General features: G+C 47.6%; 4 protein-coding genes across 4 annotated transcripts; 2 read left to right on the top strand and 2 right to left on the bottom strand.

Annotated features, from left to right (window-relative positions):
* Positions 1–9,693: 9,693 nt before the first annotated feature.
* Positions 9,694–45,881, bottom strand: LOC149346336 (uncharacterized). Its single transcript, XM_089585383.1, has 2 exons — positions 45,756–45,881; positions 9,694–12,932 (listed from the first exon to the last, which is right to left on the bottom strand). The coding sequence occupies exon 2, from the start codon at positions 12,901–12,903 to the stop codon at positions 10,471–10,473; it is 2,433 nt and encodes an 810-aa protein (XP_089441509.1). The 5' UTR covers positions 12,904–12,932; positions 45,756–45,881; the 3' UTR covers positions 9,694–10,470.
* Positions 45,882–58,872: 12,991 nt separating this feature from the next.
* LOC149346337 (serine/threonine-protein kinase PLK1-like) lies at positions 58,873–95,198 on the top strand. Its single transcript, XM_089541299.1, has 9 exons — positions 58,873–58,989; positions 63,656–63,766; positions 66,773–66,889; positions 69,078–69,391; positions 70,260–70,459; positions 71,732–71,814; positions 88,182–88,292; positions 89,753–89,869; positions 95,154–95,198. The coding sequence occupies exons 1-9, from the start codon at positions 58,873–58,875 to the stop codon at positions 95,196–95,198; spliced, it is 1,215 nt and encodes a 404-aa protein (XP_089397425.1).
* A 2,640-nt stretch (positions 95,199–97,838) lies between these two features.
* Positions 97,839–106,149, top strand: LOC149346338 (serine/threonine-protein kinase PLK1-like). The gene is made up of 4 exons (XM_089541300.1): positions 97,839–98,140; positions 98,851–99,050; positions 103,382–103,497; positions 106,012–106,149. Exons 1-4 carry the CDS (start codon positions 97,839–97,841, stop codon positions 106,147–106,149), a joined length of 756 nt encoding a protein of 251 aa, XP_089397426.1.
* Positions 106,150–113,882: 7,733 nt separating this feature from the next.
* Positions 113,883–118,360, bottom strand: LOC149346339 (BTB/POZ domain-containing protein 2-like). The gene is made up of 2 exons (XM_089585384.1): positions 118,175–118,360; positions 113,883–114,573 (listed from the first exon to the last, which is right to left on the bottom strand). Exons 1-2 carry the CDS (start codon positions 118,351–118,353, stop codon positions 113,985–113,987), a joined length of 768 nt encoding a protein of 255 aa, XP_089441510.1. The 5' UTR covers positions 118,354–118,360; the 3' UTR covers positions 113,883–113,984.
* Between the last annotated feature and the right edge of the window lie 25,819 nt (positions 118,361–144,179).

Genomic DNA, 144,179 nt, shown 5'->3' on the forward strand with positions numbered 1-144,179 from the left:
ACTAATGAAGAAAACATGCTTGCGGAGCAGGAGATCGTCTTCTACGTGCACTGCAATCATGGCGGCCAGCGGCGGCGCGGCTGCGTGCCAGTGCATACCACCTATAGACAAAAAAGAAGTTTTCTTAATGTTCAGTACAGGACGACTCAGTCGACGTGGTTAATGCCAGCTTGCAAACGGCGGGAGTGTTCTAAGTTCTCAATCTTACGGAATAATTTGAAATAATCTGCAAAGAGTAAAAACCCTCGTCTTCACGACGTGTAACGACAAATCATTAATAAATACTAAAAATAACAGCTGTTCTAAGTTGGAGCTTTGAGGAACTCCCGATAATATAAACTCGTCGGACACACAGTGGGATGAAGAGAGGAAAAAGGAACGCGAAAGTGAGCTGCGGGAACTCACGCGTCAACTTAACCTGATTAGAGCGCAAACAACGCGATCTCGGTTAAACATTTTAAGAGGCGATAATTTCCTGACTTTTCTTGAAAAATTTCAGAGAATCTGCGCTGAGGAGGAGCTGCACCAGGGTTACTGGTCAACGATGTTGGTGGCGATCCTCCCAGGTGATATCGGCGGCGTACTAGAGCGCCTGTCCGACGAGGAGGTCGACACTTATGAGACCGCGAAAAGAGCACTTTACAGGTACTTTCGCAATCGTGGAGAGGCGGACTCTTAAGTCCGATGTGATGGAAGCAAGCTGCGCTCCCATCTGTGGTTCAGCGATCAGCCTATAAGAACCCGCTTGGTCAGCTGGGAACACAGCCGTTGCTGAGGGGAGTAACGACAGGGCAGGTTCAAGCCTAGACAGGAACGCCAGTTCGGCAGCTGCGGAGGCAGTATTTTTCGACTTAAAGGCGGCGAAAAAAAGTTGTAACAAGCTCGACGAAGACAAAGGCAAAGCGGCCGTCTCCAGCTCTGAGGCAGAGTCAGCTCTGAGCTCAGAGGCAGAGGCTGCTTTGACGAGTGGGGCCGATGCTTTCCCTCAGGAAGACAGTAATGAGCTAGCAGGCCAGTGCAGTGAGGGAATCAAAGGGGACTCTCCTTCAACGCGACTGGCGAACAATAGTAGCCAAGTATTGGAGACGCTTGACGTTAATCAGAGTGACAGTGAGTCACCAGAGTGCGCCGCTGAAACCCCAGGCCCGAACACAGCGTTAACCAAAGTGTGTGGTTCAGGTGGAGTTGCGGGCCAGGTAGCTAGGATCATGGGGTCGGATAGCAAGCAAGCCTCAGGAGACCGAGTTGCTAGGTTCAGCGGAAAATAAAATGCAGTCGAGATAATTAGGGGCTATGACGTGCAGTGACTCATCGAAAGCGCGAGCCGATAGTTCAAGTGGGAAGTGCGGCTCGGTGCCGAGTCAAAGAGAGGATGTGAAAGGTGAGGGCACCGCGATAAAGGGGGTAGCGATAAACAGAACAGCTACGGCACTTTCTGGAAAGCGGCCGCGCGCAGGGACCGTCAAGCGAAGTGGTGGTCCGCAGAGAAAGGATGACAGATGGGCATAAAGCATTGTAAGTGTGAACGCCGGTCCGAGACTGACGCCGCGGCACTCCAGATGCGATTGGCACCGCACAAAAGCCAGATTGACTAGACGGGCTCGCGCAAAGCGAAAGCCACCTGCCCCATCGTGGCGACGTTGTGGAAGTGCTTAATACACGGATGGATGGATGGATAGGAGCGCCCCCTTTGAAACGGGGTGGTGGCAATTGCCACCATGCTCAGCTTTTCTTTATTTATTATTTTTTTTGTTTACTGTGTTGGCAATTCTCATTAAGATTCTCCATCACCTTTGCCTACGGCTTCCTACAATTCTAACCTTATGCCACATCTCTGCTTTTCAGCCACCAATCCTCCAATCGCTTTTTGCTGACTTCCACTGCAGATTTATTTACATGACCATTGTTATCTTTAAACCCTAGGGCCTCAGAAAGAGTGACTGTGCCTGCATCGACATCCGGATGGATACCATCACATTTGATTATGAGGTGTTCAATTGTTTCCACAGATCTACCACACACTGCACATGTGTCATCTTCTTCGTTAAATTTCTTTTTGTAGCTGCGCGTTCTAAGACACCCTGATCTAGCTTCAAAAAGTAGGGCACTGCCTCTTGAGTTATCATAGAAAAATTCTTTCCTGATCTGCCTTTTCCAGAATCGATATAGTTCTACACTATGTTTCTTTTCCATTGAATTCATCCAATTTTTAACTTCCGCGTTTTTAACCTGTCGTTTAATGCTCTTTCTTTCTCCGTCCTCATGACCGGCATACTTACTGGTTAGTTATCTAGTTCTTTTCCGCCACTGTGAGTCAACGTTCTTTCTGTATAAATACTTAAATACCTTAGCTGCCCATCTGTTATCGTCCAATTTCCTCAGGCGTTCTTCATTATCTATTTTACTCTTAGCTTCCCGTGCCTCGAACGATGCCCAGCCCATATCCCCTTGTACTGCCTCGTTTGTGGTTTTGCCGTGGGCACCTAGTGCTAATCTTCCAACAGCTCTCTGATTTACGTCTAATCTCGACTGAACTTCTGCCCTTAAGCACAGAACCGCATTGCCGAAAGTAAGTCCCGGCACCATTATTCCTTTCCAAATACCTCTTAGTATTTCATATTTGTTGTACCCCCATAATGCCCTATGATTCATTATCCCGGCGTCTCTTCGTCCTTTTTCCCTAAGAGCCTGTTCATGCTTTTCCGTGTATATCTGCCCTTCGTTTAGCCATATCCCGAGGTATTTGTATTCGGCCACTTTGGGTATTTCGTGGCCTTGTATTTTAAGCACCTGATCAGTTGTATCGTTAAAAATCATCACACCTGATTTAGTTGCGCTAAAACTGAATCCTAGAGCGTCTCCTTCGTCTCCACAGCAATTAACCAAAGTTTGTAAATCTTCCTGGCTATCTGCTAACAGTACAATATCGTCCGCATACATTAAACCCGGGAGTCGCTGCTCAACTACATTTCCGCCTAATCTGTACGATAGATTATAACCCAGATTACTTTCTTCTAGCCTTCTTTCCATATTTATCACGTAAAGCATGAACAGCAGCGGTGATAGAGGACAACCTTGCCTTAATCCTTTGTGGACCCCCACAGTTGTGGTACTTTTTTTTCCTTCCCATGTAATTTCAACTTCATTATCTCGGTAGATTTCCTGTAGAAAATCAATTACCTCATCACCAATACCTAAATCTTTCAATATGCTCCACAGGAGTTCCCTGTTCACGTTATCGTATGCACCGCTTATGTCCAGAAAGGCTAAAAACAGAGGTGTATTTTCCGCCTTAGCTATTTCTATACATTGGGTAAGCACGAACAGGCTATCATCTAACCGCCTACCCCTTCTGAACCCATTCTGAAGTTCTCCGAGTATCCTATTCCCTTCTACCCATGACTGCATTTTTAATTTCACCGCCTGCATTGCCAGCCTGTACATAACAGATGTTATCGTAATCGGACGGAAGGATTTTATGTTCATCTTATCTCCTTTCCCTTTATAAATCAAAATCATTTTGCTCTGTCTCCAGCTGTGCGGAATTTTCTGATTTGTTATGACTGCCTCCAATGTTTTTATCACCGCTTCCTTGCTTCTTCGGCCAAGTTCATTGATCAGCTTAATTGGAATTTCGTCTATCCCTGCGGATGTGGTTTTAGGAATATTCGCTTCCGCCGTGTTCCAGTTAAGACTAGTCAGTTCTAAGCTGTTCTCTTTTGTGCTGTCCTGTGTTGCCGCCTCAGTTGGGGAGATTACCCCATTGCCGTTGCTAAAAGACGCAGCTATAAATGACGTAATGTAGTCCACAGCATCGTCTCCCTCTAAACATTTTCCCTCAGCATCTATAATCTGTTCCTGCTTTCTTTGATTTGTTTTTCCCAACCAGCTTATATCGTTCCAAAATTTTCTTGGACCCCTTTATTTGCCTCGCGAACTTCAGCCAGCCATTTATCAGAGGACTGCTTTATTTTAGCCTGGACTAGGACCTAAACTTGCTGTTTCTTTTGTCGATAAGATTCCCATTTTTTTCCTATTTCCTCTACAGATAACTGCGCCCTCTTTGCTTCTCTGTGCTCCCTTGAAGCCACCCGTCGTTGTTCGATGGCCTCCTTAATTTCCATATTCCACCAGCTTCGTGGCTTCCTCTTTCCTCTCCAGCGGTTAACTCCTTTCACTTGTTTCATTTTTGTAGCGATGAGCAGTTCCAACTGATTATAATCCCAATTTTCCATGTGGCGTTTCTCAATTACTTCTTCTATATCGGCTGATATTAGCGCTATCTGTTCATCATTTAATTTTGCGTTGTCTTTTGGACTTCGTTGCATTTCTCTTTTGACTAGGGCTCCCAACTGTAGAATAATACGTTTATGATCACTTCCTAGGCTGTCCTTCCCCTCTTCGTCTATTTCCATTATTGCGAGCTTGCTATAGATGCCCTGCGACATTAGACAGTAGTCAATGGTTGTTTGCCTGTTACAGGATTCCCACGTGATTTGTCCCTCACATTTAGTTTCTCTATTGACAATAACTAAGTTGTGCCGCTCACACAAGTCTAGCATTAACTTCCCGTTACAATCTGTGTATCCATCCAGATCCTCGATGTGGCCGTTCATGTCTCCAAGCAAAATAATATCGACACCGTCTCCAATCTGCTTTATATCGTCATTGAGGCACTTAACTAGATCCTTGTTATCTTGCCTGCATTTGTCCCCGGTCCCTAAATAAACTACCCCTAGCCATGTCCTTTTGCCAGCAATTGTACCTGATACCCAGACATGTTCTTCGCAAGTTGATTTTATTCTTTGCCAATTTGTTCCTTAATGTATCAGCATACCTACTCCTCCTCCCTTCTTCTCCGTTGTTGTTCTGTTGCACCCTTCCTAGACATAGCCATCAATGAAAGGTGGATCTTCTAGATCCCTCAGATGTGTCTCGCATAGAGCGTACACACCTACTGCTTCGTCCTTTAACTGCTGTTCTATTTCTAGCCATTTCGCTCTCTTTCTACCCCCTTGCATGTTTATGTAACTGATCCTGGCGTTAAATTTCTTTTTCGTAGTTTTCTTTCTGGGCCTCCTAGTGGCCATTTTGTTGGGATCAGCCGCCATTGTTACATTTACATCGCTTCTACCTACCCCTACGCCTTGAGCCACCGTGGACCCCCTAAAAAAGCTATCGCTCGGCCTCCCAGGCGCTTGCCTATCTCTTCTCCTACCCTTCCACTGAAATGAATGCCATCTCGTCCAAAGTCTCTGCCCGAACCTGCTCTGTGCACTTCCTTGTTTATTTCTACCACCTCAAAGCCTTTCTCGAGGCCTAACTGCCTTATCTCGCGATTAAGATTCACAACGTCTTTAACAACCTCTACATTCCTTCCTTGTACCTCCGGCACTGTACACACCACGATCTGCGCTTGCTGTGCTATCGCCCTTATACCGTCAACTCCCTCAGCTAATGTTTTCCCTACTTGTGCGGCGTTACCATTCAGGACATCATTTAGCCCCGCCGCTACCACTACCAAGTTATGTCTTGCAGCCTTCTCGGAAAGTTCACTTTTAGTCGCTCTCAGGACATCGTCCATTGTCTTTCCTGGAAACACCCCGACTGCTACCCGCCTATCACCCTTCACCCGGTCCAGAATAGCTCTTTTGCAGCGCCCCATGTTTGAGTCACCAGCGATAAGCACTAGACTACTCTGCCACTCCCTCCTAACTTCCGGATCTTGCTGCCTCTTATCAGCGACTGTGACCTCATTTCCTGGAAATTGCTCGGACCCCTTCTCAGTATCGCCTCTCGAATTCCCGGCTGCCACCTGTGCGTAGCTGTTCCTGCCTGAACATGTCTGACCTACTGGCCTCTCGCTGTCCATGCCAGTGTAAGCCCCATCCACGTGGCTGGCGCTGGCGGTGTCAGCCGTTTTTGACTCGATCTGAGAAAGCTGTACTTGAAGCTTACGCTTCTCTGCCCTCTCTATCTGTAACTCTGTTTCTAGAGCATCCATCCTTAGCACTAGTTCGCTGTTCGCCTGTTCAGCCCTGTCCAGACGTGCACCCAATACGCAGAATTTGCACATAAAATCTGCGCCTTCGGCCTCCTCCACTGAATCGAACCGCGTTTCTTTTAAATTCACCGATTCCTCACACTCCATACATCTAACCTTCAGTAGCTTAACCATCGTAGCAACACTCGATTATTGCTTGCACCAAATGCCCAGATATCTACACGCTCAAGACGAATACACTTGAAAACATATGCAAAATTAAAATAAAATTCTGGCTACCGCAAATGCCGATCAATCACTTGGAAAAAAAAACTATCTCTCTAAAAGTTAACGCACAAAAAAACACTGAGACAACTGCCGGCCAAATAGTCCCGGCCGAAATTAGGTCACTGACCTAAATTCTATTCCTTAACCTGCACTTCCCCTAACAGCCTAAAAAACTAAACGCACTTTTAAAACTATTAAAGGAAAGTACTCATCTATTTTACGCAGTCGCTCTCGCAGTCTGTCCGGTCTCGGTCTCCACGCGCGATCCGAAGAGCACAAAAACGTACGTCCGCACAGCACGGCTGTCAACTGTCAACCTTATGCAAAATTGTTGCCATCTATCGGAGAAAAGAAAAACCAGCGGAAATCCGCCATGTTGGAGGATGACTGAAGCTCGTTCCGCCTCTGCTCTCTGGATTTAGGCGTGACCTGCGTTAGCTTCCTTACTGCTGTGCTGGCTCGAAAATCGTATTTCCTGTCACTTGAGCCTGTAAACATGACTTAATGGTCAGTCGACCTGTTTCTGCTGCCCAAGTTTCCAAGCGACTTCGCAGACACTTACTACGCGTCCAAAACACTTTCCGAACGCCACCGGTTACGGAGATGGAAGTTTTTCACGGAGTCCTATGTCAGTTTGCCGGCGCTGAACACCAAGAAATGTACCAAGCAAGTGTAATTTTCGTTTACGGCTAAAAATGTGCGCATTTCAGTCTAGTTTGAGTCAGTTTTTATTTGATTGGATACTTTTTGCGAACGGGCATGCCGCTTGAATTGCTGCTGTTGTGGTAGCGTTTTCTGTGTGTTGCGTCGACACCGAAAGCGAACGATAGTAAACTTCACGCTCATGTTGGCAGTGTCGCAAAAAGTGGCCTGTCAACATGCGACGCTTTTCATTTTCCTTGAAAAGTTCATACAATTTGTTTGTTTGCCCTAGTGCTCTAGCGCCCAGAGCCCCTAGTTTGCCCTAGTGCCCCAGCCAGAGAAAGAAAACACGTTATTTTTATTACCGGGCATATAGACCCCTAGGTCCTCGCACGACCCCACTACACAACTGTTTACCATTCTTGGACTATCGCCGTTAAAAACACGTAGCCCGTGAATGCAGCAGTGTCTATGTCTTTACCACGACGAGCAAGCCGTTGTGCACTGAGATTTTTGGAGGATTCTACATGCATTATGCATTCCCGCCACTAGTTGGAACTATGGTACCGCTTGAGCGGCTTCCCTTACGGTCCTTTTTTTTTTTTACACAAAACAAGGTTTCGTGGAAACCGGTCGGTTAAGTGAAATCGCTACATGCAATCAAGCCGTCGCTCCACGAAATAGGCACCTTTCCCTGGTCTAACTGAAACGATTGACTGACTAGCAGTGCACAAACGTTCCGTGCCACGGGCACTTGACCCTTGCTGGTGTTTCCGTCGAAACAAATATTCGCACTAAAAACTAACGCGTGAAATCGCTGCGGCGGATAACGCTAGGAGCGACGGTTCTCACAAAGCGCGACCCGTACCACTGAACAGCTGATCACGATTACTCTATTGCGAGGTCGATAATCGCTGCACTTCAGGGCAATCGCAGGAGAAAAACTACTTTTGTGTGATATTTTCTTCGTGCCTACAAAGCTTATTTCTAATTTCATTTGCCACATGGCGATAACGAAATGTGTTTCGCGACGTCTCGACATGTAGCGACGGTACTGCAACAGTTGTGCCGCCGATGTCGGGGATCGCAGTTCAAAAATAGAAATGCGCTAAAATCAAGCCCTCTTGCCTTTTTTTTCCCTGGGCGTCTTTGTGACCCTTCTGCGTACAGCAAGGCACTAAGCAATATGTGGGCATACTGAGGACGGTGAAACTAAAGCGCGCGCGACGAGCGTGTACCAGTACGTGCTGTGAATCAGGCGCAACATGGCGGATCGCGCGCGGCGACCGCTAGATGGCAGTGCATTTCGCATAAGGTCTATACCCCTGTCACATGGCCAGTTTCAATGGTCACCGAGTCGAGGGCCTTCGAGGTTTTCGATCGCCATCGAACTCGAAGGAATTGAGGTGCTGCTACACGGCAAATCTCAATAGCCAATGAAATGATTCTAGGGTCTTACGCCAAGCTCGTGTGGCGCCCCAATCGCTATGTTCGTTTTTGCGCAAATAGCATAAATATTTTTATAAAATCTAATCGAATATTGAAATACACTTTTTTTGGAGTCATAAGCCGCGTTCGCACTTCGATTCGCTCGCCACGAAAACTAGGACTTGTTCTCATCTGTTGATGCCCGGAAGAGATGGAACCGGCGCGCCGCTGCTGTTTCTCGCTTTTCTACACCACGCCGCCGCTCACGGCGTACACATACACTGTGAGAAAAGAGCATAAATTTACGCTGTTTACGTACAACAAGCGTATACATGCTTACGTACGCTAAACGCAGGCACATTCCCACTTTTAATTGAGCGTATGCTAGCACAGATGCAAAAATAAACTCAGCCCCTATAGTGCCACCATCTGTTTGTCAGGACGGGAACGATGACTGTCAACAAACCGACTCTCATCTCAAGCCTAGCAGCGGCAAAATCGTCTCTAAATAAAAAAATAAAGCAAATTTGTCACTTATACGTATTCTTATAGGCAAGGCGAGACGAAGCGAAATACCGGTGCCCCATTTATGAGCAGTGAACAGACTGAAAAAGGCAGCAACAACGAGAATTCAGTCCGACGCGAGGCGTCCCGCTTTGAAGGGTGCCGCCATGTTTGTCGTTCGAAGCAATGCTAGCAACACTGGGCAACACTCGAAGGCCTCCACATCTCGATAGAGTTCCGCGTTGCTCTGTTGACTCGATAGACTATTGACTCGATGGCCGTTCAAACTGCCCGTGTAGCAGCGCTCAATCGCCTTTGAGTCGATAGACTATCGGTTCGAGGGCCTTCGAAACGCCCGTGTGACAGGGGTATAAAACTCGCAGTGGGCCGCAGAGAAGCAAGTATAGCTGTCACTCTAAAGAACGCAGTAGAACGCGCACCTGTAAAAAAAAAAAAAAGGAGCGAAGGGTTTTCAGGAATCGAGGCAGGAGTACACAGAGGCATTTCTTTTATATCCGATCGTCCCCCTTAGGCATTCTTTTGAAGTCCTTCTAAGGCGTTGCAGACGGGCAGCATGACTCATTCAAGGGAAGCTTATACCTGTTTACATTCCTCTGGCAAAAATACGTGGCACATGCTAGCATTTTTATACTGTGACAGTAGGTTTGCTGAAGGTTGGCCTCTTTTACCATGCTCTTTTTTTTGGTCTGTGGTGTCAGTGGTCTATTTGTGATAAGAACGTCACACCCCTTAAATACAAGCCAACATTTATTTGTCCAAAGTATGCCTTTCAGAGACTTCTAATTGCCCGTTAGTTTTCAGAGGGCTCAAAATTCGACTTCCAACATTTAAAAAAAAAGATTATTGGAACTACGTGAGCGCTGTTCACACACGCAGGCTATGCCACTGTAGGCAGGCACAGAGTGAGAGAATAGTTGTCTCCCAACTTTCTAAATAAAATAAATGAATAACCTTTAAAAACACTGTGGGTAACGCGCATGTTTGTTGGAATTTTTTAATACCCATGGGTGTTAAAATTAAAATGATCATTATCCCAGCAGGCATGTCGCCGGTTCCTTTCTAGGATATGGTCCTGCAAAAATTTGTACAACTCAGCCTAACGGCAAAGCGCATTAATCAATGAAAGCTGTTACAGCTTTGGTTCAGCCATTTCTTACTGCATTGGGCCGTTGATTCAATATCGTCAGCCGTAAGAGGAAGGCTCGGCGTGCCGATGCGAATCGGAGAAATCTGACCTGGCCCTCCGCCGTGTTCCACACTGTCTCAGTGCGCTGTTGAACCATCACTATCAATCTTCCCTTCTGAACTGAAATCTCCCCTAACAGGGACAGGGAAATTTCATACTCTCCAATTTTATACCTACCAACCAGGGCAGGCAATGAACAATGAATTGAATTTAAATTATGAAAACAAATTAAATCACTTAAGTTACGCGAATTCAATTCGCTCAGTAATTAAGGCCTTACGGCTGACGCTGGGATACCAAGACAGAATGCATGCCTATATGGCTAAATGAACTGAAACAGCTTAGGACACATTTAGGACACACAGACTTAGGACACATTTTTACAGGAACATGTGAACAACATTCAGTGCGGCATAGTTCACTCCGGGTAAACAAGCACGTCGCTCAAGTGCAAGAAATGCCTGATGCGACGTAGACAAAGTTCGGGCAAGTCGTCCAGTTGCGTTTTTTCGTCATCTCTGGCGCTGCACACTATGCCGTCACGCACTACGCCTGCGAGGCGCATGAACTCTTCGAAGTCCTGCAATCCGAGCACGCACCGAGCAATCAGTTGCTGTGCTTGAGCTTCGTCGACAAACGACGTTGCCTGAATCTCGTCTACCAAGGTTGGAGAGGCGGAGACCCTCTCGAAGGCCTCCGCGGTGTACTTCACACGGGTGCCGGTGACGAAGCGAGCAGCGCGCTTTGCCAAGGCTCGGTTCCTGTGTAGAATCTCTTGGATGTCCAGGCGCTCTCTAATCCCATCACGGCCACTATGAAGAGAGCGTAGACTCTGCAGAGCGTAGTTATCCGCAAGCTCCGGCTTTGAGAGCTCTGCGATGAACGCGGTGAAAGCTCTGAGACTGGGAGCGTGTAATGTGAAACTACGCAGGGCTCGACTTCGGAGCAGTAGGCTCGCCAGCGGTGCCATGTCACAGGAATTCTGGCTCGAGAAGATGACAGTCATGTTTCTGATGCTCGTATTTCGGCCCACGGCTTCGCATATAGCGGGTCCGCACACATTCCAGCGCTGGTTACAGCCGTGCAATTCCAGATTCAGCGTCAGATGTGTGATGCTAGTCGCGCTCTGGATCATCTGAACGATGGGCGTTGAGGCTGGGTCTGTCACACCGTTAAAGCCCAAAATCGAGTACGCCCATAGCGTGACGTGCGTGATGTTACTAGACACGGTCGCACTGTCGACAGCGGTCTGGAGCCGGACGAGGGGCACTGTGTACGAGGGCCAGCCTCTGTCTGGGTAGTGCACCAAGCAGTGGCCATTGACGACGACTCTGTCTTGCAGACCACATTCAGAGAGCGTCTTGCAGATTTCCCACCTATGGCGACCGAGATCTTCGAGGATAATCTTTTTCAGCGACTTGTTCGCGGTCACCGCTCGACAAAATTGCTGGCATTCTAAGAGTCTAAAGCCGCACATTGAGAATGTCAGCTCTGTGATGGAGGTGTCATTCTCTAGCAGAGCGGAGATCCAGGGCTTTACATAGTCATCGTTGTGCAGAATCAGGCACCTTCTGCATTCATGCCGATGGAATCCTTCAACTACTCCGTCGTCAGTGTAGCTGCACCTGAAGCTGAAGTACCTGAGCGTCTTGTTGGTGTACAGAAGCTGTTTTATTGCAGTGGCGTACTCCAACCTGAGTGTGCTCACCTCTAGCTTAAGTCTAACCAGCACCTTGTGAGTAGCCAGGGCATCGCAGATAGTCAAGACGTCCATGTCCGGACCAAAATTAGTATCTTTAATAAACAGCGATCTCAGGGACGTATTCTGCCTCAGGTACTTTCCGAGAGCGACATGCGGGTTGCCTATGCCGTAGGGTGCACTGCAACTGTTGAGAATCCTTGACGAGAGAGACAGGTCTCGGATACTCCTGTTCCGGAACAGCCCTGCTAGGAAGGTGCTGGCGTCCTCAGGGCACACACGGACCTCCAAAGCTATAAGCGTCTCCAAGGAAGCTGTTTCCGCGAGAAGAGCCGCAAGATCGGCAATCAAGTGCCCGTGCAAGTTCACGGACAGGTCGAGCGATTTCAACCGTGTCAGCGAAATTACAGTCGCTGCAAGGATGCCGGAGATGACTCCTGGAGACCTCAAGTCCAACGAAAGCCTCTTCAGCCCCAGCGCGTCGCGAACTGCGGAACAGATAATTTTTTCATGGCCGGTGAGGATATCGCCGTTGATGGTGACTTGCACAACGCACCGGTGCTTAGTCAGCAGGTGGTACAGAAGTGTCGCGGCTTGGCGCCTGTCTTTCGTTATCTTGAGGCTTCTCGTGCATGCGCCGTCACTCGCCTGAACGAGGATGACCTTCGAGGCTGCGTCCTCTTGCAGTTCCAGCCCGACGGCCCAGAAGAAGCTGTTCCAAGCTTTCATGTTGGTTACGATGTGGCACAGATGGCCTTCCCTGCTCGTGCATGGTCGACGATGGTTGACTTTTAGACCGGCGTACCGGCTGCACTCTCCGTCCATCTGTTCCAATGGCAGTGACGGGTCCTTTGTCACGTGAAAGTCTTCGGGTACCTCAAAGCTTTCGGGCGCTTCTTCGTTTTCGCGTTCGTCGGCGCCTGTGGGTTCCTCAACGCCTGGGGATGCCTCGATTTCGGCAGGCGCCTCGCCGTCGGCGGGCACCTGCTCAACTTCGGGTACTTCGTGTTTGGGAACATCAGCCCCCTCGGGAACTTGCACCTCCGCGGGAACGTGAACCTCTTCGGACTCCGGAACCTTTTTGGGCGCCACAACCTTCTCTTGGTCAGTTTTGACGGCAGCGCTTTCATCTGGGCGCTTCCGCTTGGGCATTATGGCAGCCCCGTCCGGATGGAACTGACCTGTACAAAAAGCACCGCAGGATGAATATAAGGCCGTTGGCGCAGCTAAATCACTAAACAAGTTTACCACTGATCTCGCCCAGGCTGGTGACATAAGGAATGTACAGCGCCAGGGTGAAACGTGCTGAGTGGTGGGTTGTGACGAAGGCAGTGGTCAAGTTTTTATGTGAAACAGGCCTGGACACCCGTCTGTGCACTACCTACACGGTTTTCACGGTTTTCACAGTTTAGTCTGTTTATGGTTTGACATGCGTGAGAATGCACATATATGTTTTCATGCAGCCCCTACTGCAGTATGCGTGAATGACATGCGTCGGTGTGTGTGTTCCAAGACATGAATTTCACGGTCGTCAAGTCACCGCGATGCGCATGCCAACGAGTATGCGTGTGTGTACACATCACCCATGAAACTCATTGTTTAATGTCATCATGAACATTCATTCGCATTTTCCCTTTTCTCCCCTTCCGTTTCCCCAGTGTGGAGTAGCAGGCCAGGGCCATATTACCACCGGCCGACCTCCCCACCTTTCCTCATTGAAATTCCTTTCTCCCTCTCTCTGTACAGCATCTTGAAATAAATCATGCAGCATGCATGTTTTACAGTAACGCGTCCGCAATTGCCATGATGTCCTGCCTTCATCTGATTATTCAAACACGTGTGTCCCACAACGGCCTAGTTGGAGTGTAACGCTTCCTGGAAAACATGTTGGCATCATAATCCTAAACATGGGCAAGCTTAGAGATTTCCTAATTTGTTCACCGCCTTCTTCCCCTACCCTGTGCAATAAGATATATCCCTGCAGTACCAGCATGGAACCGACGCTGTCACGGGCAAGCCATTTATCCATCCAGAGAAGAGATCAGAAAGACAACTTGAGACGATGCTTAAAGGTGCAGTAAAGAGGAATCTGAACTGGTATTTTTGCCGCTGGAACTCAATCTACATGTCCCGAGCGCTCTTAGATGATGAGAATTGTTGCTCTGCACAGCCGATTTCCGCAATTTAAATCCGATGAAACCTGCTGGCTCCCGCTTCTTATTTTTAATTCCCCGCACACTGTTGGGGGGGGGGGGGTCGAGCAAGCTTTCAAACAGACCCGTGGCCGCTTGCCGCTCTTCCACCGGCGGAGTGATGCCTACCTATCGGCGAAATCAAAGAGTCCATGTGTATTTTTATTTCCGTGGGCCTAATTTGCAGCTATGTAGTCTCTGACTGAATTTATTTATTCACGGCAAGCGGAAAAACAAAATAAAAGCGAAAGGACAGTCCCCACGCGTCTGTCTGAATGGTACTCGAAGCTTTGGTAGACCCCTCCCAACGTCTGCGGGGAATCAATATACATGGTCTGTTCTGAAAGTAGTAGGACTCATTTTTTTTAAACAAAATTTATTCAAGAGAACTGTACAAACGATTACAATTTTTCAAGGTAGCACCCTTCCGTACCTACATGCTGCTGCCAATGAGTTTTACAGTTTTCGTACGCCTCCAGGAACGCCTGGACCGGAATGCTGTTTAGCTCCCTCGTCACGGCCTGTTGAACCCCCTCTACCGATCCGTGATGTTTCCCCTTGAGCGTCGATTTTATTCTCGGGAATAGAAAAAGTCTGGCGGGGCCAAGTCGAGATTGTAGGGGGGCTGAGGCAGCGTTGCCGCCTTGTGCTGGGCAAAAAACAGCGGTCCTCATTCACATGATGAAGAGGATCCTACCGGTTGGCCTTTTCCTTCTGTGACAACACTCCCGGCACTAACTTCGCGCACGCTTTCCTCATGGATAAGTTTTCTATCACGAACTCAAAAACTTGGGTTTGAGGAATGCTCAAGTCATCAACAATCATTCTGATACTCATTCTACGATTATTTTTAAGTAAGTGTTTCACTCGCTACACATTTTCATTGGTCCTTGCTGGTCGAAGGGCGTCTGGAGCGGTCGTCTTCCTCCACTCTTTCCTTACCTTCTCGGAAGAGCTTGTGCCACTCAAAAAACACCTGATCTACCCATAGAAACGTCACCGTAGGCCTCCTTAATCATGTTGTGAATCTCTTTGCCCGTTTTACCAAGATTTACTCAAAATTTGATCGCGTATCTCTGATCCAGCAAAACGCTCGATGATTCTGCGTGACGAGACGTTTCGACAGGGGTTCACAGTACAAGCGACCTCCTCTCTTCAACGGCCGAGAGCCGACTGCCGCTTTTCCCCAGCATTCCCAATATCCCCCTTCAACGATCCTGCACGCGCAGATCACCTCTCGTCCGCCCGTTCGCCCAGAAAAAAATCCAGTCCTACAACTTTCAGAACACACCCTGTATAAAGGCAGCAGTCGGACGTTAATACAACTTAAATTATAGAAATCAGCCGCTCAGGGCAATACTTTGAAGTTTCTAAGAACGCTCGGAATGTGTAGATCGAGTTCCCGCGGTAAAAAGAAGAGTTTAGATTCCTCTCCAGCGTATCTTTAAGTATCATTAAAGAAGTGTCACAAGGATGCGTTCTTAAGTAACTGTATCGAAGTCATGACACGTCGAATGCCAGGGGGCAAAAGGGCCCAGCTTTATTGAGCAGCGCGTATTTATACCCAGAGTAGGGCGAGGGGGCAAGCGCAGCGCTTCGGTTCATAACGCTTATCAGTTGCCCGTTTCAGCCGGCCTGGCGCACGCTGCCCGTCGCACATACGATACATCTTTCTTCTTCTATAACAAAGAACAACGAACTAAGGGAAGTTTGTAAGCACAGGATCAGCTCACTGCACAAGGAATAGTTCAAGACACTTGTTCAAAGTTCCCGCCGTATGCCAAACGACGCGGGGGCACCCGTTGTCTCTGCGATCGTCTTAACACCGGGGCGCTTGACACTGCATCACCATCCGACGTCACTGGTTGCTGCGGCGGTTGCTGTTGGTGGTGGTGGTGGTGCGGCTGCTGCAGCTGCTGCCGCTGCTGCGATGCGCTGTTTGTTAAGGTGTCCTCGCTGTCGTCATCAAGTTCACGCTGAAAGATTTCTTTCGTAGGCATCAAATGCTTTCGGTTGCGACGCAGGAGTCTTCCGTCCTCTGTGACAACATTGTAGAACCTGGGTTCTGCACAGCGCTGCACGACCCTTGCCTTTCTGTCCCAGAATAACTTCTTCACACGCACGATGTCCCCTTGGTGCAGAGATGGTAGTGCTTGCCGTTTGTTCGTTGTCTGACGATGCTTTACAACATGTAGACCAGGACCATCTTGAATGCTTGGCAGCGTTGTTCGGAGCTTTCTGCCCTGAAGGATCTCTGCTGGTGACTCAGCTCCTTCCAGCGGAGTTGTCCTGTATGCTAGCAAACCGAGCCAGAAATCTTGATTGGTTTCAGCGGTCTTCTTTAATATTCGTTTTACCACTTGCACCCCCTTTTCTGCGAGACCATTTGACTGGGGATACCTAGGGCTTGAAGTAATGTGGTGAAAATCGTAATTTTTTGGAAATGTGGCAAACTGGTGGCTTGAAAATGGCGGTCCATTGTCTGAACACACTTCCATAGGTATGCCGTACCTCGCGAAGATGGCGCTAGTTACTTGAATGACAGTGTCAGCAGAAGCATCTTGAAGAAGTTCCACCTCTGGAAAGTTCGACAGCGCGTCGTAAACGCAGAGGTAAGGCCTGCCGCCGTAGTAGAAAATGTCAATGCCAACTCGATGCCACGGCTGCTCAGGCACTGGGCGCATCTTCAGCGGTTCATGTGGCTGGCTGTACGAGTATTTCCTGCAGACTGCACATTTCTGAGCAAAATCTTCAATGTCGCGACTCATTCCTGGCCAGAATACCACTTCCCGGGCTCTTGCCTTGCATTTAGTAACACCCAAGTGGCCTTGGTGAATTTTTTCCAGTATTTCACGCTTCATACTGGTGGGAATAACAACCTTGCATCCCTTTAACAAAATACCCTGGACTTGAGACAGCTCGGCACTAAATGGCTTCAGCTGGCCTTCGACCTGTTTGCCTTTTTCTAGACTCCCGAGTACACTGCTTAGGTATTTATCATTGCTTGTCTCGGCTGCCAGTCGCATGAAAGTTTTGTGGCTTAAGCGAGACGCAACCACACTCACGGCATGCACTTCTGCGTCTTCGCTGTCGATGCCGGCCTTATCGCAGTCGAATGAACCCCGGGACAGCATGTCGGCCAGGAAGAGTTGTTTTCCTGGAACAAAAACAATTCTGATGTCATAACGAAGCAGTCGCAGAAAGAAGCGCTGCAGCCTTGGTGGCATGTCACCGATTGCTTTATGGGATATCGCAATCAAAGGTCGGTGGTCGGTTTCCACGATAACCTTCCGTCCATTTGTGAAATGATTGAATCGTTCACATCCATACACAATCGCCATCGCTTCTTTTTCTATTTGCGAATATCGCTGTTGTGTTTCAGTCAGTGCTTTAGACGCGTACGCGACCGGCTTCCACTCGTTATCTTGACACTGTAGCAAAGCAGCGCCTAAGCCGTTCTGTGATGCATCGCACGATATTTTAGTTTCCTTCGCAGGGTCGAAAAGCGATAGCAGTGGTTGTTTGGTCATGATGTCGCAGAGCTGGTGCCACTCCTTGGCGTGGTTTGCCGTCCATTCAAAAATTGTGCCTTGCTTTAGTAAGCTTCGCAGTAGGGCTGTCCTGTGTGCCAGCGACGGTAAAAATTTGGCGAAGTAGTTTGCTACCCCAAGCATCCTTTGCACAGACAGCTTGTCCTTCGGTTCCGGCATTTGCATCATGCACTGTATCAGGGAGGGACTCGGCCTTACACCCTCACTGCTGATTACGTCGCCAAGGAATTCTATCTGTTTCACGCCAATTTTGCACTTAGTCGCGTTGAAAGTCAAACCAGCTCGTTCTGCAGCTTCTAGCGCTGATCTCAGTCGTTTGTCGTGCTCGTGCGTTGATGTGCCCCAGACTAATGTGTCGTCGACATATACCCTTACGCCAGGTAGACCCTCGAAGATTTCATTTAGGATCTTTTGAAAAACTTCTGGCGCTGAAGAAATTCCGAAGGGTAGCCTCAGGAAACGGTACCGCCCGAAAGGTGTTGCGAAGGTGCATATTTTTGAAGTTTCCTCGTCTAATGGTACCTGGTGGAAGCCAGATGTTGCATCTAGGCGCGTGAAAGTCGTTGCTCCGGCCAGTTCAGCTTCTATGTCTTCTCGCGTCGGCATCTGGTAGTGCTCTCGTTTTATACATTCATTAATCTTCCTAGGGTCCATGCAAACCCGGAGACTTCCATCCTTTTTACGTACTATTACAAGAGGGCTTACCCAGTCTGTCGGCTCAGTCACCTTGGCAATAATTCCACCCTGTTCCATGCGCTGCAGCTCCTCACGCAGTGGCTCCCGAAGGGATAGTGGCACCCTTCGCGCTGGTTGTACGACCGGCACGGCGTCATCGCGGAGAACCATATGGTAGCGGCGCTGAACGCAACCTGTACCGATGAACAGATGACGGAATTCATCCACTATTCCCTCTGTGGCGTTCTGCGATACGCTGTGCACTTGCCGGGAGAGAAGCTGGAGGCGTTCGCACGCTTCGAGTCCTAGTAATGCTTGTCCTTTCCGAACGATGAAAAATTTCAGGACAGCTTTGAGACCGTTTAGCTTCACTTCCGATGTAATTGTGCCAACATGTTCAATTTTGCTTCCGCCGAAGGACCGCAAAGTCGCGCCACTTGGCTGCAGTGGTGGCTTTGGCTGCATTTTGTTGAAGACACTGAGGGGTAGAATATTGGCTTGCGAACCGGTGTCAACTTTCAGGCTCACCGACCAGTTGCCAACGTTTGCTTGAACAAGCCAGTCGCGCTCCCTGACCTTGCTGCGCAAAGCCACATCCAGTACGTCGAATTCCTCCTCGGCTCCTGTGAGCTCGCGGATTTGTTGCTTTGCTTTACAACAGACGGCAAAGTGGTTTTTTCCATGACAGTTGTGACACGTACGCCCAAAGGCAGGACAGCTCCGCGGTGCGTGTGTCCGTGCGCACCTTTGGCAGTTGTAGGACTGCGGCTCCCGACGAGGGGCAGAGCGCATCTTCTGAACTTTGTCTACTTGCTTATGGTCTTGTTCCCACATTTCTTGATGTGCGGCTGTTGCTTCGGCAGCCTTGCATATCTGTTCTGCCTTCTGTAGGGTCAGTTTGTTATCTCTTAATAACTTTTCACGTATTTTCTCGTCATTTGTGCCAAAAACAATTTGGTCCCTGACCATTGAATCGAGTAACCCTTCAAAGTTACAGAGCCGTACTTGAGTCTTCAAATCCCGCAAAAAGTGCTCGAATGGTTCACCTGGTTCTTGTACACGCCTCCTGAACAAGTAGCGCTCGTACACTTCATTGCTTTGCGCCTCGCAGTACACGTCAAACTTCTTGACTACCGTGGCGTAGTCATTGCTGCTTTCGCCTTCGGAGAAAGTGAAAGTGTTAAATACCTCAATGGCTTCTTCACCTGCGGTGGTCAACAGTAGCGCAGTTTTCGTTGCTGCTGGTCGCGGCTTTTCGGCGGGTTCTGTCGCCGTCAGGAATAGCTCGAACTTCTGCTTGAACAACTGCCAGTTCTTTGCAATGTCCCCTTTGAGGCGAAGTGCATCCGGTGGCCGTAGGAAATCCATCCCGCCGCTTGTTTCCTTAGTCTGTGCAGATTTTCCACGAAGTGGGCGTCAACGTCGGCCACTTCTGACACCATGTATCGAAGTTATGACACGTCGAATGCCAGGGGGCAAAAGGGCCCAGCTTTATTGAGCAGCGCGTATTTATACCCAGAGTAGGGCGAGGGGGCAAGCGCAGCGCTTCGGTTCATAACGCTTATCAGTTGCCCGTTTCAGCCGGCCTGGCGCACGCTGCCCGTCGCACATACGATACAGTAACCAAAGGAACAGAAAAGAGGAGAAATCATAAATGAAGCCAACAACACACGAGTGTCACGGCATCGCGCAAAATTTATAATCATCATCATGAGCCTACGTCCACTGTAGAAGAAAGGCATCTCAGATGCATCTTCAATTTAAATAGTCGTGTGCCAACTGCGCACACCTTTTCCTGCAAACTTATTGATCTCTTCGACCCATCTATCTAACTGTCTGCCGTACCATGCTACGCCTGCCTTCGCTTGGCACACAGTCCGTTACCGGTAAAGACCATCGGTAATCCTGCCTGCGCAGTGCATGGCCTGGTTAAGTCCACTTCTTTTTCTTGATTTCGACTGGGTTGTCATTAGCCCGCGTTTGTTCCCTGACCCATTCTGCCCTCTTTCAGTCTCTTAACGTTACGCACTTCGTTTTCATAGCTCGCTCTGTTGTCCCCAACTTAAGCTGAACCCTTGTCGTTAGCTTCCACACCCCGGCCCCGTAGGTTAGTACCGGTAAGATACATCCGTTCTTTAGTTTTCTCTTACGGGGTATTCACGAACTCAGAGAAGCGACCAAATGCCCTCCACCCCATTCTTATATTTATTTCTCTCTCGTGATCCGTATCCGCGGTCACTACCTGCCCTAAGTAAACGTACTGCCTTACCACTTCCAGAGCCTCAATTCTAATTGTAAGCTGTCGTTTTCTTGCGAGACTGTTGAGTATTACTTTGGATTTGGCGGACTAACTTTCAGACCCACCGTTCTGCCCTGCCGGTCTAATACCCATGTCACACTAGCAAATATGTCATTAGAATTGAATGACATTCGATGCACCGAATCTCATTCGCTCTGTGTCGGTGCTACACAGCAAAAACTAATGGCATTCGGGAGTGATAGCAATAACGATCGGAAGTATCAAGAAAAGCAAGTTAACGCGTATAAAAGTGTTTATAATTGTTTAATATGCACGTAATGTGAGCGTAAACGTTTTCAAACAAGTTTTTTTGCCTTAAATAAATACCTCCAGCCATTTTGCAGCCTTCGGCCATCACAAGACAGGACAAGTGCGGCCCAAATCCGACAAGTGTAAACAGCGCGGCCGAAATGGCGGACCACGAAGCGAATGCGGAGCGCGAAGCCGAGGGGCGAAAGGTGAAGGATTTGGTGGCAGCCTACTTGTGCTTTAAAGTACACCACAATAATGAAGCGAGAAAACTTCAGTGTACACGGGAGGCACCGTCAAGGTTGAACCGGCGCCTGTAGCTACGGCTTGCGGCAAACAGTTGCGTCGTTGCCGCTATGGTAGCTGCGCAGCCAAGAGTTCATCGTGAACGTTGGGCATTTCCGAGGAACGAGAACTGGTTCGAGGACACTCTTCCGCATCTTGGAGAAAGCCATTTCAAACAAGCTTTTCGTGTATCGCCAAATACGTTCAAGTATTTGGTGGAGTCGTGCAAGAGCGTCCTGGAAAAGCAGACTACACCGATGAGAAAACCACTTTCCGTAGAAAAACGTGTGGCCATCGGCCTGTATCGGCTTTGTTCTAGTGATCAAGGCGGAAAGCTGGGCTAGTTGGTTTGACATAGTTAATTAAAAGACTAGCGCATAAAACTAGGACAAAGACAGAGAAGGAGACAGGACGAGCGCTAAACATCAACTAAAGGTTTACTACACCAAACATGTACTTAAAACACTTCAGTGGCACATGCGCACACTGCGTTACAAAAAACTAATCAAGAAGTGGCAAACTGTTTCGCAGATACATGTTTTCTTTCCTGGTCAGGGCAAGTGACGTCGTGCTTACACACTTATCACCTTCCCTCATAATGTGATAAGCCTCACAAATCTCGCGACCTAACCTTGTGCCTCCCCTACCAAGCACACACGTGGCATCAAACGCCGGCACGCACCCGCACCGCTTACAATGCGTAGCCAAATGGCTGCCCCCCGCCAATGAATCCACCAGCGTGCGATGCTCTCGTAGCCGTTCATTTAGGCAGCGTCCAGACTGTCCCACGTAGCATCTACCGCATGAGAGGGGTATGCGGTATACAATGCCAGCAGTGCACGGAACGAACTTGCACACGTGTTTTATGGTGCAAGAAGAGGAAACCGGTATGCACCATAAAACACGTGTGCAAGTTCGTTCCGTGCACTGCTGGCATTGTATACCGCATACCCCTCTCATGCGGTAGATGCTACGTGGGACAGTCTGGACGCTGCCTAAATGAACGGCTACGAGAGCATCGCACGCTGGTGGATTCATTGGCGGGGGGCAGCCATTTGGCTACGCATTGTAAGCGGTGCGGGTGCGTGCCGGCGTTTGATGCCACGTGTGTGCTTGGTAGGGGAGGCACAAGGTTAGGTCGCGAGATTTGTGAGGCTTATCACATTATGAGGGAAGGTGATAAGTGTGTAAGCACGACGTCACTTGCCCTGACCAGGAAAGAAAACATGTATCTGCGAAACAGTTTGCCACTTCTTGATTAGTTTTTTGTAACGCAGTGTGCGCATGTGCCACTGAAGTGTTTTAAGTACATGTTTGGTGTAGTAAACCTTTAGTTGATGTTTAGCGCTCGTCCTGTCTCCTTCTCTGTCTTTGTCCTAGTTTTATGCGCTAGTCTTTTAATTAACTTTGTTCTAGTGCAGAGGACAGGACAATTGCTCATCTTTTTGGTGTTGGCTGTTCAACAGTGAATGTGCTGTTCAGAGAGTTCTGCAGGACTGTGATTGAGCAACTCGAACCGGAGTGGCTTCGAATGGTCAGCCGTAGTGAACTGGAAGCACATCTGAAAGAGTTCTTTGCCTCTACCGGCTTTCCTCAAGGCATTGGTGCGCTTGACGGTTGCCATTTTCCTGTTTCGCCGCCAAAGAAAAATGCAACTGATTACCATAATTACAAGGGCTGGTAGGTACCTTGTTTACTCTGCTAAAATTAAGTGCATCCCTTTCGATCGTTGTGGAAGGAGCCTTGACAATATTCACTGTGAGATGGGTCAATCCCTTTAAACAAACATATATTCACTCTTAATTCTGTCATATTTTGTTACAGAAATTGTTTGGTGGATTGAGTGCAAAACACCGGTATATTATTTCGAGTGGCTAATAGTGTGCTTGCTAATTAAATTTTTGATGTGAACGTTCTCATTTGGACAAAATTGTTCTTGTTATATGAATTACCAACTACTTTTAATAAAAGGCCCCTTGGCAGGTTGGTAAGATAACCTCAAGGTCTCTTTGCATTATCTATATTATACCATCCTTATTATTACCAAACTTATTATCAAGGGAACTAATCAGTTAGTTATATGGGGTTTTATGGCGCATAAGCAACTATGGCAATCATGCGCCAAACACAAGTTTAGATGATGTTATGTCAAGTGTACAGAGGTTACATTATAATAGATTTAAAACAATGGCTTTCTTTAGAAACTTACAAACAAGTGAAAACTTGACAAGTGTTTGCTCGCCTAAAAGCAATGCGGGATGAAATGGAATGTGTTCATTGTAAAATACCGTAAAAAAATTTTTTCTAAGTTCTTCGAGACGCGAACAAGAAATTAAAATGTGATTTACTGTGAGCTCCTCACCACACATTTCACACAGAGGTTTGTCTTTTTTTGTTAATAAGAAGTTATGGGTGATGTGTGTGTGACCTATGCGTAAACTAAATAAAATTACTTCGATAAAACGCTCTTTATGGCGGTATGATTTCCATTCTTTTAAAATGGGCTTTATGATATGCAGCTTGTTGTGTCCTTCATTTTCCAAAGAAGCTTGCCACTTGGCTCTTAGTCTGCTATGCACTAACTTCACGTAATCTCTAGGAGGCAAATTCACATGTTTTATTTCCATGGTTCTGGTTTGTGCAGCACACATGTCGGCTCTCTCATTGTCCCTATTGCCAATGTGACTGGGAACCCAGCAGAATTTTATAACATGTTTTTGTGTTGTGACCTTTACTATATTGTGTATGATGCTTCCAATCAGTTTCTCCGTGGCATTTTTGGAGTTTAATGCTCTAAGGACACTCAGTGAATCTGTATAAATGATGGTGTTTTTGATGTTTTCATTTGTTATTTTCTGTACCGCAACGCTAATAGCATAACACTCCGCGGTGAAAACTGTAGCACATGAGGGCAGTCGTACTGCATTTTCATTTTTTCCTTGTATTACTGCGCTTCCTACATGAGCATGAGTTTTTGACCCATCAGTATAAAAGGCAGTATAATTTCTGTATTTTTGTTGTAGTGCTAGATATTCTTGTATTATATGGTCGTGTGGTGTACAGGTTTTCCTGAGGCGTGTTAGTGTGACGTCACACACTGTGGGGAGAGTGTACCACGGTGGTAGCGCTTCGTGTCTTGGGGCAATATTTTTGATTTCGTTTAGTATGTTCAGAGTTTGACATTTTTCTTCGAAGCGCAAGAGCAACGGCTTAATCGCATGGGGCTTGTTGTTGAAGAGTATTCGGGATGGGTATTTCGTGACAATTGGGTAACAGAGATGTTTGGGCTGAGAAAGGATTTTGAGGATGTATGTACAAATTAGTGCAGTTCTTCGATCTTCTAAGGAAGGTTCATTAGTTTCCACATACAGACTTGCTATTGGTGAAGTTCTGTAAGCACCGGGAGACAACCTTAAACCAAGATTGTGGACAGGATCCAGTCGTTTTATGTAGGACGGTCTTGCTGAGCCATATACTATGGACCCATAGTCTAACTTAGAGCGAACCAGAGAACGATATATATACAACAGGGAAGCTCTATCAGACCCCCAGCGTTTTCTTGATAGTATTTTCAGCACATTGAGGGCCTGGGAAGCTTTTTTCTTTAAGATGTTTATATGTGGCAAGAAAGTTAGCTTTTTATCGAAAGTTATCCCTAGGAATTTATGCTCTTGTTTGACAGGTAGTGGGGTTTGGTTTAAATATAGTATGGGGTCGGCCTGTAGGCCTCATCTCAAAGAGAACAGAACCGCTACTGTTTTCTGAGGGGAAAATCTAAATCCGTTTCTATCTGCCCAGGTAGCCAGTTTATTTATTGTTATTTGTATCTGCCGCTCACAGGTAGGTGTGATGGAAGACGTGCATGCTATTTGGAGGTCGTCTACGTAAACTGAGTACATTATGGATTTTGGGATTATTTTTCCTTTGGAGTTCATTTTGATGACAAATAAGGTCGTGCTGAGGATGCACCCTTGGGGCACACCAGTTTCTTGGAGAAGGTTGCTCCTAGGCGCACTCTGAACGTTCGATTGGTCAGGAAGTCGCTCAAACAGCTCAGCATCCTGCCGCGGATACCTAGGTCCGCTAGGTCACGGAGGATACCGAACCTCCACGTGGTATCGTAAGCCTTCTCCAGGTCGAAAAAGACCCCGATACACTGTTGGTTGTGGATGAACGCTTCCCGGACTGTGTTCTCGAAGCGTACAAGGTGATCGGTTGTGGAACATGTCTTTTTAAAACCGCACTGGTGTATATCTAAAAGTTGCTGGGACTGTAGTATGAAGGTTAGTCTGATATTTAGAATGCTTTCGAATGATTTTGCTATACAGCTAGTGAGTGCTATTGGCCTGTAACTGGTGGGACTAGTTTGTGGTTTCCCTGGTTTTAGGAAGGGTACTATGATTGCTTCTTTCCATGCTTGGGGGATTTCTCCACTCATCCATATTTTATTGAAAAATTTTAGGAGAGCCTCTATGGCAGTCTCAGAGAGGTGAGCAAGCATGGCATAATGTATATTGTCTGGGCCTGGTGCTGTCATTTTACCGGATGTTAGTACTGTGTTTAGTTCCTGCATGGTAATAAGCTGATTGTAGTCTTCATGTATGCATGTTCCAAAGGGAAGGCTCTGTTTTTCTACTACTGTTTTGTGCTGTTGAAATGTGTGTGTTTAGTTGGATGAGCTTGAAACTGTGGAAAAATGCTCACCCAATATGTTGGCCTGCTCTTCTAATGTTGTTTGAGTACCGGGAGTTGTTAGCATTGGAAATGTGAATGGAGTAAAATTTCCTGTGAATTTCCGCACCTGCTCCCACATTTCCTTTGATGATATTGAGCTGTTTATGGAGGATATGTACTGTTGCCATGATGCCCTTTCTGCGCTGCGTCTAATGTATCGTGCTTTCGCTCTAGCCCTTTTGAAGATGAGCAAGTTTCCTGCAGTGGGATATCTGCGAAGGTTGCCCCAAGCCTTGTTTTGCTGCTTTTTAGCCAATGAGCATTCATTTGACCACCAAACTTTATGTGTTTTTCGTGCAATTTCAGACGTTTGTGGGATGGCTTCTATTGCTGCAGATATTTAGCATGTGACAAATTTTTCATTTAGTTCTTCTATAGTAAGGGTTTCGGCATATTCTTTTTCTAGTGTGGCCTTCGTTCTGAAAAGTGCCCAAATTGGCGAGGTGAATTTTCCATCGTCGTGGCTTCGTAGGGAGGATGAATGTAGCTGATGTTAGTTTGAAAACCGTAGGTAAGTGATCACTTCCCCGGGGGTCATCTAAAACATCCCAAATAAAATCATTAAAAACAGATGGTGATGCAAATGCTAAATCTAGGCAGGTCATTTTTTCAGAGCTGGGGCAGCAGTACGTAGCTTTTCCCGTATTCATTAAACATATGTTATTCGAAAGAATAAAATCCTCGATGAGCTGACCCCTGGAATCGGTATGCTCACTTCCGCAGAACGAGGAGTGTGCGTTAAAATCCCCAATTATCACATATGGTTCAGGCAACTGTTCCAGAAGTTTTTCTAGGTCATGCATTGTAATTGTGTTGTGTGGTGGTATGTACACAGAGCATATTGTTATCGTTTTGTGGCTAATGATGTTTACTGCGACCGCTTCTAAGTTTGTCTTTAATGATATCTCTCTTGCAGGGACATCGCTTTGCGTAATGATAGCGACGCCTCCCGAGAGTCGGCTAGCTTGCACTCGGTCTTTCCGGAAACTATTATATGTTTTAAAGATGTTTGTGTGCTGTGGCCCAAGGTTTGTTTCCTGCAGGCACACAGCTGTAGGTGCCATTATTTTCAGCATTTCGGTTATGTCTGTGTAGTTTCTGTGTAGACCTCTACAGTTACATTGTATTATATACGCCATTGTGATAAGTTGGGGATTGGGGAAAGCTATTTATTCTCAGGAGCGGTGACTCGTGGTTTCCCTTTCTTCTCTAAGGAGTCTCGCCGCCGCTGCAGCGGTGGCGAACCAGGAGTTGAATCCATCGCCACTTTCGTGGCGCTGGATTTCCGCCGAGACGCCGCGGATGCGTGTGTTTTAGATGTCGGCGGACTTTCGCCGACATCCATATTCTCCACGGTGGACGTGGAGGATGCTTCTTGGTTGCGATGGCCCGTGGCCTTCGTATTCGTCTTTTTTGTTGGCACCACTGAACCATGCTCTGCTCCAGGGGCAGAGTCTCTTGGGCCAGCAGGTGCCTTCTTAGAGGGGTGGGGCGACAGGTCCAGTTCAGCAGACCTGTTCTGGGTGTCTGTCGCCGAGGATGACGTTGCTGAAAGTGGGGCCTGAGGGCCTCCGGCGAGGATCATGTGGTCTTCTCGCGAAAATTTCAGCCCTGTGAACTGTACCACGACTTCTGTGGTGGGGACTTGGGTGTCGACACCAGGTCCACCGGTTAGACCTGTGTTCTGACAGAAACTGAAGGCGGCGGCGGTCCCCGCGTCACCGCTTCAGAGTATGTCCCTTTCTGTTGGAAAGAGACGCGTTTTTTTGCCTCAAGGTAGGACAGGTTTTCTCTGGTCTTCAAAGTTATGATTTGTTTTTCTGTTTTCCAGAGTGGGCACGACCTGGAGTACGCGCCATGTGCGCCATTGCAGTTGACGCATTTTGGTGTGCGTTCGCATCTTTCTTCTGTATGTGCGTATTCTGCGCATGTGACACAAATGGGTTTACCCCGGCAAGCCAACATGCTGTGTCCAAAGCGCTGGCACTTGAAACATCGTCTCGGATTTGGTATGTATGGGCGGACTTCACAATGGAGGTATGCGGCGTGGATGGAGTCAGGCAGAGTTGCGCCATTGAAAGTTATGACAATGTGTTTTGTCTTGATTTCAACATTGTTTCTCCAGATGGTTATTCGTCGGGCTGCTATTACTCCTTGTTGAGCTAGTTCTTCTTCCATTTCCACATAGGTACTCTGTAGGAGTTCATATTCATATATGACGCCCTTCGAGTGGTTGAGGGTGCGGTGCGGGGTTACCTGCACACTGGTTTCTCCAAGATTCTGTAACGACATCAGTTTGGTGCTCTGTTATTTTGTGTTTATTTCTACAAGGAGATCTCCGGTTCGCTGCTTTTTTGCTTTGTAGTCTTTGCCTACACACCTTTTTAGGGTTTTGGCGATCACAAATGCAGACAAGTTTGCTACAGGTTCATGAGTGTTTGAGTGAACCATAAAAAAACTTCCCAAACCTTCCTGGCTTCTGTGGATTCAATTTCTTGGCATCGGTGCGACCCCTTTTTGGGGGCCGATCAGATTTTTTTGCAGATTTATCCACACGGCATGTACTGGCTAAGGGTTCCTGATACTTTGTCGCCTCTGATTCACCCTTATACACAGAGGAAGGTCCCGGGACTCCCCGCCTGGTAGACAGACGAGGAGCCCATCGGCCGAGGATTGACCACTTCCTCGACCGCCACCGTTCAAGGTTTCTTCCCTCCACCTTTCAACCTATCGCCACGGTACGGATGACAGCTTCGGTATGGGGGCTAAGGGTCCGTGGTGGCGCCAAGCACCAACACCTCGTTACACAAGGTGCCCCTGCGGGGGTGTATATAATACTGTTTTCGATGTTCTTGCATATTATTTTCTCCGTAGCGATAAACACAGCATAACACTCGGCTGTAAAAACTGGTGCACACTCAGGAAGCCTTACTATTTTTTCACAGTTCCCTTCCACTACTGCACTTCCAATATAACCTGTAGTTTTCGATCCGTCTGTGTAGAACTCGGTGTAGCTATCATATTTTTCCTTTAGTGTAAGGATGATGTGATGTGTTCTGATCGAGTTTGTCTTGTGTTGAACTGTGCAAGACTTATATCACAGACCGATGGGAAACTGTACCAAGGGGCAAATGCATCACAACATTCTGCAACATTTGGTAGTGTTTCTGATGAGAAGTTCTCGGCAGATCTCCTCAAACCGCATTAGCAAAGGCCTGGTTGCTTGGGACTTATTTGTAAATATTATTCGAGAAGGGCATGTTGTGACTACTGAAAAACACACGTGTTTTGTTCGCGACCTCATTCTAAGAATGTATGAACATGTAAGTGCTTTTCTTCTATCTTCAAGTGATGGCTCCTTTGCTTCAACATGGAGGCTCATTACCGGAGACGTTCGGTATGCTCCACTAGAAATGCGGACACCTAGATTATGAACTGGATCTAATCTTTTTAGATATGAAGGCCTTGCTGAACCGTACACTATACTCCCATAATCTAGACATGAGGGCACTAGAGAACGGTAGATCTGAAGGAGGCATGCTCTGTCAGATCCCCAGCGTTTCCTTGAGAGTACTTTAAGGATATCCATTGCACGGGAGGCCTTTACTTTCAAGTTGTTTATGTGTGGCAGAAATGTGTTTTTTATCAAATGTTATTCCTAAAAATTTATGTTCTTGTTTTACCGGTAGTGTGGCTCCATTGAGGTGTAAGTTCAGATTGATCTGCAAGCCTCTTTTAAGCGAGAAAGCAACAGCCACTGTTTTCTGTGGAGAGAACTTGAACCCATTTTTGTCTGCCCAGATTGCTAGCTTGTTTAATGTGAGTTGAACTTGCCTCTCACAAGTTGACAGGCTGGAAGACGTGCAAGCAATCTGAAGGTCGTCGACATACACGGAATACATAATGGAGTTGGGAATTATTTTCGCTATGGAATTCATTTTCACGACAAAAAGAGTGGTACTTAGGATACAGCCCTGCGGTACCCCATTCTCCTGGACAAAGCTCTTCGAAAGGAAGTTTAACAGAGTACACTGTGGGGCCAGTTGGTCATACATAATCTGAACGAACAAACGTAGCGTTTAAAACAGGACACAGAAAGATGAGGACAGGACGGGGCTACAACTTACAACTGAATGAAATCGATAAACGAAAGATACATCCCTTCTCGAGCAAAGACACGCATGCGCAAACTTGAAAGAATGGCAAACCTGTGATAAACTAGAAAAAAAAAACGGCAAAAGAAAAAGAAAAATAGATGAAAAGGCATGGAATAGCCACCGGTCATGAAACTGTTTACAAACATTAAGTGCGTCTTAGAAAGTTTCTTTTTCCATTAGATAAATAGATGCTGTGCTAATGCACGTGTCATTACCGCGTTGTGATATTTCATGAGCTTCAAGGATTTCCCTCGCCAATTGATCTTTACCCCTTCCTAAAATCTTCGTGCGGTTCAAAGAGGGAAAGCAATCTGGGCAGCTCTTGCAATGCTTTGGCAAGTGCTCATCAGTTTGCTGACGAAGCGAAGATGCGTTTATCTTTGCGTTTTTTTCTAGTTTATCACAGGTTTGCCATTCTTTCAAGTTTGCGCATGCGTGTCTTTGCTCGAGAAGGGATGTATCTTTCGTTTATCGATTTCATTCAGTTGTAAGTTGTAGCCCCGTCCTGTCCTCATCTTTCTGTGTCCTGTTTTAAACGCTACGTTTGTTCGTTCAGACTCTTCGAAAGGGTTGCACCCAGACGCACCTTAAAAGACCGGTCTGACAGGAAATCCTTCAGGCAGTTCAACATCCTACCCCGGATGCCAAGATCTGTTAAGTCGCGTAGAATCCCATATCTCCATGTGGTATCGTACGCCTTCTCCATGTCAAAGAAGACTACCAGACAGTTGTTGGTGTATGAACGCCTCTCGGACTGTGTTTTTTAAGCGGACGAGATGGTCAGTTGTCGAACATCCTTTTTTAAATCCGCACTGGTGGATGTCAAGGAGTTCACTTGATTCAAGAATGAACATCAGCCTAACATTGATCACACTTTCGAATGATTTTGCTATACAACTTGTAAGAGCTATGGGCCTATAATTATTTGGGGAGGTGGGCGGTTTTCCAGGTTTTAAGAACGGTGCGATAGCTGCTTTTTTCCAAGCCTTCGGCATCTTTCCGGACACCCGTATATTGTTAAAAAATTGCGAAAGTACCCCTACAGCAGCTTCGGACAGGTGGGCAAGCATTTCATGATGTACACCATCCGGGCCAGGTGCTGTCTGTTTACCGGAGGACAGTACATTTTTGATCTCCTGAATTGTAAATAATGTATTGTATGTTTCGTTTGTACAGCCAGTCGTTAGAAGTTTCTGTTTTTCAGTTGTGTTTGTGTTCTAAGAATGATTGTGTGTAGTATGAAGAGCTTGAAACAACAGAGAAATATTGTCCTAGTATGTCAGCCTGTTCATCTATACTTGTTTGTGTTGCAGGGGCTGTTAGAAATGGTACTGTAAAGGGAGAGAATTTGCCGTCTAATTTATGCACCTGTTCCCACATCTTTTTTGATGTAATTGAACTATTGATAGATGATACATAGTTTTTCCAGGAGGTCTTCTCGGCATTGCGACGGATACGAAGTGCATTTGCTTTCGCCTTTTTAAAGTTTATAAGGTTCTCGTGTGTGGGGTATCTTCTAAAAATTCCACAGGCTTTATTTTGCACCTTCTTCGCTTCTCTACATTCTCTGCCATACAACACTTTGTGGTTGTGTCGGACCACCCCAGAGGACTGAGCGATAGCCAGGTGTGCCGCAGAAATTATGCAGGATGTGATCATTTCATTTAGTTCATCTGCATTAAGGTGATCCGCAAATATTTTTTCTAGAGAGGCTTTTTCCCGAAACAGCTCCCAATCCGCTATGTGAAGTTTCCATCGACGTGGTTTGCTAGGGATGATTGATGGTGATGACGACAAGGTGATTACTACTGGCAGATGGTCGCTTCCATAGGGGTTGTCAAGGACATCCCATTTAAAATCCATAAAAATAGATGGTGAGCTAAAAGACAAGTCTATACAACTCATTTTTCCCGAGCTTGGAGAACAGTATGTGTGTTTGCCTGTATTGAGCAGGCAGAGATTATTTGACAGAATAAAATCTTCTAAAATACGACCCCTACTATCTGTTTGTGTACTTCCCCAAAAATTAGAGTGAGCATTCAAATCACCGACTGCCAGATATGGCTCTGGCAGCTGTTGTAAAAGTGTTTCTAAGTCATGAAGTGTTACTGATAGATGTGGCTGTAGATATAGAGAGCATATGGTGATGGTTTTAAAATGGAGGATGGTGACTGCAACAGCTTCATATTTGGTTTTAATCTTGATTTCACGTGTTGCAACTCCACTCTGCACAACAATAGCAACACCTCCCGAGAGCCTGTTAGCCTGCTCTCGGTCGCACCGAAACACGTTGTACTTCTTTAGGACATTCTGCTGTTTGGGACCTAAGTTTGTCCACTGTAGGCATAAAGCCACAGGGAAAAGTGTGTTTAGAAGTTCTTTTATGTCACAATAATTATTTAATACTCCACGGCAGTTCCAATGTACAAGGAACGCCATGTTGGACAATTTTCGGGGGGTATTGAAGAAGTTACGATAGTGGATTTGGGGGTGCCATTACTGGGCTCTTATCTTTTCTTTTTCTTTCTAGAGAGCTGCGCCGCCGCTGCAGCGGAGGCAAGCTCTCAGTTGTGTCCATCGCCTCGCTAGAGGCTCTGGAGGCCCGCGGAGATCCCACGGGTGTGCGGTTTGTAGGCCTCTCCCGACTGGGGGAAGCCTTGCGGGCAGCCGACTGAGGGGCCGGCAAGCCCTTTTTGAGAGGTGGCAGGGCAGCCTTGGCTATGCCTGCCGGGGACAGAGAACGCCCTGCCTCAAGCTTTGCCTGGGCATTGGCCGGAGACCGGTGTGGTGTGCCGCCCCTGCGCACCACATCAGCAAAATTTGTTCCTGCAGTGAAGGAGAATGTGTTGATGTTATGTGACAGTCGATTACGAGCTTCTTTGAATTAAATGTTTTCTTTTGTTTTCAGAGTGATTATTTGTTTTTCAGTTTTCCATCTTGGGCAGGATCTTGAGTAGGCAGGATGATCTCCTTCACAGTTTGCGCAGCACACAGCTGCGGCTTCACAGTTTTCAGACACATGTTCATGTGATGCGCATTTTGCGCAGGTTTGTCGACCACGGCAACTCAGCGACCCATGGCCATGTCGCTGGCAGTTGAAACATCTTCTCGGGTTTGGGATACTATAGTGTCGGACTTTGATCTTCAGGTAACCTACTTCAATGTGCTCGGGGAGTGTGCTGGAGTTGAAAGTGAGGACGAGATGTTTGGTTGGTATTTCTTTGTTTTCTTTTCTGATTTTGATGCGAAGTACATTTGTGACATTCTGGTCTTTGAGACCCTCAAGCATTTCGTCTTCGGTCAGGTCAAGGTAGTCAAACTCTGATATCACACCACGAACGGTGTTCAAGGATCGGTGTGCAATTGTTGTAACAGGAATGTCTCCTATTGAAACAATGCTGGACACTTTGGAATGCTGGTTGCTGTCTTTAATTTCCAGGAGCAGGTCACCGCTAGGCATCTTTGACAATTTGTAGCGCGTGCCCAAGGCATCGGTCAGACATTTGGAAACCATGAATGGGAACAATTTTCTGGCAGTTTTTTCAGTTTCACTGTGGATGACGTGGTATTTGGGGAAAGTTTTAGTTTTTTGGAAGCGCTGGGCTGTAAGCTCCTCGGTCCGCACCCTTTTCGGGGTGCGATCATTAGTTGAAGTAAGAGAAGCCATAAAATATAATGTCCTTCGGTCATGGTGCCAGCCACCCACCATGGAGTCCAACAAGGGGACGCGACAGGAACTTGAAAGAAAGTCCTGCCCACGCCAGCTGTACACCTTAACTAACTTCTCCGTAACGCTATGGGAGAGCTTCATATGTTGACCGCGCCTTCCACGAGGCGGCGCTAAGAGTCGTGTGGGGGCAACGACGTGAGGAAGCGAGCGTCTCACGGCCGCGAGTCTACGTGCGGAATGGGACGCCGGCGGTGCGGCAGCAACTATTTTCTCGTTTCACTTTGCCTTCGTTTGAAAAATAAGTACAGTGCACGTGACGTGGAAGCCTGCGATGCCGAATACTTGCTGCGTGATGAGTTGCCGCTCCGGCTACGTAGGTACGCAGGAAAAGGCTCTCTGTTCTGTCTGCCGAGCGACCCCGAGCAGCGTAAAATATGGAAGCGCGAGTTACCCCGACAGGAAAGCGGTGGATTTAAATTCGTCTCCAAGGATGTCCGTGTCTGTGGGAGGCATTTTGCCCCACGGATTCGGTCTCACAAGTCTGTGATCAACGGAGAACCAGTGTCGCTGCAATGCGACAAACGGAAACTCACGCCCGGCGCTGTCTCACGGATATTCGAAGGCCTACCAGCGTACTTGGGCACAAATCTGTGACGATGTTATATTTCAGACAGCTGTACTCTTCAATGTTCTGGCGGCTTTTGGTGCGAAAGCACTATTTCATGGGGTAAAACCCAACCAAGGACGCGGGTTCTATCCCGGCCGCGGCGGCTGAATTACGATGAAGGCGAGATTCTGCAGGCCCGTGTACTGTGCGCTGTCAGTGCACGTTAAAGAACCCCAGGTGGTCGAAATTTCCGAAGCCCTCCACTACGGCGTCCCTTGTAGCCTGAGTCGGTTTGGGACATTAAACCCCAATAAACCAAACCAAACCAACCAAGAATCTTGTGGCGTCCCTGAATTTAAGGGTGCAGAAATAAAATAAATACTGCCGCGACTGGAAACTTCGAACCCCCGGAGGCGCGAACGGATCAGCTTCGCTGACCACAGCACGAGAGCAGCAGCCGATCGCAGCAGCCGATCACGCCTCGTGTTGTTGTTGTTGCCTCAAAAACGATGGCACATACCCACAGTGGGAGATTGGCCAGGGTTTCGTGCAGACCCAAACAGGAAAAAACTAAACTGCAACACACTCTCGTGCTGCGCGCATTGTACACTGTCGTCTTCATCAATGTCCGCCTTCGGAACGAACACATCAGACCAGCTTAACCTCGATCAGAGCTTAACTTCAGTCTAATATCGTCGCCAGACGTGCAAAACACATGCGTTCGCACGTCTGATCGGTTTAACCACGTTGAACCCCTAGCGCTTTTTATTTTTTGTACATGTGTCTCCGTGATTTATATCATTGCTCATTTGTAGTTTATTGCGTGGCCGCTCACAGCTTGTCTCTTATTTTGGTAGCGCGAAGCCAGCACATGAGCAATAAACAACAAAAATTCACAATTTCCTTGCACTCGTCAGCGCCTCCGTAGTCACATTGTGACAAAGTGCAAATAAATGGCTTATGTAGCAAGAGTCTTCAGCAGCTGGCTTTGCCGCCTCCGAAAGTGTCAGCAAAAAAAAAAAAATCTCTGCCTCTCCCGTAAACGAGAGTAGAGTAAGCATGAAATGTTTACGGGCCTAATGTCATCTCGGTGGACACCCGAACCGCACCGTACAGGAAGGGAGGAACGCCACCACCCGTTCAGCGCGATGCCTTGCCATTTGAACGCAAGGTTTTTTGAGGAAAGGAAATAGCGCAGTAATTCTCTGCCATCTCGGTGGACACCCGAACCGCACCGTAAAGGAAGGGAGGAACGCCACCACCCGTTCGGCGCGATGCCTTGCCCTTTGAACGCAGCGCTTCTCCCCCGGATCACGTATGACAACGAAGTGTAACATGGCATTTATGTGCTTTTTGCACGCGTTATTAGAAATCGGAAATTATAATTCTGTGCATTATCAAACCCACAGCTCAAATGATATCTTGATAAACATTGAGAAGGCACTGGCAGCAGTTATTTTTTGTCTCGTTTGGAGACCAACCGGCGCTTGCATGCCGGTCGCGTAGGAGGGCTTAGAGAGTCTCGTTAAGTCTCGTACGGTGCCCGGATGTTCTCGTTTTAGAGCCCGGATGACTGGAGTTCAGTGCCCGGATGAGTGGATTTCAGTGCCCGGATGAGTGGATTTCAGTGCCCGGATGAGTGGATTTCAGTGCCCGGATGATGGCTCTCGGTCTCGGCGTGACGTCACCACACTGCCGACAACGGGAGCTAAAAGCATTTCATGCTTAAAAGAAATTGAGATAGCACCATCAAACTACCGGTGCATTCGCCATGTGATCGCTTTTGCAGCGCGCACTCCAGTCCTTAAAATGCCGCCATAACGTCTTGTTTTCAGCAGTATTGAGACTGCAGTACTTCTCACAAGGTAAGTGCCAGGCTTAAGCAGCCGTGTGCACTTACATGAAAGCGAGGACTCGGCCGAGACAGGCGCAACCCAGACACATACAGATATGTTACTGATCGCTACGCTAGATCTTCCAGAATGACGTTGTAGGCAAGTTCCGGTAAAAATGAATGCGAAGGCTGGATCAATGTACAAAAATCGCTTTTGTACATCGCAAAAAAAGCAACGAGGGAAAGTAAGCGCGTTAATTGTTTGCCAGAAAACAGCCGCTAACAAGGTTTACTAGCGGCCGTCGTCGATCGCACAGGGTTTTTAGTGTCTCGATGTTGCAGCGAAGTTTTAGGGTGATAACCAGTAAAGTAGCGTCCATCCTAAGCCCAAGTACTGATCCCTGGAAAGCACAACTACCAAGCAAATATGAGCCTGTTGGCCGGAAAGCAGCCGCTGCGAGCAGGGCGCGCGCAGCGACTCGTGGCCCCTCGCCGACAGCCGCGCCACTAGCGGCGCGCGCTGTCCCTATATGAAGCTTTGGAAGGAGTTTCGTGACCAGAAAAAACATTTAAGGACTATGCTATAACCTAATATGACTCAACTCAGGGTAGTTGGTCACACACGGTTAACCCTCGCCGCCAGGAAAAGTGGAAAAAACGAAGAAGAGAGGAGGATACAGGAAAGTTGTAAGAAAGGAAAAAGGAAAGTGGAAGATAGAGGGGAGGATAGGAAAAGGCGACTACCGATTTCCCCCGGTCGGGTCAGGCCGGAGGTGCCGTCTACAGGAAGGTGGGGCCAAAGTGGTGTGTTGCCTCCGCCGAGGGGCCTTAAGGGTCCAAACGCTCGGCATTGGCTCAACCACCAGGATACCCTTTTACCCGGACACAGCGATGCCACGCACGGCTAAGCGCGGATGCTCGGGTCCGTGGTGACGAATTGCTCACCATCATCCCTCTGCGGGGATGTCCCTGCGGATGCTCGGGGTACCCCGTGGTGTCGCCACTCACCAACGTCTGCTGCTGCAGACGCCCCCCTGCGGGGATCAATACCTCTTGTAAATGGGCGGTTAACTTCATGGAGAATCAATAAGTGTTAGGCGATGTTAAGTGTACACTGATCGCATTGAGATTAAGGATTAGTTTAAATATCACAAATGAACAAAGACTTATTTGAGACCGAAAAAACAATAGCGCGAAATGGAAACAAACACAAGAAAGAATGACGCAGGACATGCACTAACTTCATCTGACTTCATTTTGTGCCAAGCCAGCAAATATATAGCAAAATAAGGCATGCGCAAAAAACAATAACAGGGTGCGTAAACAAAATCGCTCAAGATATGAAATCTCGGTCTTGAAAAGTATCGCCCACACAATCTGTTCCCGTCTTTTTTATGTTGAAAGCCTCCAAAACCTCCCCTGCCTTCGTATCTCTACTCCTGCTCAGAATCATTACCTCCACAAATCGTGGTTCACATTTCTTGCACTGCTTGCATCTTTTTTGCCCCAGCGCAAGTTCTGCCGCATGGTTACATACGAAGCATTCGGCACAGTCGTGTGAAGTATGTGCACCTCCTAGTTCTTTTAGCGATCGTGCATACTCAGCAGCACGGTCAATAATGTACCGCCGTGTTTGGCCCACGTAGGCTTCTCCGCACGTCAGTGGTATCTCGTATGCCACACCTGTGCAGCACAGGTGAGGTGTGGCATGCGGGATACCAATGACCTGTGTTTTGCGGGTTCACAAGCTGCGTAGCAACGGTAATGAGGGGGAAAAAAGAAATAGCAGTGCACAAGAATGTATGCCGTCCTAAAGCACACAAGTTGCAAGGATTGCCACGGTCATGAAGCGTCCACTTGAAATGAAAAGCAATTGCTACGAGTGCCCTCAGGCAGTGCTGCCAACCCTAGGGACATTTCCCTGGATCTACAGAATTTGGACAATGTTTAGGGGAAAAATGATTTTCTGTATAATCTAGGGAAATTTCATTTGTTCGGAGAGTTCTTTTTTTTTCTCTCTGGAAAGACAGTACAAGCCTCTCGTTGCTTTTTCTCTACATGTGACGTGGCCCGCACAACACCGCCGTGCGCTCGAGTAAAGCCTGTTTCACATGCCAGTGAATACGCTGTGTTGCTGCGGCGCAAAGGCTGTTTAGAGCCATTGCGGCGGCTGTAGCAGTCAGAGCGGCGTTGTTTCAACAAGCTGCTCTGCGCTGCTCTGAAAATTGAGCGCTGCGCTGCTCAATTTTCAGTTGCTTGAATACATGTGAACCAGCCTTTACTCGGACGTAGTCGGACATGTATGGTCTCTGATGTGGCCAGTGGCACCCGCTGCTGTGATCTGGCGCGCCAGTGCCTTCCCTCAACACGCGCGCCCCTTCTTCACGTTGTATTTGGAGCTCGCTGCACGACGTGAAATTCTTATATAGTAAGCATATCTGCATGTTTGTTTTGATAACGTCTGGTAATGGGGTAGCTGCATGATAAAACTCGGTACTGAACTACGCATAAATATCCGTTTTTTCACAATTGAACAATATTTGTCGTATCTAGGGAAATCTAGGGAATTTTTGGTTGCAAATTGTAGGATAAGCGGCTCTGGAGGTTGGCAGCACTGCCCTCTAGTACTGCCTGCCACTCGCAACAAAAGAATAATACGATAGTAAATTAGCACCCCACGTAATGGACAACGCAGCAAGGTATGGAAAGAAAAATGATACGTGCGACGTTAAGAGACCGGAAGCGGGAAGAGTTGGTGAGGAAACAAACGCGGGTTACTGGCATCTCAGTCGAAATCAAGAGGAAGAAATGGGCTTGGTCTGAGCATGCAATTCAAAGGCAAAAGAGAAGGCAAGCGTACCAGAGGGCCACGGAAAGTAAGGTCGGTGGGTGAGAATAGAAAGTTATAGCATATCGTTACCGTGTTTACGTTCCCGTTTACCGTGTTACCGGACGCCAGACTTCCCGGTTAGCGCTCCGCACGCTAGAAGACGTTTTAGCATACCGTCTCTTGCGTAACAAGTTACAGTAGGGCGAAAACGAATGATGATGATGATGGCAGGTGCCCCAGCATTATTAACAGACAAAAATACGCATGGATTGCAAGCATTTCTTTGCAATGAGATGTTACATGCTCTTTAATCATCTTTTTCTCTCCGCATAAAGACGTGCACACAACTTTTCTGCTTACGGCCGGCTCAGCGGCTTTAAAAATACCCTGTCCAGTAGACAAGTTTACTGCACAGAACGCACTAAGCTTGCATACGCTGCGCTTACAGCGATGCGAACGCTTTAAAAACACGCAGCTACACTACCTTCTGTTTGCCGCGCGCAACGTCGCTTTTTTGGATGTTTGCATGCATGATTTGGATGTAAACATAGTGGCGCCATCTGGTGACAATAAGCCAAAGCGCTTGAACTCTGGACTGGCGAATATTTTTTTTCTCTGAATTTAGTGGTTAATATGACAAGCATTGCCAGAATATATTTTCTTTCAAGGAAAAAAATTATGGAAATGGAGGGAAATGTTAAAGCTGGCACAAAAACTACATGTTGTCGTTGCTACTTTGGCTACACACTCGGGTAGTTAGGCTTGACTGCTCTATAATCGATGGATTATCTCAAAAACATGGACTAGTTGTCACTTAAACCTCAACGTATGAGTGAGAGTATGCGAATTAAGAGCGAATGCCTTCACTTAGAGCGAGAAATGGCGCCGAAGAATGCGGCGTCGATGCTGTATTTTGTCCGATGTGGCCGTGCAAGGCGCCGCCATGTTTGTTCACACGCGAACGCTAACTCTGTCCGCAACGTTGAAGCGACAGTGAGGAGAGCTCTATTAATATCTTTTTTTATAGCAAAATCCGATAGCTCGGCATTTCATGGCTTTTTTGCCACTTGGCCGGCAGCGAAAGATGCATTTATTTCTAAAAAATTTGGATTCGAAGTTGAAAAAGTTTTTCCCGCCGCTCTGATTGAAACTTGGAACTCTCTTCTGACGACACAGCAAACAAGGAAACAGTGACTGAACGAGAATGAAAGTGAGTGGACATGAGGGTGACTGAATGGTTATGAGCGCGAGTGAGTCTTTGTGAAAGCGAGTTTTAATCAGTGCGAGTGGTAATGAGTGTTACATGCAAAACAACAACAAAGTCTGCCGGAGCAGGTCGACCTCTTAAAGACTTCGGGGTTGCCCCCTTCGGTTTTGCTGGAGGTGCGTGAATCCTTGGGGAAAAAAATGAAAAAGTGTTCAGAAAAAAAACGCATGACCAGTGGAAGAGGATAGGAGCAAGATCGAAGTGGTCCCCTACTCTAACAACACGTCACACCGGCCGAAAAAAGTGGCTCAAATATTTGGTGTCACTTTGATGTTTTCTGTCCCGCGAGAGCTTTCCGGTTTGTGCGCCCAAATTTATGGTGGCCAGCAGCAGACTGGCGCTTGCATCACTAAACACCAGCTGAAGTTCACGAAGTGCGCAGTGGAGGTGGTTTACTCCATTCCATTGTCCTGCGCCAAACAGACATTGGGGCAAACTGGAGCGTGCCTAAATGAGCGTTTAAGGCAGCACAGATCAACTTTGGGCTCGGGCACAGGCAGCAATTTATCCTTGCATGTCAAGGACTGCTACTGTTCCACTCGGTTCCACCTAGTCAGCATTATCGGTAGGGGGAAATCAAAACGTGAGCGTGAGCAGCTGGCAGCGTTTTTCATCAGGAAGAACAAGCAGATATGCGTAAGTGACCCTTCAAACACAATCACTGAAAAGGAGTTTCAATTTTTATCTTCATAAATCTTTCCCTCACATTGTCCAAAGTGTGCGCTTGCTTTTCAGGGAGTATGCAGGAATGGTACTCAATTCCTCGGAAAGAATCAGTTGTATGTCCAGCGGTGTTGTGTGTGTGAATCCTCCTGCTTGTCTTGCATCTGTGTCGCTGGTTCCACCTTTGCATATGCAAATCACTTTTCCTTGTAGTTGTAAGCGACCAACCCCGGGTATATTCTAGCGCATTACACGGAACCGACACACCACTGTACATGTCTGCCACATCCAAGTGTGTGGGAAGGTGACCTCTCGGCCAGCACAGGTGAAGGACGAGTTCATTCAGCCGCTCCCGTCTTGAGGGCAGTCTGCTTTGTTATCCAGCTGATACGGGTGTTGTATAGTACCGAAGGAAAAGGCCTCAAAGCCAGTTTGCATTGACCGCGGAAGTTGCCTTGCCTCTCTCTATCTGCCCCTGCCTTTTTCATTATTATTTCAAAATAATGCAGGCCTATGTGGCCCAGGCAGGAGGGGCAAACAACCTAACAATACACAAAAGAAACGAAAAACAACACAGCATCATTCGGCGATAACAAAAAGAAGATAAAAACAACAGCATTAAAAAATACAAAATGAGACAACTTAACCAAGGAAATGTTCTTCCAATGCGTTGCTAAAATTGCTATTTTGAAAAAGGGATTCTGGGAGCATGTTCCAATCGGAGATGGTTCGGGGGAAGAAGCTATACTTAAATGAATTTGTTCGTGCGAAGATAGGCTGCAGTGTGTGTTCCTTAGTGTGTCGTGTACGTCTGGTGGTAGAAGGTTGAACATAGTTAGGTATTGGAATGTTTACCTCGCGTGAAAGAATCTTACGGAGGAACAAAATTCGGTTTATTTTTCGACGGTCTGAAAGAAGTGGGATATTATTTTCTGCAATTACTTTGTGGGAGAATCAAATCTGCTGTATTTGTGGAAAATAAACCTGACTGTTTTCCTTTGAATGATTTCAAGGGAGTTAATGTTCTTTTTTGTATCCGGATCCCAAATAATAGATGCGTATTCGAGCTTCGTCCGAAGAAAAGTGTTATATGCCAAAAGCCTATTATTAGAGTGAGCGGAACTGAGTTTTCGTTTTACGAACCACAATGTTGAGATTGCTGAAGAGCATTGGCATATGCGATGCATATGCATATGCAAGAATGCGATGGCATATTTAACCTGGATGATTAATGACGTCATTATGAAGGGCCATGTTTGTGCCAGGGCTTGTCTGACGAAGGCGGGTTTTTGCTGAACAAGCCAACTAGTGCTGCCCGGGCAAAAAAGAAAGCGCAGAAGCCATACCCTGTTGGTTGTTGCTAATAGCTAAGCCTCTATATTTCCATACCGGAAGGCGGACAGGGTGGTTGCTGACTCTCGAAACCCAACGCTCCATTTTTTAGCCTCCTAAGGCGACAAAAGCGTGTAATTTGTTTTTTCTTGATGGTGCTCAATATCTTGAAGAACAGTATCACGACCACAAGCTGTGAACTTGGCATCTCCGAAATACGCGCATTGGGAGCAGTTTAAAAGTTTTCAGAATACCTAACGAAATGCGAACGGTGATAACTAAAAATGAGAACACCCTAGATGTGATACCAGCGTCTTCCAACGCTCGTCGACTCTTAACACTCGGCATATTCAGCTCTTACTGATAGCCCCCTTGCTATCGATTCTACGTCAATCACCGCGCTGATTAGTCTGACTGTGTCGAATGAAAAGGCATAGCCGATCCCTTCGTTGGGGTCAGTTTTCTGTGGCACTGCAGCCAAAGCTGGTAAGGGAATACCGGCCTTTGTCCCCTCGCCCTCACTGCGCCATGTAGCGCTCGGGAAACGAGGGTCGTTTCCGCTCGCTCTGGGAACGAAGCTTCTGTTGCCGACACAAAGGGTTCACCGCCACATTCTCCTCACTTGTCTAATCTTATATTTGCAAGGATTCGGTGGGGCAGTTCTCTAAGCTGTAAGGAAGGGATATAATCTTTTCTATAAACGTGTTGGCCTCGTCAACATCTTCAGGACTATATTCTACCGTGGAATGACATTTGCGCTTCGGTGCTCTAACCCTGACTGCAGTACCCTGCTTCGCCTTACGATGTATTTCGTATGCGGCGAGGTGTAGGAGGAACTCGCGCTCTTCTCTAATGAGCACGCACATAAGTAAGAACGAACTAAAAAATAAAAAAACATGTCCGCCGACATTATTAAATGGCGGTATTTCTAGAACACACTCCTGCAGAAGGCAGCAAAGAACGAAACATACCAGGCAACGAAACATGGCGCTTTACCCACATGTCTTATCCTGCAGCCGTATAACCAGCAGAACAGTATTAAATAATCAAGGCTGAGATATAACAGCAGAACTTTCGCTACGGTAGAAAGTCGTGAATCCAAACGAAGCAGCAGGCATACCAAACAATTCTCTACAAAAGCATTTCTCAACTGGCAAGACTTTTTGAACTCAATCTTTGCATATATTGCAAGATTTCAATGAAAAATAATAGGAGAGGACACTTAAGCTCCGCCTTAAAAGTATGACGCGACAGCGCAGTGGGTTAGGCTTTCCAATCTGAGCATTCTGACACGTTTTTCTATCGTTTCAATTAATTGATCAATTACACACAAAATTTCTTCCCAATTAGCATCAAGCATTGTTTTAATTCTGGGCATTTTGATACGTTCAAAGCCCCTTTTCCTAATTCTTCGTTTTCTTAATTAAGCAGTAAATTACAATGATTTCATTAACTCGTCCGCGCCTATCACACGAGTCAATCATCAATCACTAGAACCGCACATTACCATGATGCATTTTTTTATTTTTTTTTACACAGCGCACGATTATTTCCGGCACGCGTTGCCGACGGCTTTTCGAGCGAACGAGCTGTACACGCTGTCGCGTAATACAGGGTGTTTCACCTAAGATTTTCTGCAACTTTTAAAAATAAGCTATTTGAATTAGATGCGCGCTTTTTCTGGCATAGCATTGTCAGTGGTGCAGTACATCATAATGCAGCTAAGACGTGCTAACTAGCAGGCTTGTTAACCAATATTTAATAGTTAACTTTTAAACTATTACCGTTGGGCTCCTTAATTATTGAGAGGCATGTAGCCCACCGTAAGTAATGTCCATATCCGTTTTTAGAATTTCGAGAACGCGATTATCCTCGGCGCTGTGGCCCAACAAATTTTGGCTATTTCGACGAGCTGGAGAGGTTGCTTTGCCTGCAAGCTTCTCAAACCACATGTATTTTGGCGCGATGTAGGCGAAATTTGTTGGGCCACAGCGCCGAGGATAATCGCGTTCTCGAAATTCTAAAAACGGATATGGACCTTACTTACGGTGGGCTGCATGCCTCTCAATAATTAAGGAGCCCAACGGTAATAGTTTAAAAGTTAACTATTAAATATTTGTTAACAAGCCTGCTAGTTAGCACGTCTTAGGTGCATTATGATGTACTACACCACTGACAATGCTATGCCAGAAAAAGCGCGCATCTAATTCGAATAGCTTATTTTTAAAAATTGCAGAAAGTCTTAGGTGAAACACCCTGTATACTATATCCGCAGATCTCCCCCGAGCAGGATCGCTTTCTTTTTTTGCTACTAACGTTCTTGCTGTCGTCAAAAAAGTCTCAACTTCTCGATGCTAGTTACGGGGACGTTTCGGACGGAGCCTGTCCTTCTTCAAGACTGAAGATACAGGGTTCTTACTTCTCTCTTAAAGCGTGTGCATCTGTACAGGTGTCGCGCACATGAACCAAAACAACAAGCAAACGGTGCGGGAGGGAAGAACGGCTCAAAAGAAAAATATATATATAAAAATAAAATAACAACTGGATGTAAAAAAAAGAAAGAAAAACGGAACTGGAAGGGGGAGAATAGGCGTCGTCGCCCGCCACCCACGTTTGTGATCGCGGGGAGAAAAGACGGGCGGAAGAAAAGAAAAAAAGAGGGAAAAAAGAGAAAGGACGGGAGGGAAGCAGGGACGATGATCTCAGTCCCAGCACAACGCCAGCAGCCGCGAGTAAAGTGTATGGAGACAGAGTGGCGGAAGCACAGAATAGATTCGAGATGCAGTCGCGTGTTGTGGACATAAACGAGTAAACAAAATACAACAAAACAAATGTGAAAATGGCGCAGGACTTCAGCCACATGTAACTCCTTCGGCACGATAAGTCAAGACGGGCACAGTGGAATAGCCACACATATACGATTTACGAACATGCGCTAAAATGGTCCCCATGCTGCTCGAAGTGAGCGCCTCAGTTTACAGTTATGACGCCGCGAACAGTCACTGACCTCCTCGTTTCAACAAAGAACTGTCATTTTATTACGAGATTACTGCCATATCTTCGCTTTTCCCGACCTACACATGGGCGCCGCCATATTGCTGCACTACGGCTGCTCCTCTCCTTCGGAGAGTGAAAGCCAGCCAAGAACTCGTGCTGCACTAGGTTGGCACTCATACAAAACGAAGACCGCACGTTGCACTGGCAAAAGGAATTCGAAGGTGCTGCACTCCCTGAACTGATGCAGAAAGTGTAGCAAAACTGAAGAAACCTTTCATTGCGAGATGAAGGTTTTAGACCACCCATTTAACGCTATCAGCATAAAAACCGGTCGATAGTCAGCGCTTCTTTGTGTCATTCTTTCGTCTCGTGTCCTGTTTTTGTTGTGCTGTGAGAAAAAAAAATTTAGCGCTTTCAACGACACAGCAGCAGCCATTTTACTGCCTATGGAGCAGTGCAAAAGGCCGCGGCGTGTATAAAATACTATCGAGTGCAGATCCGGCCGGCACTGCCGATGCTACGCGCTCAACAAAATGGCAAAAAATGTGGCCAAGCGCTACACAAAAATCATTTGTCCGTGAGAAACCCTGGATGCTACAAGAAAATCTCTTAACCACCCAGCGCAACAAAGAACACTTTGGCAGGAACTTGTTTTCGCTTACCGTGAAGGTCTGGCAGGCAAGAAGACGTATGCTGCGCTATGGCCGCGCTGTGCCGAAGTCTTCTTCCAGAGTCCACGTGCGTGCGTCACTGCGGGCGACCGACCGACCGTCCCCGCAGCACTGCCGACAACCATTGGGCGTGAAAGCGCGTGTGGAGAGGGCCTCCAAAGACCAAACAAAGGGGAACGAGAGGGAGAAAGCTCTGGTGTGCGAGGAGGAACACCCACGTGCAACACCATCCCCGGTATCAGCATGGCTCGTCTAGACGCGCATTCTCCCGCTCTCTCCTTACAGCCTGAGCAGGCGCCGAGAGGACAAAGCATGTTTTTCTTCGCTGCCCCACCGCTGATCTCCGCGAGAAGGCGCTGCGAGCCGACCCTTCCTAACCCTTCCTGCGGCAGCGCGGGAACTCATTTTGGGCATTCGGCGCCCACGGGCACATTTTTGAAGCGAAAAGCTTCACCATAGGCTTCACTAAGCTCTTGAATAAACAGCGCGAACGAAGACGAGCACAAAAGACAAGAAAATGGACGACACAGCGCTGACTAACAACTGAGGGTTTATTGCTGATCACACAAGTATAAATACATAGATGTCGGCAGAGAGGAAGGTCTACAAAGTGCAAAAAAAAAAAACCATAAATGTGACAACAGCAACAGAAGCGCGCTAGAAATCAGCGGAGATTATCAGCCCCCAGGAGTGACAGCTCTTTTTCCAGTAGTGTTAGCGAAGGAGTGCTTACACATGTATTTCCCTGCTTGAATATGTTGTAGGCCTCGATAATTTCTCTCGCAGTTTTTTCCCGATTTTTGGCAATGACCTTGGTTTCATGATATAGCGGTACGCACTGTTTTTTATCTGCCTTTGCCCATTCACAATCCCGTCAATGAATGCCGAGGTGATCGGAAACTACTTTTGACACTTTATAGCTGTGTTCGCTCAGCCTTTTATTGATACATCGTCCCGTCTGTCCAACGTACTGCCCTCCACAGGGCAGAGGGATGTTATAAACAACCCCCTTATCACAAGGGACGAAGCGTGACTGGTGCTTAGTTGTGCACGTGTTTACCAGTCACGCTTCGTCCCTTGTGATAAGGGGGTTGTTTATAACATCCCTCTGCCCTGTGGAGGGCAGTACGTTGGACAGACGGGACGATGTATCAATAAAAGGCTGAGCGAACACAGCTATAAAGTGTCAAAAGTAGTTTCCGATCACCTCGGCATTCATTGACGGGATTGTGAATGGGCAAAGGCAGATAAAAAACAGTGCGTACCGCTATATCATGAAACCAAGGTCATTGCCAAAAATCGGGAAAAAACTGCGAGAGAAATTATCGAGGCCTACAACATATTCAAGCAGGGAAATGCATGTGTAAGCACTCCTTCGCTAACACTACTGGAAAAAGAGCTGTCACTCCTGGGGGCTGATAATCTCCGCTGATTTCTAGCGCGCTTCTGTTGCTGTTGTCACATTTATGGTTTGTTTTTTTTTTGCACTTTGTAGACCTTCCTCTCTGCCGACATCTATGTATTTATACTTGTGTGATCAGCAATAAACCCTCAGTTGTTAGTCAGCGCTGTGTCGTCCATTTTCTTGTCTTTTGTGCTCGTCTTCGTTCGCGGTGTTTATTCAAGATGCTTAACCAACTAGCCCGCCAAAACGTGTTAATTCACTAAGCTCGTCAACACCGCGCTTCGCGTGGGCCACCCCTGGGCGCCGCCGCGGCGCGCCCTCCGTCCTCCTCGCCACGTGTTTACCCTTCGCCGCTGCCAGCGGTTCTTATCGCGTTATCGCAAGGCGTTGCGATAACGCCGGGGTGGCGGCGGTGGACATAAAAAGGCCGCACGCCGCGGCGCGCGCTCCATCGCCACTTCTCCTCGCCACCGGTTTACCCCTTGCCGCCGCCGTCGCAAGGCGTTGCGAGAACGCACGTGTGAGCGGCGGCCGTAGAAGAGACGCAGGCATTCGCCATGGAAGGAAGAAAAGAAGACCCAGAAGTGGCAGCGAGGGAGTTTGCTCAAAATCTACACCGCTATCGTGGTGCTCCCAGTGCATTGTGCGCGAACTGCGACAGCCATGACGTCAAACAAAGCATAACTGCAAATTTTCGCTTGTATATCCAGGCTTAACCAGAGCTAAGCCACTGCCAATTTTTTTCACGTGTTTGACGGCGTTGGTTTTGTCGCTGTGTTTAGCTCGTGAACGAAAGGTCTGTCATCTGCCTCATGCTTCGCGCGTCTTGCTGACAAGGACACGTTTCTCAGCAAGTTTTCTGTATCGGACGTTTCATGAATATTCGTCCGACATACTTGTGTAGTGACGCTGCGCATATCATTTTGTGGCTATGGTGTACCGTTGTGTCGCTTTGCTTAAACGCGTGAACGAAAGGTTTGCCACGTGAAGTAATCTATGCGGCTGCCTCATGCTCCGCGCGCCTTGCTTACATGCTTGTGACGACGAACGACACAAGCAGTCCGCTGTAGAAACTTCAGCGTACTCAAGAGAATGGTGAACTTCACCATCCAGAGTCGTTGTTTCTAGCTCTCCTGGAAACGATTTCGGCGTTTTTTGAGAAGGCAGTATCTCCCACGATCGAAAAAATTGGCGGAGGCTTAGCATTACGTAAGCCTGGTAGGTTGCGAAAGCAAAAGCGCAGCGCCTCCAACTGAAGGAACGCAGTGCGCCGCATCTGCAGGTCACGCGTCGCTGCCGCTGCGCGACGACTCAAAGCGTCTTCGGTAATTTTTTTTGATATTTTGTTTGATGTTGTTGCGACTGAGCGAAAGAAAACAATCTGCAGCTGGTATGACGTCACAGCGGCAGTAGCGTCCCAGGTGTGCAGCGCGGCAAACACACACCGTAACTGCAGCCGGGCTCTCTGAAGGAGCGAGTTTGTCGCCCATAATCTACAGCTGGTATGACGTCACAGTGGCAGTAGCGCCAGAGGTGCGCGGCGCAACTGCAGCCGGGCTATCTGAAAGAGCGAGTGCAAGCCCATTGGTCGCCCATATTCACTCCTCTAAAGGTCAAACGTAACTGCGGCCGCGTCACGCGAAGGCTTGAAAGTGCGAGTTGTATAGGTGGTATGCACTGGCACGCAGCCGCGGCGCTGCGGTGCGCCGCCACCAGCCGCCATGATTGAGGTGCACGTAGCAGACGAACCCCTGCTCCGTAAGCATGTCTCCTTCGAGTGTCGCGTTCAGACTGCCGTTTGGAATCCGCGTGCATCGAAAATTCGGCCGGCAAGTCGCCGAGCGCTAGAGCCGCACGAAACACGTCGTAAACGAATGCCAATTTGATTGGGAAGCTGCGCTTGTTAGCGCTGCTCGAGCCGGCCGAGAAAACAGGCGCAGCGATGAAAGTTGGTTGCGTGTTTAGTTACCCTCGATTCCGGTATATAAGCTCGGATAGCAGTCAATGACAGCAGCGCTTGCGTGAAACCGGAGAGCCGCTTGTAGTTCAGGCCCATTCGAGGGGAAGTGATCGGTGACTCGGCGCCACTCGACAGCTGCGGCGCGTCTGCGGTGCTCCTTGAATAACTGTGGACTGTGTATCTGCGCAGAGGTGTTGATTTCCGAGCTGCACTACATATCTCACTGTGATATAACGTTTCATACTTGAATCTTAGGTTGATCTGCAAAATTCTTGGATGAAGTGCATCCTAAAAAAAACGCAGGACGGCCACCAAAGTTTGCTTAGATATGTTGAATGAAAGGATGTGACCTCGTGCTTTTTTTGGTCTTGAATTTCTGGGGCGTGCGCTTCGTTTTTCGATGGAGTCGTGGCCACCCAGGCGGCGTCCGGACGATGTGAAATTTACGCTTGCATCAGGGTGATCTGCATGGCTTGCGAGCTGCACGGCACACCCGATTCTTACCAAATCAGCTCGCAAATTTTTGCACCGTGCGCTATGTTTTCAGATGCTGACACGAAAAAGAGACACGATACTATAAGCGCGTGCTATCAAGTGTAAGCTAGCAGGTACTCTCGTGTCGAATTTTGTCAACATGGCGTGCACAGTGCAAGAGTGAACCTAGCCCAGTCTGCTGCCTTATAAGTGGCTGCTGTGACAATCTATATGAGCACCTTTGTGCAGAAGAACGACTGCTCCAGAGCGGTAAGAAGGCTTCCGATGTCCGGCTATGTGAGTGAGCGTTGTGTGCAGAGGACTCCTACACAAGACATAATACCGGCCCCTTTTGTCAGACGTTTACTCAGTGTGCTCATGCACCGCGGACGCCGCAGCTATCGAGTGGCGCAGACCTGAATGCTCGTCTCTCCGTAAACGGCCACCAGAGCGCTCCCTTCTCAGTCACCCGGGGCATAAGGCAAGGATGTCCTCTCTCCCCAACGTTCTTCGTGTTATGCCTGGATCCACTCATCCGGCGCATTAACAACAGCCCATCCATACGCGGCTTCCCTCTGCCTGGCCAGGGCCAAATCAAGGTTTCGGCCTACGCCGACGACGTGTCGCTTTTCCTCAAGGACGAGGATAGCTACGCCACTTTTTCGCGGCTGTTTCTCGAGTACAGCGAGATATCGGGGGCCCTATTGAACAGGGGAAAAAGCAAGGCACTAAGGTTTGGCACCTTCACACCGAACCTTGCGGGCGAGGTGGAGTGGGTGCAGGGAGTGAAAGTCCTGGCAGTAGTATTCCTCGCCAGCGGAGAAGTAGCCCGCGAAACCTGGACTAACCTCCGCACGAAGGCTGAGAAACGCCTCTCGGTGGCGTCAACTTTCCGCCTTTCAATGGCAGAGTGCTGCTATATAGTTAAGTCTACAATCCTAGCCGCATGTTTTTTTGTCGCCCGCGTCGCAAACCCACCGCGCACGTTTGCTCGCAGGCTAAGCTCGGCCTGTGGCTCTTTCGTTTGGGCGGGCAAAACCGAACTTGTGTCACGAATGTTCATGCGCCTTCCATCGTACATGGGTGGGTTTGGTGTACCTTGTATCCGCACCATGTGCAATGTGCTCGCCTTGCGAGGAGTACGAGATCTTTTACGCAACCCAGACTATCCCGGGAGAACACTCCTCACATACTTTCTGAGTACAGCGCGTAACGTGTTTTTTGCACAACACGTGGTTGGCCCTACAGCCGAGCAGCCGCCAGCATTTTTCGTTAACGTGCGTCGCACACTGGCATCGTTGTCTGCCAGCGTGCCTGATCTGGATGTTGATGAAACCCCGCCCTCCAGGATGTGTGAAGCACTAACGGTCGCTGAGCTGACCCGCGAACAACTCCAGAAAACGAGACGGGCACGCTGGCGCCAACTGACCTCAGCTGCGCTTCCTGCAGATGTCAGGGACTTCGGCTGGCTGCGAGGCTGGCGGGGCCTGCCCACAAGAGACCGCCTTGCGGCGTGGGGCGTGGCGCCCTCCGCCCGATGCCCGCAATGCGGTCTTTTAGAAACGTTGCGGCACGCTATGTTCGACTGTGTAGTGGCGCGCACCTTTTGGGTACTAGTGTCACGGATGTTTTTAACCCGCCTCGAAGCGCGCACTAGTTCACGCGAACTGTTTACAAGTATGCTGTTGTGGGTCGGCATGTTCGTTTTGTGGCGGCAGCGTGGAGCGGCTTCCTTAAATGGGCGTCCGCGAAGAGCAATGTTTCCAATGTTGCAGCGCCTCCGCACGCGCCTCTTTGAGCAAGCATGCGTGGACGCACTGTCAATGAGTGAGGCTGAGTTCTTGCGCAAATGGTCGACATATTTCATCGTCCTGCGCGGCGGTCGAGTGTCGGCTTTCTTACTGCCTTACTGACGTGCTCAGTGCTGCGTCACTGCGCATGTGGTTGACTGATCAGAGCATTGAGTTCAGCAGTTTTGCTTTGTATTTTTTTGTTGACATTAGAAAAAAATAAACTTCTCTTTATATACCATTGTTCCAGCTCCCGCCGCGTGGAGTATACCTCTTTCGTCCCCGTTAATACATCGACGCCGAACACAAGACGTGGGACACCGTTCTGCCGTACGTGATCTTTGCCTGTAACACTGCCGTACAGGAGACTACCAGGTTTACTCCATTCCAGCTTGTATACGGCAGGAAGCCCACAACAACGTACACTCGACGCAATGCTCCCGCACGTTTCAGACGAAGGCAACCACGACGTCACCGCCTACCTTGATAGCGCCGAGGAAGCCCGAAGACTTGCGCGGCTTCGCATTACAGACCAGCAGCACGCCGACACTACAATCTGCGCCGAAGAGACGCATTACAATTAAGCCAGGTGATCGTGTTTGTATATCGACGCCAATTCGCCGCCATGGATTGAGTGAAAAGTTGCTTCGATACTTTGGCCCGTACAGGGTTCTTCGTCGCATCGGTGACCTCGACTATGAAGTCATTCCCGACGGCACTACAGCATCTCAACGACGACGCACACGCCCAGAAGCCGTACATGCCGTACGCCTTAAACCGTACTGTGAACGCTAATGGTCTCGATGTTTACATTCTCCGTATTTATTTTCATTTTTGAAGCGTCGAGGCGACGCTTCTTTGGAAGGGGGGTAATGCCACATATCATTGTAGTGTCCCTTCGCAGGAAAGGGGTGTTATCATTTTTGTTCGTGGCACGAGAAGCGACCGGACTGATCACGATTGATCACACTCATGAACAGATGCACCTACGAAGTTCCAGATTACTGTAGATGATCTTGTCCTGTTATCTTTGCCGGCTTTAAATTGAGCGATGCCACGAGCGGCGGGCATTCGTAGTTCGACGACTGACGAGCAAGTTTGTTGCGTACGCTGTCGCCGAGTGATTCAGTTCTTTTGCGGGCGCAAGTCAGCCCAAATAAAGAGCTTCGTTTCCAAGTTGTGTCGCTGTCTTCCTCACCGCTGGACTGCCGTCACTACAACGGGACAATATCTTTTTATTCTTTCATCTGTTTGATTTTGGAGAGGCGGACGACCGTTTCTTTTTTCTATTTTTTTGGTCGTTGTCTGTTCGGATCAGTGACTCTGTTGTCACGTCACAGCTATTTTAAATGTTGCTGCCATGCGTAGATCAATTTATTTATTCCAGCGTTGTCACGACACTATTAAGCTGAGACGAGTGCAGGCCGTGGCAGCCGAATGTCGATGGTGGCGAAATGCAAAAACAAGTCCATGCGCTGCGCGAAAGCCAACACACAAGCGGTCATAAATAATCTAAGCCTGCACTACGGCGTCTGCCCTATCTCATTAGAGACGATGTCGCAATCAATTTCGTTACTCTCACTGCGACAGTACTGAATGGTCCCGCCTCTCGCGCGCTCGTTAGCATGTTAATGGGGCTCATCTCACCGTCCTCATCACAACTCCATTCAGCCCTGCTGGTTGTGTCGTCCGCTAGGCTGACAACAATAGCCGGTCCTACGTCAACACCACCGTCAATGATGTGGTCCAGTTTTGTCATCACATCTTCTTCACTGATATCATGCTACACGTAATTCTTTTATTTCTCAGCAGTCACTTGCATGATGCCTTGCCTAAACAGAGGCTCCACGTCTCGGAGCTTAAACGCCTTGTTTTGATTTTCCACGAAACCTTTGAAGTCGCTTCAAACAAGCTCTATAGAGTTCATTTGGCAGTGGTAAGTTGGCGGCGCACAACGAGTTGGTCAGCAGCTACAGCGATGCAGTGCATACAGTTGCGGTCCCCACCTGTGTTCACGTTGATGACAAGCTTCATGAGCTCGGCCTTCACCATGTCGCGGCTACACGCGACACCTTTTCCACACAGCCAAATCTGTATGTCCATTTTCGAGGCTACTCATCAGCCGCACTTTATCCTGTTTCAAATAATGATATGGCGCGTTGACCATCACTGTAACACTGCCGGCTTCTTCGGGGACAACATGACGCCTGCCTTCAACGCCTGCGTTGTCCGCTGGTAAAGCTTTCGCTCGCTCACCTGGGTGAGTTTTGCCGTCCTCTTGATGAGCGCATTCGTACTTGAACTGCCCCCGCTCACGACGCGAAGCACTTTAAGAAACCAACTGAGATCGCCTGCTTGGCAAAACAGCGCACTGTCGGTGTAGGGCACAGAGGCGACACAACCAACACCGCCGAAGCCATGTTGGAAAATGGCGACGCATCACTACCTCGCGGCAGGCCTCCGCAGAGTTGTGACTATACGGGCCTTGTCTGTTAATTTCACTAGTGATTAAAGAACTCTCTACCATCTAAATCTACCAGTCCAAACTATGTTTTGAATTGCTGCGCTTATTGTTTGATTAATAGTCCTACACTGCTCAAATATATTTTTTGTGTTCTTGCAGCCCTGACTGGACGAGAGAGCTCTGCCTTACGTAGTGCTGCAGACTCTTCTTGTAGAAGCACGTGCCAAGCACTGAATCCTTCCCCAGATTGGTGTCCAATGCTTTTGCTTGCATATTTATATGCTTCACGCGTCCCCTCTTCAAGGATGACGCGTTCCAGGTAAACGTTAGGGGTACTTACTCGCAGAATCAACACGACACTGTCTAGTGGCAGGAAACGAACCCCGATATGCGTCAGTGCTGCCAATAATGCCAGCAATTAAAAGGGCCCTTCGTGGAACTCTTAGCAGGTTCGCATGTTTCCGCTGACGTGACATGGGAATTCGCTGGCGCGCTTTCTTGAATGCTAGGAGACTCTGCACGCGGAAAATAGACTTCCGCACTTTTGTGGATGTTTGCGGGAAACGTGCGGGTGGGGAGCTCGTGGCTTTACTGAGAAACCTCCGCGAAAACCGGAGGCATGCAGCGGCCTCAAGCTAAAGGAATTAAAAATATGGGCGTTAATGAAGCGCGGCCTTAGAGTAAGGATGAACGCGACGTCAAAATGATGCTTCATCCCCACAATACAAATTCATGAAGTGCATTCTCCTCTCGGGAATACAATCCAGTCAGGAAGTAGGAATGGATCCCCGAAAACAACAGTGAAAACTTCCCAAATACCAGGAAAGCTGACTTACAGGAAGATGCTTTCCAATCAGGAACCCTCGTTCACAGACGCAGTTTTGGCTTCCTGCACTACCCACCACAAGGGTTGCCATCAGAGGAGATGAGTGAGTCGCCCTCTATTGCAATCATTTCAGAAATGGAGAGGAGCATTGGTTACCATCAGTTTGCGAGGTCGGGTGTAAAGGGCACATGTCGAAAGGGTACTATGAAGCCTTCCCCTGGAAAGAACCTGTCTCTACTTACTCCTCGTGTTCGCATTGCGATCTCACCCCTGCTAGGAACAAAAAAAGAGAGAGGATAAGGTGTGAGGCATAAGTACCCGTACATTTCTTTTGCTTACTGTTGGGGACAGGGTGGATACGGCATAGATCTTTTGGGTTCACTGGAAATGTTACACAGTGATTTATGGTGTCCTTCCTCCAAATTCCTTCTGAAGCAGAGTAAGGGGAATCTACCCCTTCCTTTTCGAAAGAAGAAATTCAAAAACGCCGTTTTCATTTCAAATCACAGTCCCGATTACAGTCACAAAGCAAGGATGAAGGGCATTTGTGTCAAAGTACTTCTTTCCCTACGGACATGCTTTTGTTCGGCAAAGACATCGGCCACGCATGGACGCTTCGCTTTCTCTTTGACAGATTCCGTAAACACGTTCGTCAGCTAGCGCAATGTTGTCAAAATCACCAGCCACACTGGCGCCACTACCTTGGTCTGGTATTGACTAGCGAAATGCCTACTGATTCAGAGATAAGGTTTCTCGATATTCGGCTTAAATTCATGGACAACCGCGTTTGCTGGTGCTATTCACCTCGCGCAAACAAACAGCTTCTACCTTACACATCAGCTCATTCTAAGCTCGTGAAACGAGGCATTATTAACCTCTGCATGGAAAACGCCTTTGAAAAGTCATGCCCCCTCAATCCACATCTAGCTTTCATGAACAACTCGCGAGGTTCCTCGAAGCAGGGTACCCTAAAGATTTCGTGGGTTCAGTCGCCGAAAACCTCCTGAAAAAGAAGCTCCGGAAAGAACCTAACACTACAGAAGAAACGACAGGTAAGGTGGCTCTCATTCCCTACATCCATTGTCTCGCGCACAATCTCAAGAAAATAGGGAAAAAGGCAAACGTTCGCGTGCTGTTCTCAGCACCAGAGAAGCTCAGTGTGTTATTCAAAAGGTCCGGGCCCTCCGCACATAGCTCCCAAAGGCAGCAGTGTACCATCCGCTACAGGAAGAGATTTGTTAAATGTACTGAGGGCATTGTGTACAACATTCCGCTCTCCTGTGGCAAGCAGTATATTGGGCAATCTGGTAGGTGCCAGAACGATAGGCTTCCAGAGCACAATAACAACATGAAGACTTATACCGGCAGCAATCTAGCTTTGCACTGCAAAGATTGCAAGTGCGTGCCTTTTCTGGACAAATGCTCAGTCGTTGCTGAGAGTAGAGATAAGCTAACTCACGAAATTGTGGAAGCTGCACAGATTGCTGCCTTACAAGATAACTGCGTTAGTACTCCATCCATATCTTTGTCTAAACGAGAGCTGGCCTTCTTGGGTTCAAAACATCCGTGATCTCACATTTTTTATCGCACCTTTTTTCGATTTTTTTCTCTTAGGTCAGCGCATGCGCTACTTTTGCTCAGGTTCCGTTCACTTGGTTGGGTTTGGTATTCTTCGTCAGTCGGAAGTTAGCGCCTGTGTTGTTGGTGTGTGTTCTCTCCCCTTGTGTCCGTCGTCCTGGTTTTGCGCTACTCTTATGTTACTGATAAGTCTATGGTGCCCTCAAAGCACGTCAAAATTAACTCCTCTGCATGAAAGACGTCATTCCCTTCGCATGAATAGCGCAAATCTCGGCAAAGCAAGTAATGGCATTATAGTCGAAGGACACCGCCTATGCGTTCTTACATTTCTGGGCGATTCGACAAACGACGAGCAAGCGGCGGCACGGAAGGTTGTCTGGAATGCCTTTATTGCATCTCGGCAGCCGGGCAGGAAAGAGCGGCGCAGCGCTCTGCCGTGGCGTTTACATGGCCCGCGATATCAGCGTTTTTCATACTCGTCACGATGAACAAGCAATCAGCAATACCTTCCGCGCGACAGAGGCTGTTATCACCAGAAGAACGTAACTCATTCGCCATCTTACCCAGTGTTGATTGATGGTAGATAGGAGTGTAGAATTCGAAACTGGGTGGTGGCAGTTGTCACCACACTCGGCTTTTTTTTCTTAATATTTATTTAATGGTGTAATAAAAAAGTCTATAAATTCGCCATTTTTCTTTCAAATGCAATCCCACATTCTCCACAACCAATACTTTTCTGGTAATTTGTAGGGCAGATTTGTTTGTTAGTTCTAAACCTTCAGGCACCAGGAAGAGTGATTGCCTGCGTCGATATCCAGCTGCATACCACCGCGTTCTAATATAAGATGGTCATTGTTTCTGCAAATTTACCACACACCGCACACATGACGTCGTCTCGCTGAAATTTCTTTATGTAGCTTCGCCTCCTAACACACGCAGTACCGCTACAAAGATTTTTGCACTGCCTTTTGAGCGGTCATCGAATGATTCCTTATGACGTGCCTTTTCCAATTTCCAGTTAATTTTATAATCTGCTTTTTTCAACTGAGTTGATCCCGTTTTTACTTTCTTATGTGTTTTAGCTGTATCTTAAAGCTCTATATTTTTCCCTCCCCATTTTGATTCCAGTGTACTTACTGCTTACTTCGCTCGTCCATTTTTTCCTAGTAGCCGGACTTCGCAGCGCTCCACTAAGTTGAGTTTTCTGGCGAACAACGTTGCTCTGAAATCTTTTCAACCGATAAAAAAACGCTACTCAGCCATTTCAAACGCATTATATATTCTGTGATGTCCCTTAAACGTGTTATTTTCTGTTGCAACGATCGCCATTGCTATCATTTGCGAAGGAAAACATTTTTAAGGAGCAGTGGCAAATAAGACCAAATGACGTACGATGCATGGAATCCCATTTTATTCTAATCCCAAGAAATCTTCCAGTACTACAGAGGCATTACTGCCCATTATCCGGACATAAAAGCTACAGTGAAGAATTCTACACAGTCAAGAAACTGCTTTGGATATAATGACGCACACTTTGGAAGCGGCGCTATCATCTCGTCCGCCATGTCGCAGTGCCTCAGAAAACCAAATAGACGTTAGCACAGCTCCGCTATACTAATACTTCCTAGAACTGTGTTTCGTGTCCGTGCTTGCTTATTGGTAGAAAAAACGCCTGAATAATGAGCAAAGAAGGCAAACATCGACTGGCAAAAATGCAATCTTCTCGAGCCGAACTAAGATGAAGGCCCGGTCGTCACGTGACGGGCCACTTCCGCTCAGTGATGCTTGTGCTTGGCCTGGGTGGAGGGAAAGGCCGCGCCAATGACTAATCCGATTATCGCCACTCCTTTTATCTCCACCTATCCATATGGTGCTAACTTCATTACACATGCTTACGGCCATTCGTCATGCTAGTTAACCGACACTGTTAGCTACGAGTGTACAAGATGGGCCGGAAATGCGACCTCACATATGCATTAGATAGGCCTTTATCGTGCAGCCCATGACTCAACCCTGGCAGCAGCTATGAGAAGCTATGATATGGGGACCGGAACAGCTAAAATAGATGACAATATAGCAGCTTGTCAGGCTCTTGTCAGCCATGCTTCTTATCAGTGCGGATTCTTGCCAGAAGCAGCAATATCAAAGCCAGAGAACTGATTGAAGTGTTCTATATCAGTAAGAAAGGAAGTTCGTGTGTCAGCGAAACATCTGTTGCTCTGTATCGGGCGGAAAAAAAGTTTTTAGAGCGTTCGTTATCTCATTGATACGTAGTTTTGCTCCTTGCGCTGGCTAAGTGTATATATGTATCTGGGTTCTGCAAAATAAACTAGTTGTGAGTGGCGCTCTGTCCCGTTCTCTTGTCTTGTGTGTGTGTGTGTGGTTTTTGGCGCCTTTAGCTTGACAACCAACTAACCCAGCAAGAAGTTCTCTTATACATTGTATACTTTGTCGACCAATAGCGAGTCTTCATTTGCGCACGTGACACTATGATCCGACCTTTGAAAAGCCCACGCCCGCCGGTCGGTAGCGCCAGTTTCATTTGGTGAGTGCTGGGCTACCAGGGATTGCAGCAGCTGAAGCAGGCAAATCGCGTTTTCCCTTGTTCGTGATGTCTCTCTCCAGCGAGACCCCGGCTAGCGTGGCGGCGACCAGCAACAAACTCCCCCAGGTGGTTATCGACCCCACATCCAAGAAACAATACACCCGCAGAAAGTTCCTCGGCAAGGTATGTGTCATGTCCTAAGGCCACGAGAGACTGTTGCATAAGGTGACTTTTTCGTGGTTTTCTTTCATATCATTTTCGTTTTCATTTCTTTCCTCAATAATCGCTTCCTGCCCGCATGTGCGCATTGTTTATAAGTTCATGCACAGTATACGGGTTTTTGCTATGTCAGCCTATTCGGAGTATATGGGGCCGTGGACCTCGTCAAGACGCTCATGTGGCTTTTAGCCTACGGCTGTCATTGTCCATGTATCCGTAGCTGAAATTGACGAAGGCGCATAAAACTAAAATAGAAAAGTCAAATATCAGGCGCTAGTCCCTGTGTCGAAAAAACGCGCAGTCCGGGCCCATCTGCACTCGGTCTGTGCGTACATGCAAATTTTCACTTACGAGAAAGGAAATGAATGGATAGCTGCCGTTATATATCTCTTTATAATATGTTGAGCTGCGATTAATGAGGGCTTTTTTTAGCAAGCGCAACAATTATATACTAATCTGTGAACACGCCTGTCGCGCAGTGCATTTTCACGGCCCGAGTGAATCCGCAACTGAAGGACGCTTGAGAAACACATCACGTGCCCATCTTATTGAGCATAGAAGCGGCCAAACAGTAAACCTGTCTGGTGTTTCGCGTGGAGGAAACACCTTTCTTTGAGCAACAGCTGCGCAGGAAACTCATCCGATATTTTTCCAACTCTCCACTAAACTGCGCCACTGGGGCATTGGCCTATAAAGGCCTGTTATAGATTTCTGTTCGTTACACTGCAGGAAACGCATGGGCTGTATGTCAACCTATGCCGCTGGCGCTTGCGGAGTTTACTCGGGCTTCCCTTCCCAGTCGTGTAATGCTTGCCACGTGCCTTCGCTTTACTCTGTGTAAGTGACAACCCTGAGAGTATGCAACTAATGGGTGAGAAACTATTGAAAGGAGCATTGGTCGAGCCAGGTATGGTTACGATACTCGAGTGTCTAGAGCAGCAGAACCCTGGATGAACGCTTTTCATAGGCCGCGGTGCGAAGTACGATTCTCAAATCAACGAAACTCTGTTTTGTGGTGCGCAGTATGTTCTCTACCGAGGCTCCTTCCGAGAAATACCCCGCTGATAGAGCCTTCGCCCCAACTGGCGATAATTACTCGTGCAGTCTTTTACATTTTGTGCAAGTACTGCCACTCAAGCGTATTTTTTTTTAAGGAATAGTGGCAGTCGTAGCCGTGTTACTGTCCCGCCCATCCTGTGGCAGTAATTTTGTCATTTATAGGGCATGGCTGCTCTTTTTTATATCGCCTATTTAATGTAATTCGCTGCGGCGTCGCTGCGCACGACATAGGTGCAGGGCCGCCATAGGCTCGACGGCAAGTATGGATCGTCTCTTCAGCCTCCCATACACACCAATCAGCAACGCCACGTAAAGAGGAAACACGCCGACATGTCCGGGAGGAAGCCGCAGATGTGCTCGCATTGACATGAGGTGTTGGGCGCATCGGGAAGATCTCGAAACACGGCCAACGCTAGTTGCGCCGCGTCCCGTACTGCCAGGCGTTTTCAGGAAAGTGACAGTAGCGTATTGTATCAAGTATCTGGTGGCTTGCGCTATAGTAAGCGAGGAGAATGCAGTAGGAGTGCGCGTCGCGCTCTTACCCTAGGCGTGGTAGAATAAGGAAGGGCTGGTCTACCTCGACAATCAATGTCAGCAGCTCACTCCCAGGAAATGGGATCAAGGTGAGTCAGACCTGCTTGCCACCAGCGCTGGTCACAATCGTCCGGCTACTAGATAGCAAAAGCAGACCGCTTAGCAAGGCTTGATGTAGATACTTTGATTGGCGGACTAGTTCGCCGCGCACATGCACTTTAACAATGGGTGTAGTCCTTACTAAGGAGGCGACGCGCCGGCTAGAAGTGAGAACACATGGTCTCTGAAGAGTCCTTGAGAGGAACTCAGCGGCAGACGTGCCTACAGCTTTGTCACGCTCACCTCCTCTGGCAAAGACGACACCAGCACTGCTGTTCCCTACGGATAGATTTCACGTGATGCCACAGGCGCCATCTTTGGGTGTTGCAGTGGATACTCCGGGACTTTTCTTGGGAATTGTGCTCTTATCGACGTGCGCTGGGGTGGATTTTTCCTTGTTGGTGCTAAGGGTGCAGAGAGGTGAACGATGGTAGCTATGTAGCCGCACAATGAATAACAAAGTCCGGCTCCTTCCGTTTCCTGCCTAGCCTATGCTGCATTGCCAAGAAAAGTTGTTGCCACGTCATGGCGAGTAATCTCAGCATTAGCGACCCACCCCTCGTCCCCACCCGTAGCCCATACAACCCATACTATCGGGACAAAGGACCATCGCCCCTTCCTGTCGAACCAGTGATGGGTTGGTGATAGGCGGGCTGACAGACTTTCTATCCAAAGATGCTGGCCGTTGTGACGTCCATGCAAACTACGTATTCATTTCTGTAAGCCCGAGAAGACTCTTCCTTGACACTACTCGGGTTGCTCTTATTTATTAGGATCTCCTTGTTGAAGTAACAGCGCGTTCACACTTGTCCAAATTCCCTCGGGCCGCGCGCGCCGACAGATGGCGACTGGTGTCGAGAGTAGGAGTGCGCCTGCAGCCTGCGTGCGAGGGTAAAAATCTGGTCTATAGTGACGCCATCTGGTTGTCAGGACGGGAACCATTACTGTCAACAAACCGACACTCCTCTTAAGCCTAGAAGCGGCAGAATTATCAGTTATACGTTTTCTTAAAGGCGAGGTCAGACAAAGCGAAAAACCGGTGCCCATTCATGGACAGAAGGTAGTGTGAGGTTAATGAGACCTCGCCCGCTCCACAAAAGTACCGATTCCTTTTCAGTGAACGCACTGAAAAAGGCAGCAACAACGGAAATTCAGACCGACGCGAGGGGTCCGGCTTCGAAAGCCGCCGCCATGGTTGTCGCCGCGCGGCGGAAATCGGTCTGGGCTGATTGTTCTCGCCGCGCCGCTTTCCGTCTCGCTCGGCGCAAAAGCGACCGAATCCTCTTCGCTCGCCGGATTTTTGGGCAAATATGAATGCGTCTTCAGTGTTCATACTCAGCAAGGGAATTTAATCCACTAGGAGTCCGTGAAAAAATAAAAGAAATTGTGAGGTAAACGAGGCCGAACATTGCAACTGATGTCCGATTGTAGTTATTTGGCACTAAGAACAAGGTCGGATTAATATCGCTCGCCGTCAGAAGGTGCGCGCTTGTCTTTTGCACCTAAGAATTAGAGCTTTTATGTCCAGCTGAAAATCTAGCGCTCATAGAAGTTATCATTAGTTACAACAAAAATGCAGCAAGAAAACCTAAGTACGGAACATTTTGGTAAGTAACTAGATTTGAGCCCCAAAAGTATCTCCATTCTTACGCCCCGAATCCTGAAAGCAGTGAAAGCTATCCTTAATATCACACAAAGCTTATTAATTTAGGATTTGATGGAAAAACTCCATTGTCTGATACAAGACAAGAAATACCGGGTATTTTCAGGAAAGAGCATCCCCTATCAGGTAGCGGTGCCCGTCGATTTTCATGCCCCTACTAGCCTGACAATATATGGAGGCGACTGCTCCCTTTCATCTGTCACTCCCTGCTTTGTCACTTAGCAGGTTCATGAGAATCAGCCGAGGCCATTGGCTGGAAGAAGGTGCGGTGGTCTGTATACTGGAAAAGCCCCTTTGCCTTGAGGCCTGCCTTGCTTTGTTGGTTTGAACGCAGAGTTCATCATTGCATATGCCCCCTTCAAGGAGGTCCTCTTAGCCAATGTCGTCCACTCATTTTGACTACAGCACACTACCGGAGGGAGTTGCAGATGATATGGAATTGATCACCGACTAATAAGATTAGCCGCGGCATCATGAACATCGGTCCATGCTATGGTCTGTACCTATCGTAGGTTCAGTTAACTGGCTTATTACAGTCACATACAGCTCAAGCACGAAGTGTCTTTCGCCCGCGAAAAGAACCCCTTCCAGCCAATGGCGTCGGCCTACTCTTGACCCTGCTAGCCTGGTAATGCTTGGGGGGAACTGTACTCGACCACAGAGGGAAGGGACTATCCCCTTTCATCTGGCCACTCCTTTCGGATTCTCAGACTAGCAGGCACATGATGAATGGCAGACATCATTGCTTCGAAGGGTTTCTTTTGGCGAGGAAACGCCGCTTCTTTCTTCGGTTGCATCCCACTATAGGTCCCGCAGTTCGCCGTTTTTCTCACGTGCTCAACTACTCGCATTACTATGCCACAAAAAAGCATATTCGCGCTTTCAAAAGCTCTTCGTAAAAGATTATTGGTGGCGCCTCTGTCGCACCTCTACATTCTTTCGTTTTTCTTTCTTCCTTGAACCTAGTGATATCAAATTATTGTGCCTGTTTAGCGCTTCTTAAATTGTTTGTCATTCTGTTATCTTGAAGTGCCTGTCATCAAACTATACCATGAAAGCCTTATATTTCTTTTCAATCATATTTTGGGGCACTATACTCGCATTATTTCTGTACTCGTGAAAGTAATCTATTTCATGCTTGAAGTGCCAGGCTCAGTTTGCCACCTAGCGAAAGAAAGTAACGACTGTGGGATGAAGGAATGCTGCTAAAGTCGAGTGACAGTGTTTACCTGTGATTTACGCGCACATGTAAGAAGGCTGCCACTTCTTTTTCAGGGCCGGTATGCGCGATGCTACGAGTTCGTCGACACGCAGACGAATGAGGTCTACGCAGCCAAGATCACCTCCAAGGCCCTCTGGAAGCGTGATGAGCGGTTCATGCATTATGTATGTTATCAATAAGAACTCTAGTTTGGGTTAGTTGGTTCATGATTCAACAGGAAAAACGGCGCAAAAGACGTGGACAAAAGATGTTACACGGTTGTTAGGGCGTGTTGGCCTACATAAAGGCGGGTTTGGTGCGAAATAAAATTCAGTTGCAAGTTGGCGCTGGTCCTGTTGTGTTTGTCTCTTTTGTCCACGTCTTTTGCGCCGTTTTTCCTGTTGAAGTATGTTATCAATGCTGTACTTCACAGCTTGCAGACATTCCTGAATTGACACTGAGCCCAAATACACAGAATCTTTGTTCTCCAGAAGTTTTTTCTGTTTCTCTTTGTCTGGCACCACAAGGTTCCTTTTTTCTTGGCCTAGAAAATCAAATTTAAAAAATGTTCGGCTTCTATATTCTAATTTGTCACCTAAAGACCGAAAAGGACTCCGTGATGACCATTTGGAAGTGAATCATGACATGGAATTTGTAACCTAAGGGTTGTGCGGCTAATTATTTTATACACCATAGTTTGCTAGCTAAAATGGCCGGGCGGTCCAGCTCCAATATTTCGCTTTTTTTAGCTTTTGTATCTCTCAAAAGCTCCGCTTTAAATTAAAGTTGTTGCATTGTAACTTTAACGCTGTAGAGACGGATGCAGGCATAATTCGATTCTATTCTATTTAATGTTCTTAAGAGCTTACATGAAGCACTTTATCTGGGAAAGTTGGCGGCAATCATGCAGATAATTAATAAATTGTACTTGCGCCGGAATATAGCAGCAAAGGAAACAAACACAGCAGCATGGAGCATGCACCAGGAGAGAGGCACGCGCGCTGTACGGTCAGCAGGTTTATTCAATAAAGTGCATTTTTTTCTGTTTTACCCACGCGCAAAAGGGCGGACCGTAAACGTCTCGACTGAAAAAAAAAGAACCAGGAATAAACATTCTACTCCCTCTAAGTATTAGCGTTTCGCCTTTCTCGTCTGTGTCTTGATATACGAGGTCTGTTAGAAAAGTATCCGACCTTTGGCCGAAGAAAAAAAAACCTGGGATAACTGGAGCGTTGGAAACCTAATCACCTTCAAAGTAGTCTCCTTGGGACTCCACACACTTCTCCCAGCGGTGCTGCCATCGTTGAAAGTATTCTGAAAAGGCCTCTTTCGGAATGGAGTTTAGCTCAGCTGTCGTTGCAGCCATAATGTTCTTCCTTCTCTGAAATCGCGCTCCTTTCAATGTCCTCTTGACTTTGGGAAACAGCCAGAAGTCGCAGGGGGCCATATCAGGAGATTTAGGAGTCTGTTGAGCTACAGTAGTCTGGTTTTTGGCCAAAAAAGTCTGAATCAAGTGCGAGGAATGTGCAGGAGCATTGTCGTGACGGATGCACCAATTTCCTGTGGACCTCAACTCCGGTCTCTTGCGCCGCACAGCACCACGTAGGCGACGGAGGATGCCCCTATAGTACTCTTTGGTCATTGTTTGACTCTGTAGGGTGCGTACTCGTGGTGTGCCACACAGAGGGAGTTAAAGAAAGCTGTCAGCATCACTTTGACATTGCTGCGCACTTGGCGGGCCTTCTTTTGTTTCGGTGACATGAAATGCTTCCACTGTGACGACTGGGATTTGGTTTCGGGGTCGTACCCGTACACTCAAGACTTGTCACCAGTGATTATGGTGTTTATGAAGTCGGGGTCACTGTTTGTGGAATCTAGCATGTCCTGCAAGACTTCAACACTAAGCTGCTTTTGCTCCGCCGTGAGCAGCTTCGGCACGAATTTCGCCGCAGCTCTCTATATGGCCAAATCTTTGGGAATAATGGAATGTGCAGAAAAATTGCTGATGTCCACCTCTTCCAAAGTTTCTCGGATAGTCACACGACGGTCCCGCATCACCACAGCGTTCACTTCGGCAATGACGTGGTCATTTCGGCACGTTGATGGCCGACCAGAGCGTGGCTCGCTCTCCGCCGATGTGCGGCCATCTTTAAATCAATTGAACCACTGTTTAATTTGTGTGCTGCTCATAGAATCTTCACCGAAAGCCGCTCTGAATATTCCGAACAGTTTCCACTCGGTTGTCATCCGGTTTCTGGCAAAATTTGATGCAGTAGCGATGCTCCTGTCGCTCCGCCATTTTCCTTGTAATAAAAAACCGACGAGAGCACTGCGCACTGCCTCACTCAAACGCATCGTCCCAGCGACTGACGCTATCGGCAGGCCGGAAAATATTCATACATGCGCACGAAGCTTCAACATCGGCTGGTGCAAGCGCGCTTGTTTCATATCCATCAGGTGTTGGCAAAAAAAAAAAATAAAGTCGGATACTTTTCTAACAGACCTCGTAAAATGCTCCTAAAGTTCAAGCGCACATTTATCTCGACTATTCAGTATCAATCAGCGACCCGAGGTTTTCAGGCGACTCCAGCCTTCTCTGAGCAGGCTTGACAATGATTAGGAAAAGTAGTGCCTTTTTTAATACTCACCGCTGGTGCTCACGTACGGACTTAACACAAGTCCGGTTTGTCCAGTGCACACTTTGCCCCATGTAAAAGTGAATTCACACCACCGAACATTGGCCGGTAGTCCAGGCGTCGCGTAATGCCCGCGCTCCTGTATCGTTGCCTGATTATACGCAAGCAACAGCTACCGCTCAAAAGCAGCACAACTCCATGTTACAGTAATAATACTCTAATGACAGAACACCTTTTCATCGGGATGATTTTGTGCCGTTGCAGTGTAAGACATTAGTAATTGTACTTGAGCGTCAACATCTCCCACTATTTCTTGTTGTTTGTTTGCTTTTCTTTCTTTTCCTCAAGAGACCAACAGGGACTATTTATCGTCGTAAGAGCGGCAGTCCGTTTGTTGTCGGTGGAGCTCTCCGCAAGGCCACCGGCGTGTCCGGAGGGAATATCCCCCCACGCTCAGGCCTCCACAGCTAAAGCCACGCGCTAAAGAAACAAAACAGCGCACGTGTCATCTGGCGAAAGCCCCTCATGAAATGCTTATTTATTTGTCGCCAACAGATGGACAAGGAAATCGCCATTCACAAGGCTCTGAGCCACAAGCACGTCGTTGGTTTCCACAGCCACTTTGAGGACGACGACAATGTGTACCTCATCTTGGAGCTCTGCACAAGAAAGGTGCGTCGACGTTCCGCTCTCTTTCCTGTCCGTTTGTACTTGTAGCCCGACGTTACTACAGCCTCCTGATTTCGTCGTTGCGTCAATAATTGTAGCCCGTCCGGAGGTCTGTTGCAAATAATTTATGGCAAAGCATGGGCTCACTGATCCCGTGTTTAGTCTCCGCCTTTTCGCAGATTCGCTCCACGATAAGGCTACGCAGCACAAAAAAACTGGCGGTCGCGTAATCTTGCCAAAAATTTGGCCGGCTGTACGTGATGTATTCACGTGAAAGACGTTGAAACATTCCTCAATAGAAGCGAAATAGTCTTCAGCAAAGCGGAAAGTTGGGCAAGTTGGATAACGTTCATGATGTAAAAAATAGCGCACAGGGAACACAAGGGACGGAAAGTAAACGACGCAGACAAGCGCTTGTCTGCGTCGTTTACTTTCCGTCCCTTGTGTTCCCTGTGCGCTATTTTTTACATCATGAGCGAAATAGTCTACATATTTTAAAAATTTTGCTTTATTGCCTTTAGTCGGAAGAGCAATAGTAAAGTTCATCCGGCTTAACAGTGCTTGCGGGGCAGCTTTCGCGCTTGCTTTGAACGTCATGTTTGAGCGAGAGGCGACATTACCCCACTCGTTACCCTATAACTAATTACGTTCGTGGCGCTTCTTCGGTGTCTTCATTAGCCCTTTTAGATCTGCCCTTTAGTCTCCATATCCAAGGGAGCCTTTTCCAGGTCAATGATAATGCTGATTACAAATCTAAATGGCGCAGGGGACTGTGTGCCCAAAGAGCTCTATGGCACAACAGGTTTTTTCGTCTACTCGTGGTGGGGTCAATAGTCCATTTCCTAAGCATTTCACACAGAAGCCGAGAATCGGGCCAGGCGAAAACTTGTACCCATTGTAACACCTGCGTGTACGCGGCGGCACCGGCGATTGAACCCCGCACCCCCGGCTTGCGAGGAGGATGTTCAGTATTTTTCTGCTCAACCTGCTCGCCTTTTTTCTACGCAGTACACGTCTACGCTAATGCTGCGCGCTCGAGCTGGCGTTACGCCATACAAGCTGGATGGTTGTTAATGCGGGTATGGGGATACACGGTCACCACGAACGTGAATTCTAGGGCCAAGAGACGCTTGTAAAAGTCGAATTCAGTATCTGAGAAGAAGACTACTTACAGAGCGGCATTGCCTGTCCTTACTTTTCCTTAATTGAGCAACAGTCGACGCTTCGACTGTTTAATTCTGAAAGCCAGATGACAACTTTCTTAGAGTTCTATGCTCCAAATAAAAGTGAACATTGGTTTTTAAGAAACGAAATGACGCAGTAGCTGTCTCACATATCCAGGTGGACACCCGAACCGCGCCGTAAGGGAAGGGATAAAGGAGGGAGTGAAAGAAAGAAAGTGGTGCCGTAGTGGAGGTCTCCGGGACAATTTCGACCACCTACGTGCACTGCCATCGCGATCTGTGGCATTCGGTTTGCAGCTTTCGGGCTGCGGCCGTGTATCTGTATTTTTCAGCCAGCGTCCGTTCCGGCGGACGCGGTTGTTCCGACGCGCGTCCTTACTCTGTCCTCTTATCGTTCAACTCTCTTCTATCTGCACGTGGCAGCGGTGGTGGCTCGGCTTGAGCCAGTTGGCAGGCCCGTGCACTTTCCTTTTCATCCATCTCTCAGTCGCAACCAACCAACCAACCACTGCCATCGCACAGCACACGGGCGCCTTTTTGCGTTCCGCCTCCCTCGAAATACAGCCGCCGCGGCTGGGTTCGAACCCGGGTACACCGGCTCAATAGACAAGCGGCTTAAACACTGAGCCACCATGGCGGGTCGTGCCGTAAGCGCTTCTAGGATAGTTGCTGATGCGGATTTCTATTTCCGCCTATATTTTTTCTCAATTTTTTTTTTGTAGAACAGTCGTCCTCTCCTTCCATTCCTTCCACCCACAAATTTAAAACCACCTACGTTTTGACAACTCTCAGTAAATATTCAAGTGCTGTCCTCTGGGCACTGAATTAAGTGCCTTGAAAAAAGAAAATCTTTATCAAGAATGGCGCGCTTTGTACATGGATGGCACAGTCGCTGCGCCCAAACCGGACACTTAGGTGCAACCCAATGTCTGAGTTGTACTGGTTGCTTCAGAATGGCTTAACTTCAAGGCTCTTTCCCAGGCTTCATTAGCGCATTATCTTTGCAGTCTCTGGAGGAGATGCTGCTGTGCCGCAAGACGCTGACCGAGGAGGAAGTGCGCTACTTCATGAACCAGCTGCTCCTCGCGTGCGAGTACCTGGTGCAGGAGCGAATCATCCACCGAGACCTAAAGCTCGCAAACCTGCTCCTTACTGAAGACATGCAGCTCAAGGTGGCCGACTTTGGGTTCTCCGCTCGCGTCCACTTCGAAGGGGAACAGAAGCTGACTATCTGCGGCACCCCGAATTACGTCGCTCCGGAGATCCTGGCCAGGAAGGGCCACAGCTATGCAGTGGACGTCTGGGCCATCGGGTGCATCATGTGAGTGTCATTTGATTGCGCAGAAATGTTTCCAACGGGTTACAACGTTAACGCTTGCAATGGCAGCTGCGTTTTATCGTAAGGGTATGACACTCCAGCCTTCTTTCGGAAATTACTATAAAATTTCACATATTCTTGCTCATCTGCGCTGTGGTGACAATCGCAAGTAAGAACTCATTGCCTTGGCGACTATTTATACTTAGAAATTTTGAAGAAAGGCGCGCCAGAGCGCACTGTGAGGGCGCATTGTGTTCATACTTAGACGCACTTCTGACAGTCAGGCTGCGTCGCCTCGATTGATCTAGATTTCATGCATGTGCATGGGCACGGTAAAAATAGTAATTTTTATCTGATGAAACTTCAGGTGCGTAACTTTGTCCTCCTGTACCGAGGCACTGTTGCTGGAAGTATTTAACTCAGCTTTTTCATCTCTTTGAATGTTTTGAAAAGATCCACCGCCCCAGTGCTGACAGAAGCGCCGTCGGCAGCGCTGTTACCGGCAAAAAAGCTGCGGATATCATTAGTTTTATTTCATTGATACCACTTTAGTGGCATTGTGTCTCAGGTGGCGGGAATTCGCTGCCGCTAAAATACTGCGGTTGTCCCGCCTCTGAGGTCAGGATTTGGTCAGTCGATCAGCAGGCGGGAAGCGACGTTCTTGTGTCGGAAAAGTACATTTCAAAGATCTAGACCCAGTTTTTCAACCACGCTGCCCGGTATACATATATTCGGGCGAGGAGCTTTCTATCGCCTGAAAGAAAATATGGTAAGAAAAATTCGCACAGTAATTTTGTTAATGAGAATAACTATAAGTACACAAATAAATTAACAAAATTTAACATGACATGCCTGCAACTGTTCCCCGCAGGTACGCGCTGCTGTTGGGGCAACCCCCGTTCATGGCGTCGTCGGTGGAGAGTACCCACACTCGAATAATGAACAACGAATACGATCTCCCTCTGACTCTGTCCTCCGACGCAAGCGACCTCATCAAGTGGATGCTCGATCCGGAGCCAGCAGAGCGGCCGAGCATCCAGGACATCATGAACCACGATTTCATGACAAAGGGTAGGTTTTATTTCCGGACTGTTGTCAGGCGCATACTGGCTGGTATCCCTCGAAGGTTAATTTCTCTTCTCGTTCCCTCACCACTGCCTCCGGCACGCATCCTTATCACACTCTTTTGGTATGCCAGATAGGACTAGAGCATTAAAAGAGCGGTCATGGTCAAATGCAGCTCGTATAACCCCCGCCCAGTGGTTTTGTTTCTGGGCAAAGGTTTACATGTTAAAAGGTTCAATTCACGGAGCCATTTTTATCTCTAGGTGGAAGTGCCTCTAGACACGATCACGTGTATGCGCACAAGCAGCTTTTAAAGACTGGTCATATTTTTTGCCGTCATGCAAGCAAATGGGAAATGGTAACAAAAAAATGTGGGAGATTTTTAACGGAGGTAAACCAAGTAGACGTGCTCAAGCATGTGTTTAGCCTCTGGCACATGGTTTCGCTTTTTATGGTCGTCGGCACATCTGGCGACGATGACAGCTTCGCGGCAAGCCCTAGTTCTGGCCCCCCAAAAAAGGATTAGTGGGGACACTTAAGCTCCGCATTATGGTTAAGATGTGATATCAGTAGAGGGTTATTGCCACTATACGCAGTATTGATCACTCTCTACTTGGCATTTGATACAACCCTGGAGTCCTGAAGCATCTAGTGTGGCCGTGGTGTAGCAGGGAAGCGATGTGCGATGACAGGTGCTGCGAACGGCGGGGGTTTGCGTATTGGTCAGTTTGCACACCATCTGGTAGGCAGGCCTATGATGGCGCCGCGAGATCATGTGACCTAGGTTGCCTCTTCGAGCTTTTTTTCGCACACGATGTCGACGACGCCAGGTTTTATGTAGAACAGGAGCCTTAACGCTTTCGTGTTCCCGCGTGCCGCCGCGGCAAAAGTCTGTTGCCTTGATTGATATAAAGGTGGTTGGTCGCGTCTACACGCAGCCATGTCAGAGTACCTGAATTACTCTTGCTGTGAAATGCTAGGAAGAGATAAATATTCGACCTCAACTCCCAGTCATACGTGCATGATCCTTGATATAAGAATCCTTTAATAGCGTTAGAGTCCTCCAATAGCGCGTCATGGTCATGATAATTCTCCCTATGTCTACGTGTGAGCTTGGTACGCTGCCCAAAGAGGCCACACGGCGGTGCTGGCGTTATTCCAGAAGCATGTCTTGGCGATCGAGCGGCGGAGCGGGAGGTTTCCTAGACGTGCAGAAGTCGACGTTTTGCGGTCCGTTGTTCTCTGGGGCTGGCACCCGGATGTGTGACCGGCGAGCAGCGGCGACAAAGCGTTTCCTGTCCGACGCCGAATTGGAAGAGACGTGGAGACGTGCCATGTACAACATTCGTGACGACGAATTTGTACTCCCTTGGGACGTTGTGCCTCAGCGACGATATATGAACAGCGTCAGGACGCTGTTCCTATGTTATTCAAAGAGCTTCACGATAATTACACAAGTCCTATCCACGTTCTCGGCCATCAGCAAAGCGACAACGCATCGCATCGGATGCCTGCGCAGCAGCGGATGCTTTGGAATACTTGATCCCAAAAATACACGGCCATTGACGACGCTATACTGAAGAATTTAATGACGATGGGCATCAATATTAGCACTGATGGCTCTCTTGTGCCGACGCGTCAAATCTTGAAAGGGCTACAGGAGGCACTCATTGGAATGACAGCTGCCTTTTTTTTTTGAGATTCTGTAGAATATGCCAATTCTTGCTTCGATTTAACCGGCGAAAATGTAAAGCCATTGTGCAATCCGAGCTGCGCAGAGTCTGGAATCGGAGCTTCGCGACTGTGCATGCAAAATGCCCAGTCCGTGCAGCAAAAAGTCGAGCCGCTAAGAACTGCTATATTGAAGCTTCTTTTTATGTTATTATTACTATATATGAATATATACAAGTCGTTCATGTGTTCATTTAGTGCGTCTACGCCGGCAAAGGCGGTAACTCGACAGCTGCAAAAATATTTTATATTACTATGTTAACTAAGGTGACAGTAGAGTACTGTAAAGCGTACCGGAGCACGTGGCAATTCAGAATGGCATTATTGCACCGAAATCGGTGCAGTTAGCTACGCTCGGCAAAGCTACAGCCGCAGAAAGGAATCTTTTATAGGCTTAAAAGATGAGCAAGTGAATGTACCCTCCCCTGCGCAAGTATCGCGAGCAAAATCGAAAGCACTGTGCTTCCGAAAGTTCAATGCCGTGGTGCCGCGCATAGCTACCAGAAAGTGAGACGTTTTGACGAGTTCGTCGGCTAATGTCGCATAGACTAACCCATTAAATAAACCCTCCGTTAAAAATTGCTCGCCGGATAGCGATGAACGCACCGCAATATAGGCAACATGCTGTTAAATCTCCAGTCGCGTCTACTGAAGTTAACCATTTCCATTTGTTGTGCTGTAATCAAATAGTCATGTGTTACCAACTATCCCTACAATTCGCCCTCACCATTAAGCATGATAAGTCTCCATGAAACAAGCAGACTAAAGCAGGTAAAGTCCGAGCTTTGGAACTGATGGCAGCGTTGTTTTTCGATATAAGCGTCAAGCGGGCTAGAATTCTAGAAATGTAGCAGATAAAAGACTTCCACTTTTCGCATAAATTATTAAAAATACCAAAGTAATAACCCGTGCGCGAAGCAAGTTTTGTTCGTGCGATCACATCACAAGCCGCCGTTGCGGTCCTCGATTGCCTATAGCGCCCCTAGCAGCCAGGCCGCGAACCAAACTTTGGTGTATCGAAGGACTCATATAAGTCACGCTGAAGATAACTTGTGTTCAGGTTACCGCGACACACAACGATCAGCCTCTGCAAGACACAACGCATTCCTCTGGCCGTCAAAATTAAAAAGCGGATTGGTTTCAGAATGGTAACGTCACAAAACGGCCTCTGCGCGGGACAACATTCAGTATGTTATGCCACAGTGTAAATGAAGGCGGTTTCGCTACTAGTTACAGTTTGTATGGATCATGCTGCCATTATTGGTATCCTACGCTGTTGTCCATGCACTCAGTTCGACATAGATTCCTTTCCATCAATTCATTAGGACGGATTCCTTACTCTTCCTTCTAGGGCTTTTTCATGGGAATGCCACGACAAACCGGTAAAAACGTTAATAGTGCCACACCGAACGCACGAGCAGTAGCAGCAGGCCCTGTCCAGCGACCCTGTCGACCAGCAAGCCTGCGTCATCCATCTAGTCCACAAGTCAGCTTTCACCAGCGGAGCCCTGGTATAGGGGCCCCGATCACTCAATTCTAATTAAATGTTTTCTCTCTCTATCTGTCTCTCGCCGCGGCCATGATGGATGGAAAAAATTGTCCGCCCACACTGCCTCAGCGTTCGACTTGAAGAGTGTTAGCTACGGGAGCTTCAAGTGTTTACATCGGTGTGCTCACCAAGAACACTGGCCAGAACACCTAAGGCTAGAAAGAAGACATTTCTCACCGCCACACAAACAACTGTCCTCCTCGAATGCCATTGACTGGAGAGAATAAAAAACATATACCCAATTCTTCACATTTTACACAAGATCAGATTCATACAATACCCAAGTTACTGTCCTTGGTGTGCAGCAAGCCCCACGCTGTACCTTACATATTGGGAACGCCAGCATGTCTTGTTGATATGTGTTATGAAGCACGGTTGCTTTTTTTGCTTTTTTGTATCCTCTTAACCTATGTAATTAACCTACTTTTGCAGTCTGTGCAAGTGTGATTGTTGTTCCTATCAATGTAGGTTTTTTTCGTTTTTTTTCTCTTTTTTATATTGCAAGCCATGTAATTTTGTCTGAACCGAGTCTGCACTTTGGTTGATTGCCGTGGCCCGCCCGCAACGCCCTGTATTGCGCTTCCGCTGGCACACATACTTCCATGTGTAAATATAACAAAATAAATATGTATGTCTGTATATGTGTATGTATGTATGTATGCATGTATGTAAACGGGACAAAATGATAATAGTGCCACAATCGAACACACGAGCAGTGGGAGCACGCCCTGATCAGGACAATTTGGACCAGCAAGGCTTGATCATCCATCTAGTTCACAAGTCAGCTGCCACCAGCGGAGGCCTGTACTAGGGGCCCCGACCACCAGCTCCTGCGAATTACTCTATTCTAACTAAAACTTTCCTCTCTCTCTCCGGAGACATTCATTCAAAGCGCTATCTACATAGATTTTGCACTAGTATTGAGATTTAGAGCCCCCTTGGCTATATCCGCTTAAAGCTCTATATTTTTCCCTCCACTCTTTGATTCCAGTGTACTTACTGCTTACTTCCCTCGTCCATTTTTTCCTAGTAGCCAGACTTCGCAGCGCTCCACTAAGTTGAGTTTTCTGGCGAACAACGTTGCTCTGAAATCTTTTACACCGATAAAAAAACGCTACTCAGCCATTTCAAACACATTATATATTCTGTGATGTCCCTTAAACGTGTTATTTTCTGTTACAACGATCGCCATTGCTATCATTTGCGAAGGAAAACATTTTTAAGGAGCAGTGGCAAATAAGACCAAATGACGTACGATGCATGGAATCCCATTTTATTCTAATGCCAAGAAATCTTCCAGTATGTTGGGGAGGAGGAATAACCGCAAACTTGACAGGACTGAAGATCGAGAAGAGGACAGGACGAGCGGTAAACTTCAGTTGCTAGTATACCGCTCGTCCTGTCCTCTTCTCGATCTTCAGTCCTGTCAAGTTTGCGGTTATTCCTCCTCCCCAACATGTCTGACCAACTGGCCCAAAGCTTCCCCTTGTTGAATCTTCCAGTACTACAGAGGCATTACTGCCCATTATCCGGACATAAAAGCAACTTAAAGAATTCTACACAGTCAAGAAACTGCATTGGTTATAATGACGCACACTTTGGAAGCGGCGCTATCATCACCTCGTCCGCCATGTCGCAGTGCCTCAAAAAACCAAATAGACGTTAGCACAACTCCGCTGTACTAATACTTCCTAGAACTGTAATAAGGGAGTAATTACTCCCTTATTACAAATCTACTCCACCTTGGGGGATTCGCCTAAACATTTGACCAACACTTTCTAGAACTGTGTTTCGTGTCCGTGCTTGCGTATTGGCAGAAAAAAACGCCTGAATAATGAGCAAAGAAGGCATACATCGACTGGCACAAATGCAATCTTCTGGAGCCGAACTAAGATGAAGGCCCGGTCGTCACGTGACGGGCCACTTCCGCTCAGTGATGCTTGTGCATGGCCTGGGTGGAGGGAAAGGCCGCGCCCAAGGCTAATCCGATTACCGCCGCTCCTCTGGTCTTCACCTTTCCATATGGTGTTAAGCTCATTACACATGCTTACGGCCATTCGTCATGCTTGTTTACCGACACTGTTAGCAACAAGTGTACAAGGCGGGCCGGAAATGCGACGTAACATACGCATTAGATAGGCCTTTATCGTGCAGCCCATGACTCAGCCCTGGCAGCAGCTATCAGAAGCTATGATATGGGGACCGGAACAGCTAAAATAGAACAGCTAAAATAGAAACCGGTTTCGAGCATGCTTATTCTTCAAAAAAAGCGGAGGGAGGGTGATAGGAGGCTTTGTAGGGTTTCCACAGCAGGCAGTAACTGGAATTCCAGCTGGAGGCGCACCCATGCCTCACTCAAGCTCCTGAAAAGGGGTTTACAATAGGTGAATCAGCTGCTCCAGCCAGGTCGGGTGGGGACGGTAGTGAAGGCACATAAGAGAACTTCTTGCTGGTATAGTTGGTAATTCATTGTAAAAGTAAAGGCGCCAAAAACCACACACACACGCACAGGACAACAGAAAAGAAGAGAGCGCCACTCACAACTAGTTTATTTTGCGGAACCCAGATACATATATACACTTAGCCGGCGCCTGCGCTAGGAGCAAAATAACGTATCAATGAGATAACGAACGCTCTAAAAACTTTTTTCCGCCTGATACAGGGCAACAGATGTTTCACTGACACACGAACTTCCGTTTTTATTGATACAGAACGCTTTAATCAGTTCTCTGGCTTTGATATCGCTGCTTCTGGCAAGAATCCGCACTCATGAGAATCATGGCTGACAAAAGCGTGAAGGGCATGATCTGATATTTTTCCGCAAATTTGGGCCCTCTTTATTTTGTTCTACGTTTCGTTCATGTTCCCTAATTCGCTCATTGACGCAGCGCCCTGTTTGTCCTATATAGGAACAACCGCACGACAGGGGAATTTCGTAAACAACCCGACTTTTTTTTAAGATAAGATAAGAATTTATTGTGTACAAATCGGTTACATAAATTCAGTATACAGGCGAGGGTCCCAAAGTCAAGCGACTGTCACGGGACCCCCGGTAGATTAATACTAACTTGATTAAAAACGAGCAGCATCACAGATAGGTACAATTAGCAGTAATAACAATGGTATTTTAAATAAGTAACATGTATATAATGAGAATGAAATAGATTAGCAGGGCAAAAACAAACAGACAAGCAAAACAAGAATAACAACCCACTATAAATAATATTGTACAAAATACAGCGTTGTGAAAAGACAAAGAAACAATTGAGAATACAAGGATACAGTAGTCAAGAAACATTAAACAAAGTAGACATTTCTAGCAAATAATTAAGGACAAGAATTTTCTAAAAGGAAATAAAGCAGTTCACTCTTCAGTTTGCTGCAAATGCAAACTTTTTAAATTCGATTTAAACATAGACAAAGATATAGGCGATTTTAAACTCAGGCGTAAATTAATCCACAGGGAAATTAATGCAAAATGAGAATGACGTTTTCCATAATTAGTAAAAACTTGGGGAAGAAAAAAAATTTTTTTGAGCCGCAAATCTCATAGGGTTGCAATTTTTCAAAAAACATTTGTCGATAAATTCAAAAGAAAGTGCATTGTTCATTGATCTAAAAAACATGATGGCTAGGTTGTAATCAAATAAATTTGTAACGGATAAGATATTATATTGACGCAGCAAAGGGATAGCAGTACCAGGGTATGAACTGCCGGTAATGATTCGAATAGCCTGATTTTGAATGTGCTGGATAGAGTGCAAATGACAGTTGTATGTGTTCCCCCATACTACAATGCCGTAATTAATGTGAGCATGAATAAAAGCAAAGTAAAGTGATAAGAGTGCTGATGATGGAAAAAATGACAAGCCTTTATTAATGCACGAATTCCAAATGCAGTTTTTTTCTTCCCATGGTCCAAATGATGATGAAATTTCAGTTGAGAATCGAGTTGAATACCCAGGAAAGTCACGTTGTCGCAAGGGAAAAAAAAAATATGACCAAGCGATAATGAAGGCAAGAGTGCTGTGATTTTTTGTTTTGTTCGAAAAACCATAAACTTAGTTTTAACAGGGTTTATAATTAGGTGATTATCATGGCACCAGGACATAATGCTAACCAAAGCGGCATTTAATTTGGCAGATAGCGAGATTATACATTTATCACAAGAAGAAATTGTAGTGTCATCCGCGTATAATACACAATGAGTGTTAGTAAGAGCGTCAGGCAGATCATTAATGTAGATTAAAAAGAGCAAAGGGCCAAGAATCGATCCCTGAGGGACACCTATGTTAGTAACCTTAAAATCAGAAAATGCATTAGCCACGAACCCCTTCGGCACATTTCATGAAAGTTCGCCCATGCTTAGTACCACAGCCTCTTTCTTGTTCTTTTTCTTTTCTCAATACGAGGGCAAATGATTCCGAGCTTCAGGGGGGGGGGGGCTGAAAAGACGAGCGGGACACTATGCCCGCTCGCAACGTTCTTCAGGTTGTGGGCCAACTTGTGCACGTACGGCACCGCCACTGGTCTCACCTCTTCACGAGGGACCTCTGCCCCAGCTCTCACTGCCCTCATCTTCAACTTCTGTAAGACGCTTTCGGCGACCCCTGTCACGCCGAAACATACCAGATCATGCCCTTCACGCTCTTGTCAGCCATGTTTCTCATCAATGCGGATTCTTCCCAGAAGCAGCAATATCAAAGCCAGAGAGCTGATTGAAGCGTTCTATATCAATAATAAAGGAAGTTCGTGCGTCAGTGAAACATCTGTTGCTCTGTATCAGGCGGAAAAAAAAGTTTTTAGAGCGTTCGTTATCTCACTGATACCTAGTTTCTCTCCTAGCGCAGGCGCTGGCTAAATGTATATATGTATCTGCTGTCTGCAAGATAAACTAGTTGTGAGTGGCGCTCTCTCTCGTTCTTTTGTCTTGTATGTGTGGTTTTTGGCGCCTTTAGTTTGGCAATGAATCACCAACTAGCCCAGCAAGAAGTTCTCTTATACATTGTATACTTTGTCGACCAATAGCGAGTCTTCATTTGCGCACGTGACACTATGATCCGACCTTTGAAAAGCCCACGCCCGCCGGTCGGTAGCGCCAGTTCCATTTGGTGAGTGCTGGGGTACCGCGGATTGCAGCAGCTGAAGCAGGAAAATCGCGATCGCGTTTGCCCTTGTTCGTGATGACTCTCTCCAGCGAGACCCCGGCTAGCGCTGCGGCGACCAGCAACAAACTCCCCCAGGTTGTTATCGACCCGACATCCAAGAAAGAATACACCACCGGAAAGTTCCTCGGCAAGGTATGTGTCATGTCTTAAGGCCACGAGAGACTGTTGCATAAGGTGACTTTTTCGTGGTTTTCTGAGTTTTCTTTCACATCCTTTTCGTTTTCATTTCTTTCCTCAATAATCGCTTCCTGCCCGCATGTGCGCATTGTTTACAAGTTCATGCACAGTATACATGTTTTTGCTATGTCAGCCTATTCGGAGTATATGGGGCCGTGGACCTCGTCAAGACGTTTATGTGGCTTTTAGCCTACGGCTTTCATTGTCCATGTATCCGTAGCTGAAATTGACGAAGGCGCATAAAAGTAAAACAGAAAAATCAAATATCAGGCGCTAGTCCGTGTGTCGAAAAAACGCGCAGTCCGAGTCCATCTGTACTCGCTCTGTGCGTACATGCAAATTTCCGGTTACGAGAAAGTTAATGAATGGATAGCTGCCGTTATATATCTCTTTACTAAACTTTACTACTAAACTTTACTAAACTTTACTTTACTAAACTCTCCACTAAACTGTGCCACTGGGGCATTGGCCTACAAAGGCCTGTTACAGATTTCTGTTAGTTACACTGCGGGAAACGCATGGGCTGTATGTCAACCTATGCCGCTGGCGCTTGCGGAGTTTAGTCGGGCTTCGCTTCCCAGTCGTGTAATGCTTGCCACGTACCTTCGCTTTACTCTGTTCAAGTGACACACCTGAAAGTTCAGTGTTCAGTGCATTTATTTCAGTCATGTACAATGGCTGAGGAGAAAGGAAAAAAAGCCGCGCACGCGGCTTGACAAAGCTCCCATCTCCCGTAGCGGCTTGGCACGGCGATGACAGACAGCAGTAAAACAATAACAAGAGAATGCATGAAATAACAAATATGTACAATATCTTCATAGCAGATCACCAGAATAGTCTCGGTACTGTTACACACACGCAAATGATAGTTTAATCACAGCACATAGACACTTTGTTTATTTTACAGTTGGATATGATTCATTCTTTTGTAAGAACATATTTCTGACAGCGTTATATGAAACGGAAAGAATGGATTGATTAGTGAAAGCGTTACTATTAAGGAAAGATGGCAACACATACCTGAGAGTTTGAAAACCGTAATTTGTGCGTGGACAAGGTACATACCAATATTCGTAGTGTCTTGTGTTGTGCAGCGGTATTTTCCCGTAGATTCGCAAGGTCAGCAAAAAATGTGGTGTCACTATGTACCTGAGATTTGTACTGCTGAATTACACGGTACTGATGAATAACCCTTGCATCCATAATGCGGTATTTTTCAAATAGAGCACTCGTATGTGCTAAGTATATGGCACCCGCAATTGCTCTGACTGCATTTTTTTGTAATGTCAAAACCTTCTGAATATTAGTTTGCGTCGTTGTACCCCAGACCAAGTGGCAATATTTAACATGAGAGTCAAAGAGGGCATGGTAAATAACAAGTTTTGTCCTAGTAGGTATCATGCACTTTAACCTTCTGAGTATGCCGACAACGCGAGCTAGCTTACTCTCCATTTGCTCGATGTGGTAGTCCCATAGCATAAATTCATTGAAGTGAACGCCAAGTGTTTTTACAACATTAGTTATTTCTATCATATTACCACCCAATACTAAATCTGTATGTACAGCCCATTTGACATTTTTAGCTCTAAAAAATATCGCCTTTGTTTTCCATGTGTTTATTAGTAGGGAATTTTTTTCAGACCATGAGTTAAGTTTGCCCAACACGCTGTTAGCCTTTTCTACTATATCATTCGCGTTGGTGCCAGACAGAAATAAAGTAGTGTCGTCAGCGTAAATTACGTATTCTGTTTCGGAGTCAATCTGTACTAAGTCATTAATATATACATTAAATAATAAGGGACCAAGGATACTTCCTTGAGGTACACCATGCTTTATTTTATTATAAGTAGAGCGATGATTATCTATAGAAACGTACTGATATCGGTCAGTTAAATAGCTGGTGATAAGAGATAGTGCCTTGTTCCGGACACCGTATGCAGAAAGTTTAAGAAGAAGAGTTTCGTGATGAATCCTATCGAAGGCTTTGGAGAAGTCTATGTATATTCCAAGGGTTATTTGTTTACATTCAATGTTATTTAAGATTATTTCTTTTTGCTTCAGGAGAGCCATTTCAGTAGAGGACTTAGGTCTAAATCCAAACTGTCTTGGAGTTATCACGTTGTATTTTTCAAGAAAATTGGAAAGTCGTAAATGTATTGTTTTTTCCGAGCCCTTAGAAAAAATAGGCAATATAGACACTGGTCTATAATTACCAAGATCGTTTTTCGAACCACCTTTATAAAGAACAACTACTTTTGCTATTTTCATGTCCGAAGGGAAAATGCCGGTAGTCAAAGACAAGTTATAAATATAAGTTAAAATGTCATGTTTATCACGAACAGACTGAATATTCAAACATAGCACTGAAAAATGGTTAGACTGGCCCTGAACCTCATTGTTAATATCATTAGGAGAGAGGTAAGTATCACCCATATAGAAGGAACTAATTACAACTAAGAGCAGTGACTCACTAAAACAACTTCCTCAAATCGTCATCGCATCGAATCACGTGTGCCAGTTCCCCGTTCGCCTTTCGTACAAGCACTTTGTTGTTCCGGTGCCAGGCATACTTGTAGGCATTCGCATCAGCCCATTTCTTCGCAGAATCGAGAAGCGTTCTGTTCAACCGAGTCAGGTTTTCTATGATTGAGACCTCAGAGTCAGACGTTCTGAGTGATTTTCCTTTCAAAAACCGTTGATCTCTGAGCTTCTGGGAAGTGAAACCAACTAGCACACCTGGAACTTTGCCTTGTTTCGCGGGAAGCCTGTGTACGGCATCCACATCGCCTTCGCACAGCTCAGGAAGCTCAATTGAGTGGGCCACATCATTCACTTTTTCAAGCAAATTCTCACCATCTGACTCCGAAATGCCGTGGAATACCAAATTTTCCCGTCTACTCCTCCACTCCAAATCGTTCACAGTGACCTTCAGATGATTCACTTCCTCACTGTTACTACAACTTTCAAGGACAACAACTCGCTTTCGAAGTTCCTTAATCTCTGCCTCTTGTCTAGCCATTGTTTTTAACACTTCATCATATTTCTCTGACATCATATTGATCGACTTGTCAATATTGTCAACTTTTTCTGGAAGGTGTTCAAGTTTCTCAAGTCTCGCAAGGATAGCACTGAGAATGACAGGTATATTGACTTCGTCTCCCTCCTTGCCGCCTCCCGCCCCTCTCAGGCGTGACGAATAGCATGTGCCACATTTCCAGACCTCGAAAAAAGCCCCAGCCTTTCCCTTCGCAGCAGCCTCAGACACCCCGGAGCATTTTCCTAGGTGGAACAAGTTGCTACATTCAGAGCATTCCATTACACGGCCTTTGGCTGGAATTGCTTTCGAACATGCCGCACATATTTTATCGCGGCCAGCCATGTCTTATCTAACACGGGCAACAAGTCAAAAAGGCACAGCACAAAGCAAGACACTTTCGGCAGCGGTGGCAGCAGGGTAAGACCAAGGCTGAAAATGTAAAGGCGAAAGCACCAACCTGCAACTAGTTGTACGGAGCAATTAGGCTGCGAACCGCTGTCTGCCACCACCGCAGCCGAAGTGACGAGCAGTGGGCGTGACAGGAGCGGCACAAATCATGCCTGGTGACGCTAGCAGCGGTAGTTGCTTCAGGAAACGAAATGCCGTGCATACACAGCCGGTCAGTTCAAAGAAGGTTACTGCAGGTCCCACAGTCTTGGGAATTCCAGGCGAAGGAGAAATCCGTCGCGCAGTCTGCAACCTGCAACCAGTTGTACGGAGAAATTAGGCTGCGAACCGCTGTCTGCCACCACCGCAGCCGAAGTGACGAGCAGTGGGCGTGACAGGAGCGGCACAAATCATTCCGGTGATAGCAGCCTGGTGACGCTAGCAGCGGTAGTTGCTTCAGGAAACGAAATGCCGTGCATCCACAGCCGGTCAGTTCAAAGAAGGTTACTGCAGGTCCCACAGTCTTGGGAATTCCAGGTGAAGGAGAAATCCGTCGCGCAGTCTGCAACCTGCAACCAGTTGTACGGAGCAATTAGGCTGCGAACCGCTGTCTGCCACCACCGCAGCCGCAGCTAATGGGCAAGAAACTATTGAAAGGAGCATTGGTCGAGCCAGGTATGTTTACGATACTTGCGTGTCTAGAGCAGCAGAACCCTGGATGACGATTTTAATGGGCCGCGGTGCGATGTAAGATTCTCAGTTGAATGAAAGTGTGTTTTGTGGTGCGCAGTATTTATTTATTTATTTCATAATACTGCAGGCCAATAGATTGGCCGATGCAGGAGGGGCTATACAAGGCATTGAAAATGACAAATACAAACAAAATACATGGTATTACAAACAATGAGCAGAATAACAAAATACAACGCTCATTCACTCGAGAAAATGCTTCTCAAGAGCTTTACTAAAATTTGAGGACTGCAAAATGGCCTCGGGAAGAGAGTTCCAGTCGGAAACAGTCCGCGGAAAAAAACTGTGCTTGAATGAGTAAGTCTTTGCAAAAATGCGTTCCAGCAAATGAATTCATGAATGGTGTGTTCGGCGCGACAGTTGTTTGAGAATTTCAGGGCGGGGTATGTTTAGTTTATGTGTTAAAAGGTTATGCATCAACAACAGACGGGAAATTTTTCTGCGTACTTCAAGTAATGGAATATGGTTGGTTTTCATTAGTGTTGTAGGTGAGTCTAACCTCCTGTATTTGTTATAAATAAACCTAACCGCTTTTCTTTGCACCATCTCTATCTTGTACATGTCTTTCTTTATGAATTGATCCCATAATACCGAAGCGTACTCTAATTTGGACCTAATGAATGTTGAGTATGCAAGGAGTTTAACGTTACTTGGGGCATCTTTAAGCTTCCGCCTTAACTAGCAAAGCTTGGAAAAGGACGAGGAGCAAATGTCTGCAATGTGTGAAATCCATGTTAAGTCATGAGTTAACGTTACCCCTTAATATTTATATTGTGTAACCTCGTGGATTACATGATTTTGCAGGGTGTAAGAGAAAGCGCTAAAATGTTTTTTGCGCGAAATGCGTAAGAGAACAGCTTTATCAAGGTTTAGTTGCATATCCCATTTTACGCACCACTGATGAACAGCTAGAAGCGCATTTTGCAACATGTAGTGATCGTTCTGGTTATTTATGTTCTTAAAAAGTATGCAATCATCTGCAAAAAGCTTTAAAGAGACATTTCCAGGGATGGAAGCAGACAGGTCGTTTATATAGATTAGGAAAAGCAGTGGCCCTAAGACGCTGCCTTGAGGTACACCTGAAGAAATTAGAAGATCGTTAGATCTGCAGCCATTAACGTGTACGTATTGTTTTTTATGTTTAAGATAAGCATAAATCCAGTTGACAAGATAAGTAGGGACGCCAATACTATCTAATTTAGAAATGAGTTTGCCATGAGAAACAGTGTCAAAAGTTTTGCGGAAGTCTAAAAAAAGACCATCAACCTGCCCAGATTTATCAAGAACAACTTAAAATTCATTAACCGTAGAAACCAACTGTATGTTCTCTACCGAGGCTCCTTCCGAGAAATACCCCATTGATTGAGCCTTCGCCCCAACTGGCAATAATTACTCATGCAGTCTTTTACATTTTGTGCAAGTACTCCCGCTGAAGCGTATTTTTTAAGGAATAGTGGCAGTCGTAGCCGTGTTACTGTCCCACCCATCCTGTGGCAGTAATTTTTTCATTTATAGGGCATGGCTGTTCTTTTTTATATAGCCTATTTAATGTAATTCGCTGCGGCGTCACTGCGCACGACATAGGTGCAGGGCCGCCATAGGCTCGACGGCAAGTATGGATCGTCTCTTCAGCCTCCCATATACACCGATCAGCAACGCCACGTAAAGAGGAAGCACGCCGACGTGTCCGGGAGGAAGCCGCAGATGTGCTCGCATTGACATCAGGTGTTGGGCGCATCGGGGAGATCTCGAAGCACGGCCAACGCTAGTTGCGCCGCGTCCCGTACTGCCAGGCGTTTTCAGGAAAGCGACAGTAGCATATTGGATCAAGTATCTGGTGGCTTGCGCTATAGTAAGCGAGGAGAATGCAGTAGGAGTGCGCGTCGCGCTCTTACCCCAGGCGTGGTAGAATAGGGAAGGGCTGGTCTACCTCGACAATCAATGTCAGCAGCTCACTCCCAGGAAATGGGATCAAGGTGAGTCAGACCTGCTTGCCACCTGCGCTGGTCACAATCGTCCGGCCACTAGAAAGCAAAAGCAGACCGCTTAGCGAGGCTTGATGTAGATACCTTGATTGGCTGCATAGTTCGCCGCGCACATGATCTTTAACGATTGGTGTAGTCCTTACTAAGGAGGCGACGCGCCGGACAGAAGTGAGAACACATGGTCTGTCTCTCAAGAGTCCTTGAGAGGAACTCAGCGACAGACGTGCCTACAGCTTTGTGACGCTCATCTCCTCTGGCAAAGACGACACCAGCACTGCTGTTCCCTACGGATAGTTTTCACGTGATGCCACAGGCGCTATCTTTGGGTGTTGCAGTGGATACTACGGGACTTTTCTTGGGAATTGTGCTGTTATCGACGTGCGCTGGGGTGGGTTTTTCTTTGTTGGGGCTAAGGGTGCACAGAGGTGAAAGATGGTAGCTATGTAGCCGCACATTGAATAACAAAGCCCGACTCCTTCTGTTTCCTGCCTAGCCTATGCTGCATTGCCAAGAAAAGTTGTTGCCACGTCATGGCGAGTAATCTCAGCATTAGCGATCCCACCCCTCGTCCCCACCCGCAGCCCATACAACCCATACTATCGGGACAAAGGACCATCGCCCCTTCCTGTCGAACCAGTGATGGGTTGGCGATAGGCGGGCTGATGGACTTTCTATCCAAGGATGCTGGCCGTTGTGTCGTCCATGCAAACTACGTATTCATTTCTGTAAGCCCGAGAAGACTCTTCCTTAACACTACTCGGGCGCTCTTATTTGTTAGGATCTCCTTGTTGAAGTAACGGCGCGTTCACACTTGTCCAAAGTCCCTCGGGCCGCGCGCGCCGACAGATGGCGACTGGGGTCGAGAGTAGGAGCGCGCCTGCAGCCTGCGTGCGAGCGTAAAAATCTGGTCTATAGTGACGCCATCTGGTTGTCAGGACGGGAACCATTACTGTCAACAAACCGACTCTACTCTTAAGCCTATCAGCGGCAGAATTATCAGTTATACGTTTTCTTAAAGGCGTGGTGAGACAAAGCGAAAAACCGGTGCCCATTCATGGACAGATATTAGTGTGGGCTTAAAAATAAATAAGAAAAAAAAGTGCCCTGCCCGCACCCCATTCATGGACAGTGAACGCACTGAAAAAGGCAGCAACAACGAGTATTCAGTCCGAAGCGAGGGGTCCGGCTTCGAAAGGCGCCGCCATGGTTGTCGCCGCGCGGCGGAAATCGGTCTGGACTGATTGTTCCGCCGCGCCGCTTTACGTCTCGCTCGGCGCAAAAGCGACCGAATCCTCTTCGCTGTCCGGATTTTTGGGCAAGTATGAACGCGGCTTCAGTGTTCATACTCGGCAAGGGAATTTAGTCCACTAGGAGTCCGTGAAAAAAAAAGAAATTGTGAGGTAAACGAGGGCGAACATTGCAACAGATGTCCGATTGTAGTTATTTGACACTAAGAACAAGGTCGGATAAATATCGCTCGCCGTCAGAAGGTGAGCGCTTGTGTTTTGCACCTAAGAATTAGTGCTTTTATGTCCAGCTGAAAATCTAGCGCTTATAGAAGTTATCATTAGTTACAACAAAAATGTAGCAAGAAAACCTAAGTACGGAACATTTTGATAAATAACTAGATTTGAGCCCCAAAAGTGTCTCCATTCTTACGCGCCGAATCCCGAAAGCAGTGAAAGCTATCCTTAATATCACACAAAGCTTATTAAATTAGGATTAGATGGAAAAACTTTATTGTCTGATACAAGACAAGAAATACGGGGTATTTTCAGGACAGAGCATCCTCTATCAGGTAGCGGTGTCGGTCGATTTTCATGCCCTTACTAGCCTGACAATCTAAGGAGAGGACTACTCCCTTTAATCTGTCACTCCCTGCTTTGTCACTTAGCAGGTTCATGAGAATCAGCCGAGGCCATTGGCAGGAAGAAGGTGTGCTGGTCTGTAGTGGAAAAGCCCCTTTGTCTTGAGGCCTACCTTGAATTGTTGCTTTGAAAGCAGATTTCATGATTGCATCTGTCCCCTTCAAGGAGGCCCTCTAGCCAATGTCGTCCACTCATTTTGATTACAGCGCACTACCGGAGGGAGTTGCAGATGAAATGGAATTGATCACCGTCTAATAAGATTAGCCGCGGCATCATGAAAATCGGTGCATGCTATGGTCTGTAGCTATCGTAGGTTCAGTTAACTAGCTTACTACAGTCAGATACAGCTCAAGCACGAATTGTCTTTCGCCCGCGAAAGGACCGCCTTCCAGCCAATGGCGTCGGCCTACTCTTGACCCTGCTAGCCTGGTAATGCTTGGGGGGAACTATACTCGACACACAGAGGGATGGGACTATCCCCTTTCATCTGACCACTCCTTTCGGATTTTCAGACTAGCAGGCACATGATAAATGGCAGACATCATTGCTTCGAAGGGTTTCTTTTGGCGAGGAAACGCCGCTTCTTTCTTGGGTTGCACCCCACTATAGGTCCCGCAGTTCGCCGTTTTTCTCACATGCTCAACTACTCGCATTACTATGCCACAAAAAGCATATTCGCGCTTTCAAAAGCTCTTCGTAAAAGACTATTGGTGGCGCCTCTGTCGCACCTATACATTCTTTCGTTTTTCTTTCTTACTTGAACCTAGTGCCATCAAATTATTGTACCTGTTTAGCGATTCTTAAATTGTTTGTCATTCTGCTTTCTTGAAGTGCCTGTCATCAAACTATACTATGCAAACCTTATATTTCTTTTCAATCATATTTTGGGGCACTATACTTGCATTATTTCTGCACTCGTGAAAGTAATCTATTTCGTGCTTTATGTGCCAAGCTCAGTTTGCCTCCTAGCGAAAGAAAGTAGCGACTGTGGGATGAAGGAATGCTGCTAAAGTCGAGCGACAGTGTTTACCTGTGATTTAGATGCACATGTAAGAAGGCTGTCACTTCTTTTCCAGGGCCGGTATGCGCAATGCTACGAGTTCGTCGACAAGCAAACGAATGAGGTCTACGCAGCCAAGATCACCTCCAAGGCCCTCTGGAAGCATGATGAGCGGTTCATGCATTATGTATGTTATCAATGCTGTACTTCACAGCTTGTAGACATTCCTGAATTGACACTGAGCCCAAATACACAGAATCTTTGTTCTCCAGAAGTTTTTTCTGTTTCTCTTTGTCTGGCACCGCAAGGGTCCTTTTATTTTTGGCCTAGAAAATCAAATTTAAAAAATGTTCGGCCACTATATTCTAATTTGTCACCTCAAGACCAAAAGGACTCCGTGATGACCATTTGGAAGTGAATCATGACATGGAATTTTTAACCTAAGGGTTGTGCGGCTAATTATTTTATACACCATAGTTTGCAAGCTAAAATGGCCGGGCGGTCCGGCTCCAACATTTCGCTTTCTTTAGCTTTTTTATCTCTCAAAAGCTCCGCTTTAAATTGAAGTTGTTGCATTGTAACTTAAACGCTGTAGCCACGGATGCAGGCAAAATTCTATTCTATTCTATTTAATGTTCTTAAGAGCTTACATGAGGCACTTTATCTGGGAAAGTGGGCGGCAATCACGCAGATAATTAATAAATTGTACTTGCGCCGAAATATAGCAGCAGAGGAAACAAACACAGCAGCATGGAGCAGGCACCAGGAGAGAGGTACGCGCGCTGTACGGTCAGCAGGTTTATTCAATAAAATGCATTTTTTTCTCTGTTTTACCCACGCGCAAAGGGCGGAACGTAAACATCTCGACTTAAGAAAAAAGGAACCAGGAATAAACATTTTACTCCCTCTCAGTATTACCGTTTCGCCTGTCTCCTCTGTGTGTTGATATAAAGTGCTCCTAAAGTTCAAGCGCATATTTATCTCGACTATTCTGTATCAGTCAGCGACGCGAGGTTTGCAGGCGACCCCAGCCTACTCTGAGTAGCCTTGACAATGACTAGGAAAATTAGTGCCTTTTTTAATACTCAACGCTGGTGCTCACGTACGCACTTACTAACACTTTGTCCGGTTTGTCCAGTGCACACTTTGCCCCCATGTAAAAGTGGATTCACACCACCGAACAATGGCCCGTAGTCCAGGCGTCGCGTAATGCCCGCGCTCCTGTATCGTTTTCTGATTATACGCCAGCATCACTACCGCTCAAAAGCAGCACAGCTCCATGTTACAATAATAATACTCTAATGACAGAACACCTTTTCATCGCGATGGCTTTGTGCCGTTGCAGTGTAAGACATTAGTAATTGTACTTAGGCGTCAACATCTCTCACTATTTCTTGTTGTTTGTTTGCTTTTGTTTGTTTTGCTCAATAGACCAACAGGGACTATTTATCGTCGTAAGAGCGGCAGCCCGCTTGTTGTCGGTGGAGCTCTCCGCAAGGCCGCCGGCGTGTCCGGAGGGAATATGCCTCCCCCCCCCCCCCCCCGCTCAGGCCTCCACAGCTGAAGCCACGCGCTAAAAAACAAAATAGCGCACGTGTCATCTGGCGAAAGCCCCCCATGAAATGCTTATTTATTTGTCGCCAACAGATGGACCAGGAAATCGCCATTCACAAGACACTAAGCCACAAGCACGTCGTTGGTTTCCACAGCCACTTTGAGGACGACGACAATGCGTACCTCATCTTGGAACTGTGCTCAAGACAGGTGCGTTGACGTTTCGATCTCTTTCCTGTCCGTTTGTACTTGTAGCCCGAAGTTACTGCAGCCTCCTGATATCTTCGTTGCGTCAATAATTGTAGCCTGTCCGGAGGTCTGTTGCAAATAATTTATAACAAAGCACGGGCTCACTGAGCCCGTGCTTAGTCTTGGCCTTTTCGCAATTTCGCTCCATGATAAGGATACGCAGCACAAAAATATTGGCCGTCGCGTAAGCTTGCTAAAAATTTGGCCGGCTGTACATGATGTATTCACGCGAACCACGTTCAAACATTCCTCAGTAGAAGCGAAATAGGCTACATATTTTAAAAATTTTGCTTTAATGCCTTTAGTCGGAAGAGCAAAAGTGAAGTGAATCCGGCTTAACAGTGCTTGCGGGGGCAGCTTTCGCGCTAGCTTTGACCGTCATGTTTGAGCGAGTAGCGACTTTACCGTACTCGTTACCCTATAACTAACGGCGTTCGTGGCACTTATTCGGTATCTTCTTTAGCCCTTTTAGATCTGCCCTTTATCTCCATACCCAGGGGAGCCTTTTCCGGGTCAGTGATAGTGCTGATTACAAATCTAAATGGCGCAAGGGACTGTGTGCCCAAAAAGGTCTATGGCACAAGACGTTTTTTCGTCTACTCGTGGTGGGGTCAGAGGCCCATTTCCCAAGCATTTCACACAGAAGCCGAGAATCAGGCCAGACGAAAACTTGTACCCATTGTAACACCTGCCTGTTCCCGGCGGCACCGGCGATTGAACCCCCCCCCCCACTCCCCGGGGGTGCACCGGCGGCGCACCCCCGCCTTGCGAGGAGGATGTTCAATATTGTTTTGCTCAACCTGCTCGCCTTTTTTCTTCGTCCGTCGCTCTCTCTCCGGCCTTTGCATCTGGCTGGCATGCTCCGCCTTACTAAAAACTATCTTGCGTTGTTTCTGGGGCCATGCCTTGCTGCACAGCAGTTCTGATAGCATGCGGTATGTGTCTAAGCTAACACGTCTCCGCTATATGCTAAAGCCTTCTTTTAGGCAGAGGCCGTTAGTATAGCGGAAACGTGTTAGCTTGCCACTGCGCTTACGCAGGAGGTGTCCGGTGGAGCAGTACACGTCTACGCTAATACTGCGCGCTCAAGCTGGCGGTATGCCCGCAGTCCCTATCGGCGAGTCACTTCATTACCGATTCAGATCATTGGGGGGCTCTATTGCTCAGCCCCGACCTTGGGACACAGATCAAGCTCCTCCAGCTGGCTGAAGACACCGCCGCTGCCCAAGGGATAGCGGCCGCCGTTTAAGCGGGGGGCGACTTCGGGTCGCTCCTCTATACCCGCTGGTAATAAAGTTTCACCACCACGCCATACAAGGCGGATGGTTGTTAATGCGGGTGTTGGGATACACGGTCGCCACGAACGTGAATTCTAGGGCCAAGAGGCGCTTGTAAGATGCGAACTCAATATCTGAGGAGAAGACTACAGTTACAGAGCGGCATCGCCTGTCCTTGCTTTTCCTTAATTGAGCAACAGTCGACGTTTCGAGTGTTTATTTCTGAAAGCCAGATGACTGTATCGTTCGTTGCGTCGATAGATACACAGCCGGGACCAGTTCCGAGCAACGAAAACGCCCTGGCGTTTATTCGCGCTGGTTTTATGCACATTGCGGGAAAGGGAACAAGAAAGGGAACAAGTGACGAGCATGCGCCGATCATCAGGCCCGCGTCGCATTCTGCTTATCTACACGATACATCTTCCTTTTCTTGCAGGAAAAAAAAATAAATGAAAGTCATAACTGAAATTTCACAGAACAATCACACTCGATGGTGCTGTACAGAACTGATCACCGATCCAAAGCTTGTTTACACTGTTCTTGAGATGCCTTCACGGAACCTGCACAAAATTGTCGGCATATCCCAATCGCCGTGGTTGCCTTCTCTCCCGCTGGGATCTTCTTAGTATTGGTGCCGGTGGGGAGGTCGTAGTGATGGGTACGCTGTCCTCGTTTGGTTGGACCTGGCAGGTGGATCCGTTCTCTTGGCTGTCATCTGACATGTCATCATTGGACAGAAGGCTGAAGGGCTCGGCCGTCGCCATGAGGTGTTGTCGGTTGCGACGCAACACTACCATCTTCGGTGGCAACCGGGTAGGATCTTGGATTAGCATGTGGATTGAGAACGTCGGCTTTCGGGGACCAAGAGTCTCCGCGTACTCTGAGCACCTGGCCTCTTTGTAGTGGTGGAAGACTACGTCTTGGGGCCCGGCACTGTTTATGTTTCCTTACTGATTTGCTTGAAGCTTCGCTGAATTCTGGGAGAGGTGTCCGAAGTAGTCTGCCCTGAAGTAGCTCTCCAGGCGACTGACCGTATTCCAGCGGACTGCTCCTGTAAGTGAGCAATCCCAGCCAAAAATCCTCTTTCATCTCAGAAGTCTTCTTTAAAATTTTCGTTACAATTTGGACGCCTTTCTCCGCGAGTCCGTTCGAGCGGGGAAACCGCGGGCTGGACGTAACGTGTTTAAAATCTTACTTCTTCGCAAACAATGCAAACTGGGGACCATTGTCTGTGCAGACTTCAATGGGTAATCCATACCGCGCGAACACAAAGCTGAGTTTCATGACAACTGTGGCCGCCGTTGTGTCACATAGCAATTCAGCCTCAGGAAAGTTGGATAGTGCATCAAAAACACAAAGTTACGATTTTCCAGCCCACTGGAAAATATCGACACCCACCCGATACCAGGCATGTTTAGGCACTGGGCGGTCCAAGAGCGGTTCACTCTGTTGTCGGTAGGCGTACTTCTGACTAAGTGCGCATCTCTTGATGAGGGCTTCAATGTCAGCATTAATACCAGGCCAAAACAGCAACTTGCGCGCTCGTGATTTGCATTTATTTATCCCCAAGTGGCCTTCGTGAATTCTTCGAAGTAGCTCAGGGCGCATGCTTGACGGTATTACACCTTTGCATCCCTTAAGCACCACACCACTCACGACAACTAGTTCACTTTCGAAGGGCTTGAGCGTTCCCGGGACTGGTCGATTGCTCTCTAAGCAATGAGTGACGTGACCCAAGTAGACGTCCCTGCTGGTTTCGTCTGACAAACGTTTCAAAGTTGCCTCGCTGACGAGTGATGAAAGAACACTTACAGCGTGAACTTCCTCATCATCGTCGGTGCTTTCATTCTCTGGGTGTTCGACGGATGCTCGAGACAGCATGTAAGCGACCACCAAGCATTTCCCTGGAACGAATTGGAGCTTGTAGTTGTATCTAAGCAAACGAAGAAAAAATCTCTGTAGTCTGGGCGGCATTTCTCCCATCGGCTTTTCCGAGATTGCTATCAAGGGACGGTGGTCTGTCTCGAGGATAACGTTACGTCCGTACACAAAATGATGAAACTTTTCGCACCCAAAAACAACAGCGATAGCCTCTTTTTCTATCTGGGAGTATCTCCGTTGCGATTCGGTTAGGACCCGTGAGGCATAAGCAATGGGCTTCCAAAGACCATCGTAACGCTGCCGGAGAGCCGAGCCTATTCCATTTTGCGACGCATCGGATGTTATCTTTGTAATCCTTTTAGGATCGAAGATCGCCAGCACAGGATCTTTGGTCAGACTATCACAAATCAGATTCCATTCTTTAGCGTGGTTTTCCGTCCACTCAATATGATCCTTCTATATCAAGTCGCGAAGTAGCGTCGTTCGATCTGTAGGTGATGGTAGGAACTTCGACAAGTAGTTTACAACACCGAGCATGCGCTGCACTGCTTGCTTCTCGGCCGGTGGTGGCATAGAGAGCCGAGCCTATTCCATTTTGCGACGCATCGGATGTTATCTTTGTAATCCTTTTAGGATCGAATATCGCCAGCACAGGATCTTTGGTCAGACTATCACAAATCAGATTCCATTCTTTAGCGTGGTTTTCCGTCCACTCAAAGATACGATCCTTCTTTATCAAGTCGCGAAGTAGCGTCGTTCGATCTGTAAGTGATGGCAGGAACTTCGACAAGTAGTTTACAACACCGAGCATGCACTGCACTGCTTGCTTATCGGCCGGTGGTGGCATATTTAGCAGAGAGCTAACCAAGGTAGGATTTGGGCGTATGCGTCTTCCGCAATTACGTCACCAAGAAAAAGAATCTTCCGCACGCCAATGCTGCATTTTTCTGCATTGAATGTTAGGCCAGCTTTCTGTGCCGTTTCCAGTACTGCTTGTAACCTCTCATCATGTTCTTTTCTTGTGGCACCCCACACAATGACGTCATCAACGTACACTTGCACTCCTGGCAGTCTCTCGAAGATTTCGCTAAGAGCCTTTTGAAAGACTTCTGGGGCGGAGGCTACACCGAAGGGCAGCCTCACGAAGCGGTAACGGCCAAAGGGAGTCGCGGACGTACATATCCTTGACGTTTAATCATGCAGCGGTATCCGGTGAAATCCACAGTTGGCGTCAAGGCGCGAAAAAATGCGTGCTCCAGCTAGTTCAGATTCATTATCTTCTAGACGCGGCATCTCGTAGTGCTCGCGCTTTAGACTTGTTCATTTCCCTCGGATCCATGCACAATCTTAGCTTGCCGTCCTTTTTTCAGACAGTCACCAGAGGACTTACCCAGTCTGTAGGCTGGTCTTGCTTGGTTATGCCGGCTTCGACCATGCGGGAAAGTTCTTCGCGGAGAGGCTCCCGCAAAGAAAGGGGCACCCGGCGGGCTGTCTGGACGACAGGGACAGCGTCCTCCCGAAGAACCATGCCGTATGGTTGCTGAATACAAGCAGTCCGAGAAAAACGATGTCGGCATTGCTGAACAACTTCCTCGCTGCTGCTTACTCCGACGTCGTTTACGTCGCGCGAGAACAGTTCAAGCAGTTCGCTCGAACGCAGTCCAAGTATGGCCTGTCGGTCCTTCTTCACGACGAAAAAATCAATCTCTGCCTTCTTTCTTTCCGACAGTCACTGTAGTAGTCATGACGCCAAGATATTTGATTACCCCTCCGTTGTAAGCTCGTAGAATACAGTTGCTTCTGGTCAAGGGTATCCGCGGCTGGAGCTTCTTGTAGACTGAGAATGGCAGGAGGTTGGCTTGCGATCCTGTCAACTTTCAAGGTTACTGCTGTGTCCGCAACTTGCGCCCGGACCACCCAGTCACGGTCGCGCGCTCTTCCAACGCTGTTGACAGATACGTCGAGGATGTGAAATTCCGGATTGCTGTAATCAGTGCTCTTCACTTCCTGAACTTGTCGATTAACCTTGCAACGTGCAGCAAAATGATTCTGCCCTTGACATTTCCTGCAAGTTTTGCCAAATGCAGGACAGCTTCGCGGTCCATGTGTACGCCCACACCTGCGGCACTTGAACGTTGTAGGCTGTTTGTTACGCAGCTGCTGCTGCTCCCGTCGTTTGACAGCGTTAATCTGTCTGTGTTCTCGGGACCAGATTTTGTTTTGCGCGGCAGTCATTTCCGCTGCCCTGCAGACTTCTTCAGCTTTAACCAAGGTCAGCTTCTTGTCCTGCAGCAGCTTTTGTCTTGCATTGTCATCATTCGTTCCAAAAACTATTTGGTCACGTATGAACGAATCTGCCATAGTGCCAAAGTTGCAGGAGCGAGACATCTTCCTGAGATCTCTGACAAACTGTTCTACGGGCTCACCTTGATCTTGTATGCGTTGCCGAAAAAGGTAGCGCTCATGAACTTCATTTAGGTGCTCTTCGCAGTACGTGTCGAATTTCGCAATCACCGTTGCATAACTTTCCCGGCTCTCTCCGGCACTGAAGGTAAAGCTCTTGTAAATTTCCAGTGCTTCATCTCCTGCCACAGTTAACAGTAAAGCAATCTTGGCGGCATCCTTTCGAGGCTCCTTGTTGGGCTCTGAAGGAACCAAGAAAAATTCAAACTTTTGTTTGAAAGGCTTCCACTGCTTACTGACTTCGGCGGTGAAGTGTAGCGGCTCCGGTGGCTTGAAGAGTTCCGTGCTGCTGACTTTACCGCGCACGAGCACCGTGGTCGTGGCTTCCGAGCACTTCTGACACCATGTATCGTTCGTTGCGTAGAAAGAGAAGTTTATTTTTTCTGTTTTAACATAGAAAATACAAAACAAAACAGATGAACTTAATTCTGTGATCAGTCAAGCGCATGCGCAGTGACGCAGCACTGAGCACGTCAGTAATGCAGTAAAAATGCCGATACTCGACCGCCGCGCAGGACGATAAAGTATGTCGACCATTTGCGCAAGAACTCAGCCTCGCTCATTGACAGAGCGTCCATGCATGCTTGTTCAAAGAGGCGCGTGCGCAGGCGCTGCAACATTGGGAACATTGTTCTTTGCGGACGCCCATTTAAGGATGCCACTCCACGCTGCCGCCACAAAACGAACATGCCGACACACAAGAGCATATTTTGAAACACTTCGGGAGAACTAGTGCGCGCTTCCAGGCGGGTTAAAAACATTCGTGACACTAATGTCCAAAAGGTGCGCGCAACTACACATTCAAACATTGCGTGCTGCAAAGTTTCAAGCAGACCGCACGGCGGGCATCGGGCGGAGGGCGCCACGCCCCACGCCGCAAGGCGGTCTCTTGTGGGCAGGACCCGCCAGCCTCGCAGCCAGCCGAAGTCCCTGACATCTGCAGGAAGCGTAGCTGAGGTCAGTTGGCGCCAGCGTGCCCGTCTCGTTTTGTGGAGTTGTTCGCGGGTCAGCGCAGCGACCGTTAGTGCTTCACACATTCTGGAGGGCGGGGTTTCATCAACATCCAGATCGGGCACGCGGGCAGTCAACGACGTCAGTGTGCGACGCACATTAACGAAAAATGCCGGCGGCTGCTCGGCTGTAGGGCCAACCACGTGTTGTGAAAAAAACACGTTACGCGCTGTACCCAGAAAATATGTGAGGAGTGTTCTCCCGGGATAGTCTGGGTTGCGTACAAGATCTCGTACTCCTCGCAAGGCGAGCACATTGCACATAGTGCGGATACAAGGTATACCAAACCCACCCATGTACGATGGAAGGCGCATGAACATTCGTGACACAAGTTCGGTTTTGCCCGCCCAAACGAAAGAGCCACAGGCCGAGGTTAGCCTGCGCGCAAACGTGCGCGGTGGGTTTGCGACGCGGGCGACAAAAAAACATGCGGCTAGGATTGTGGACTTAACTATATAGCAGCGCTCTGCCATTGAAAGGCGGAAAGTTGACGCCACCGAGAGGCGTTTCTCAGCGTTCGTGCGGAGGTTAGTCCAGGTTTCGCGGGCTACTTCTCCGCTGGCGAGGAATACTACTCCCAGGACTTTCACTCCCTGCACCCACTCCACCTCGCCCGCAAGGTTCGGTGTGAAGGTGCCAAACCTTAGTGCCTTGCTTTTTCCCCTGTTCAATAGGGCCCCAGATATCTCGCTGTACTCGAGAAACAGCCGCGAAAAAGCGGCGTAGCTATCCTCGTCCTTGAGGAAAAGCGACACGTCATCGGCGTAGGCCGATACCTTGATTTGGCCCTGGCCAGGCAGAGGGAAGCCGCGTATGGATGGGCTGTCGTATCGTTCGTTGCGTCGATAGATACACAGCCGGGACCAGTTCCGAGCAACGAAGACGCCCTGGCGTTTATTCGCGCTGGTTTTATACACGTTGCGGGAAAGGGATAAGAAAGGGAAAGAGTTACGAGCATGCGCCGATGATCAGGCCCGCGTCGCATTCTGCTTATCTACACGATACAATGACAACTTTCTACAATAAGGGTGATATTCTCCAAATAAAAGTGAAACTTGGTTTTTAAGAAAAGAAATGACGCAGTAGCTGCCTGACATATCAAGGTGGACACCCCAACCACGTCGTAAGGGAAGGGATAAAGGAGGGACTGAAAGAGAGAAAGTGGTGCCGTAGTGGAGGTCTCCTGAACAATTTCGACCCCCAATGTCTCAGTTGTTCTGGTTACTTCAGAATGCCTTATTTTGAACGTTCTTCCCCACGGCTTCATTAGCGCATTTCCTTTGCAGTCTCTCGAGGAGATGCTCCGATGCCGCAAGAGGCTGACCGAGGAGGAGGTGCGCTACTTCATGAAACAGCTGCTCCTCGCGAGCGAGTACCTGGTGCAGGAGCGAATCATCCACCGAGACCTAAAGCTCGCAAACCTGCTCCTTACTGAAGACATGCAGCTGAAGGTGGCCGACTTTGGGTTCTCCGCTCGCGTCCACTTCGATGGGGAACAGAAGCTGACTATCTGCAGCACACCCAATTACGTCGCGCCTGAGGTATTGGCCAGGAGGGGCCACAGCTACGGAGTGGACGTCTGGGCCATGGGGTGCATCATGTGAGTGTCATTTGATTCCGCCGAATTGTTTGTAACGGGTTGCAACGTTAACGCTTACAACGACAGCTCCATGTTTATCGTAAAGGTATACTACTCCAGTCTACTTTCGGAAATTAGTATAAAAATTAGCATAACCTTTCTTATGTGCCCTGTGGTGACAATCGCAAGGAGAGAACTCATCTGATGAAACTTCACGTGCGCAAATTTGTCCTCTTATAACTAGTAACCGTTGTTGGCACGATTTAACTATGCGTTTCAATATCTTAGAATGTTTTGAAAAGATCGACCGCCACTGCGCTGACAAAGGCGCCGTCGGCATCGCTGCAGCCGGCAAAAAAGGTGCGGATATCTGTGATAAATATCACCAGTTTTATTTCATTGATACCACCTTAGTGCTATTGTGTCTCAGGTGGCGTGAATTCACTGCTGCTAAAATACTGCGGTTGTCCCGCCTCTGATGCCAGGATTTGGTCGGTCGGTCGGCAGGCGGGAAGCCACGTATTTATGTCGGAAAAGTACATTTCAAAGACATTGACCCAGTTTGCCTGCCGCGCTGCCCGGTATACTTATATTCGGGCGAGAAGCTTTCTATTGAATGAAAGAAAATATAGTTACAAAAATTCGCACAGTGATTTTGTTAGTAAGAATAACTATAAGTAAACATAAATTAACAAAATTTAACGTGACATGCCTGCAACTGTTCCCCACAGGTACGCGCTGCTGCTGGGGCATCCCCCGTTCATGGCGTCGTCGGTGGAGAGTACCCACACCCGAATAATGAACAACGAATACGATCTCCCTCTGGCTCTGTCCTCCGACGCAAGCGACCTCATCGAGTGGATGCTCAATCAGGAGCCCACAGAGCGGCCGAGCATCGAGGACGTCATGTACCACGATTTCATGACAAGGGGTAGGGTTTATGTCCGTACTTTTGTCAGGTGCATAATGGCTGGTATCCCTCGAAGGTTCATTTTTCTTTCATGTTTGTTTTCACGTTCCCTGACCACTGGCTCCGGCACGCAGCCTTCTCACTTTCTTTTGGTATGCCAGATAGGACCAGAGCATTTAAAAGAGCTCAAATGCATGGTCAAATGCAGCTCGTATAACCGCCGCCCAGTGGTTTTGTTTCTTGGCACAGGTTTTCATGTGAAAAGGGTCAATTCGCGGAGCCATTTTTATCTGTAGTTGGCGACTCGGGAAGTGCCTCTCGACACGATCACGTGGATACGCAAAAGCGACTTTTAGAGACTGATCATTTTTAAAGCGAAAGCTTTACTACTTGCACTTTCAGCCTTTGCCGTGGCGCGGCGGTGCCACCATTGACCTTTAGTTGACCTCTTTGTGACGTCATGTGTGGCATCACGCCGAAGAGAAGGGCGACCGACTCGCGCCGTCGCAAGCCGCGGCGGTGCCACCACTGGCGCCTAACTCCTGCGCTCTCCGCTATGAGCGCGATTGTGGCGTTACGCTGAAGAGATTAGGTTCGACTCACGTCACTAGAAAGCAGTAGCTGTGCCAACCACCAGCGGCTTAACATTGCTTCGCGATCTCGCGCCGTCCGTGTGCGACGGCGGTGCACATGAACGGCGGCCTGACTGGACTGGATTGTACTGGACTGGATTGGATTGGATTGAATTAGAATAGATTAGATTAGATTACATTAGATTATATTGGATTGGATTAGAGTGAATAACAGATGCATCGCCACAAGTCTAACCACAAGCACCACTACCAGCTACACTACCAGCTGAACCATGGCGTAGGTACGGATATTGCTTTCGCAATTACCAGCCTTAACCAAGCTAAGCCACAGCGAATATTTTTACCGCCGTGCAAGCAAATGGGAAATGGTAACAACAAAAAAGTGGTAGAGTTTTAACGCAGGCAAGCCGTGTAGACGTGCTAAAGCATGTGTTTAGTCTCTTTGGCACATGCTTTCGCTTTGTTGGCTCGTCGGCACATCTGGGGACGATATTAGTTGCTTAGTAGTATTGGTTGATGAGGACAACGATGTGAAATGCATAGCGCGGGAGTTCGCTCTAGTGATCGCCTGCGGCGATACCCACAGTGAGCTCGTGCAGTGGCCAGCGAATCTAATCTGTTCGCACGCCGCCGCGTTTCCGAATCGCGTTCGCCGCAAAAGTTATTTTATCTATGTTTTGCCAAATGCCACCCTCAAGGTCAAGCTTCACACAAACTCGGTGAGCCGGTTCGACTTCGCGAAGTAGCGCTTTCGCACTGAAAGCCGCGCGGCAAGCCCTATTTCTGTGAAAAAAAAACTGGTGGGACACATACCTCCATGTTAATGTTATGATGCGATATCGTTAGAGAGTTAATGCCACTGTATGCGGTATTGATCATTCTCCACTTGACATTTTATACAACCCTGGAGTCCTGAAGCATCACATGTGGCAGTGGTGCAGCAGGGAAGCGATATGCGATGACAGACGCTGCCAACGGTGGGGCTTTGCGAAGTGGTCGGTCTGCACACCATCTGGACACGAGGTCTTGTGACCTAGGTTGCATCTTGGAGCTTTTTTTCTCACACGACGTCGACGACGCCAGATTTTCTGTAGAACAGGAGCCTTAACGCTTTCGTGTTCCCGCTTGCCGCAGCCGCTAGAGTTTCTTGCCTTAATTGATATATATGTTGTTGGTCGCGTCTACACGCAGCCATGTCAGACTACCTAAAATACTGTTGCTACGCAATGCTAGGAAGAGATCAATCTTCGACCATGTCAGACTAACTAAACTAAAATACTGTTGCTACGAAATGCTAGGAACAGATTAATATTCTAGGAAGAGATTAACTCCCAGTCCTACCTGCACGATCCATATAAGAATCCTTTAATGGCGCTAGAGTCCTTCAATAGCGCGTTATGGTCATGATAATTCTCGCTATGTCTACGTGTGAGCTCGGTACGCTGCCCAAAGAAGCCGCACGGCGGCGCTGGCGTGATTCGAGGAGCATGTCTTGGCGATCGAGCGGCGGAACGGGAGGTTTCCTAGACGTGCAGAAGTCGATGTTTTGCGGTGTGTTGTTTTCTGGTTCTGGCATTTAATTAGTCACAGTGTCGAAATACTTTAATGCTTGTGCTTTCGTGAACCACTTAGTGTTTTGTATGAACGATGTCCTTACCCTGATGTGTGACCGGGTGCCACTCCACTACGGGAGCAGCGGCGACAAAGCGTCCGAACTGAAAGAGACGTGGAGACGCGCTATCCACCGAAATGAAGTTCGCGGCTTCTATTTAAATTCGCCAAACGTGCGTCTTTGTGGGAAACAGTTCGGCCCCATGTGCATCATTCGTCACGAAGAATTTGTAGTCATTTGGAACGTTGTGCCGCTGCGACGATGGGAACAGCGTCAGGACGCTGTTCCTATGTTATTCAAAGAGCTCCACGATAATTAAGCAAGTCCAATTCACGTTCTCGGCCATCAACAAAGCGACATCGTATCGCAACGGATGCTTTTGATAGCTCGTTCCAAAAAATACACTGCCATCGACGACGCTACCGAATAATTTAATGAATTTAATGCAAGCCCGTGCAGGCAGAAAGCCGAGCCGCTAAGAGCTGCTATGTTCAAGCTTCTTTTTATGTTATTAGTACTATATATGAAGATATACATGTCGTTCACGTGTTCATTTAGTGCGTCTACACAGGCAAAGGCGGTAACTCGTTAGCCGCAAAAATACTTTATGGTTGCTTTATGGGGTTTAACGTCCCAAAGCGACTAAGGCTATGAGAGATGCCTAGTGAAGGGCTCCGGGAATTTCGACCACCTGGGGTTCTTTAACATGCACTGACATCGCACAGTACACGGGCCTCTAGAATTTCTCCTCCAATGAAATTCAACCGCCGCGGCCGGGGCCGAACCAGCGTCTTGCGGGTCAGCAGCCGAGCACCATAATCACTGAGCCACCGCGGCGGCTTGCAAAAATATTTTATATTACTATGTAGTAGTTTACACAAAAATATTTTGTATTACTATGTAAACTAAGGGGGCGGTACAGTACTCTATTTCCTGCCGGAGCGCGTCGCAATTCAGAACGGCGTGACTCCATCGAAATCGGGACAGTTAGCGGTACCTGGCAAAGCTACGCCCGCTGAAATAAATCGTTGATAGGCTCGAAAGATGAGCAAGTGAATGTACCCTCGTCTGCGCAAGTATCGCGAGCAAAATCGAATGCGTCGTGCTTCAGAAAGTTGAACTCCGTGCTTCCGCGCACAGCAACCAGACAGTGCGACGTTTTGACGAGCTCGTCGGCTTAAGTCGCATAGACTTACCCATTATTTAAACCCTCCGTTAAAACTGCTCGCCTGATAGTGATGAATGCACCGTAGTATACGCAACATGCTGTTAAATCTCCAGTCGCGTCTACTGAAGCAAGCCATTTGAGCCACAAGCTCAGCAGAAATCCAGTTAGTGGCTCCTGTTAACAGCCTTCGCCTCATTACGCAATACGTTGCGGTCACGCGTATATTTTGCATTAGTGAGACGCAAATCGACAGCCTTTGTGGTGTCAACTCTCTCGGTCCTTATTCTTTCTTGGTGCGCTGTAATCAAATAGCCATGTGTAGCCAACTAGCCCACCATGCAATTCGTCCACATCATTAAGCATGGCATGTCTCCATACAGCAGCAAGACAATAGCAGGTAAAGTGGGAACTGTGAAAGTGATGGTAGCGCTGTTTTTCCATATAAGCGTCGAACGGGCTAGAATTCCGGGGCTGTAGCGGATACAAGACCTCCGCTTTTAGCATAAAATATTAAAAATATCAAAGTAATAACCCGGTCGCGGAAGCAAGTTTCTCTCGTGCGATCATACAATAAGCCGCCAGCGCGGTGCTCGCTCGGCTGTAGCGCCCCTAGTGGCCGCAGCCGCAAACCAAACTTTGGTGTATGGAACGACTTATATAAGTCATGTTGCAGAAAACTTGTGTTCAGGTTACCGCCGACCAAAACGATCAGAGTCTGCAAGACAGCGTATACCTGTAGCCGTCAAAATTAAAAAGCGAATGGGATTAAGAGTGGCAAGGTCACAAAGCGGTCTCTGCACGGGGCAGTGGATTCAGTATGTTATGCCACAGTGTAAGTGAAGCTGATTTCACTACTAGTTAAAATTTCTATGGATCATGGTGCTATTATTGGTATCGTGTGCTGTACTCCTTGCACTGAATTCACCATGGATTCCCTTCCATGCATTCATTGGGACGGATACATTACTCTTCCTTCTAGGGCTTCTTCCTGCACACCTTCCACTATCCTGCCTCACAACAGAGCCGCATTTCGAAGCACTCAACGCCGCTCTGGACGCAGACGACCACGAGCTCCTCTCCTCTCCACTCGTCGCGGTGAGTTGGACTTTGTCTCCGCTTAGAAGAGACGCGGCTTTGAGCGAAGTTTTATTTCTTGAAGTGTTCGCAGGGAAATTTTTTCACATATTGTCATTAATTTCCCATCCACTCACACGAAAAAAAATTGTTTTCTAGAATATATGTCGGCCCCCAAATCTTGTGAAGGCTACGGGATTCACAAAATGTGGAACCGCTGGTTCAAGGTACATTGCGTTCTCACTAGCGTGCTACTGGTCAAGCAAGTCTAATCTTTTAATTCTTGGAATGTTTTTTTTTGCAAAGCACATATTTTCGCTTCTCCGGCATATTCAGACAAATATTTTGAAAACTGGAAAATTGCAACATTCTTTTAGGGTAATATTGAAGGTAACGGTTCATTCTTCTGATATGTAGCGAAATCTATCTTTTTAAACTGTTTCCATCGATCGTATCGACCAGTTGATACACCCATAGAAAACCAATGGGGAACGCTTTTGACGACAGCAAAAATGTTAATACAAAAAATTCAAGAATGCCGTCGGACGATCTGCTGATATATTTACTGTTATAACGAAATGTTACATTACATGAAACAATTGCTCTCATAAAATGTTTCCCACTCCTAAATGCTTTCGTCCAGAATTGCCGGGTATGTGAATGTTTGCGATGCACTGTTCGTTGACATGTCTACAGCGAGAAGCGAATTTCATTACAAGAAATTTAAAATTCACAAATTTGAAAAACAATGAACGCTGTGACCTGCATGTGGTCGTAGGAACGGAACAAAACAAATAGGGTCAGAATAGATAAATTAGCCAGGAAGTAAGTTTATTTCACGGGCAGAAAACCATACTAGAACTAAAACGCCCCGTTTTAGACAGTTTCCGCACAGTGCGCAGTCGCGACTGTTTATGAAAGAATTCTTTTAAGACTATTTCCCAGTCGACTCCAGCAATGAAACCTTGGAACGGCATCACAAACAAAAAAAAACGAGTCCTAGTTACCGGATACAACAATTATCAAACATCAATCTTTTCCCCATTTTTTTTTTCAATTCAAAACAAAGTGCCCCCCTGCCCCCTATTTTTTATGCTTGGTTACCTGGGAACGGTTGTATTTCTTCAGTTACACACCAGAATTGTTTTTTTTTACCGTTTTGAGCAGTTGTTCGCGTCTAATTTCTTCCGGCTCCTCCTCTCTCGTACACCATATGGTTCTTCAAAACGGCGTCAAATAATTTTAAAGTGAAATAAAAAGAATAGCAGACCGCCATTTCATTCCTAACTCAGGGCAGTGCTCCGCTGACCTGACGCAATGATGACGTTACCAACAATGAGCAAAAACCGCAGAAAAAACGCTTGTATGCAGGCTTGAATGGCTTAAATAGCTCTTGGAAACTATAGCTCACGAAATGCATAACCTAATGCAGTTCTGAAAATTTTAGTCAGGAAGTATGGAGAGGTTAACAACCTATAGGTAGTATTTTGAAATAAACGCTGTGTTACTTATAGAAAACACCTGAACTTCAGGCCAAGCAAACGGGAAACTCAACATCCATTTGCTCAGCAAAGGAACCCGTGTGTGGGCGTCGTTGCGATGGCTGGTATATAAAAGACACCTTTAGCATACTGTGTAGCGTGTTACTGTTACCGGAGTACCGGAAGCCCGCCCACCGCTGGTGAGCACGCGCTGATTGGGCCCGGTGCTGCAGTCCCGCGCGCAGCTTCCGGGAACCTAGCGCCATCTGGCGCCATCAAGGCAATTCCCGCATGCGTATTGGCTGCACACGTGGGCTTACGGTACCGGTAACGGTAACCCGGCACACGTTATACTATAGGTGTCTGATCTCACGGGGACCAAACCACACACATCGTACGATGACCTCCCGTATTAGAAGGCACTAGGCAAGCACAGTACATTACCAACGCCAGACAAATTTATTTATTTATTTATTTATTTATTCAAGTACCTACATATCGCCCTGGTGGGCATTACAGTAGGGGGGACGAGGCAGAAAACTGGAACACTTGTCAGCGCCAAAGTTCTAAAGTGTAAACAGTACAGGCATCAAATACATTGTCCTGATGGGCATTGCAGAATTGAGGAACGATAGAAACCCATTTCAAAGCATCAGAGTGATAACAAATACAAGAAACAAACGCGGGCAATCAATAATTGCTCCAAAGTAATAAATAAACACACGCAACATACACGGGTAATCAATCAGTAGAATTAAATTCGTTTTGAGGAAAGGAAGTGTCGCAGTGACTATCGCATACTCCCTTGGATACCCGAAGCACACCGTAAGGAAAGGGATAAAATAGAGAATGAAAGAAGAAAAATGGGCCGTAGTGGAGGTCTGCGGGTTGATTAAGACCACCTGGGCGCATACGGCAAATACGCCAATGCGTTGCTATTAATACGATTGCCAAGCATTCCAAGCCACATTTACCGTACTGTTGAAGTTATCTTATAGTTGGCATTTTAATCGTGAGGTGGTGATACAGCTTTGTAATGTTGTTCATCCTGCAGCCATCGAGCCCGGCTGAATACGGGTCGCCACAAACAGTCCGGGGCCACAAGAGGCGCCTCTCTTTCGACGCCCTGGGTGCGGTCGGCCTCGACAGCGTGGATTCAGACGCAGAGGCCAGCAGCGGAGCTCCATCCTAGTGCAGGAGATGCCTGATGCTAGGCCCATAAGCACACGCGTTCACGCAAGTGAGTTCTGCTTGTGCACGTTCTCTTCGCTTCGGGCTTCAACGTCCGCCATCCCAAGCCTTTTCGAAGTGGTAAAACAAAACATTTTTTGCTGAACCGGCCCTTGTCTCCATTTATGGCCGCCTGTTGACTGCATGCAGACAGATACCTGCCGGTCGTCGGAACCCTGGCCAAGCCTATAGTAGGACAAATGCTTCCTGCAAGTCCAGACACCCCGGTTTTTCGTTGTCTTGATTTTGTGCCCCATATGTGAATTCTGACAGGCACAGGTTCTATATGCTTTCCTCTTAGATATTAGCACAATCTTGTCCATGATCTGCCCCATCGCGGTGGACGTTCGGCTGCAGATCCCTCAGTCGTGGGTTCTATCTGGCAGCAGCGGCCTTATTTCGGTGGAGGCGAAGTAGAAATACGCCCGTCCACTGTGCCTTGTCCTGGCACTGAAAGAACCCCTCGTGGTTTTGAGTTAAGCCGAAGCTCCACCACTACAGCGTAATTCATAGACCATGTGTCTCTTCAAGGCGCTGTACCCCACATTTCACGTGTTCGGGACTTTGGCGTGCTTGAGAATGCTGTTTACTCAATTTCTTGCTTCCTAGATGTTTTACTCGTTGCCCTCACCTGCGATCCCTATTTTGCCAGTACATGACTCCCATACTTTTTCCAATACCTAGGTTCCTCTTGCGAACTTCCCTTCCCAGCGCTTTTATCATTGCTTAAGTTTTCTTCATATTAATTTCCTCTCCCGCCATCCTGGTTTCAGTGTCTCGTTCCTGAAGCGTGCGCTGCTTGATTCTCCGGATTTTTTTTGCAGGGCAATGTGAACAGGAAATTGAAAATCGTAATAAGGCGTTCTCCATTAACCCCTTGCCCCATCTCAACCCAACCTTCCGAATGTTAGTAACACGCATGTGGTGACTAGAATCGTAGAGATCCGCTTGCCTGACACCCTTCCCGTCTGGTAATTAATCACTTTTTCTATCTGGCTCTTTCAGCTCCCCACTGAGCCTGCGCCATGCCTCAAGACCGCCTTGGACTCCAAGGGCTTCTCTTGGGCTTCTGCATGGCCTCGCGCAGGAATTGTGCTCACCCCTCCATTAATGGAGGGTATTTTGAATAAGAATCTGTGCATGTTTTAAAACATTCTTACATCCTTACAAGCATGAATCGTATTATTTTCGTAGCGCGTCGAGAATACTTTATTTTTGTCTTGTCCTCATACCGTTACCGCCCGAACCACACAAATGTGGAGGAGTATGAAAAAATTTGGGAGCTATCTTAGAGCAACAACGTACATATTCCGGCCCAGCCTACGCGTATGAGAGGGTTTAAAAAATTAGCATATCTAGCTAGTTTGAGAAAACACCAAAAAAGAACCTATCAGCACTTAATTAAAAATGCGTTTCTTTGCTTACTTGGGTTGGCCCATGTCAAGAAAGCTGGCCTACGTTTCCCCATATCTAAGCGTAGGTTTCCTCCAACTTAATGCAACTTTGGTTTATTGTGAAGACAGCGTCAACAATAAATAACGAACTGACACATTATTCAGTATCTTTCCTAGTTTTGTACTAGCGATTGTATCCAAGCAATATTATAGACTATACTTTAATCGTACCTAGCACGACAGCGATTTGGTTGTAAAGTGCAACTTCAATGAATTAGTTTTGTTTTGTGCATGCTGGTCGTGGGTGTGTGCCATTTTTGTGCGTTAATATTTTGAACAAAGCGCTGTATCGGCCTCATGTAGCCATCTGTGCTTACTGTAGCTGTGAAAAACGACTCTCAACAGCTTTCCATGGTGGAATCTGACAGCCGTAGCTGAGTCTGTAGAGAACCGGGCGCGAAATTTGGAGCTCGTGGGTTCGGATCCCACCAGAGGCATGTGGTTTTTTCTTCTGCTTTTATTATTCCCATACTGATTAGAAACTACGAATAAAAAAAGACATCCCTTTGAACCTTGATTTCGTGTTTCGGTGACTGTTGCCTTCCGTCATACATGTCATAACGAGCCCCTCTTTCCATTTCTCTCTCTTTCCACACTACCGAGGTTCAGTTACACCACACATAAATATCCTCGAAAGCAAAATACTGGGGCAGAAGGCAGACACCAGAGTATACAAGGTCATCGTGTAAGTTTGTTAAATAAATTCTAATAGTATTAGTCTACATGGTATTTGTTATACGAGGTCATGGATGTACAGTCGCGGGTAAAAAAAGATTAGCACACATGACGGAACACCTGAGCGCCGGAATGACAACGCGTGGCGCTGCGGGTGGCGAAGAGGCTGATAACGAGAGTGCCGGGCCGCTCCCATTCTACAGTATTAGGGGAGTTCAGCGGATTGCCACGGACCAGCTAAATTACTGGCTAAAAGCAGCGTTATCGTCTATTGTACCCGCTAGTTCCTTTGGCAAGCCATCGCGGACATAAAAAAACAGTAATAAAAAGAAGCCATCTTTTCTCATGATAACCGAGCCAAAATAAATGCCGCAACCACAGTCACGTAGGGCCGGCACTTCAACGCTCGGGTGGTGCACGCTTGATAAAGCTTACTTCCTGACGTCCCCCCCCCCCCCCCAGGCTGCAAATATGAAAACGGCCCGTTAGGCAGGTCTGCGTACCGCAGCGCCGCGTGGTGAGATGTACGAATTCTGATCGCCAGTGATCTGTGCTAATCTTTTTTACCCGCGACTGTACACAAGGAGCTACATACCGATTATTTAGAAATTGTGGCTCCACTACACCTGCTTCACAGAAGACAACACAACTAAAAGGGCCGCAACTTTAGACACCGTATCAACAGTGGAAACCATTCCGGTAAAAAGTCTCCTTCATCATCAATGTCCCTGAGCTCGAACGTCATTCGGCTGAAATGACTTCTGGGTGAAACAAGGGGTTCAGCATTATGATCTAACATGCGCATTTTCCACAGCCTATGCAGTACAATGAGAAAAAACGTCATAGGGCTCGTATAAACAGGTTGAGTGACCATAAGGTACACTATAGGAATTTAAAACGTCCTTGTTTAGCGTCCTCTGCAGCACATCTCAAAACAAGATCGCGTCCTTGCAGTTCATAAAACAGTGTTCAGTGGTTTCGTGTACATTGCGCAGATGACAGTTAACAAAAAAGTACAAAAATATTCTGCTTATGGAGCCCCGTTTTAACAGGGAGATCCTCGGTGTTGGACGCTTGGGAATGAATGAAGGCGCGCCTAGTGAATGCACAGATGTCTAGGAAACGTATCTTCGAAATATATGCTGTGGCATGCATGAACTATTTAATTATGAACATATAAATTAGACATTATAGTTAAGCGAGTAGCAAAGTACCTTTGCGCTGATTTTCCTTCGTGCATGGCGTTTAGCCGTAGCGCCATCATGCGGCACCCACTTTAACCCCAACATCATCACCCCTTAGTGACGTCACTTCTGGCGTCCCTCAGGGAAGTGTTCTCGGTCCCTTATTACTTTCAATTTTCATAAATGACCTGCCATCGCATCTTACATCATCAGTCCGACTGTTTGCCGATGGCCGCATAATTTATCGCCAAATCCGCTCAACCACTGACCATGCAATTCTTCAGCAGGACCTTGAATGCGTTACTAACTGGTGCACATCATGGCAAATGACACCTAATACTGACAAATGTAAAATCATGACAGTTATCCGCTATTCACTTATTCCCTTAACAGTGTCACGCTATCCCGCACATCTTCCTATAAATACCTTGGCGTTTATCCGACTTCTAATCTTTCTTGGGCGGAACATATTCAATACATAACTGCCAAAGCATCGCGCACGCTTGGCTACCTGAAAAGAAATCTTCATAGCGCACCTGTTTCTACCCGCAAGCTAGCATACTTAACATTTGTCCGTCCCCAACTAGAATATGCATCAGCTATCTGGTCCCCACATCTGGCTTAATTAATTCATTCCCCCGAAGCAATTCAGAACCGTGCAGCGCGTTTTATTTCTCACGACTACAATCGTCATTCCAGTGTAACAAGCATCAAGCTATCTTTATCGCTAACAAGTTTACAGACACGTAGGGATTTCGCACTTCTTTGCTTACTACAGAAACTAATATACAGTCGTTACGCGTCCACACTGCCACTTACACGCCAAATGCGCACTTCACGTCGCCTACATAATAATCTTAGCTTCCAACGTCTATTCGGCCGAACACTCGAGTTTAATTCTTCTGCTTTCCCATATGCTATCAAGTGTTGGAATGGGCTTCCGGACTGCATTGCTACCATACGTGACCCATTAATGTTCAAAAACGAATTGACCACCTTTATGCATCCATGAAATTGTACATAAATTGTGTTCGTATGTGTAGTCAAATCCATGCAGTGCCGCTATTTGTTTGCTGTTTTTTCCTCTGTGTCAATATAATACGGTTTTCTACAAGTACGGTGTAAAAATTGTTTCCAGTCCAATGTATTTAATATTGTTTACTTTTGTTCTTTCAACTTTGTACCATCTTTTGTCGGCTAAATATTGTAACCCCTCCCCTCACACAATGTTCAAAGTATGGAACCTGTCAGGTATTTGTATGAATGCAATGAACGGCGATGGTCCAGAAGATGGCGTGCGTCTAGTGAATGCACAGATGTCTTAGAAACGTACCATCGAGATGTGTACTGAGGCGTTCATGTATAATTTAACCACCAGCGTATAAATTACAGATGTTCCAACTAAGTCGGTAGCGAAGTTGTCTGGACCGAACCAGCTTTAGACTCCGAGCCGCATCTAGTTGCCCGATACACCGACTCTTTCTCTCTCTAACCAAATTCAACAGCAGTTAAACCACAGCCTTTCTTTTTCGAATTGTGCGATGACTAAAACTTGCAGGAACACCAACCAATAATAGCGTTTTCAACTCCTACAAAAATACATGTCCATTACTAATTAACGCCTGCAAATGTCCAAATTAAAGAAGATGCCTGAGTGCAATAGTTGAAATGAAGCTATCAGAATTTAGTTAAGCAGCTTCCTAGTTATCAAGATTCACCTGCTTTTCTCCTGTCAGCCAAAACTGGAGTCAGTGTAACACAAAAGCCACGTTTATATCTTAAAAAGCATATTTTTAAAGCTTCGCGCACGGCTTCCCTCAAACGTCTGTCAATGCGGGCTGCTATGGTAATCGGATGTTTACCCTCGCTGAGAATAGCAAAAAACTTGAAGAAATGTACGGCTGTACACATTAAAAAAAAAAAACTCGGGAGGGAGCGTCCGGCGATAACCTTCAAGCCTCGTCATAAAAGTAAAATGGAGAGAGTTGGTGCGCCCGCGATCATGCAACGTGATAGCATACGGTTACCGCCACGCGCGCTAATGTGCGGAAAAGCATGGCAAAGTGACTGTAGTCCAAACTGCTTGCTGTAGTCACCCGCACCAAGGGCTTCGCAGACACTCGCTCTAAATTACACCGACACCACAACATTAGGCATTGTCTGAAAGCGAAAAACATGAGAGAGAGCGGCTTCATATCCACTTGGCTTACAAAGGCTAGCCGCGTGACGTCAACTCTCAGGAGTTTTTTTTTCCTCCATGGTTCAACCCTACAATGCCCGCAAAATGAAGGTCGCCGGGGAAGGTTTGGTTTGGTTTATTGGGGTTTAACGTCCCAAAGCGACTGAGGCTATGGGAGACGCCGTAGTGAAGGGCTCCGGAAATTTCGACCACCTGGGGTTCTTTAACGTGCACTGACATCGCACAGCACACGGGCCTCTAGAATTTCGCCTTCAAGAAATTCAGCCGCCGCGGCCGGAATCGAACCCGCGTCTTTCGGGTCAGCAGCCGAGCACCGTAACCACTGAGCCACCGCGGCGGGGCGGTCGCCGGGGAAGGAAATATAATATTTCGGTGGAATCTTTCTATATTTAAAATGATGCACTATATTTAGGCAGCCACGAAAGGCTGTCTGAGCTCTGAAATCCTTTCTTGCTGCTGTGAGCTTCCTTCAGTCCGGTTTCAGCTGCGTATAAAACAATGCACAACGGACACAACTATAAGTATAGGAAAATAATGAGTTTTCTTTCACAAACACAACTACCCTCCTCAGCTGCAACGTCACGGTCGAGAACATTAATTTCCAACATAAGGACCCTTTTCTCCAGCTTCAAGACTTCAGCTAGGGTCCAGGACATCTACTGTGAACGAGGGCAATTTAGCAAGATCAGCTATACATTATAGCAAACAGAGGCCGGGTGGCGATTAGGCATTTGTAGGTGGCTGTTACAGAATTTTGATGACACTATTACCGTCGGTGGTGTGGCTTACCAAATTTTCGTGAACTCGTAGCAGAGAAGAGAGCTCGTAGCACCTAAGTGCCGCACCTTCCATGCGATTTCAGGGGCGTCCCTGATCGCGCTATTAAAGCGAATGCTCCACTTCTCGCGTACAAACCTTGAAGGTAGGTCATATTACGGTGCAGATATCACCTTGAAGTGGCCTCAATAAAAAAAAAAGATAATTGTGGTGTGGGTGGAAATCGAAGCATTCCGAAGTCACTCAGAAATACTTCTTAGCTTGCTCTTATTTCATTTGCTGCGGCTACGCACCAAAACTCTCGAGTTAAAGCACAATGACAGCAAGTTGACCGGTGCATGCTTGGTTGCTTGAAGTTTGTTTAAAAGTATGTCGCGCTATACACACTCATTCTGCGGAAGGGTCACTGCCGCCGGTAACAAATTCTAACCTCTAGTTATGCTGCAAAATCGATACCGCCACGAAGGTTATCAAGTGGGACTGTCAGAACTAACCACAAATTCTACTTCCAGCAAGGCAGGCAGCTTGTCACTGTTGCATCAGGCAACTATAGCTGAGCGTTTACGTATTTATAAGCTTCAATGATAGTTTGTCAAGAACCGTATGTTGGAGACTCACACCATCCCAGCCGGGGTGGTGTGAGTCGCTTGTGCAGAGACCGCGCCATTTTGTGGCACTAAATCGTTCTAGACATAAACATAATATAAACAGACATAAACAAATATAAAGAGACATAAACAAATATAATCGGATTGCATGTAGTTGGCTGCCCTTTCCACCTAAAAAGGTACAAAGAGTGAAATACTCGACAGAAGGAAGAAACTCCCGCCACCTGCCGTTAGCGACGGCTCGCCTTGCCGCAGTTTCTTTGAAGCTTCGCAGAAAAGCCCCGTTTACAGCAGTGTTGCTGCTTTAGTGAAATGGCGCAGGTTGGCACAATCGGCGCCTGTTTCCCATCTCAGAGTCATACAGTTAATAAAAATGAACATGAAATATCACATAATCAGGAATAAGACCTAAATAGTTTTTTTCTTCCACGCCAATCAAGAAATCCACCTTACCTTTAGGGAGAGACAACGCCATGCTTTGTGAATATACGTGATGTGTGACTGATGCAGGCATTAGCGAAAAAAAACAGCACAAGCAGAAGTAAAACTGTTTATTTTTTTCGCTTATACGGGTCAGAAAGCCTTCGAGATATTACAATAAAAACGTGGCATGAAATATGCTATGACATGTAAGAGGAACGATAAACTGCAATCTCGCGTGAAAACTATACTATTCGCCGAAAATGCACAGGAAACAACACTCCATAGCGCTCCACTATATTGTGTAGCACCAAAGCAGAATGCTTATTTTCAAAACAAGTTCGTACAAAAAAAAACGCTCGATATTGGCTGTTAGGATGCATACACTGCACACTGAACCTTCCATGTATCTTAAACTATAAACAGGTTCGTACAGTCCATTGCTGACCACTTTCAGCCAACCTTGACCTATTCGGGGTCTAAGAGCGCATCTCTCGAATTTTACAGAAACTGGGAGGCACATTGCCGGCGTCGTGGTCGATGATGTTGCTCAGCAATGTCAGCGCCTCATTGCCATCGAATATACCCCACGAAGCAGGGCCTCTGGCAAAGTCAGTCGCTGAAACAGCGAGAAATCGAAGTTTGCCAAAGAAACGCCGCATCATTTCTCGAACGCCGACTGTTGCCCCATCGCCCTTCTGTTGCCCATCAACGCATCGCTGCTGCGCCCATTCAAACACAGCCAAGATCACACGCATTTCAGGGACACCGGCGACGTGGTCCAGCACGTAGTTGACCGTGCACTCTAGGCACGTGACGAAACTGCGCGAGGTCAATACCTGAAGGCCTTGCTTCCGGAGCATCTCTCTTGCAGGCGCATCTGCGTCTTGTTCACCAGTCATGAGAATGTTGTCTAGAAAGGGGCACACGTCACCAGGCTGTATATGAAAGCCCACGTACTCTAGGCATTCCTGTGCAAGCTCCGGTACCAAATACTTAACAGCCGCTGTTCGAGTGTGGAATGCTTCGCTGACATTTGCTGCCTGCAGTCTGCCGCTGTAGAAGTACCTGCGATGTAGAGAAAGGCCAGCGATTCAAGACGAATACAGGTTTTGTTCTAGAATTTCGGAGAAAATAAAAGCCATGAAACAACTGTGAGAAAGGAAGTACTGTTTTTACACTTTTCAAATTTTTCAAGCTCTCGCCGGAATGTTTCTGCGATTTAGCACTTTGCACCAATACTCAGATTTGATAGCAACACAGCCTGTCGAAATGCCCATCGATACCAATGGGTTCATCAAAAGGTGGATTTTCAAGATGGGCCAAATACCGTTTCATTTCTGCCCGAACTGAGCGACACGGTCCTCACTGCAATCGCAGTATTCCGGGACATAATGCTTGACGGTCGCACTTTTAGAGCTTTATTACCGCCTTTTGATTTTACTCGCGCGCGGAGTACATATTTGAACCATGTACTTCGAATCTGCCGTTCCTAAGTTGTGGCACGTATCTGCACAAAAATGTTGCATAAAAGAAAGATGTGCCCGATACTCGCAAGAGCTTTCGCGGAGTAAGTAACAAAGTACGAATTGGAGCGGCAAGCTGGTGGAGGTTACCTGGCTACGTTTTTTTTCTTGGGCGAGCCGTCAAAAAAAATAAAAATAATACTGAGGACAACTTATAGGGTTATTGTTCTCAGAAAAAATTATACGGTTCTTTCTGGGTATTTAACCCTTTTCCGGCAACCAGAAAATCGAATAAACTTTTTTTTCGCTTACTTGATTGAAACTCGCCACTTATACACCGAGAAGGCTTGATTTCTCTCATTCTGGAGTGAACAGCACAGTAGCTGATCCTAAGGGAACAGCGCGCAAAATTTTTGTGTGAGCGGAAGCAGGTTTCTAGCAAACGTTGATGGTCACTGTAATACGTGCTTTTGATTTTTTTTTTGCCTTTTATAGCTTAAAAACCTCTGTTTTCGATGAGGGTCATCTCTCTATCGTTCCAATATCGCAGTCTATTGATACAGGCAGACCTCGAACTGTGTACTTTTAAAACAGAATATGTAAAAAAAATTTAATTGGAAGCAGTGACTACCACTGATGACGTTGTTTTTTCGCCCACACACTCGCTGCGTGGATGATAAACACCACGCAGCGAGCGTGAAGGCGTAAAGCAACGTCATCAGCGGTAATGCCAGAGCAAGAAAGCGCCAGCAAGCGCCCGCGAACTCAATGCCATCTCACGAACACGCTCCCGCTCCCGGACCGCTAGGGTCTTTCTGGATACGTTTGACAAGGACGGTTCGGTTTGAAGCAGTGCAGTGCCTACATCAAAAAAGGTAATTCAAGTTGGCTGCTGTTCGAAAAATGAGTCTACAAAACAAAACATGAAAAGAGTGCCGCCGCGGTGGCTCAGCGGTTATGGTGCTCGGCTGCTGACCCGAAAGACGCGGGTTCGATCCCGGCCGCGGCGGCTAGAATTTCTTTGGACGAGAAATTCTAGAGGCCCGTGTACTGTGCGATGTCAGTGCACGTTAAAGAACCCCAGGTGGTCGAAATTTCCGGAGCCCTCCACTACGGCGTCTCTCATAGCCTTAGTCGCTTTGGGACGTTAAACCCCATAAAACCAAACCATGAAAACAGTGACATTTCCGGCTCTGCGTGAGCCGCAGCAAGTGCGCCAGTTTGCGGCCTTGCCGCAAGTGTAGCCTTGCAGCTAGTGCACCAATTTTTCATTTTTGCAGAGAATAGAGGTGGCATAGAGGTGAAATAGATGTGGCTCTGTCGCAGGGGTGTAGCCAACGGGAGGGGTTATTAGGCTTCAGCCCCCCACCTCCTCACCCCGAAATGTTTTCGACCTCTAACGCACCACTGACCAAAACAGCCACCGGCACCGGCAGTCATTCTGGATTTTGTCACCTACAATGTCTTCTTCAGACAAGAAAAGACATTTGGCACGAGCATTGCTAACTCTGGTTGGATGTCGTGGCAACGCCCATGCACCTAGTGTCACGTAACGCAAGCATCAGTTAGAATCATGATCAAAATTACCATGCGAATACGAAGATCTTGAACACATCAATAACCAATCTTGATTGACCTTGCTTATTGAAAGCTCTGCCCGCGCGGCGTTTTCCAGCATACACAATCGGATATTGGTTATTTCAACTTGCGGCATCATTCGTGGCTTTCGTTTGTCCTTGTCTTTCCTTTTTAGGTAACTACTTTTACTTTTTATTTGAACTAAAAGAATATCCGTCTGTAATCATGGGTGCAGAATAGTTGTCGTCGTGCAGGTACTCATAAATTACGTACTTTTGTATTTATTTCTGCACTGTTCATCTATTATTCTAACCACATGGTGCTGTCGCGACCGTAGCATGGTCCAAGTACATATCGCGGCTTCTGCTACCACAGTTTTGTTCTTGCCTGAATCGCCTGTCTTTCCTTGTGTAAAGTTCACTATCTGTGATTGCGCAAGATGTTTATTTGCCTTGTCTGACGTATTATATAGAGTGACTTTCGCTTAGATACGTAGACTTAATGGAGACATACGTGTATTTAAATATCTTGTAGCGAGGTTTTGTGTGTACATACAGTGACTCTGTTCCCATTGATACTTTTTAGTCCTTTATGAAATTTTATTTTCTGATTTCTAATACTCCATTTTATCTTCGCACTTCTAATGCATATTTTGCAAAACTCCTCATTTATACATGTGCTTGCTGTTGCGACTAAAATTTCGGTACAGTTACTCAGCAATTCATGACCGGTGACAGCTGCTGCTGCGCATTACACTGGAACGAAGGACTGAGTTGTTGAGATTTATTCCTGGCCGTTGCATATGTACCATCAGCGTCAATTGAAACGCGAACAGCACAACTCGCAGATATTATACTCGGGAGGCAAAATAGATGAGCAGTTGATTTTCCCATCGAAGCCGAAAAGACCGCTCTTCTGAAATGTTAATAGCCCACGCCTGTATTTCATCTCCAGCTTCTAATATGCTTGATTTTTTGTGCTCGCGTTTCAGGTGTTTTGTTCGCATTTCATTTGACGCTGATAGTACAAAAATGTAAAGGTTCTTGAAGGACAAAGATTAAGTAAAATATTTGTTCTCTACTTACTAATTCCATGGCCTTTACGTTTATGGTGGAAAAAACAGCGCAAACTAAGACAGAAAACACAGAACAAGAGGGGAGACACTTTGCGTTTTTCATATCAGCGGCATGCACTGCTTTGATTGTTTCCGACTGATATAGTTCTAGACTTCGTGTGATATTTTCTTTACTTATTAAATGCGCAAAAACTAATGCATTGGTATCAATTATGCCTGCCACCATTTTTAAGACATGGAAACACATTCTTTTATTAAAAAAATATTTCTCTTCTCTGGACAGTTAGTAGCGTTCACTAATACAGAATGGCATTGTCAATGGCAATGCAGTTCTTGTTCTTGCGTTTGATTCCTCTGCAAATTCTGTGAGGAGGCCGCGCTGCAACATGAGACCCCGCCCCCCTGAACAAAATTTCTGGCTACGCCATTGCCCTGTCGTCAACATTTCACCTTCGTAGAATTTTGCGCTATAGCACTCATGAACAATTTACGGAAATCGATGGCAATTCACTGCTAATTTCAAGTTCCGCCCCAAAATACTGGCTCATACCGAAGCAGGCCACGGAATCCATCTGGGTGCAAGTCAGTGATCTCGATCTTCTTTTCCACTCTGAATCCTCCGTAAAACATGGCTCTGAAGGCTTCATTCTGCAACGCCAGGATGAGACGATGGGCTTTAAATGAGCCTCGCTTTCCGGGATAGTGTTGCGATTCCACAGTGAACTCCATGTCAGCAAGCTCTTGAGATTCAAGAAACGTTGTCAGCGATAACTCCTGTAAAAAAAGAAGTCACGTTACTTTTGTCCTAGAAGAAGGTGCCGATAATGAAAGCGCTGAACAAGCGTCTCCGGCGCCCGGTTCTCCAATACCAAGGGAGCGTAAATGTTAGCAGAACCGCAGTTTGTGCTTCAGCCTCCCACTCATGAAAATGGCTGCCCTATGAGAGGTGTTCTTGATATTGTAAACTTGTGCACATTGACACCAAGGCTTGCTTGAATTATTAGCCTCACGACAGAGGTGATAACATCCCACGGATTTTGCTCACAGTTAAATCGGAGGACTTTTCAATCCGCGTAGACACAATACAGGGCTGTCTCTTTTGCAACAAAAAGGGGGCGAGCTCTCGTTGAAGCCTCCATGCACAAGAGTCGAGCAATGATGCAGCATACATGGCCCATTCCAGGTGGCTTGTGATGTTTTCTTGTCAACTAACAGCTGTAATCGCAGTCGCATCGAGCACCATAAGTGAGTTATACGCTATGTGGTTGCTGGCGTCAAGCGTTGAGCGCTAGCATTAGAACCTGCCAATGAGCTAACCAGTATGTGATGTGGCTGGTTAATGGCCAGAACTGTACCCAATGCGATCGATAATCTCATGTTTCAAAGAGTTTATTAGAATATTAAAGATGTAGGGTGCGCCAGCAAAAAGCAAGTGGAAAGGCTTCATAGAGCTCAACGTACCCGACCGAGACTTCACAGTAGTGCCTTATATTACTCATGCATGAATACAAGGGTCTTAGTTGTAAACAATAGGAGACCAGCGTGTTACCCCGCCGCGGTGCCTGAGTGGTCACGGCGCTCGGCTGCTGACCCGAAAGACGCGGGTTCGATCCCGGGCGCGTCGGCCGAATTTCGATGAAGGCGAAATTCGAGAGGTCCGTGTACTGTGCGATATCACTGGACAATAAAGAACCCCAGGTGGTCGAAATTTCCGAAGCCCTTCACTACAGCGCCCCACATAGCCTGAGTTGCTCTGAGACGTTAAACCCCAATAAAACAAACCAAACCAAACCAGCGTGCTTCGTGTACCTATGTTGCTTAGGTTTTCAAACTGGCAGGTTCAGAATATAAAAAGATACTTTTGTAAGCGATCGTACGACGCAATTTCTCATCGGAGCCTACTCCTGTTCAGACGGCGCCAGTCGTGTCCTCGACTCAAGTGGAGCTCACGTGAATCTGGCTCGGTGCGCCGGTCGGTCCAGAGTGCATACCGCATCGCCTGCCTCGAGTGGCGCTCACGTGAATGTGGCTCGGTGCGTTGGTCGGTCCGTAATGCATACCGCATCGCTTGCCTATCCTCTTCCATTCTTCCCGGCGCCGTCAGGACGCCGTTTGTGTTTGTGGTGTGCGGCGCGTCGACTCGACTCATCAGCGTCGGCGGCAGGAGGCGCAGCGAGAGTGTCTAGTGCTCGAGCGATCTGAGCGGACGTGCGTGTAAATCAGTGCGAACCCTTTTGAAGTGCCGGAACTTGAATTGTAACCGCAATATATCCGTTGTTTATTCACAAAAAATTCTGTGTGCGTGGAGAGTTCTTACTCGCTCCCCGTTCCTTTTTTTTCGGTCATCGCTAACACTTTGTCTGACATTTGATTTAGAGCGCTTCAAAAGTATACCTTCACACAGCTGTGGAAGAAGGGTTACGCCACATGCCGCAGATTGATTCGGTAGGTTCAAAGCACGAACCAATAACAATATTTCTGACAGTTTTATAATAAGTAGATGCAAATATTTATATCACTAAATAATTCTATTACGAAAATATAACCTAACTTTCAGCCACCCTCTGCTACGCTTGCCTCTTCTTGGAATCAACACTGTAACCGTTAAGGACCAGTGGTTATCTTTTCTTCGCATTAGATGCCTTGCCCAAGCCCGTTCATTAATCTTGGTCTCGACTAGGAAGACACTAATCTGCGTTTGTTCTCCGACCCACTCTGCCCGCTTCTGGTCTCTTAACTTTGCACCTATCAACTTTCTTTCCATAGCTCGCTGCGTCGTCCTTAACCACCCTTTTCCTTAGCCTCCACGTTTCTGCCATATAGGTAGGGCGCAGAGCCGAACGAGCGATGTCGGTCTGTGGACTCCCTTGCAGCGCTGCAAGACGCTGTCGCGTTTGCCCCCGTGTAGGGTAGCAAACCGATTATTATTCCGTTTAACCTCCCTGCGTTTCCTGTTCTACCTTCTCCTCTCCTCATTATCTCATTATCTGAGAGAACACGTCATAAGCGCTCCACCCGTTTCTTATTACTTTAGTTACTTCCCTCTCATGATCCGGATCAGCGGTCACTACCTTCCCTAAGAAGATGTATTCCCTTACCACTTCCAGCACCTCGCTGCCAAATGTGAACATCTGTTTTGTTGCTAGACTGCTCGAAATTACTAAGTATTTGCATGTTAATTTTTAGATTCGCCGTTCTACACTCTGCTTCTGTAACTCCTTGATCATGCTTTGCAGTTCATCTCCTGACTGACTTATCAAAGCAATGTCACCAGTGAATCGCAGATTGCTTAGGTAATCTCCATTAGCTCTTCACCTCAGACATCTACTCCCCGATTCAGAGTGATTCCGCAAAGCCTGCATGACTACTGAGGTTTCCACTATGTCAACTGCTTTCTCGTAATCAATGAAGGCTATATACAGGAGTTGATTGTATTTTGCACATTTCTCTACCACATTACTGATAGTGTGAGTACGGTATTTGTCTAGTATTTTTTACAAAAGCCTCCCTTATAATTTGTTTGAAGGCCGTGGCTTTCCTTACTGTATTAGAGATTACCTTAGTAAATACCTTGCAGGCAACAGACAGTAAGCTGATCGATCAGTAATTTTGTTGCGAAAGCAACACTCCGACAGCCAAAGCGAGACCTCGGGTGGCCGCCATATCTATGCCTGCATTGTTTCAATTAGTCGAAATGGTCGTGACGTCTCAGTGCGCGAATTTCAAACGGGACCAATGGTACTTTGGCTAGTAACCATGCAACCAATTAAAGGGATCGTATAGTGATGCTCCAAGTAAGTGGGATTGAGTTTAATTAATTACTTAATTACCCAATTAACCTAATTAGCCTTTGTTGTCAGGCCAGAAAAATAAAAAATTCAGGGGCACTTTGACTGTCTAAAGTGCGTAGAGGCGAAAGCGTTTTCCGCACCACTTTGCTTATGTGATACTGGTGACGTCACACTGGATGACGTCAGTCATAATTGGTTGGTTTATTGTTGTTTCACGTCACAGAGCAACTCAGGCTATGAGGGACGCCGTAGCGAAGGGCTCCGCAAATTTCGACCACCTGGGGTTCTTTAACGTGCACTGACATCGCACAGCACACAGGCTTCTAGAATTTCGCCTTCATCGAAATTAAGCCGCCGCGGCCGGGATCGAACCCTCGTCTTTTGGGTCAGCAGCCGAGCGCCGTAACCACTGAGCCATTACGGCGGGGCTGATGACGTAGTGACAAATTACTAATTAGTGACTAATTACTGATTAATGATTAAATACTAATTAACCGCCAATTAATGACGCTTAACCTTCGCCTTTAGCGCGACAGCGTGTTGTAGCGCTGCCAGGCAGTCCACGGAACGAAACTAGCCGTTTGGCGCGATACCTTGCCCTTTGAACGCGACGCTTTTATGAGGAAAGGAAATTACGCAGTAATTCTCTGTCATCTCGGTGGGCACCCGAACCGCACTGTACAGGAAGGGAGGAACGCCACCACCCCTTCCGCGCGATGCCTTGCCCTTTGAACGCAACGCTTTTTGAGGAAAGGAAATGGCGCAGTAATTCTCAGTTATCTCGGTGGACACCCGAACCGCACTGTACAGGAAGGGAGGAACGCCACCACCCCTTCCTCGCGATGCCTTGCCCTTTGAACGCAACGCTTTTTGAGGAAAGGAAATGGCGCAGTAATTCTCTGTCATCTCGGTGGGCACCCGAACCGCACTGTACAGGAAGGGAGGAACGCCACCACCCCTTCCGCGCGATGCCTTGCCCTTTGAACGCGACGCTTTTATGAGGAAAGGAAATTACGCAGTAATTCTCTGTCATCTCGGTGGGCACCCGAACCGCACTGTACAGGAAGGGAGGAACGCCACCACCCCTTCCGCGCGATGCCTTGCCCTTTGAACGCAACGCTTTTTGAGGAAAGGAAATGGCGCAGTAATTCTCAGTTATCTCGGTGGGCACCCGAACCGCACTGTACAGGAAGGGAGGAACGCCACCACCCCTTCCGCGCGATGCCTTGCCCTTTGAACGCAACGCTTTTTGAGGAAAGGAAATGGCGCAGTAATTCTCTGTCATCTCGGTGGACACCCGAACCGCACCGTAAAGGAAGGGAGGAACGCCACCACCCTTTCGGCGCGATGCCTTGCCCTTTGAACGCAACGCTTTTTGAGGAAAGGAAATGGCGCAGTAATTCTCTCTCATCTCGGTGGACTACCGAACCGCACTGTTGAAACTATGTTTTCTTTTCATTTTTACCCTGTGTGTCCTTTGTATATCATTCTCTTAAGCCCGCTTCCCGAGACGAAAACCAGACACCTCTCGCTTGTTTATGGCCGGCGGCGGCTCCCCTCGGGCGACGGGACTCTGGGAACCCGAGGGGAGAGGGGCCAAAGGTTGAGACGGGCGGAGAGCTGTTCCGTCTAGAGGGGCATTGGAAAAGGGCAGAACGATCGGGGAGCCCCAACGATGAGCATGTAATTTCTCGAGCTCTTGCTCCCCTCCTAACGAACAGTTTGATTGTTTCTTGTTTCTTGCAATAAACGAAGTTACATAAACGATAACAGTCTACTGTCCTCAACGAAGGAACTAAATCAGTTTTAGTTTCTACAAAACATTTTTGGTGCCGAAACCCGGGAACGGATTATTCAGGAACAACGACCGGACCCAACGACTCAGCGTACCAACGACAGCCACATGGATGTTCTCAAGAAAAAGAGGAAGGCCGTCAGAAGCCAGGCGACGAGACTGACCAAAGAAACGGACGACATCTTGGCTGCTAAAGAAGCACCCACCGTCGAAAAGGTGAGCGTGCTTCTTGAACGCCTACAATTGGTCAAACAACAGCTCAACGAGGTAGACGCGGCAATCGAGCCAAATATCAAAGAAGATGAAGCGGAGGCTGAATTCGAGCAAGTCATCGAGTACAGTGACAAAATTGCTACCTGCATTTGCCGACTAAAACTCAAGAAAGAGCAAACCGAACAAGGAAACAGAAATCAAGAAACCCGGATTCAGGCTACCGTTGGTAGCGCTTCCGCGACTCAAAGGATTAAATTACCGAAGCTGGAACTAGCAAAATTCGATGGCAAACGAAAAAACTGGCAGCCATTCTGGGAACAATTTGAAGTGGCAGTCCACAAAAACACGGAACTTTCTAACATCGACCGCTTGAATTACTTGAAGACGCTGCTGACCGGAGAGGCCTTGACAGCAATTGACGGACTGCAGGCATCAGGTGATTGCTACAGCGACGCGGTCGACATCTTGCGACAACGATTCGGAAATCCGGAAGTGTTGATTCAGGATCATATGCAGGGCCTAATCGATGTGAAACCTGTGTTCTCTGCAAGAAACGTGCGAGCTTTGAGAGGGCTTTACGATGAGATACAGGTTCACATGCGGGGGCTGAAGGCGCTGGGCACCGAGGAAGATGGCTACCAGGCGATGCTGTATCCGGTCCTTCTCCGCGCTCTCCCGAAGGAAATGATTTTGGACTATCATCGTTCACACTCGGAGACCCAAGAGGAAGTGACGTCTGCGGTGGTTGACGATTCAGGGTCAACGACATCGTCATCGGACAGCTCACAGTTGACGCCGCTTCGTTCCCTGCTCAGATTCTTCCGCTTCGAGCTAGAGAGCCGCGAGAGGACGCTGGAAGACAGGCCCGACGACGCACATGGTAAGCCTGCTTCTCATTTTGATGGGCACAAGGCACGAACGCATCGAGGGAACGCGAACCCTTCTTCGGACTCAGCCCTGCATGGTGCAGCCAACTGCATGCAATGCGTGTTTTGCGACTCAAAAAGACATGAAAGTCAAGAGTGCGAGTCGAAGATGGCAGTAAACGAGAGGAAGGCAATCCTCACAGCGAAAGGCGGATGCTTTCGTTGCACGAAGCATGGACATCGTTCAAGGCAATGCAGGGTTAACATCAGTTGCAAGAGATGCAAACGCAGACATGCGACAGCGATGTGCGACCCTGCTATCAACGATGCCGAGAACGCACGGTCGGCCAACGAAGGGGTACAGCCAGTGAGCCTGCATGCCTCAGGAGCAGAAAAGGACCCCACTCACCGCACAGTCCTAATGCCTACTGTTACAGCCTTGAACAAAGGGACTAAAGCAAGAAAGGTTTCTCGAGTTCTCTTTGATAGCGGCAGTCAGAGAACGTTCATTACGGAAGACTGCTCCAGAAAACTCGGGTGCAAATTGCTCGGGACAGAGTTACTGTCGGTGGGAGTATTTGGAGGAGGACAGACCAGACACACATTCAGGCGAGTTGAAGTGTGCCTTCTCCGACGAGAGGACCCAAGAGCGCGGTATAAAATCGAAGCCCTAGAAATACCTTCCATATGTGAACAGGTTATCCCCTGCCCCAACGAACTGATCAGAGAAACGCTTCGAGATCTGATGCTTCCTTTAGGCGATGATTCAGCTCTTAACGACGGCACACCGATTGATGTGCTGATTGGCTGCGATCAATATTGGGAATGCGTCACCGGGAAGGTGAGAAAGCTGCCCAACAAGCTGACTGCCGTCGAGACGGTATTTGGGTGGGCAGTTCAGGGCCAAATACTGTCCAAATGTCAAGAGACAGTTTGCACACATGCTTTTGTCATGAGAACGACCGTGGCTGATCGAGAAACCGCTCCGATTCTAAAGATGTTCTGGGGGTTGGAAAACACTGGTGTGTCAGACATATCGACCACAAATTCAGGCTCCAAAGCCCTGGAAGAATTTGCTAAAAGTATCAAGAAGATCAACGATTGCTATGAAGTAAAGCTTCCTTGGAAAGACGATGTGGAAATGTCTGACAACCGCGGAGTAGCAGAGAATCGCCTTCGGTATTTAACGAAGCAGTTAAGCAGGAACCCGAGCCTCATGAGATATTGCGACTCCGAAATGCGGCGTCTAATTGACGAGGGCATAGCAGAGAGGGAAACAGACGCACATTGCGACGACTCTCAGAGAGTGTACATGCCCCATCAACGTGTACTGCGGCAAAGAAGTACGACCACTCAAGTGAAGACCAGCGAGCTATGGTGGAACGGGCCGCAGTGGATAAGAGGTTCAGCTGAGGTATGGCCGGTTGAACCCAAACAAGGCGACTTCACTGTTGAAGAACTTGAGCAGAAAAAGGAGGTCGGTGTCTTAAACTCCACCTATGATAAAGAAGATGAGCTGCTGGATCTGAAAGAATTCAGCTCTGTATCTAGAGTGAATCGAGTAACAGGTTGGATTTTCCGGTTCGTGAGAAATCTGCGATCTGCTGACAGGAACTCGGGCCCTTTGACTGCAGCAGAAATCGAACATGCGGAAAAATTTTGGCTCAGAAGAGTTCAGCAGTCAGCATTTTCTGCGGAACTGGAAAGCACAAAGAAAGGCAGCCGCATCCAAAACGACTCCGCCTTGAAAGAATTCGCGCTGTGGATAGACGAAGACGGCCTACTGAGGATTGAAGGGCGAATCTGTTCCACAGAGACGACACTCGAAAAGCGACACCCGATTGTGCTCCCCAAGCATCATCGCTACACGACGCTGCTGGTGCACCAAGCCCATCGATAGCTGCTTCATGCAGGCGCAAGAGACACACTTGTGCAGCTGCGAGACAAGTACTGGATTGTGCGGGGGCGTCAGCTTGTGAAAAGTGTTGTGAGATCGTGTGTGGTGTGTAAACGGCACAGTGCCTCGCACTTCAACGCAGCAACAGGGCTGCTTCCCCCTGACCGGACGTCCCAAGCGGACCCGTTTCAGGTCGTCGGCCTCGACTTTGCCGGTCCCCTCATGGTGAAGGAGAACAGTCGGACCGTAAAGTCGTACATCGTGCTCTTTACGTGCGCTGTGACGCGGGCCGTGCATCTTGAACTTGTAGCCGACATGAGCGCAGAACGATTTCTACAAGCTTTCCGTCGTTTTGTGTCACGCAGAGGCTTGTGCTAAGCTATTTACTCTGACAACGCTCTTTCTTTTAAACGAGCGTCAAAAGATATGGGCATTTTGTGGAAGCTCCTGCGGCACCCTGAAACTCAGAACCATTTTGCCAATTCCGGCATAGAATGGAAATTTATAGCGGAGCGCGCACCGTGGTGGGGTGGATTCTACGAGAGGCTGGTCCGTAGCGTGAAAAGCGCGCTGAGAAAAACGATCGGACGCCAGTGCCTAGACGCCATTGAGCTGTCAACAATCATGGCTGAGGTGGAGGCAGTAATAAATTCTAGGCCCGTCACGTACACATATGAGGACCCTAAAGACGGTGCTCCGCTCACGCCGTCCAGTTTCCTGACGGGAAGACGCTTGACCGCTCTTCCTTCGCCTGAAACACGAGCTATCGAAGCGTCCGCCGCTCCTCTCCGGGCGCTATGGAAGAAGAGAGGGCGAATGCTAAATCTTTTCTGGCAGACATGGCAGCGAGAATACTTGGGGCAGCTACGCTCGGCCTTTGCCTCTAAACGACCCAGAGCTGTGACTCCCCGAGTCGGAGAGGTTGTTTTGGTTCGAGAGAATCAACCGCGACTGCTCTGGAAAACTGGAGTCATCGCTGCCGTGTTTCCTGGGCGAGATGGCAGAGTTCGTTCTTCTGAGGTCAGGATGCCGCAGGGGAGGACTTTGCGACGCCCTGTTCAGTTACTGTACCCATTGGAGTTTTCGGAAACGTAGAATGAGCAAGCCCATTCGGCGGGGCAGTGTTGAAACTATGTTTTCTTTTCATTTTTACCCTGTGTGTCCTTTGTATATCATTCTCTTAAGCCCGCTTCCCGAGACGAAAACCAGACACCTCTCGCTTGTTTATGGCCGGCGGCGGCTCCCCTCGGGCGACGGGACTCTGGGAACCCGAGGGGAGAGGGGCCAAAGGTTGAGACGGGCGGAGAGCTGTTCCGTCTAGAGGGGCATTGGAAAAGGGCAGAACGATCGGGGAGCCCCAACGATGAGCATGTAATTTCTCGAGCTCTTGCTCCCCTCCTAACGAACAGTTTGATTGTTTCTTGTTTCTTGCAATAAACGAAGTTACATAAACGATAACAGTCTACTGTCCTCAACGAAGGAACTAAATCAGTTTTAGTTTCTACACGCACCGTACAGGAAGGGAGGAAGTGGGAGTGAAAGAAGAAAGAGGGGCCGTAATGAAGAAACTGAAAATTGTATTTGAGGAAAGGGAATTATACAGTAACTGTCTCGCATATCTCGGTGGACACCCGTCAAAACGCGGACACACTGTCGACACGGGCGGAGACACGGCTGCCGACACGGACGGAGACACGGCTGCCGACACGGACGGAGACACGGCTGCTGACACGGACGGAGATACGGCTGCCGACACGGACGGAGACACGGCTGCCGACACGGACGGAGACACGGCTGCCGACACGGACGAAGACACGGCTGCCGACACGGACGGAGACACGGCTGCTGACACGGACGGAGATACGGCTGCCGACACGGACGGAGACACGGCTGCCGACACAGACGGAGACAGGGCTGCCGACACGGACGGAGACACGGCTGCCGACACGGACGGAGACACGGCTGCCGACACGGACGGAGACACGGCTGCCGACAGGGACGGAGACAGGGCTGCCGACACGGACGGAGACACGGCTGCCGACACGGACGAAGACACGGCTGCCGACACGGATTGTTAACGATAGCATGAGGCATTAAAGGCTTTCGCCTTAATAAAACCGAGTATGAAATTGGTCGAGTATCTGTCCTCGCTTCAGCGAGCCCGGCTTCGGCCGCTTATCTGTTTTTTCATCAGCGTCCGCTAAGGCGGACGCAGTTGTTGCTGCGACGCGCGTCTTTTCTTTCCTTTTTCTCTTTCCTCTGTTCTTTTAAATCTCCTCTATATCTGCACGTGGCAGCGGTGGTGGCTTGGCTCGAGCCAGTAGGCAGGCCCGTGCAATTTCCTTTTCATCCTTCTCTCAGTCACAACAACAACAACGAATCGAACAGTCTCCGGAGTGCGAGACGAGCACGCTAAGCACTCCGCCATGCCAGCTCGATGGTTTGGAATGAACAAAGGCGCGTCTAGTGAATAGGGTGTCTTCGTTCACTACCATCTTCCTCCCTTCCCTTACCGCGAGGTTCAGATGTCCACCGAGGTATGCGAGAAAGATACATTCCCTTTCCTCAAAAACAAATTTACCGACGAGCAAGGCGTAGAGCCGAACGGGCGATGCCGTTCAGCTGACTCCCTGGCAGCGTTCCAAGACGCTGTCGCGTTCCACTCTTAGAGGCGAAGCTTAACGTCTTAACCACACATCAGTGACACAAGCAGCAACACAGTGCTTAAGGCTTTCGACTCACAGCACTTCGTCAACGAAGTGCCTCCCTGAATTTTTCGAGTCCTTGACGTCTCTTTTCTTATGAATTAGGATAATGTTAGCGTTCTTCTAAGCTTCTGCAATGCTCGAGGCCAAATCCATTGCGTGTACAGGGCGGCTAGTTTTCTAAAAAAATCTCCCCACCGTCCTTCACCAGATCTGCGGTTACATGGCCCTCACTACCTGCTTTCCTGCTGTGCACTGTACTAAGGCTTTCTTTACTTCCTCTTTCGTTAATGGCGGGATGTCCCATTGCTCGGTCGTACTCTCTCTCTCATTAACGTGCTGATTACATTGACTACGATTGATTACGATTCATATCATTCATATAGCTGGTGCAATGCGCTGTTCTGTGGCGTCGGCCAAGATTTAGTAAAGTTTGCAGTTTTTGCATGATTTTAAACCATATGGATTTGTTTTTGCTGCAAATATAACAAACAACCAGGTCAATTATGTGTGGCAGCCACAAACTATAAATTCTATCATGTCTGGTGATATTTGAAAAAGCGCTTGACCGCTGCCAATAGCGAACACGCAGTAAAGAGAAGCAACGCTTTAAGCTAAAATGCCAGGCTGCATTGTGTACGCGCGGACAGTACTGAGAGAAATATAGGTACTGCACTCCCCATACTCCCATGCTTATACTTCTCCTACAGCTCAATACCAGATAGATAAAATTCAGTTCGGCCAGCTCGCGAACGCACGACCATTCGGTCACCACTCCTGAGTGCAATTTCGAGCCCGTACAAATGTATTAAATCGCTTGTAAAGCCCCCTGAGTAATGATATAATTGAACTCAAAACTCACCTCAGATTTGCACGTCTGGGTTTCAGTGTTGGAGAGGCTGCCTCCTTCTCTGGAAGTGCAACAGAAGTTGCAATAGTAAGCTGAAAGGAAACATCGCGAGTACAAACTACTAAGGATGATACGAAATGTCCAAAGCTTGCGCGCTATGATTATCAAGTATGTATAACATGACACCAACATTAGCAAAAACGTTCCAGTTTTCCTACAGCTCTGCGGAAGAAGTGCGCCCAATTAATATATAAGTGGTATGTTTGCAGCATAAGCGAAAAACTATCAAGGTATCTTTTGCATCGCAAAACCACGCTATTAAGCATCCTGAGAAGTGTTTTTTTTTTTCGTCTTTATAATCGCAGTGACGCCAAGACAGGAACTCGGAAAACGTCCTGATTTATTCCCTGCTAACAGTGCTAACATTAGGAATATATAATACCCAAGAACCTGCAGAAGTGTTTCAGTTTCCTTAATGTTCGGCTGCTGACAGCATGTTCACAGGCTCTACAACACGCGGCACCGGCGTTACATTCGAGACGAACTGCAAAAAAGAAAATTATTGTTCTGTGCGATGTCGAGCACGTTTAGAGAATACACGGCGGTCTTAATTAATCTGAAGTCCTCCGTAACGCAGTTCTTCAAAGGCCACGTGGTGTTCCGGAACGTTAAATCCGACACTCCCTACCCTGCAAGTACTGCAACCCAGGCACCCTTCGTACAATTACGTTTTATCCAGAATTCACACTTTTGAAAGCTCAGGAGTAAGGTTTCCAACCTTCTGTAGCAACCGTGGATGCCCGGAGTCCACGCGCGGCTAACATTTTCCTCTCGAGATGATCACGTTGGTATATTAAATTAATAAATATTTGTACAAATCAACCCCACATAACAGCTGGAGCTGTTAGTAAATGTCGGGTACCTAAACCCGCGACCACGAAAACACGTGGCTGTTCATCTACCAGATTTTGGCGACTGGGGTTTACCCTAGTGTTATAAGCGGTCCAAAATCCCTCCCAAAATGTTTGGGTGGCTGCCCAGAAACAAAGAAATGCGCTCGAACATGTATGGTCAGTGACATTTCCCATATGCAATTAATTGATTACAGCATCTTATTGTGATATCACAGCTTCCGAGCCAAAGCCGCACTAACGTAGACACTGAGGTGAAAAGTTGGGCATCGTCAAAGCATAAATTGTCAGTTGGCTGGCTAGATCTACACGCTTGGTTATTCAATGCGTGCAGAACGATGATTACCGACCCCTGACGCCCGCAAGTGCTAAGGACGCTCTGTTCCCACAATTGTTTGCGAAACTGAAACGTTGGGGCTCCCTCCGCAAAGCTCAATTTTACTGCATAAAACAAAACAGCTGTTTAAAAAACCAGTATCTACACTACGTCGCGACTTCCTGTCGACCTAAAAATGAAAAAAAAAACACCCGCCACGTTGACCCCGAAGATAGTGCTCTCGTCTACAGAGCTGGAGGGCCTGAGTTCAATCCCAGCCGCGCCTACTGCGCTTTCGATGTCTGCGCAACAGAAAAGGCGTCCATTTGCTGTGTGATGTCAGCGCGCGTTAAACAACCCCAGAGGCCTCCATTGCGGCGTTGCCAGCATCCAGTGAGGCGTTTCTGGACGTTAAGCCCACATCATCATCATCATCAGCCTGACTATGCCTACTGGAGGCCATAGGCCTCTCCCATGCCTTTCCATGTGGACCCTGCCCATCTCCAGTTGCGGCCACTGTGTCCCCGCAAACTTCATAATCTCATCCGCCCAACTATCTTTCTGCTTCCCCCTGCGACGCTTGCCTTCTCTTGGAGAAGGAAAGAAAGCGCACAATTTACAACTAAAACAAAATTTCTGAGGAAGCGAGTTATGCTACAGGAAGTAAGCCCCTCCTGTCCAATGGCATCAAGAAAAGCTCTATGTGATGCTGGCAAGTGATGTTGTTGCAATGCATGCAATTTTGCTTCGTTATGTGTGGCGGAGGCGTCACTTATATTAAAAATTTCGAGCAGAGATGCTCGCTTTAGCACGATGGCAAAGCCGAGCTTCCAATGCGGCAGTTTGGCCGTGACCAGTGGTATTTGTGCACGAAAGAAGGAGGAAGTTGCCAGGGTGCCGTTCAAAGAATAACGAAGCAGTGGATGCCAGCAGAGGAGCATTTTCGGGCATTTCATTTTCAAGAATCCCAGAGCACGTGTGTGTTCCAAGGTACTCGCTTCAAATTTTCACCTCAAGCCGTCAAACTGCGCATGAGAGACGGCATCCGTACACCACAGTAAAAAAAAGTGACTATATTTTTTAAGATTGCTAAGACTTAGGTGAAACATCCGGTATATATACCTGTCTTTAAGTAATTGTAACAGTATTCTGTGTAGCCAACTTTACCTGGTCGAACTGCATTCGTTGTCTCCGCAATAAACAGACAAAGGTGACAAAATGTAGTTAATACACCAGCAGCCAGAGGTGACACACTAATGCGCGTTTTCAATCCTGTAGCTTGTCGCAGGCAGTTAGCGAGACCTCTCCAAATTACTCGCTTCGGCGGCTCAACTACGCTACGTGCATTTTTCCTGCCATCGCTAGGAATAACGTTTGAAATGTGTGTGTAAATGCCAGTCACCTGACTTCGAGTGTTACGGGCCGTTTTCATCTCATTTCAAAACACTAGTTAAACCTCTGTTTGTTTTAGCGCACATTAGGTGAGATATCTGTCACTGAAAAATTTCATCAAATAAACACGACTTCGGCAAGCGCTTCAGATGAAGGGTGGGCATGAAATATCCATCAGGCTGCCTGGATATTAGCGAAATGGCTATGTATATTAACAAAGGCACTAGGAACCAGGCTCCCTATATGTTAGAAATAACAGTGCATTTCGTTTCCATTTCATTAGTTCATTTGCGGACGGGTGAGTTACACTGGTCGGGGCGCAGGTCCACGATGTGCCTGCTCAACCCAGTCCCACGCCCATCTTGTGGGCTACCGTGGCGCCGCGATCAGACTGGTCGCACCTGTGATTGGTCAGTCGCTTCTAAACCTCCGGTTGTTTCTGTCGAGATTTAACACCACGATAGAATAGGAATTAATCTAGAGGCCTTATTGTGCATGGACCGATTATCCGCTTCATTTGGCCCCACGTCAGCGTACCGGCAGCATCAGATCAAAGCAGCAAGCGGCTAATTACATAAATAACAACGTCCCGGGTCCCTGTGGTGACAGTATCGATGGACGACAAATAGAGTCGTCGTAACGCAAGAACGGAACGAACATACTGCATTGTTTTTGGAGTGCTATATTTGTCATCATGAGTTCCGAATTCCTCCAAACAACTACCCTGTTAACGAAAGAGTTTTTTTTTAAATAAATAATAAGAAAACACATCAAATTACAAAGAAGAAAAATAACCCCTATTTCTTGTCATTCGCTGCGATATACCGTTCTGCAGCTATCTAAAGCCGCGGCTGCTCCAGTGCACAACAGTAACCAATGCCAGACGATGAATGGATTAGATATGAAAAATTATATATAGGGGTTAATCTTTTCGGTTTAAACTAAAAAATATAACGTAAAAGTACGCCGAATTAGTTTTTAAAATGTGGTTTTAACCAAAAGATGTCAGTATTCTTGGCATGTAAGGCATAGCTAGCTGGTTGTTGAGTACGAGTTACACTCAGTAAAGTCGAAAATTAACTAAGGAAGACAGGCCCATGGTGCGACGTTGCTATTGTTGTTATGCAACGGTGCCGCGCATTTGTGCGATTTGAGGCATTTTACCGTTTGCTTACACGTCTGTGCACATTGGGAAGCACCACCTTCTTGCCAGCTATAAGGACTGATTTTTCACTATCGTCGGCCGTTTAGAGCGGTTAATCGGTTAAGGAGGTTTATCAACAGGATTTGGGATACTGATAGGAAACTGTGCATCGTCGTCGCGGAAAGTATCGTGTTCAGGCTGCTGCTACGATTGAGCCCCACTTCCATAGCTGCCGTCAACACACAGACCACGTCAGCTCCCGCCATCTTACGCAACTCAGCACAACCAACAGAAAACCTGTCAGCCTAGTTATTAGAAGTAAACAACCCCTTGCGTCTTCATCAGCAGGCTGCATCATAAAACTTGCGTTACTTTCTCAACCACGAAAGCACCTCCAAGAACGAATTACTAGTAAATTATGTTTATTACTTGAAAACGAACAGTTTATGCCGAAAAAACGACAAGCTAGACTATAAGTGACCTTTGATCACAAAGAATTACTACTTTAAATAACCGAAATAAATGAGTAATTCATTCGTCAAAAATATTAACCGCCGAAAGAAAGAAACAACGATACTTGCACTCTCGAATAAACATCGCAAAAAGTCCGCCGAATTTTCGAAAAATAACCAGACTCCGAAAAAACCGACACCTGTATTTGTACAATATGGTCCCAGATGAATCGTTAGAAAATGCAGCCCCAGGTCTGTTTTGTTATACTGCTGTAGTGCAATAGTGATATAGTGCTTAGGAGTCCTGCCTTGGCCCCCTTCATGTTTGATTGGCACCATAGGCGTGGACAGGTCTTTCCATAAGAGGTGGCGACGTTCACGGTATTGCCTCTTCAAGTCTTCTCGGTAGCAGGAAACAATAGCCCGCCTCCATCATGCCGATTGGGGGGGGGGGGGGGGAGACGCACTGGACCCCTTTGATTGACTCCCCCCCCCCCCCATACGCGCCTATGATTGCCACGGAGTCACCTCGCCCTGCAATAATTGCAACGGTAACAATACGACCTGCGTATCACCCATTGTGATGACCGCAGGTCATTCAGCGCACTAACTCATCCTCGTTGCAGCCAATATTGCGCTTAGACAATACCTCACCGTGGCCAAACCGAACAGCCGTAGTACGAGTTCTCTAGATCATTCGATGCCAATGGCCTGTTAAAGCCTAAGGGTCTAACGAATGCTTGGCGCGGCCACCTTCCGCTCTGTGCCTTCTACTAACGCCGGCGATGAGAACAAATTTAAGGTGTCTGGCGTTACCGCTGCACTGACTACTGTGCACTGATTGAACACATCTCATGCGATAACGCATTCAACTATGAGCCCTACTGATGGCACTAAAGTCACGAGCGTTTTCTATAAGAAGCACGAATACGTTTCTCCGCATTTAGCATTATCTGCCTGTATAAATTCCATAGGGAAAATGACAAAAAAACGGACACCCGAAACAGTAATGAAACAAGGCACGGCAAAATCCGAATAGAAAAGAAACTTAAACAGTTGTTACTCACAGGGCATTGTTCCCTTAAGAAAGAATGTTCCCAGTGCTCAATGAAACCGGTGTTGGTTATGCGAAAGAGCCGGAGCTACTCTCGTTCCTCGACGCACTGGCACAGCGCACACAACTCCAGCAGAACCGTCCGCCGTCCGGCTCAACGCCACGTCAAACAACAGCAGAAGCCTGGTGCAACTGGCATTGACATTGAGCAACATCAAAGACACATCCGAACCGTTTCTCAGGGCACAGCGAACCTTTCTTCACAACTTTGCTGCCACCTATTGGCTAGGAGTCGTCACGTGAGCTTTTGCTCGCCCTACTGTTCACACGTAAGGATTCTATATTTTGATTTTCTAAACCGGGTTTGAAGTGCAGCAACTGTAAACGAAGGCGGTCGCTCTGCTCGTATACTATAGAGCTCCTATGACTGCGCTTAGCCCAGGCGGAGTGGCCTTGGTACCACGGGGAAAGAAATGTGATCCGACGGTGGCGCGAGCACGGCCATTTCGTGCGTATTTTATGCACGGCGCGGCGCCAAGGGGCTCTTGTTCATCTATGTCCTTGTTTGACGCTCGTTTTGCTGCCGCTCCTATGGGCGCGCCTTGAAACAACTCTTCTTGGTTGGAGATACGTCCCTATATTTCTGCCCACATTCCGGGCTATAGTTCGACTCAAGGCCGCGTAACTAACCGCTTAACAGATGTCGCTGACACCTGCCCTCTCAGCGCACAGTTGCGTTTGACTGTAACATTGAAGCTTCGGAGAAACATGGTTAATCCAGTGATTGAGAGTAGTCAAGTGAGTACTGTGTCACATGCATTCAGAAGGCTGCGAGAGCACCAAAAAAAAGCCTACACAGCTGCCAACATGTTAAACCTGTGATTTGCTCTAGCTGTCACGTGTCTCGTGTTACGGCACAGACTGAAAGGTGTATTAATTGATTTGTGAACTGCATACGCGATGCAATAACCAGAGAAAACTTTCTAGTAGTTATGTTTTAATTCCATTTTGAGAACAGTAGTGTCAAACATCACTGACGTCATGTAAGAAAACCGGCATCCGTCTACATGAATGCTTAAAACAAAACTTCAAAAACAAAAAAAGCTACAAGCGAAGCACAGAAACACAACCAACATCACAAACAACTGCTTTCCTTGGCCCAATCACGTATACACTGAGGGTAAGCTTTGCCCGTTAAACACACCAGCGAGCACATTCCCTCGGCGCCCTAGCGATTTTCTTAAACCTGGTCCGCAGCTGTTACGTTTCGCGTTACTGCGCTCTGTCACGGGAATGAGGGGTCCTTGGGTTGGCGACTCGTTCGGGCCCGCAGGTCCCGACACCAAAGGATGATGCCGAAGTCCGTTATGAGGGAAACTGTACAATAGGATTATTTTCACATATTCCCAGTCCAGATAGGAGTGTCGCGGTAACAGACCATCAGTTCGTATTTATTAAATCCCTGGCAGGGGAATAAAGGTCGGTCAACGATGTCCAATCCGGTAGGCAGTTGTTGACCCCGGTCGTACCGCCCACGGCAGGGGTGGTGCTGGCGCTCTCTCGCAGCTCGGTAGATGTTAAGGGGTGAAGGCTGAGTCATCGAACACAGTTGTGTCGATTTCACCACTACGGCAAGTCGTCTGTTCGGTGCCTCCGTGGGAATTCCAGGCGTTCACGCAGCCGGTGACTGAAAGGCCTCGTAGTCCTCCGCACGATGTCGGAAACACAAGACCCCTGACGAGGCCCGGAGCCGCCTCTCATTTAACGCCGACACTTGAGCTTCCAATAGCATCACGCTCCTTACGCGACCCGAGGGCGGAATCGGGCCACTTGCCGCCGCGACCGTCGGCAGCCCTTGCCGCCTCGTTGTTTCTTGGTGACTAATCCACCTGCACCTGGGTGTGCTAAAAAATTTTTCCGGTCCCGAGTTTGAAGTCTCGTCGAAACCGCGGGAGGTGGTATCTCATTCGACCATTCGAAGGTCGGCTGTTATAACCAAGATCGTATTTCACATTTGGCACCTCAGCAGCAAGCTTCCGTGCTTTCTCAAATTGCGCGACTTGCTGTTGACAGCACCCTTTTTTTGTTCTGTGAATTGTGGCATTCTCATTGAAACGCAGCAATTCAGGAGATGCGCTGTTATATCCAATTTGTGTTCAGCGCATGGAATGCGATTCAATAACATTTCACCGATGGTAACGTTGAACAGAGTCGATCACACTTGTCTAGAGTGCTCAGACGGTGTGGTGCGGAGCAAATGAATTGAAATCTTTTCGCAGCTGCTTTGCTAGCGGTAAGGCGACGGTGCCTGTGCAGTTCACGTCTCTATTCAGCTGCTCGCCAGCGCAAACATTATCAATGAAATTCGATACCTGCTTCATAATTTCTCTTCATTCCCCCCGAACAGCACCTTTCCAGCGCTATAGACAAGCGCGATCGACTCTGTACGTTTCAGGCTTTGCTGCGTGCATTCCAAATACCGTACACTATTGTCGCCCGCCTCCAGGAGATCCTTAGTGTTGTCAAAACCGCCAGCGCTGAGTCCCAATATGGCGGGAAACTCAGAAAAATGCAAGCACGTCATGAGTTTCCTGCTGCATTGTTACATATGACCAGTGCTTTGCAAAATCATTTCATAACGCTGAAAGCTGAAATGGTTCGCGGTGGTTCGATCGTCATAAACTTATATTTCAGCCCAGCAGGCTAACCCCAGTAGCATTTGCTCGTGGCCATTACTTTAGCTGAGAAAAAACATCTTTTTATGTACATTCGTAAGCAAGCCTATTTAGAGAGCTGGAACGGTGCGCTGTGGAACACGTAGAGCGCAAGTGCTCAGGGCAATGTACGCGTTTCTTGCTTTTAATTTTGTGCAGCTTCACTTCAGCGCAACCACTTGCCCTGAAACCAAGTACCTGATGGGAAATTTCGCTCAGTTTGCTCTGAGAAGGCCTCTCGAGAGCTCCGATATACGCTTGTTCACGTTTTTCCATGCGGCGTAGCGCCCCCGGAGGCGCGATGGGGTGGGTTAGACACAGGATCCTTTGCCTGCTTTCATTTGCGATTTACCGATTGTGCATCGCGTGTAACCCTACCCCTTTCCGGCAGGTTAACTCGACGGGCCTCGATACTTTATTTTTTATTTTCCACAGGCTCATTGTTTCTGAAATGGGCATGCTTCTCGCTGCTTTGGTTTTTTGCATTAAGATTTTACTTTGCGGACCGCGAAACACCAGTATTGTAACGAAGCGTAAGTCGGGACGGAACGGTGGCTCCGCCGCATCGAAGAAGGGAACCAGCAGGCGTCGATTAGATGCATTGGTCAACTTAGTTTATTGAAGATAGATGCGAATCACTGGTTAAACTTGGAAACTGAGACAAAAATATAAGAGGTCACATAATAAAACAGTCAGTCATACCCCGGGGCGTGCAGCATCTTTGGAGCGGAGGTCCCGAGCAGCAGGACCGCAGCCGTTCCTCTCCCCGAGTCCCTCTTCGCGCCAAAAACCCGCTCTTAAATACGTTTGCCCAGGATTCTGGGGACACTTTTAGTAGCCATTCGGAAATGCTGTTGTCGGAGCCAATGACAAGGATTTCTTTAAAACAGAAGCAGCCAATAGCAAGCCGGTGCCCACGAGGCTGTTTACTCGAGAGCACCGCGTAAATTCCACAAAAACGAGCGCATTTCCACTCGGCACACAGATACAAACACACAAAACGACACCCGAAACACAGGGAACGCAAACCTCGCAGTCGGTGCACCACGCGACCCGCCGTCCGCGCCTTCAGCCCTCGCGGCTCGTCTCCGGCATATCTGGTCCGCCGGGCAGTGTGCCGCCCGAGGCAATCACTTCGCGCGACTCTCCTGCAAACCACAGGGGGTCCGCGCGCCCGCTCTGGTGGCCCGGACGCGGCCGTGGGCGACCTCGTCCCCTCGCAGTTTACTGCGTTTTACTCTAACTAAACATTCACACAAGGCCGGGGAGGAGACGCACAATGCCTGCTTACAAAGAGCCCCAGAGAAAACGGCTCTGCCAAATGTCGGAGTGTGAGCCCCTCTAATGGCTCCCCGCACAGCAGGGAGCACACGGACAGCAACAGTCGCACCGCGGGGAGAACACATTCAGCCTGTCAGAGAAACTGGCGCGCGAAACCAGCGAAGCTCGCTACGCGACAGTATTTTCAATGAACGCCACCACTGCGAAAATGCAAAATGCAGAGAGGAAAAATATAATGCTGGTGCTCTAGCTGGTGCGGTGGTTACGACGAGGTACAAGGCCATGATTTACAATATATCATGGCAGCGAAATGCCCCATCTTTTAATTGATGTAAAGTATTTTACATTTGAACGAGGCAAATTTTTTCCCTGGCTACTTTTCTATTCACCATGAATTCTCAGCATCGCCAAGAAACGTGTGGCGCCCTCTCTCGGTGTGTTGGCTAGGCGCACGTCTACGCTTTCTTTGCTTGCTTTTGGGAGATCAAGTCATGCGTTGTGAATGCGCGCTTTTATTAAAAGTGTCCCCATGGGATGTAGGCACACAAACATGGGCCGCTACAAGAAAGCGCTTGCCATGTATGGGTATTAGGGAGGATTATAAGGACACTCTGGAGCTTTACAGATGCATTTACTATTGCAAACGCATACAGTGGCTACTTGAGGATGAGTGATAGTGGAATTGCGTGCGCACTAACAATACAAAGCCACGAAAGTTAGGTATTAGCGCATTAATCGCTACATCTTAAAGCTCAATAGTGGTTAGCTCTTCGAAAGTTTAGGCCATGTGGTCAAAATGCAGCAGGGTTGCGTTGAAGTCAGTGTACCTCTGTAGTCTCTTTATTGAATATAAAGCTATTTCTGTAAGGGTACAAGCCCAATCAAGCCGAATTCGTTTGGCTTCTTGCTGTACTCCTGTCATCTCTACATACATAGATGCCCATAAACTTGTATATTGCAAGTACTGCAGGATTGTATGCAAGGAACCTGGTGCTCCGTTTCGTGCCTGTTTCACTAACTGATTGTGCGCATTAGGCAATTTGTCCAGTGTAACAATTCGTAGTGTGGTAATTCACAGCATTTCTTCTAGGTTGTTAAAGTGCCTCCAATTATTCGATCATTCGCCGTCGCTAAGGGTTTTGCCACTGCCGTAATCGCTGCTAATTTGCGCGTTCTTTTCAAAAGTGTGTGCAAACTATCAAGCGATAACAAAGAGTTCATAGAACGGCATGTTGAGAGCTATTCTGACAAATTTGCCATTTGCTGTGCAGGAAACTACGCCTTTTCCCAAAGCTGCAGTCCAGCGGCAAATCCAATTTAAATTTTATGATTATAATTTCCATTTAATTGAGAAGTAAACGCCAGCCAAATAAGTTCTTGTAGCTTAACACGACGTTTCAAAACTGGCTCTGTTTCTGCTTTAAGGCGGCAGCTGGGCGCTCCATCCGGGCCACTTTCGCAATGCGCCGCTCACGCTGTCCATTAGGGACAGGACGCTACGTGCACGCGGCCTTGAATATGCAGTGAATTTTGGGCGTGTTGCAAATGTGTACAACAATGCTTAGGCACTAGCTTGAGAGCGGCGCGAACTTGATACTTTTTTGTATTTTGTGAATTGTGTACAAAGCTTCCCCGTCTTTTCTGCCGGTCGCTTTCCTCAGTACTTTTCCTCGCTATCCTCTCCCTGTGACTTCCGCCGGCTGTGAATTCCGTGAATTCCGCCGGCCGCAGCTCTCGTCCTTCCTTTTTGTATTTTTTTGTCAGTAAACGATTACTGCTACTTCTTGAAGGTGCGACTGCGGGCGCGTTGCGGAGGCTTTTTTAAGCCCACATAAGGTCGACCACAGGGTCACGGAGCTGAAACCGGGGATGTAGGAAAAGGGAGCGGTTCCCAGAGAACATTCAACATTCTCTTCCGTCATGACTCAAGTAGAAGGCTTCTGCGTAGTTTGGTTCTGTTTCCACCACATGATAAATAGTATATATACAGGTCGCACGCGCCTGAAGATCTGATAGGTCACAGTACAATCACACGCGAACGACACAAAGCACAAAAAATTACCGACGATTACGTTACTTCCTAATGCGAAATTTGAGCGCAGCAAATAAGCTAATTTCGCAGTGGCGAACGGCAGCGGCAATTTCGGCTCGGGCGGTGCACATATACAGATCCGCCGCCACTGATCTGGCTCTCTGATTGCCACCGCACAGGGGTTGCATTGGAGGAGGAGCGAAGAAAGGAATTAAGTTCGAGCCAGCGCTTTGACAACCGGAGACTCGCAGGAAGAGGGGGGAGGGGGGCGGCGTGTACACCCAGCGGCAAACGATGGGGGCAGAAGCGCGCGCAGCAAGCGGACAACACGATAAAGGGAGGAGGGAAGAGATAGCAGCGACTGACTGATGCCGCTGACGCCGATAGTGAGTCAACCCCAGCTGCGGAGTTGGTTTCAGGGACAACGCCGCCGATGCCGACACAAACAATATGATACCCTCGCTTCCGCAGCGCTAAGAACCAGGTCTAGCCGTGGGAAGGTGGTCACGTATTCGTCGACGTGCCGGGGCCTAAGTGAAATAACCGGCGCGTCGGCAACTGAAGAGCACCCTATCCGCCACACAAGAACAGGGGGGGGGGGGGGGGACCCTTTCCTCCTCTTTCTGCATGGCGGCGACGGTGTTCTATGCAGTCACGTTATCTTGACTCTCTAGCGGCGTCAGCGGCATCCAGCGGTATCAGTCGGTCGCTGCTAGCGCTGGGGGGATGAAAGGGGGGGCGGAGCTGGTTACGAGGCCGACGACGACGCGAAACCCAGGAACGGACGCCAAAGAGCTGCGCTCTAAAACAGCTGGAGTGGGGGCGTCCAGCTGTTCATCGTCCGAGGTAGCACACGCGGAGCGTTCGGTCACTGCACGTAACTACCTGGCGGAGAACAGGCGGGACGACAAGCCCGCCTGTTCGAGGAATGCACAGAGGCTTGTGGTGTTCTTCCGTGCAAGCAAGAACCACGAAGCTGCAGCAAAGTGCGTCGACGGAATTTCTTTATTCCATCTAACAAAGTTACTGGCGAGCGCCAGCAGAGCTGGGCCGACGTCAATGACAAGCTAGGAAGAAGTACCCGCGACAGTGCTCGGTGCCGCGGTATATAAACCCTTATCAAAGTGGCGTAGTCCCAGTAGCGCGCGCGTTGTTATCAGTAGGCGCGCAGCCACTACACTCCCCCGTTCTTATTTTCATTCGGGTACATGAAAATGAAACACGAAAACATCGTAGTTCATGGCACAAAGTGTTCTGGAGGGCGTCGGTGCCTCTCAGGATAACGGCGCTCTGTCGTGGCTGGCAGAGGAGATGAATCTTGCTGCACCGCCGTCGTCGCTGGATGCGGCTGCTCGGAGTCGTGCTGTTGAGGCGCAGAACCCGAGTCCATGCTCATAGCGTGAATGATGTGGTTCTGGTGACGGTTCCAAACAAACACACCTTGAGTGATTTCCACTCGCAGTCTGTACGACACAGGTCCAGTTCTTGCCACCACAGTCGCAGGTAACCACTTTTCACCGCGTCAGACATTTCGCATCAGAACACTATCACCCACAGCAAATGCACGTGTACGCTGCTTGCGACGCACTGTCTGGACGAACTGTCTTGTCGTAACATTCCGCTGCAGCGATGGCTTGACTGCGTCCAGTCGGGTGCGCAGCTGCCGCCGTAGCAAAAGAGTGGCCGGCGCCTCGCCCCTGGTCGTGTGTGGAGTGTTCCAAGGAACAGTGTTTTCTTCTACATAAGGTTAGGTCAAAGACTTTTTTCGAATCAATTCACCTAAGAAAAACCACGAGAAAATTTGTATGCATTGGAAACCGATAGCTACCCGGCGGCACTGGGAATCGAACAACCAAACCGCCCGAGAACCGCATGCGCAATGCACTGCTGTCGCTGATTTTAAAATAAATAAGGAAGAATTGAGAATTGCTTTCAACCTAATCTTGCTTGAATTTCACCGTACCCTTCCGACACAACTTTTTGACAAAGTTCCTCTCAAAAAGGCTATGACAACGCGACACAAGATTCGCAAAATTAAATGGATGACGAATAGGGAGGGGCGATGGTGTTAAGCGCGAAGAAGGATGTGAGCGGGGGCACAGGGAGAAATGGTCGTTATTTTCAAGAGGTACGTGGGTGACTGGTTGCGGGGGTAAGGCGGAGGAGAGAGCAAAGGGCAGTAGGGAGAAGGTGTTGTCTTCTACTGTACCTTTGCGTGCGCCTTTCACTTTCTCCCCTTTTACTTTTCCTCGAGCCGTGGAACGCAGGCCGAGGTTTCTTCTAAAGTGCGCTGTTTTTTTACTTCCGACGCTGAAGAATGACAAAGCTGGCGCGTCTGCCAAACCGGTTTTGAAAGGTCTCATGCATCAACGCATCCTTGCCGGCTCACGTAAAAAAAAAAAAACTTACAGCGGCTAATGTGTCACTCATTGCGAAGGGTCAGTCCTGAAGCGGTGAAACATTTCTGAAAAATCACATCAGAGTTTTTGGACAGAATCAGTTGCATTCTTTGACGTCCTGGTTACGCAGGACTGCCACCAGCTTTGTGAAGAGCGCAGTGCAAGGCACAAAGAGTGACACAAAAACAAATTTTGGTCGATTTGGCGTGGCTACGGCAAATGCGAATTAGGTTTGTTAGCACTGCGGTTTCGATATTCAGATCCACTGCGCACGGCTGGCAGTTGATGCAGAAAATACCCAAAGCACAGCGCGAGAGACTGGTAGTTTAGGATACGGGATGTTCGGCTGCGGCGATGTAAGAACGAGTGCTATGCTGCTGAGGTGTGTCTTATTACATGCCATGGCGATCTGCCACTGTTTTCCTCATGGTTTATACATGATCATGTACATAGAACAAAAGACAATGATGTAGTGGTCTGATGCAGTGGCCAGCAAAACTAATCTAATCGCGCCGTCCGGATTTGAAACCCACTCGCGGCCGTAAGGTATTTCCGTTTAGTTAATTTTATTTAAGGTCAAGAAAACTCCAGACATAAAGACGGACCTCGGCGATCACTAAGAATGAAAGCCTCACCACCGGATCAAAAAAAAAAAATTCGATCGCATCAGGTCGCTGTTGTTCCACCGCCATGCGGAGGCAACGACAAGGGGTTTTGCGGCCGCCCGATGGAAACGCATCATC

The sequence above is a fragment of the Amblyomma mixtum genome, chromosome 4 (genome assembly GCF_055824585.1).
Source record: "Amblyomma mixtum isolate Tamu chromosome 4, ASM5582458v1, whole genome shotgun sequence".
NCBI lineage: Eukaryota > Metazoa > Arthropoda > Arachnida > Ixodida > Ixodidae > Amblyomma > Amblyomma mixtum.

Coding starts and splice junctions, on each gene's coding strand:
- LOC149346336 (XM_089585383.1), bottom strand. CDS start 12,903: ATGCCCAAGCGGAAGCGCCCAGATGAAAGCGCTGCCGTCAAAACTGAC.
- LOC149346339 (XM_089585384.1), bottom strand. CDS start 118,353: ATGGAGTTCACTGTGGAATCGCAACACTATCCCGGAAAGCGAGGCTCA. Junction 114,574..118,174: donor GGATTCCGTGGCCTGCTTCG/GTATGAGCCAGT, acceptor TCTACATCGCAG/GTACTTCTACAGCGGCAGAC.
- LOC149346338 (XM_089541300.1), top strand. CDS start 97,839: ATGCTCCGATGCCGCAAGAGGCTGACCGAGGAGGAGGTGCGCTACTTC. Junction 99,051..103,381: donor CCACGATTTCATGACAAGGG/GTAGGGTTTATG, acceptor TCTTCCTTCTAG/GGCTTCTTCCTGCACACCTT. Junction 103,498..106,011: donor TCTCCTCTCCACTCGTCGCG/GTGAGTTGGACT, acceptor TTCATCCTGCAG/CCATCGAGCCCGGCTGAATA.
- LOC149346337 (XM_089541299.1), top strand. CDS start 58,873: ATGTCTCTCTCCAGCGAGACCCCGGCTAGCGTGGCGGCGACCAGCAAC. Junction 58,990..63,655: donor GCAGAAAGTTCCTCGGCAAG/GTATGTGTCATG, acceptor CTTCTTTTTCAG/GGCCGGTATGCGCGATGCTA. Junction 88,293..89,752: donor ATGAGCGGTTCATGCATTAT/GTATGTTATCAA, acceptor TGTCGCCAACAG/ATGGACCAGGAAATCGCCAT.